Source organism: Cryptomeria japonica, chromosome 4 (genome assembly GCF_030272615.1).
Source record: "Cryptomeria japonica chromosome 4, Sugi_1.0, whole genome shotgun sequence".
Taxonomy (NCBI): domain Eukaryota; kingdom Viridiplantae; phylum Streptophyta; class Pinopsida; order Cupressales; family Cupressaceae; genus Cryptomeria; species Cryptomeria japonica.
In genome coordinates, this window is record NC_081408.1 from 171659605 (window position 1) to 171803783 (window position 144179).

A 144179-nucleotide genomic window follows, 5' to 3' on the forward strand; every position below is an offset into this window, starting at 1 on the left:
CATTCAAACTTTTAAAGCTTGAAAATATTCATTTAGGTTTTTCTCCCTATTATCTCCCATGTTGTTCAGTAGTACCAATAATTGCTTTCCTACCGACATGTCAAAACCAAAATCTCTTGCACCAATATTGGGTACTTGTTTTGTGATGTACAACATTAAACATACAAGTAAGTTTCCAAATCTAAAAGTTCCTTTCTTATCTCCTTTTATTTTCCCCAGATTGTCTATCAATTAATCTTTAAGCCATTCGCACACATCTATTCTAGCATTGTTGTTAACCATGTCATATGCACTTTTAATACATAAGCTAGAAACTGAGTTTAACCTATTTGCATGTGTAGCTTTATAACCTAAGATCATACTGATAAATCTGACATTTATGTCCTTTACATCGTTTACCCTTAGAGATCTCTTGTCAAAAGTTGCACCGGTTAGATTTGTTACTGTGTCATTGGGGACCTTCTTTGTCCTGTCAGGCCTACTATCGATGGAAGGTAACCCTGTTACTACCTTAATGGCTTCCTTGGTGATTTTGTGGATTGAATCCAATTAGAAGAATTCACCATGAACTCTTCTTAGCACAATCCTTATGATATCCTTGGGAAAATACGAGACACTAAGGATTTCAGTGAAACCTAGGGTTCCCACAATCTTGTGTTCAGGTTTGACATTTCCAGATTCATCACAGATCACTGTCCAATACATATTCTTGATTTCATCATCACCCAATTCCTCTATGTTACAATGAATGTAAATCCCAGGGTCTTCAGCATATACTACTCCCTTAGGAATTTGATAAAATGCACCTATGCTATCATCTTTCTTCGCAATTTCGGGAACCAGTTTGAAAATGGGTCTAGGGCATTTAATAACCTCAACAACAGTAGGGTTTGCAATAAATTAAGGAGTGGAGGAGGAGGCCATGATTATAAATACCTTAACCTGCCTTAAGGATGAATGCTTGGATGAATTGCTTCACTTCTTCGCTAAGGATGCCTTTGCTCGAGAAATTTCGCACTCCCAAAGATTTGAATGCTCAGTGAAATGAAAATGGAGCCAAAACACTTGCTTTATAATGTTATTTTCACCAACTACCACATTTAATGCTTTCCGATTAAGTCACAACTTAAACTTATCTGCCGGTATAGAAGTAGTTCAACTTCTTACCATCAACCGAGGGAATAATAGCATATTTCTTATTATGTTGCTAAACCCCCCAAAGGAATTTCCTTTAGTTAGATGAAGAGTCTCCTGCCGGTGGAGTGATACTCTGTTCTTCCGGTGGAGGAGTATTCCCATCAACATTCTGATCTGACTTTCTGATCCATTGTTTTAAGAATTCTTGCTTTACCTCTTCAACCTTTTCTTTACCTTTCAAGCTAGGACCTTTGTTATTTGCCGGTGGTGCCTTCTACAAAATTTTGCAATATGTCCAATTTTGTTACAAGCATAATAGGTCACATTATTTTTTTGAATAGCTTTCCCATATCCTATGCTAGTTTGTGTTTTACATTGACTAGATAATGTCCAAATCTTCCACAAACATAACATCTTACATTAATTTTGCAATTTTCTGAATTATGACCAATTTTGTTGCACTTAGAAGATTGACCGGTGGGTGTATTAGTGTTCTGATAGTTTCTAGATCTACACTGATTTTCTCTATGACCATACTTGTTGCAATTGAAACATTTCTCATTAAATTTGTAAGCATTAGGTTGTCTTACCGGTTTTCTATGATCATGATTGTTTGTAGTACCGAAGCTTTCACCAGCTTCAAAGCCAAGGCCATTTGTGTCTCCATTAGGTTTTTGGTTTTTCAACATGTCATCAAGTTCTTCTGAGATTTTCTTGAATTTCTCCTTGTGTTGATTTGCAGTAGCCAGTTATCTTTCTAAGATTCCTTTCTGTCTCATGAGTTCATTTGTGTCATTTTGTGTATGCATCAAATCTGTATTCAACATATCATTTTCATGACTAAGTCTTGTGTTTTCATTTCCAACATCATTCAGTCTTCTAACCAAGTCATCTTCATTCTTCTTTCTATCTTCAATTTCTTTACAAAATCTCATAGTCATATCTTGCATCTCATTCTTTATTGTAGTGTTTTATTGTCTCAACTTGTTCACTAGATCATTAAGAGTTTCCTTTTCATCATCATTGTTCTGCATCTTTTCACAAAGTTCTCTTCTCTTATTCCTTGCAATAGTAAGATTTTCTTGAAGTCCTTGAATAATATCCTGTGCAGCCTTCAGATCATCTTCAAGTTTGATACTTTTCACTTTTTCTACATCATAGTCTGAAAGAGTTGTTTCCAATTGCTTCATTAGGTTTTCCATCTCTACTGGTGTCAAGATCTTCCTCAAGCTATTAGGATTTTTAAAATAGAGGACCAGGCTTTGATACCAATTGTTAGGATTCCCAAAGATATTGAGAGGGGGGGGGGGTGAATCAGTATCTAACTGGTTATAAAACTTTCTTAACTTATAACATGAAAAGCATATCAAAACTATGTACCGGTAAACTAAAATTAATGCAGCAAGTAAGAATAATAACCACAACATAAGAAGCACACCATAACACAATATTTTAATGAGGAAACCCGGTGTGGAAAAAACCTCAGTGGGATTTGTGACCCACAATATTCACTTACTAGCCAATAAGGGAATATTACTATTTACAAGAAGGGCCTGCACATGCAGGAAGGCCAAGTGCCTAGAGCTCACTGCTCAATTACAAAAGGAAGTCACACTAACTTACAAAAATAAATTATACAAATCCAATGTCTTGTACTACTTCAAATTAGCATCTGCTATGCCAGATCTAGTACCGGTGTAAGTTCTGCTACATACAAAAACGCTTAACCAATAGTTCACATATTAGGTCTGCTACCTTCTATTTATTTTTTGCATATTATTATATCTCTAAATGATCTACAATGATCTCTTATATATAAGAGTCATTTTACAATCCACCATGTCAGCTTTACAAAAGTTTTTACAATTAATTACAAAATGCATTTACACAAAATTGTTGTTGGCCAGGGTGCCAGTATTCTTCTTTTCAGTGTCGGTGTTCTATATGCTAGTGTAGAGTCTGTCGGTGTTGGTGCCTATGTCTGCCTACTGGTATCACATGATTGCAAGGTTGCCATTAATGACAATACCTTCAATCACCTACAATTTCTCATTGGAGTGTGCATTTGCCAACATATAATACCTGAATTGTTTCATTGCCTTTATGACCACATACACTTGCTTTTCCAATATTGAGTATTTAAGTTCATTCTTTTTCAGAGGTACACTCATGAATGATATACGGACCTCATCATTATTATCATTCTTTTGTAGCAAAATCCCTGACATAGTGTGCTTTGATGCATAGCAGTAGATGATAAAATCTTTATTGAAATCAGGATTAACCAAGACAGGTGCCTGACCAATTGCGTCTTTTATTGAGGTGAACTCCTTCTTCCCTTCCTCATTCCATTTGAAATATTGTTTCTCACTCATCAACTTCATGATATATCTGGTATTCTTAGCAAAATATGGAATGAACCTTCAAAGAAAATTGACATGCCTAAAGAAGGATCTGACAACATTCCTGCTTGACAGAAAAGTTAATTGTTGAATTTCTCTTACTCTCTCAGGATATATTTTCACCCCTTCTTTGGAAATGATATGACTGAGCAACTTACCCTCAGTGACTCCAAACACTGATTTCTTGGGGTTCAAGGATACCCCATGCTCGCGACATCTCTACAACACTTGCCTTAGGTCTTCATGATGATGCTTTCTTCTTTTTGAGAACACTGTCAAATCATCCAGATATATAACAACGATCTTATCCTTTAAGTGACCAAAAGACAAATCCATGGCTCGCTGAAATGTTGCTCCTGCATTGATCAAACCAAAGGGCATCCGGTTATATGCAAATGTACCCTAGGGAGCAATAAAGGTTGTGTAAAGCGGAAAATCGAACCCTAGTTGCTCTCCCCTCTCCAACTCCAAGGAGAGAGAAGGGAGGTCACTAGGGTTGATGGTTTTCACTTAGGGGAGACTTTACATTCAAAAGAGGGGTTGAAACCCACAAGATCCAATCCCACACAATGCAAGATTGGATTCTAAATGAGTTTCAAGGGTTAAGACAACAAGGCTACCCTCTTTTGTAAAGAATGTAGATAGAAGAATTAAGCTAGGAATGCATGAAAAGTGAGAAAGATTCACTTATAAACTGAGATAGGAATATAGGATGAAGCTGCGGACCTAGAATTAGCAGTAAAATTTCAAGACGGTGCTGTCCTACAAATTTGAGCGAAAGTTGATGGGACGATGGCGCCCGGAGTGCACACAGTCCTCCAAAAAATCCGCGAAACGAAGGGGGATCTGTTCGTCTCTACACAAGGATTCCAGATCTTCAATTTCAGCCGCGTACCTGCAACCTACACACAGAAAAGCGAAGACGATTGGGGGGTTAGGGATTAGGGGTTTGCCCTTAGGTCAAACCCCGGTTTTGGAATTAACCAAGAAATGAGAAATGTTGTAAATGTAAATGATTGTAATGTAAAACAAGTACTAGTACCTTGTTGTAAGAATGTTTGTATTCTTACATGCGAAGGTGTAGATGTTGTTGTATGTTGTATGTTGTAAGTTGTAAGTGATCTCCTCTTCAATGGTTGAATCCTTGCCTTGAATGCAACACTTAGCCTTGAATGGAGACTTAGAATGATCAATTGCTTGAAGGAAAGCTTGAATGCTTGAATGTTTGAGTATTGTTTCCGCCTCTTTCCCTCTTTTCATCTTACCAAAATGGGAGAGGAAATGTAGTTTATATACTTGTCAATTAGGGTTAAAAGACTGATTTTCCCGACCTTAGGCCGACCAGGAAACATTGTTTTCCAGTTTGCAAACATAAAGACCTGAAGCCCCAAAAGAGATTGGGCCCAAAATAGGGCCAGGGACCAGGGCGCTAGGCGCCATGGTCCTGGGGGACTAGGGCACTGGGTGCCCTAGTCCTGAAGGACCAGGGCACTGGGTGCCATGGTCCCACCTCCAGGGATAGCAAGGTGCAAGGAGGATCAGGCCAGGGTGCTGGAAAAATGCAGTTTTTGATGTCGTGGACAAGTTTCGGGGTCTCCATTCAGGTTCCGTGTTGCATCGCCATCGTGAAGACCCAAATGCAGTCAAAATTGCAAGTGTCACAATTTTAGGACGCTACATTTAGCCCCCACTTTAGCAGGAGTATAAGCATACGCTCATACTTCCGGTAAAGTACAAGGAAACAATATTGAAAGACTTTCACCACGTCAAGGAGACAAGACACACCAAGCCCCCAGTGGACTAAGGATCTTATGACTTCGATTGACAAAGTAAAAGGGAAGATCACGAGGGAGAACCATGACTGTCAGTAGTAAGGTTCCCTCACTATGAGTCATGCAAGAAAAATACCAAAAATTTTCAAGGCAAAGCTAAGTTCGCCAAGAAATTTTCAAGTATCTTGAAGAGATAGACGGGGTGTATGCCCCCCTACGTTAAAGCGATCGCACATGCCTCAACGGGGGTGATTGCTTTAAGGTAGTGATACACGTAAGAAATGAGAAGGAAAAGGAGCACGTTATCACAAAGATTTGGCCCCCAAGTGTGAGATAAACCCAAGGATAATAGACACAAAACACAAAGCACGAGGTGACTTCACTTTCCTCGGGGTCAGTATGTTGTATGATAATTCATGTATATCATATGTATGTATGCATAATTGTTCTTCATTCCCCAATCAAGGAAGGTCACCTAGAAGAAGGGAACACATGTATCTTTTGAGTCAACATGAGAGAGACCAAAAGAGATCTCAATGCTTTGCATCGTCCTCAAGTAGACAACACTAAGGACAACAAATAGAAGAATGAGAATAACACATAGAAGAAGTAACAAAAGAGAGGAGGAGGGAGTCTGCTATGCTAATGAAACTAGTCTAGCATGTCATCTACCCCCCGATCTTGCTGATCAATGTTTCGGGAAGGTAGGGAACACGCTAGAGGAGGAACATTCAACACAGCAGATGGAGCTATCACAAGATCCAAACAAGGGCTATGTTCATGTTCCAAGCCACGTTGTTCTTGTCTAGGAGCTAGGATAAGTGCTTTAGAAAATTCGTTAGATAAATGGTTATCAACATCAACAAGTTCATATTCACTATCAGAAGCAAGAGAAGTAACATTTTCATCTATATCATCATCAAGATTTATAAAAATAGGATCTTTAACTCGCATAGGATCAAGACCATCATGCATCTTATGTTTAGGAGATTTTGGCTCAATTTTCGGCTGAGGAGAAAATGGAATAATGCTTGTTGAAGGTGTTTTTGGAGATTGCAAAGTTTGAGAAGCAGCAGCTTGAGCTCTAAGACGACGCTTTCGTCGGCGTTCACACGTAGAATGATTTCGTCTAGTCTTAGTAGGAAGTGGAGAAGATTGAGGAGGAGGGATGTTCTCATCCTTATCACTTGGGTGTTTAGGTTGTGGTCTCTTAGGCTGGATAATAGGAGAAGAGGAAGGTCTCTTTTCTCTATAAAAGGAAGGAGGAGGAACTGCTCCATATAAAGGAGGAATATTTGGTTTAGGAAGGAGACCAAGTCCATCATGACGAGGAGGTATAGGTATGCTTTTAGAAAATTTATTCGGCATAGACATAGTCACATCCATAGGAACGGGTTGGGAATCTTCTTGAGGAAAGACATTAGTTTTATCTTTCAAAGGAAGAACTTCATTCTCAAGAACGATAGGAATATAAAGTTTGGGTGTTCTAGGTTCACTTAGAGATAGGATCATATCTATTTTCCACTTTTGATAAGATTTGAAAAGATGATCACTTCGCGGAGGAAGAGATTGGAATTGTTTAGGCCAAAAATAATCAATAGGAACGCTAGAAGTTCTTTCAGCTGGTTTAAAGAGACTATGATTGACAGTAACAACTTCACCATTATGGGGAAATTTCAAACACTTGTGAATAGGAGAAGCAATAGCTTTCATGGAAGATAGCCAAGGATAGCCTAGCCTCACACGAAATTGTTCGGATGAAGGAATAATAGCAAAGTTCACATCAAGGGATTTTCTACGGACCTCAATAGGTAATGTAATAGAACCAATTACAGGAGAAGAAAATGCATCAAATAATTTCACAACCACATTTGTTTTGTCATACATCACTTGATTCAATTGCAAAGTAAAAAGAAATTCTTCAGTAATAACATTAACCATGCAAGAAGGATCAATAAGCACTCCACGGCAAGGTGTATTCTTGACTTTTGCAACTATGTATAAAGGACCATCAGGTGCCCTGATAGTTTCACTAGAATCAAATGTGATGGAAGGTTCTTTGGGGTTTTCTTGCTGCTCTACAAAGTTAATCACATTCGGAGTCATAGACACAAGACCATCAGATGAGAAAGAGGAATCATTAGCCTCAATTGCATTAGAGGTATGAGAAGGTAATGGATCAGTAAAAATCTTAAGATTTTGGTTAGGAGGAGCTACAGATGTGTTGCCTTTATCATTCACTCCTGAAACAGAGATAGTATTATTATCAATCAAATCTTGAATTTTACCCTTTAAAGCAAAACATTTTTCAGTATCATGCCCAGGTTGACGATGAAATTGACAAAAAGATTTGTTATCAAAATAGGGTGAATTAATCTTTGTAGGATCGATTTGATTTACAAGAGGGAGAGTAAGCACATTTTGTTCCAATAACTTATTCATAATACTATGCAATGATTCATTCAAAGGAGTAAACTTTCTTTCTTTCTTGAAAAACTTAGAAATAGGAGGCACACCTGATGCTGCATTCACATTGTTGTTGATGATGTTTTCATTGAACTTGATGGATTCTCTATTTGGTTTAAACTTCCCAAATGGTTGTTGACTACTATCACCCTTATCACTCGGAGCCATAGGATTTGCTTGTTCCATTTGACTCACAGTCAGTTGATAATTGTGAAGAGTTGCACACAACTGTTGGAAAGAAGTAAACTCAGAAAACAGAAGTTTGTCTCGAATATCTTTTTGTAAATTAGAAATAAAGATTCTTTGAATATCATTGTCAGGCACTGGAAAAGAAATTTGAGCATACAAATGCTTATATCTACCAATGAAATTAGTCACTTTTTCTTTAACACCTTGTTTACAATGCATTAAATCAATCAAAGTAACTTTAGGACTTATATTGTTTTGAAATTGTTGAATAAAAGCATTTGCAAGTTGTTCAAAAGAAGTAATAGAATAAGAAGGCAACGAGCAATACCATTGTAAGGCTTTATCTCATAATGTTCTAGTAAACAGTTTTGCAAGCAACCTTTGGTCATAAGCAAAATCGGTACATATTGTTTGAAAAGTCTTAACATGTGTTACAGGATCACCTTTACCATTATAAAGCTCCAAATGCAGGATTTCAACATGTTTAGGAGGGATAGCTCGAAGAATGTCAAGAGAAAGTGGGCTGGCAACATCGAATGTGGGCACACTAAACTTAGATTGATTCATAGAGGCAATTTGTTGCTATAAAGAAGAGACAGTTTGTGCAAGATTATTAATGGTCGCTTTAGTTGAAGAGTTCATATTAGATGTGTTAGATTGAGCTGGAGGTATTATGTTATTGAAAGAAGGTATTGTTTGAGAGTAAGGTGGCGGGACACTATGATAGTTAGTCATAGGAGATGATTGGAAAGGAGGAACACTACAAGGAGGAATGGAATGGTTAAATGAATTGCCCCCTTGCATCATGTTCATTTGTGGAGATGTAATAGGGACACTCATTGAAGGAATGAATGAAGAAGTCGGATTGAATGAAGGAAGAAGGGACACTCATTGAAGGAATGAATGAAGAAGTCGGATTGAATGAAGGAAGAGGGTTAATTGAAGAGGAAGGATTGCCCCCATGACTAGTGATCATAGGCAGAATGTCTTGTATAGAAGTAGTCATTATGTTTGATGTAAAGGTAGGTATGCTAGCAATAGAAGTTGTCAACGGAATAGAATGATTGACTTGAGTGGGAGGTTGTGTATAACCTAAAGTTTCAGCACAACTCTTCATAGGCATCACATTCGAATCCACAATGTGTGCAATACCACGCAAAATATCAATTCCATTCTTATCACTTTGAACCATACGTTTTAGACCCTCAATTAATGAAAGAGCTTGACTATCGGGATACTCATGAGACATCCATTGCTGAAAATCATCAAATTGGTTATCCAATTTCGAAAGTTGTTCTACAGAAACCTCATGGAGAGCTTCTTCATCATTAGGAGGATTAGAGGAATTACCCGTGTCCTCGTTAAAAAGGCTATTCCAATTAGGTTCCATCTCCTCGGTAATTAAACCTCGGAAAGACTTAATTCTAAGGCTTCGTCTAACGGGAATAGTGTAAGTAGGGCTTATTGTTGTAAAACTCATGCACTAGAGAGGGAGAGAAAATTTTGAATTTAGAGGTAGCAAATTTCGGTAAAATCAGCCAATCTCCTAGATTTAGGTTGTTAAATGCAATCATGACAATCTCCCGAAATTTCGGAAAAAATGTCAGGGACCGTGGCGCTCGGAGTGCACATGGTCCCTGCAACTTTTTTTGAAATTTTCAGGGATGAAAGTTATGATGATTTTAAAGCTAATCTGAAAAAATTGAGTGATTTTACGATCTGTAGATAGGCCAAATTAAAGTTGCAATCTCAAAATTGAACCCTACCAAGATTGTCGAAAAATGCAAAATTTGAATTTTGAAAAAGAGAGGGAAACTGAAATTTTGAATTTTATGATTTTAGAGGGAATACCAAAAGCAATGAAAGTTTTGAAATTTAAAAGTTGACTCAATTTCACGCAAAATTCAATTTTGAAAGCGGAAATCAAAGTTGTTGTAATTAAACACTTAACTTCAAAAGTCACAAATTGCAAGAATTTGAATAAAGCATTAAAATTTCGAATGAATGCCAACCCACTTTTCAGATTTAGGATAGTAAGAACACAATTTTGACACAAAATTTCAATTTCAGCAATTTTTGAATGATTAGAAGCCTTAATCCAAGCAATCACTAGACCAACTTTGACTTTAATTTTGAAAGTGTTAGAATTGATAAAATCAGCCAAAATTCTGGATTTTAGCAGAAAAATACAGTAAGATCTAACTCCCGAAATTTCGAAAAAAATGTCGAGGACGATGGCGCTCGGAGTGCACACGGTCCTCACAACTTTTTTTCCAAATTTTCAGGGATGAAAGATATTATGATTTTGTTGCGGAATCCAAAATTACAGCCGATTTGGAGATGTTTTGATCAGTGAAATTGTCAGTCAAAGGTTGAATCAAGAGGGTTTCAAAAATTAGGGTTTTGACATTTAACCACTTAATTTTCAGAATTAAAGCACAAATATGAATTGACAATTTGTAATAGAAGGGAAGAGCTGAAACAAGCATTAATAAGTAAACATTTCACAAGCTTAATTACTAAAAAGAAAATTTAGGGTTTTTATGCAATTAACCTCTAAAATTTGCAAAAGATCAAACATGAAAATGTAATTAAGGAATCCAATTTTCAGATCTAACCATGAATAATCAGAAAGGATGTTCACGTCGGGTTCACCAAAATGTAAAGCGGAAAATCAAACCCTAGTTGCTCTCCCCTCTCCAACTCCAAGGAGAGAGAAGGGAGGTCACTAGGGTTGATGGTTTTCACTTAGGGGAGACTTTACATTCAAAAGAGGGGTTGAAACCCACAAGATCCAATCCCACACAATGTAAGATTGGATTCTAAATGAGTTTCAAGGGTTAAGACAGCAAGGCTACCCTCTTTTGTAAAGAATGTAGATAGAAGAATTAAGCTAGGAATGCATGAAAAGTGAGAAAGATTCACTTATAAACTGAGATAGGAATATAGGATGAAGCTGCGGACCTGGAATTAGCAGTAAAATGTCGAGACGGTACTGTCCTGCAAATTTGAGCGAAAGTTGATGGGACGATGGCGCCCGGAGTGCACACGGTCCTCCGAAAAATCCGCGAAACGAAGGGGGATCTGTTCGTCTCTACACAAGGATTCCAGATCTTCAATTTCAGCCGCGTACCTGCAACCTACACACAGAAAAGCGAAGACGATTGGGGGGTTAGGGATTAGGGGTTTTCCCTTAGGTCAAACCCCAGTTTTGGAATTAACCAAGAAATGAGAAATGCTGTAAATGTAAATGATTGTAATGTAAAACAAGTACTAGTACCTTGTTGTAAGAATGTTTGTATTCTTACATGCGAAGGTGTAGATGTTGTTGTATGTTGTATGTTGTAAGTTGTAAGTGATCTCCTCTTCAATGGTTGAATCCTTGCCTTGAATGCAACACTTAGCCTTGAATGGAGACTTAGAATGATCAATTGCTTGAAGGAATGCTTGAATGCTTGAATGCTTGAATGCTTGAATGTTTGAGTATCGTTTTCGCCTCTTTCCCTCTTTTCATCTTACCAAAATGGGAGAGGAAATGTAGTTTATATACTTGTCAATTAGGGTTAAAAGACTGATTTTCCCGACCTTAGGCCGACCAGGAAACATTGTTTTCCAATTTGCAAACATAAAGACCCGAAGCCCCAAAAGAGACTGGGCCCAAAATAGGGCCAGGGACCAGGGCACTGGGCGCCATGGTCCTAGGGGACCAGGGCGCTGGGCGCCCTAGTCTTGAAGGACCAGGGCACTGGGCACCATGGTCCCACCTCCAAGGACAGCAGGGTGCAAGGAGGATCAGGCCAGGGTGTTGGAAAAATGCAATTTTTGATGTCGTGGACAAGTTTCGGGGTCTCCATTCAGGTTCCGTGTTGCATCGCCATCGTGAAGACCCAAATGCAGTCGAAATTGCAAGTGTCACAATTTTAGGATGCTACAGGTTGTTTTGTGTTGGTCAGCTTCCTGAACACTGATTTGATTATATCCTGAAAATCTGTCTAACATGGACATCATCTCCGACCTCGAGATGGTTTGCAGAATGTGATCCATGGCCGGCAAGGGATAATTGTCTTTTAAGCTGGCTTGGTTGAGATTTCTGAAATCCACATAAATCCTTATTTCCCTATTTTTCTTTCTGATAGGTACTATATTCGCTATCCATGTAGAATGATGGATGGGATATATAATACTGGCTTTTAACATCTTATCAACTTCTTGGAATATAGCCTGTGCCACTTTGGGATTGAAATTTCTAAGATTTTGCCGGAAAGGACTTGCTCCGGGCTTCAAAGGAATCTGGTGCTGAAATCTCCCTTCTCTGAAATTCTTAAGGTCATCATAACACCAGGAAAACACATCCTTGAACTCCACTAGGAAGCTAATGAACCTCTCCTTTTCTACTGGTGTACAACACTTTCCCAGACTGATACATTTAGGTTCATTCTCAGTACCAATGTTGACCTTTTCATAGCCTCCACTATCCTGAGCCTCTTGAGACTTGTCACCTTTATTTATTTTGTAGGCATCATTACGGTCAAACAAATTTTCCAAAGAAACCAGTCCCCTAGGAATCTTATTTCCTTTCAATTGCATGATCCCATCAGGTAATTCCTTGACTTGTTCAGGTGAAAATTCTTTGCATTCTCCATCATAACCCTAAAAATACATGGCAGAAAACATATCCAATCCTTGCATAAAATTATTTATTTGTTTATCACTCTCAAATACCTGCCACGAGTCAGAGTTGTTTGGAACATTGGGCCGATATACCAACTCTATCCTGTAAGTTTCTTCAACAAATTTAGGGTGTGGGACAAGCAATGAAGCTGAGACTGCTAATGAATCAGCCTTTGAGTTCAATTCCTTGGGTATTGCCTCAACAGAGAATGCATTGAAACCTTCAATTTCATCCCAAACTCTATTTCAATAGTGCTTCAACCTTTCATTCTTAACACTAAACAACCCTCTAACCTGCTTAACAATAAGTTCAGCATCTCCTTTAACCCATAGGATCTTCACTCCCAACCTTTTAGCTTCAGATAAGCCTAACAACAAGGCCTCATACTCCATTGTATTGTTGGTGTTTTTGAACTCTAGTTTAAAGGAAAAAGAAATAGGATTACCAGAAGGTGGTATCAACACAATCCTTGTGCCAGAGCCTGATGCTGCACAACTGCCATCGAACTCCATTAGCCACGGGCATTCTTTTTCCTCATTTTGAGATGAATCTCCCTCCACTTCACTGTGAGACAGAATCATGTAATTCCCAAATTGACAATCATGATACAAAATTTGGGCCCTAGGGTCATCAAATGGGAAAATAGTGAACTTGGACTTTGGTTCGGGTTGCAGGATAACTCATTGTTTTCCAACAGGGATTATGGCTTGGGACCAATCCATTTTGATTTCACCACCTAAGTCTCTAAAAAAAGTATGACTTAGAAGCATGTCATAACTAGCTGGGATATCAGCTATTAGAATCATCAACTTGATTCTTTTATCCAGGTGGGAGGCAAGAACTACTTGAGCATCCTTAATTTGGCCTAGTAGAGGAATTTGTTTTGAGTCCATGGAATAGCATCTGCTAAAAGTTTTGGTCAGGGATAACCCCAATGCTTTGGCTACAACGGAGGGTATTATGTTATTAGATGCACCTGAGTCTATAATACAATTATTCAACCTATGACCATTAATGAATAATGATATATAAAAGGGCTTTGGCTTCTACTCAAGAAGAGGGACAGAATCATCTGTTTGAACAAAAATTATTTCAGGCATCTTTTCACAAATCGAGGGATGAACCAACTCATTGCTATGTGAGGGCAATATGACATTTACTGACCGCTGCATACCATTAGTCTATTGTGCATTATTTCCTTTCATGAATTGTACCAGTCTATCTAATTCTTTAGGATTTAGTTTTAGGTACTTAGCAGGTGTGATTTGAATTTGAGATGACTTGCAAAATTCTACTATATCAAAGGAACTTTCTTTTTCAATGGGCTTTAAAAAAAAGGCTCTTGCAATTTTTGATCATTATTATGCAACTTTGAAGCAATTCCTTTACCTTTGAAGGCCATCATAGATGAAGAAGAAGGCATTCGGGGTTTCACATTTTGCTAGTTTCTTGTGAGCACCGCACATGAAGGATCCTCCAAAGTAACCAAAATATCACTGCCTCTTTCCAAATCTGACTCGTACTCAAGGAAATGGATTTTAGAGTCGCCAGGTTGCTTTGAAGATTCTTCTTCACCCCAATAATTTGAGGTATCTTTGAAACTCATCAATTGTGCATATTGTACCATCTCAGGGTAGGAACTACCATCATGTTCATCAGTAAGGTGAAATATATACATATTCCCTTTAGTAGAAGGTTCTTCAATTGCTAATCTTTGTTGAGCAGGGGGTAACTGCATGGTCTTATTCCCATAGCCTAGAGACTGGTTCACATTCCTTCTGGGTATATCTTGGTAAGGAGGTGGGTACAAATTACTAGCTTTGGGCAACTATCTCTTAAGGGTGATCACATCATTCATTAACCTCTGGATAATAGGATCAGAAGGAGAAGAAGTTGAAGGCTAAGCATTAGGTGTTTGTACTTCCCTTTTCCATTTACCTACTATGATTAGATCATCTTCCAATTCAACTGCAAGGGTTTTGCTAGCATTTAGATCTACAACTCTTTGCCTATAGATCAGGAAACCTATTTCGGAAGGCATAGAATTAATAAAAAACACTTAAGATTGTCATTTGAGGGCTTTTGATTAGCTAGAATCTTGTGCAAGATCTTATCAAAATTTGCTACGAAATACCTCATAGATTCAGGAATTTCCTTCTTTAACTGGGCTAATTGAGCTAAGAGGGAATGTTCATCCTCTGCTACTTTGAACCTTGCTTCAAATTGCATTTTTAGATCTTTCCAAGTCATTATCACACTATTTGGTAAGTGATAAAACCAATCTGCTGCTACCCCGGTTAGTGTCTAGACAAACAATCTCACCACAACATCCTCGTGTTGAACCACTATTATTCCATAGGCTACATTAAAGGCATTCAAGTGTTCATCAACGATGATCTTTCCATCACCACTAAATTTTTGGCAACTGATCCCTAGCACCTTTTGGTAAGGGATTAAGATTGAGACCTAGGTTCAATGGGCGTACTGTTGCTCCCCAAGGATTATTCGTTGCCATTGGAAATATGATATTGAGGGGAGTGGGGTTTATTATATTAGGTAGGGTAACACCGTGCAAGGTGAGATCTTGACAAACTGAGGACACAGGTGGTGATGGCGATGAGGAAGGAGGCCTACTTCTTGCCCTTATCTGAGGTGAGAAAGTGGGTTAAAAATCTAAGTTCTGTAACTCCTGAAAAATAGAATAAAAAACCCCTTCCCTTCTTTGGGAACTAGGCAACCAATCTTATAATTCAACTCACTAGCAGAGTCACCAAAAATCTATTGGTTAACAAATTTGTCTCCTTGAAATTTAATTATTATATTCTCGAAGCAAAATATGACTTCATTTTACCCTTTAGAAAGAAACAAATATACCAACAGTTGGAAGAATTAATGAAAATTCAACCTCTGCATTAGAGGGCAGCTCCTCATATAATTTACAATGAATTTATTATATAGTTGATATGCTAACACGTTTAACTAGAAAGCATCGAAAGGATTCAAAATTTATCTATGAACACAAATAAATGCCTTCAAAACTGAAAACAAAGAAAATTTCCAAAAGGATGTTCAAAGGAGAGCTCACAGACTCTGATTAATATATATTTTTACTGCATACATTCAAAACAAAATGGGAACTCAACAAGAGAAACTAGCAGCTTAATTGAGACTCTCTTGTGCCTCACAGGGCAAGGGGGATTAAGCAGATTAACACCATGTGAGTCATTCAACAATCTATAATGAATATGAATCGAAAAGAAATGTAGAGATAACTAGTTATCAGATTAAATCATGCCCACATAACAACCTAGGAAGAATTACAAATCTCAGAATGCACAAATTCAAATATATCACAACATTCCATTAATAATTAGCCATCATTTGATTTCATCAAAATTCATATCAAAAACTCTTCTATTGTTTCTAAAATAACAGTTTCAGTACCAATTCAAAGGCAAGCTTTTTAGCTTAAATAGCCACGAGGTCATAGTTTTTACATAATTAACAAATAACATTTACTTTCACCCCAGTGAAAGAAACTGTTCAAGTGAAACAAAAGAAAACTGAACTAATAGCCACTGAAAGGCCAACAATTCATTGTAGCACAACTAAGCATCCACCGCAACTGAGGAAGTTACGGGCTTGGCCTGTTTTTTTGTGGATCCCCGCCATTCTAGGTATGCACTCGAAAAGTTCAAGATAACTTGAAAATAGGATAGGCCAATGTGTATGACCCTTTGTTTCCACACTTCCTTGTCCATATTTACCTGCATGACCCTCGCTTTATGAACCTCCAAGTGATCCGAACAGACAATGAGCATTGATTCAATTCTTGCTATCTTCGAAAAGTCATCGGTAGTCAAAGATTTTGTGGTTTGAATGGAATGAACTCTATCTTGAAAGACTTTAATCATGTCCGTAGCCTCCTCAATCACCTTAGCTCCCTCCTTCATGAGTTGGATATCAATACTGTAGCGTCCTAAAATTGTGACACTTGCAATTTCGACCGCATTTGGGTCTTCACGATGGCGATGCAACATGGAACCTGAATGGAGACCCCGAAACTTGTCCACGACATCAAAAACTGCATTTTTCCAGCACCCTGGCCTGATCCTCCTTGCACCCTGCTGTCCCTGGAGGTGGGACCATGGCGCCCAGTGCCCTGGTCCTTCAGGACTAGGGCGCCCAGCGCCCTGGTCCCCCAGGACCATGGTGCCCAGCGCCCTGGTCCCTGGCCCTATTTTGGGACCGGTCTCTTATGGGGCTTCGGGTCTTTATGTTTGCAAATTGGAAAATAATCTTTCCTGGTTGGCCTAAGGTCAGGAAAATTAGTCTATCAGCCCTAATTGACAAGTATATAAACTACATTTCCTCTCCCATTTTGGCAAGATGGAAAAGGCGTGGAAGCGATATTCAAACATTCAAACATTCAAGCATTCAAGCATTCAAGCATTCCTTCAAGCAATTGATCATTCTAAGTCTCCATTCAAGGCTAAGTGTTGCATTCAAGGCAAGGATTCAACCATTGAAGAGGAGATCACTTACAACTTACAACATACAACATACAACAACATTTACACCTTCGCATGTAAGAATACAAACATTCTTACAACAAGGTACTAGTACTTGTCTTACATTACAATCATTTACATTTTACAACATTTCTCATTTCTTGGTTAATTCCAAAACTGGGGTTTGACCTAAGGGCAAACCCCTAATCCCTAACCCCCCAATCGTCTTCACTTTTATGTGTGTAGGTTGCAGGTACGTGGCTGAAATTGAAGATCTGGAATCCTTGTGGAGAGACGAACAGATCCCCCTTCGTTTCGCGGATTTTTCGGAGGACCGTGTGCACTCCGGGCGCCATCGTCCCGTCAACTTTTGCTCAAATTTGCAGGACAACGTCGTCTCGACATTTTACTGCTAATTCCAGGTCCGCAGCTTCATCCTATATCACTATCTCTGTTTATAAGCGAATCTTTCTCACTTTTCATGCATTCCTAGCTTAATTTTTCTATCTACATTCTTTACAAAAGAGGGTAGCCTTGCTGTCTTAACCCTTGAAACTCATTTAGAATCCAATCTTGCATTGTGTGGGATTGGATCTTGTGGGTTTCAACCCCTCTTTTGAATGTAAAGTCTCCCCTAAGTAAAAACCGTCAATCCTAGTGACCTCCCTTCTCTCTCCTTGGAGTTGGAAGAGAGGAGAGCAACTAGGGTTCGATTTTCCGCTTTACAAATACATTTAAGGTCCTTCTGTTTGGTGTCAATCAAATCAGCCAGTCCCTTGAGTAGCTTAATGGACTCTTCATGGCCTTGACTGATGATTGAGTTGCGCCATTCCACATTTTTCTTTGACACGTATAGCACATTATCATCTAGGTTCTCCATCGGTTTCTCAGCTAGGAACTTCATTACTCCATACTTCTGAACGTCATTCATTTGTGTGAGAACCACTACCCCCTTAATCCTTTCCTTTTCCCAGGCGACTGTCTCCAGCTCGATATCTTTACTCACAGTTTATGCATCCTTATAAACCTTGACTAGGTTAGTAATATGTTCTGATCCTTATTGAATTATTAGGTCCAGCCATTTGTTGAACATCTCTGTCACTACCCTGTTCCTTTGAACTTGATCAAGCATCTTCTGGTTTGCTAGAGACTTAGGGTCAAATGACATTGGTATCTGCGATAATGGTTGAGAATTTGGATTATGAATAGCATTGATGTACTCTGCCATCTGTGTGACCATTTGCTTCATTTCTCTCTTGTCTTTTTCATCTTTCCAAGTCCCTGAGATTATCCTCTTTGTAGAAGATTCCAAATATTTTACATCCACGTCCCTTGATGCAATGCCCAAATCTATTTTCTCCATAGTAAAATCTTCCTCCGTGGCCTTATTTGCATCTCTCCCAGGAATGGGCTTGGCCACTTCAGCTAGCTAGTGTCCTATTGTATCATCCACATCAAGCATTGCTTGTGTTTTGAGATTTTTGGGCTTTAATGTTTTTCCTAAGCATTTACTAACCATTTCCTCTAATGGAATGGTGACCAACACCACGCTCCTCTCTTTCCCAATGGCAGTTTCCAGCCATCTTGTTGCATTGGTAGGTCCTTTAGGTGGCGAGGTCGTCTGTGTATGTGAGGAAGTAACGATTGCCAGAGTATTCATGGGATCTTGTTGAGTTTATACTCTTTCATTGGTATCCACTTCTTGTATTCTAGGCTCGCTTTGATCCTGTGAATCCATTATTTGTTCAGGCTCTTGACTGGGGTCTAAGTCCACCATGACCTATTGCAAAATAGGCTCTCCTTTCTTCTTCTTGCTTCTTGACCAGGTTACTCGGGCAGCTGTAAGACCGGATGATGACCTTCCTGACCTTCTTGGCAGTATTTTCTCTAGAGCGGGCTTTGAGACACTTGCAATATCAATAATTTTATTATTAGCAAAAATAGGAGATTGAATCAAGATGTGTGAATCACTTCTTGATTTGTGTGGGGACATGGAAGGACCCTGTTATCACTGATTAAAAGTGGGTTGAAATTTTGAGTAGGGCACTTTTTCAAATGCTTCAGCGCTGTTTTAGGCCTTAAGGGTTTAAGGGTTTTTTGATTTTAGATCGCCTAATGATTGTTTAAAACCCTTTGGTTTCTATTCTTTCATTTTTTTATCCACTTAAGTAATGGGTCATGGGATCGGATGAAGTGTCCCCCCTTGTTTTTGCCTAGGCAGTCATGTTAATTAATCGTGAAAATTTATGCCTTATGTGTATTCCTCCTAAAGTTGTCGGGCCCAGTAACTAGTGTACATCTCGCGGATGGATCTACGGCTTTCGCTATTTTGCTAGGAAAAGTTGTGCGTAGTTTAAAACCAGCGAAGTTGCGAAAATGACATGGCATGCCACCTAGGTGGTCTAGCTGGTTGATGAGAGAAAGTAAAATGGTGACATGCGGCGCTACTTACAACAAGTCAGCAAGTCAGGATTAAAGGTTAAATGGTGGGTCCCAGAGGTGAATCAGATCGTAGAAGGGGAAGTGACCTAGCAAATACAGGTGTCATGAATTGATCAGAGCCCAGTGCTTTCTCTTGGCAAATGAAAAAACAACATGTTAGCTTGAGAGGTGATTGGACACTAGGTGTTCGAAGTTGAGTCAGAGGGCCTGCCCCTCACGGAGTCTATTCAGATGGTTAAGTACTGAACAACTAGAAAATGATCTAATGGCTTGGGCTATTTTATAAGGACAAGATTCTCGTGCTTTATACCCTGTGAAATAGCGAAAGTAAATGAGGACCATCCATGTGTCATGATAGATGGTAACGTGTCCATGAACACGTGGTCTTGAAAGGAAGCCGTGGGCCCGCCAAGGTGGAACCGGCGGTATAAAAGAAAGACACGTGGCTGGTGTTGAGTTAAATGCAAAAAGCCTTGCAAAGCCAGTGGTCGGGTGCCATGTGGTAGCACGTAGTCAACAAAGAGGCGGGACCCAATGCGGAGCCAAGGCTGTTAGTGTAATGGCCGATCAATTCTCATTTGATCGAACGGTTTGTGCTATTTCACAAGATGAAATGGCTCATGGTTTAAGACCAGCGAAACGACAAAATGATGTGGCATTCCAATCGGATGGTCCGGCTAGTCATGAGGGCGAGTAAGCTGATGGCATGTGGCAGAAAGTGCAGCAGTCAGCGAAGTGGGTCCGATAGTTTCAAAGAAGGTGGGTCCCAGAGAAGATAGATACCGCAAGATAAAGGCATCCTGATAGATATAGGTGGTGAAAATGGAGAGGAACTCGACATTTCCTCTCGGAAAATCAAAGATGGACATATCAGTTTGAAAGATGACTGGATGTGGGGTGTGCAAAGTCAAGTCAGAGGGCCCACATTTGCAGGTAAACGTGTAGAGTATAAAAGCCGATCAATTCTCATTTGATTGAATGACCTGCGTTGTTTCGCGAAGGTGAAGTGCTCGCATGTTAACCCCCGTGAAATGGCAAAAAGGTTTTTCATTCTTAAAGGCAAAGTGAGCATGAAGTATAAAGGGCAATCAAGTATGGTTTGATCTAACGAATGGCGCTATTTCACGCTTGTAAGATGCCTGAAGGATATGCTCAGCGAAATGGTGAAAGTAAAGGAGATTTATTTCGATGCCAGGCTAAATGGTGATGTGTACATGAGCACGTGTCTTCCATAGAGATTAAAGGTGCTAGGTGGAACCAACAGTTTTAAGGAGGGGTACAATATGTGGCTGACTCAGATTTTAAACTTAGTAAGTTCCCCGGGGCCAATGGTTGGATGCCAGGTGGTATCTGGTAACCGGAGGAGGAGCAGAGTAAGCAAGTCAGCATAAGAGTCTTCACTTAAAGGACAATCAAGTGTGGTTTGATCCGACGGTTAGCATTGTTTCACATCTTAAAGTTGAATGCAATTTAAGTTGTGCGAAATAGTGAAAACCCGCTAGCTGTTAGGTGAAGGCACAGTTAGTGAAAAGGTCAATTGTCTAGGTAAAGGTTAAAGGCCATGCAATTCAGGTCCCATCCAATGCTCGACATAGTTTCACGAAGGTAAAGTGCTCACTAAATAACACTCACGAAATGGCGAAATAAAATAAGGCTCAGTGAAAAAGGTGGAAGTATTAAGCTAGTGTAAAGACCGATCAATTCTCATCTGATCGGACGGCCCGCGTTGTTTCGCGAAGTAGAGTTGCCAAGAAATTAATTTTTGCGAAATAGGGAAAAGGAAAAAATGCATGGGCATTGTGACCCGTTGGAGCGAAAACTTTGAATTCTTTCATGAATTCAATTCTGAAAGGACGGCCAAACATGTGGAATCAATGTCGGAATTAAGAGCCCAGCTGCCATATATGATCTCGTATCAATTGAAATAAGATATCATTCTAAAGAGAACTTGCAAAGAAACAGTTGCAGAGCAGACTTCTTCAATTGCAGAGCTAATTCCTTTGAGTACAAGTAGGTTTCTCTATACTCTTGTTCAGCCATCTTTCTTTTAATTGTGTATGTCTTACTGAGATTTTAATTTGTCATAAAACAATTGAAAGAAATTGTTGAATCACTTGCTTAAGTTTCTAAAAGAGATGGCACCTAAAAGGGAATTCTCAGGAAAAGTCAATTATCACGAGAAGGCAATTTGTGATGATTTCCTTGAACAATTAACGTTGTCAACTAATGTGGCTTCCAAAATGAAAGAGTTTGTGCCAAAAGCTCCTCGCCTGAAAATAGGAGAGGGTTTATATGATAAAGGAAATTGGTTAAGAGACCCTCAAATAGGGATGTCTGGGTTAGGATTATTCAAGGTTGGGTTTAGTATGAGAAATTCTCTAGCCCCTCAGAATAGTATATGGGAATTAGATGTTGGAAAGTTGGTGGTTCCAGGGGTTTTCTTTGACGTAGACCTTCTGACTCAGATTGCACATAGCTACGACCCAATTTCAAGAAGTGTAAAGGATATCAGCGGGAAGACCCTCATTGAAATTAACAATGAAGAATTTAGGAATGCCTTTGGGTTGAGCAAATACACTAATCTTCTGGAGCCTATTGATTTTAAATCATTAGCTCAGGTGTATAATGTGCAAAGAAATCACCTAAGAAATGGGCCTCTCAAAGAATTCTTTTTGAAGATAGGTGGGTTAACTGTTGTGGGACCTAATACTGAAGAGCCCTTCTCTCTAAATTTGTTTACCCTTAGGTCTAAAGGAATATACTGGTCACTCTGCCAAATCCTAGGGGAAGATGCTGAAGCAAGTATGCCCACTCACTACATGTTGATGGTTGCTCAGATTTTGAATCCTTCTGTGGCAATAACTTTTGATTGCGTTTCTTTTATAACTGATGCTATCCATAATGGATTGATAGGGATCAGGAATGGGATAGTAGATAGGCCTTTCAAGTGGTACTCCCTTCTTATGCATTTGTTTTTATTCAAGGGTGGTGACTATTTTACAAGTGGGATGGACCTTGTAAAAGAAAAGGATGGGGAAAAGATGCCAGTGCAATTATGGAGCACTGTTTTGTCATGGGACAGAGAGGATGCAAGCTTCCTAAGGTTTGATAAATATTTTGCATCAAAAATTAGGACCCTTATCTGTTTGGAAAACCCAAGAGTCCCTAAGGTACTTTTGGAATTCATTAGGCCACAAGAGTTTGCAGAGGACATAAAAATTGTCCACAATTGGGGTGATATCTACCTATACCCTATTTCAATAGTTTTCAGAATATATGGTTTCATAGGTACCCCATTTTTGTTACCTTATCAGGTCCCTCTTAAAGTGGAAATTGTAGAGATACTCAGGCAGATTGGTGCTGTACAAGAGGCAGAGTTGACAGCTAGAGGCAAAGGGACAATTTTCCCTACAATCACCATGTCACACCAATTTGTAATAACCAAAGGAGGTTGGAAATGTTTTGGAGATTTCCTCCAGCCATATCATTTATGAACTGCAGTCTCTCGGTGTACTGACCCTGAAGATTTCTTCAATGGTATGTCTAGGAAGAGGGCTGTATGCAAGGCCAAACCCCATCAATTTCAGTTCCCTGAGGACCTTATCAGGAATGAGTTTGATTTGGATGAACAAGAGCTGAGAAAGGAAAAGTGGATAGCCTATAAGAAGGCCTTAGACTTGGTGCATCAACTGGATATAAGCTTTGACCCTTTGTCTAGCTTCCACCCCTTTGCTGAAAAAATGAAGTTTTTAATTCTTAGCTTTGAGGAGGTGATGCAAGCACTTAAAGAGAAGAGGGAGGTTGTAATTAGAAACAACCCTGAAAAGGCAAGATTGGTCCTGAATAGGTTTGTATCTGTTAGGCCAATCCCTCCTGGTAATTATATGTTGCACAAGAAATCTAACTACAGTGTACTTATGCCTACTTCAAGGGAGCCTTCTACCTCCAAAGGTAAGAGGAAGATACATGATGTTATTGACATCCCTGATAGATCAAAGAAACAAAAGGTAGGAAAATAAGTGCAACCCAAGGAACCTCTATACTCTCCCTCTCAAACTCCTATCCATATAGGAGATGAACAAACAACAACTGAACAATTATTGCAGTTAGGCAGTTTAGGAGAAATTGCCTATACTTATGATGAGATAGAGGAAGGAATGCCAGAGGAGCCCATAGCTGCTGAGATGGATATCACCATCAAAAAATTCAAAGGCCATGAGTGTGATCCTGAGATGAAACAAGCTAGTGAAGATTTCCTGGCTGATGATAAATTTATTACATCAGAAGCATTTTTGCAATTTTTGTGGAAGCAAAGCATTGATAAGTATAATGCTCGGTGTAATAAGAGGAAGAGTGAGCAGCCTCATAAAGAATCAGCTACAATAGAAGAATAAATAAAGCAGGAAATGGTTGAAGAATTCAAAACCATTACTCCTCAACAGGGAAGAGACATGGTGAAACAGGCTGGGGTACTTATTCTCCCTGAATGGGATATAGCAGATGCTCTAGTCTTAGAAGCAATAAGAAAGGAGACTAAACCCATGGAGGAGTCACTTTCAATAAGGACAATGCAACACTAGTTATGTGGTCATTGAAGAAAGATGAACAGAAGAAGAAGAAGGATACTTCAGGGTCAAGTTACCTTGGAGGCATGATGATAAAGAGAGTGCAGACTACTGGAATAGTGGAAGCTGCTAGCACTGTGTTAGAAACAACCAAATTTAGTGTTGCAGTAGCTGAGAAGGAGGCTAAGGAAAAGGGAAATCTCCAAGTTAAGCTAGAGACAGTCTTGAAAGCCTATTCCAGTGTCCAACAAGAGGTAAGGAGTAAAGATTTAATCATTGCTAGATTGCAGAAGCAGTTGGCAGGGCAATACCATCAAGGTGAGTCTTCCACACTAATGATTTCCTCCTCTCTTGCTAGACCTCCACCCACCAGTCCTATTATTGAGTTCCCACCATCTCTAGCACCTTCTAGCTCTCAAATGATTGAGATTACTCCTCAAGAGTTAGAGAATCTAAAACAGGCCCAAGCCATGTATGCAAAGAAATATGAGAATAGAGTGAAGGCCACTATTACTAGTTTTGTAGACACCATGAATGCCTCCTTGCTATACAATAATGTAAGTAAAATTTTGGTTATATGGAATGAGCTCAGGGGAGATAAGGCCATTTTGTTACCTATTTTTGACAAGTGGAGGCCCGGGGAGCAAGATTTGGAGTTTATGTGTGTATCTTGTGATGAAGCAAAGGCCAATCCTATCATTAGATCCACTTCTGGCATCACTAAAGATTTAGTACAATTAGCAGTAGGGGTGGATAATGTTGATAGGAAAGTTAATTTGTGCAAAAAGGAGTATACTAATCAAGTTTTTGAGTTGCTCCCAGGAGTTTTTGCTAGCTCGGATCAATTAAAGGACAAACGAATATCGTTTAAAGAGATAGAAGCCAAATTGTTAGCAAGAATTAAAGGAATTATTGATCTAGATGATGCTTCTTTCTTTGTTATAACAATACAAGAGATAGAGAAAATTAAGGCACATTATAGTTTTCTCAATTCAGAAGTCAACAAATTGAGAAACTCCTGGAAAAGGTTGACCAAAGCCAAGGCTAAAGTGATTAATTTTTCATGGCTGATCGATGATGTGTACAATGAGTGGACAACAAAATATGCCACTCATGATCTAGAACAGTTGGAGAGCACCCCTGAAAAGGTAGAAGAAGTTACAACCGAACAACCTGTTGAAGAAGCTGTAGAGGCCGAAAAGAACTTGTAACTATTTTTGTGAAAAGCTTTGTAACTTCTTTGTTTTTTGAAAGAAATGATTGTAACAAACTCTCCTCGAAAAGTCCAAAGCTTTGTGCATCCATGTTGTTATAGATGGATACCAGGACTAGAGGAAAAGGGATTGCAAAGAATTGTAAGAAAACACTGCAGAAATTTATCTGAGCTTTTCTAAGTCTAATGGAGAATATTCAAAAACTTCTTGTAATATTTTTCTGAACTTAATATCAATATACAAACCATTGGTTTTGAGTGAAGCTTTGTGTCGTCTTCAAGTGTGTTTACAATTTGTTTACTGTTTTCATTCTGAATAATCTAGGGTTATTTTGTTTGAATGGAATTGCAAGGCAATTTTCAGTAGAAGTGTTCGCTAGCTTTTCTCTTTAGGAGGGAAATTAAAGATGCAGGGATCACTCATACTAGTAAACTCTTTGGAAGAGACTTTGAATCTTGATGATCATAGTTTAATTTGGAATGTATAAATTCTTATAGGTGTCAGGCATATACAAGGACTAATAGAAACCAAGCCAATGGGATGCATAAAGATATTTTGTTTGAGGAGTATTATCTGAGTTTAGATGACTCTGTGACCTTGGATAAGGCACTGGTATTGATTGAAGTTGTTTATTGCATGTTTTGTTGATCGAAATGATGAATTTAAGTATAATTTCCATTCTTTTGTTTTCAATTAATTTCAAGGTGAATAGATCCACTGGTTTTCTGGACTAGTTTGCTGTGGGTTTATGTTTGAAAGTGCGAATTCAATTCACAAAAGTATACCCACCTGGGATCTGAGTAAGTTTGAAGTGTAGAAGGTTCAATCAAACCTTGTCATATGTTGTCTTGAGAATTTCCTTATCTTTGATGTCTCTTCTGCACCGAGTTCAATCATATTATTTTAAGGATGTTAAAGAGAATCAGATTTTGAAGACAACAAAAGTGGCGACTCTACTGGGGAGAGTCACAATAAAGATATAAACGCAGATCTGTGTTGAGGCTTATAAAGAAAATTGTTGTGTGTTTTTGGATTAGACTGCTTGTTTTCATAATTCCCATAGTTTTGTGGGTGGCAACTCTGTTACTTTTGAACCAGTCCTTGTGAGATACAAATATTTCTAAAAGGAAGACAAGCGAGATGCAAGGAGAAAAAAACACGAGATCATTCATGAAGAAACATCCTCATGAAACCTTGCAAGAAGGTCTGCCAGAACAGTCACGGAGAGGCCAGAAGAGATCTGTGTTGCATGAGCCATCAAATGCTGGGTGCAGAAAAACAATAATACTGGTAAGATGCCTGATCGACCTATTTATGCAAAGTCTAATTCATCTTCCAGAGATTCAGAACATGATATATTAGGTTTCCATTCGGGATTGTTTGGAAATATTGATAATGCACCCATTTTAAATCAAGATTTATCTCATGTTAGTGTTTCTGCGAGAGATAGAACCAACTCAAATGCAATTAGGCACTCCGTTCCTAGGATAATTGATGGGAACATTAGTCTAATTGACATAGATCAAGTTAATGCATCAGACTCTAAAGAAAACTTCCCTGATGAGGATAAAGTTTCTCAAGAGATTGAAGACTTAAATAGGAGAGTCCATCACTTAATCTCCCTAAGAGCCCAAAAGCAAGCAAATAAGGAAAAGGAAGTCAAAGCCAAATTAATGGAAAGGGATAGGCTCCTTAGACAGGTAGCTAATCTTGAAATACTTGTTAAGGAGAAAGAAAAAAGTGATGAGGAAGGCCCTGTTATTAGAGAAATTCTAATCCCCAAAACTAAACAAGCTTGTAAGTCAGTAGTCCAGCCAACTAGGGAAGTATTTAATGACTCCCAGCTTCCTAAAGCTAATATGGATAAAGGAAAATAGAAATGGGTAGATGATGGAATAGAATCTAAAATTGCAGAAGAGATCTCTCATAAGCTTTTAGCAAATGAGAGAGAAATGGAAAGGATGAGGAAAGAAAAGGAAGATCTCCAAATGGAATTAGAAAAGGTTGAGCTAGAAGTAGTGAATTAGGAAGTAAAAAGAAAGATTAACTACTTAAAGGCTCCCCCTATTACATTCCCATCAGAAGATTTTAGCAAGCCTAATCCCCAACACATTTCCTTTCCTCAAGCCAATACTCAACTTGCAGTACAAGCTAACATTGCCTCAGTAAGTCAAATCCCTGTGAATAAATAGTGCACTCAAATACCACAATCTCCAATCCCAAAAGTTAAAATGACCATGGGAAATAATAATGCTATTACCCCTTTTCAAAGAAGACCAATCAATTTAGAACAATATAAACAATTGTTCTTCGATGGGATCCCGGGATATCCAAATCATGTTCCTACTGAGTTAAGAGACAAACTCCATAAATTTGCTAGGAACAATGCAATTAGTGCCGAGGAACATCTGAAATCTTTTGGAGATCTAATAAACGATTATGAGATAGTAGATGAAGATATTATTATGAAACTATTTGTTCAATCCCTGGTTGATGATGCAAGAGATTGGTATAGAGGTCTTCCAGTTAATAGTATAGGGTCATGGGAAGATTTTAAAAATTGTTTCCAAGAGCAGTATGGTGACAAGACTAATGTGAGTTTCATGCTGAATGAATTCAACAATATCAAAAAATCTGAAAATGAAATGGTCACTGATTTTAATGCTAGATTCCAGAAGGCCATGTATAGATTGTATCAAGTGATGAGGCTAGATGATAACATGTGTCTTAATACATATTACAATGCATTTGATTCCAAGATGGCCTATATTTTGAGGGATAAGAACCCACATAACCTAAGAGATGCTTTAAGAATTTCCATAAACATAGAAAGTAACAGAAAAGCATCTGGGAAGTTAGGAAGAAGGACAGATGGTAGATTATGGCAAGAAACCAAACAACAACCTAATAAAGTTGCTAAAGAGGATGATAAGATAGAGAAATTGGTTACTGCTATGAAAGATTTGACTGCCAAGGTTAACAAAAATGATAAACCTCATTATAATTGGCAAGATAGACCCCCTAGATTGCATGATATGCCATATAATACCAATTGGAAAGATGGCAAACCCCAAATTGAGAAGCCTAAAATTGCCCAAAGTCAAGACACTCCAGATCCCTTGAAAGGGAAAACTGTTCACAATATAGAAAGTACTCCTTGGTGTATTGCTTGTGATGGACCACATTCTCCTCATCAGTGTGCAGTGGCTCAGGCTCTAGAAGAATCTATGAGACTAGAAGCAGAACCTGACATTAATATGTTTGAAACCATCATAGAAAGTGATGAGGAATCTGTGCAAAGTGGATACAGTGATGTGTTGGATAATGAAAGGTTAATGCAAGGACAACTAACCTTAGATTGGCATCCTACATTGAATGTGGTAACAATTGAGGATGAAGAGGTTCATCTTAGGAGGCCTAGTGAGGAAGAAGTTAGAAATCTCACTAAAGCAGCAATTGCCAAAACAAAACACAATTATAACTTGAGAAGCACCAAGAGAGACATTGATCAGGGTGAGCCGGGTTCTATGTTCGTAAAGGAAGTTACAAAAAAAGGGGCATCAAGTAGTGCTATTACTGTTCCTTGGTAATAAACCGTGGAAATTGGATAAAGAAGCTCCCATAAATACTCACAAACTCCATAGCCTCTATGGACATTCTCTTGTTGGCATCACCCTGAAGTTCAAAGGCCATTCTTCCCACAAAGACTCCATTCCATTTGTCAATTTTTTCAACATATCTCTATTGTTGCAACAAAGGGTAAAAATTGTAAATCCTCATTCAATCAATCCAAGGTTCATTGAGTAATCCAGGCCAATCTCTTGTACAGGCTAAAATATAAAATAGGTAAGATGACATGCAAAACCCAGTCATACCCACAAAATTGCTTACTCCTTCGTGAAGCCTCTCCACAATTACCTGAGACCAATCCAGAAATCTGTCCCCAGATAGAACCACTTGGATGAAAAAGTACATCCAATCTTCCTAGTAGAAGGAATGTGAATTCCCCTTTACTCTGTATAAAAGCACAAGAATGTCCCACACCTTAGTGATGAGGTGTTCTCTGGTTAAGGGTTTAGGTAGTCATGATCCTCCTTTTTGAACCCTCAAGAGCCAATTTCTTGTAATTACACTTCTGTACTTGCTCTTCTTCTCAGAGAAATAGATGTATGAATTTCCAGTGGTCCAATCCTCATCCTCCTCTTTATGCGAAATACCCATTGACGCCATCACCATTTCCCTATTAATACTGACTAACACCTCACTACCACTATTTCTGATACACCTGTTCGTAGAGTCATATCTATTCATGCAAGCCAACACTAAATCTAGACACAACGTGACTAGCAAGAATGGAGTATCTTCCACAAGACCACTCTTAACTATCTTCTCCATTAATGACCCAACCTGAGGATTTTTAGTCCTTTCAAGGAAATTCCCCAATTCTAAATGAACTAACGAGGTGTCTTCCATTTCCGGAAAGATACTCCCTAAACATGAGGCTCGGTATAGTGTTGGCAACACTGGCCTCATTTTAACTATCTATTCCCTTATCCAAGAAATTCTAACAACAATACAGTATGCTACCCAAAAATTTTCAGATTTCCCTCTTTTCTATACTGATAAATCTTCAGTGCACAAAGATACACAACATAGGAAAAAACATCTGAACTTACCGGATAACACCATGAAAACTGGAAATTCTTTCGGAGAATAGAGTTGGATTTACCTTCGGCACCTCCAATTGATTGAAGTATGGCAACTGTGACCTTCTTAAATATGGAAATAAACTCATACATTTTTCTTTAATTAGATGAGAAAATATCAATAGGGTTGTACATGCTTCATCATGATATACTCATGCGTGCAAAGTAACGGTGAAATGACAAACCTGACACCTTCTTAATTACCCATCACTTCCGCATAGACAATTTGATGTTTTCATGATTACTTTCCACTTTTAGAATTTCAAAAAGCCGAATAAGAGAATATTCCTTCTTGTCTCGCCGCTTTTATTTCCTCCAAAAATCTTTTCGGATTATTTTGAAAAGAACTTATGAACCTTGAACCTTTTGAACACAAGGTTCAATGGTTGAAGTTCACTTTAAGAAATAAATGGTAACGGGTGGCACATAAATGACACTGGGAATGAGCGACAAAGAAAATGAATAATTAAAGTGAACCTTGGACCTTTGAACCGCTTGAAATTTTGGTTCAAGGTTCAAGACCATACATCAACTCAACATAAAAAGACTCACACTCGTCATATAACAATACGTTGCCGTGACCCACTAAAAAGGAATTTTTGAACCTTGAACCTTTGAACCACTTGAAATTTTGGTTCAACGAGTTCAAAACTTCAATAACTGAAAACAAAGGGGAACGTGCTTGAAATTTTGGCTATAAAGACTGAAACAACTTTCTTTTTTAAACTGCGCTTTGAACCTTGAACCATTGAACCATTGAACCTTTTGAAAAAGAGTTCAATGGTTCAAGTACGAGGAGAACAAATGACCTGACGGAAACAAAAGGCACAAAAAGGAAAAACTTACGGGTGGACTAACAAGGTGCATGCTACTCATAGGGTCAGAGAGTGGATCTCCCTCCATGGTAGCCAAATTATATGCTCCATTGCCTATAACCCTTGTTATGATGAAAGGACCTAGCTAGTTAGGTTCGAATTTCTTTGGCTTTTCTCGTTCCGCTAGGTTCCTTTGATTCTCTTTAAGGACTAGATCTCCCACTTCAAAAGTTCATGGGTAGACTCTTTTATTATAACTCCGTCTCAGTCTATTTTGATATCCTTGTAGATGGTTGAATGTTGTTTGTCTTTTTTCATCAAGGGTTTTGAGTTCTTGTAACCTTGCTACCTTGTAGTCTTCCTCTGATATGATGTTCTATAAGGAAACTCTTAGAGATTGTATTTCTATTTCAATGGGGAATATTACTTCAATACCATAGACCAAGGAATATGGTGTTGCTCCTGTAGGTGTGCATACTCCTGTTCTGTAAGCCTAAAGAGTGGGATTTAACTGGAGATGTCAGTCCCGTCCTGTATCAGTGATAACTTTCTTAAGAATTTTCAATATTGTTTTATTTGTAGCCTTTGCTTGTCCAGTTCTTTGTGGATAATATGGTGGCAAATCTCTGTTGTATGTGAAATTTGTCACATAATTCCTTCACTTCTTGGTTTTTAAATGGACATCCATTATCTGTCATGAAGCACATTAGAACTGCGTATCTGCATATAATGTAGTTGAGCATGAATTTTGATATCTGCTTTCCAGTGGTGTATGTAAGAGGAATTTCCTCAACCCATTTGGTAAAGTACTTAGTGGCTATTAAGATGAACTTGCGCCCATTGGAAGAAGTAGGATTGATTTTACCCACTAGATCTAATCCCCATTGTGAAAATGGCCATGGTGATGTAATGGGTTGAAGATCTTGTGTTGGTGCATGAATGAGGTCTCGATGCATTTGGCATTGTTTACATTTCTGTACATACTTGTAAGCATCCTTTTCCATAGTTGGCCAGGAATAACCTTTTCTCAACAATTTGTTTGACAATGGCGGACCACTTTGGTGAGCCCCACAAATTCCATTATGGACTTCCTTTAAAGCAAGGTGTGCTTCATTCTCATCCAGACATTGGAGAAGAGTTCCATCGATGCCCTTTCTGTACAAAGTATCAGGTATAATGGTGTATCTAGATGCTTGATGAATAAAGGTCTTCTTTTGATTTCTAGACAAATCTGGTGACATGTATTGAGTATGTAAATATGTATATATTTTATTGTACCAAGGTGATTCTGGACCCACAATTGTACATACATATTCTGTTGGAGGAGTCTCATAAGTGGGTAGCATCAATTTTTCTATGATGAACTCAAATTGAGTTTCACTAGTAGGCATATTCAGAAGAGATCCTATGGTAGCCATTGCATCTGCAACCTTGTTTTGTATCCCTGGGATCTGTTCAAAGGTGATTTTGCTAAAGTGCTCTTTTTAATCTTCTACTAGCTTCTTATAAGGCATGAGTTTGTCATCCTTTGTGTTGTAGTCATCATTGACCTGGTTTACAATCAATTATGAATCACCATAGACCTTTAATTCTTGGATTCTCCACTATATAGATGTACGAAGTCCTATGAGAAGAGCTTTATATTCGGCTATATTATTTATGCATGGAAAATTTATCCTAAATTAATTAGGTATAGAATCTCCTTGAGGAGTAATGAAGAGAATCCCTACTCCAGATCCATGACTCGTATATGACCCATCAAAGTATAATTTCCACATTAAAGATGTTGTCAATGTAAACACTGGTTTGTCTGGAAAGTCTATGAGTAATGGATGACTGTCTTGTAAAGGAGCCTCTGCTAACTGATCTGCTATAGTTTTTCCTTTAATGGCCTTTCTGTCTATGTACTCTATATCAAACTCACTCAAGATAATGACCCACTTAGCCAATCGCCCAGTCAATGTTTCTCTGCTCAATAGGTACTTGAGTGGATCAAAGCGTGCAATGAGTTGTACCTTATGAGATAGCATGTAATGTCTGAGCTTTTGGGATGCAAATATTACTGCTAAGCATGCTTGCTCTATAGGGGTTGTAGCGTCCTAAAATTGCGACACTTGCAATTTCGACTGCATTTCGGTCTTAATGATGGCGACGCAACACGGAACCTGAATGGAGACCCCGAAACTTGTCCACGACACCAAAAAATGCATTTTCAAGCACCCTGGCCTGAACCTCCTTTGCACCTTGCTGTCCTGGGAGGTGGGACCAGAGCGCCCAGCGCCCTGGTCCCTGGGCCTATTTTGGGCCCGGTCTCCTATGGGACTCCGGGTCTTTTTGTTTGCAATTCGGAAATTAACTTTCCTGGTCGGCCTAAGGTCGGGAAAATCAGTCTATTAACCCTAATTGACAAGTATATAAATGGCATTTTCCTCTCCCATTTGGATAGAGGGGGGACATATGTGCACAAGCGTGGAAACTATACTCAAGCATTCAAGCATTCAAGCATTCCTTCTAAGTCTCCATTCAAGGCTAAGTGTTGCATTCAAGACAAGGATTCAACCATTGAAGAGGAGATCACTTACTACATACTACTACAACATACAACATACAACATCTATACCTTCGCACATAAGGATACAAACATCCTTACAACAAGGTATTAGTACTTGTTTTACATTATAGACATTTACATTTACAGCATTGCTCATTTCTTGGTTAATTTCAAAACCGGGGTTTGACCTAAAGGCAAACCCCTAATCCCTAACCCCCCAATCATCTTCGCTTTTCTGTGTGTAGGTTGTAGGTACGTGGCTGAAATTGAAGATCTGGAATCCTTGTGTAGAGACGAACAGATCCCCCTTCGTTTCGTGGATTTTTCGGAGGACCGTGGCGCTCGGGCACCATCATCCCGGCAACTTTTGCTCAAATTTGCAGGAAAGCACCGTATCGACATTTTACTACTAATTCCAGGTCTGCAGCTTCATCCTATATCCCTAACTCAGTTTATAAGCGAATCTTTCTCACTTTCTATGCATTCCAAGCTTAATTCTCCTATGCACATTCTTTACAAAAGAGGGTAGCCTTGCTGTCTTAACCCTTGAAACTCATTTAGCATCCAATCTTGCATTGTGTGGGATTGGATCTTGTGGGTTTCAACCCCTCTTTTGAATGTAAAGTCTCCCAAGTGAAAACCATCAACCCTAGCAACCTCCCTTCTCTCTCCTTGGAGTTGGAAGAGGGGAGAGCAACTAGGGTTCGACCGATTTTCCGCTTTACATTTTGGTGAACCTGATGTGAACATCCTTTCTGATTATTCATGGTTAGAGCTGAAAATTGGATTCCTTAATTGCATTTCCATGTTTGATCTTTTGCAAATTTTAGAGGTTAATTGCATAAAAACCCTAAATTTTCTTTTTAGTAATTGAACTTGTGAAATGTTTAATTATTAATGCTTGTTTCAGATCTGCCCTTCTATTACAAATTATCAATTCATATTTGTGCTTTAATTTTGAAAATTAAGTGGTTAAGTGTCAAAACCCTAATTTTTGAAACCCTCTTGATTCAACCTTTGTCTGACAATTTCACTGATCAAAACATCTCCAAATCAGCTGTAACTTTGGATTCCGCAATAAAATCACAATATCTTTCATCCCTGAAAATTTGGAAAAAAGTTGCGAGGACCGTGTGCACTCCGAGCGCCATCGTCCCCGACATTTTTTTCGAAATTTCGGGAGCTAGATCTTACTATATTTTCCTGCTAAAATCCAGAATTTTGGCTGATTTTATCAAATCTAACACTTTCAAAATTACAGTCAAAGTTGGTCTAGGGATTGCTTGGATTAACGCTTCTAATCATTCAAAAATCATTGAAATTGAAATTTTGTGTCAAAATTGTGTTCTTACTGTCCTAAATCTGAAAAGTGTGTTTGCATTCATTCAAAATTTCAGTGCTTTATTCAAATTTTTGCAATTTGTGACTTTTGAAATTAAGAGCTTAATTACAACAACTTTAATTTCCGCTTTCAAAATTGAATTTTGCGTGAAATTGAGTCAACTTTTAAATTTCAAAACTTGCATTGCTTTTGGTATTCCCTCTAAAATCATAAAATTCAAAATTTCAGTTTCCCTCTCTTTTTCAAAATTCAAATTTTGCATTTTTCGACAATCTTGGTAGGGTTCAATTTCGAGATTGCAACTTTAATTTGGCCTATCTACAGATCGTAAAATCACTCAATTTTTTCAGATTAGCTCTAAAATCATCATAACTTTCATCCCTGCAAATTTTGAAAAAAGTTGCCGGGACTGTGTGCACTCCGAAGCGCCATGGTCCCTGACATTTTTTCTGAAATTTTGGGAGATTGTCCTGATTGTATTTAACAGCTTAAATCCAGAATATTGGCTGATTTTACTGAAAATTGCTACCTCTAAAAATCAAAATTTTCTCTCTCTCTCTAGTGCATGAGTTTTACAACAATAAGCCCTACTTACACTATTCCCGTTAGACGAAGCCGTAGAATTAAGTCTTTCCGAGGTTTAACTACTGAGGAGGTGGAACCTAATTTGAATAGCCTTTTTAACGAGGACATGGGTAATTCCTCTAATCCTCCTAATGATGAAGAAGCTCTCGATGAGGTTTCTGAAGAACAACTTTCGAAATTGGATAACCAATTTGACGATTTTCGACAATGGATGTCTCAAGAATACCCCGATAGTCAAGCTCTTCCTTTAATTGAGGGTCTAAAACATATGCTTCAAAGTGATAAGAATGGAATTGATATTTTGCGTGGTATTGCACACATTGTGGATTCAAATGTGATGCCGATAAAGAGTTGTGCCTAAACTTTAGGTTATACACAACCTCCCACTCAAGTCAATCACTCTATCCCTTTGACAACTTCTATTGCTAGCATACCTACCTTTACATCAAACATAATGACTACTTCTATACAAGACATTCCTCCTGTGATCACCAGTCATGGGGGCAATCCTTCCTCTTCAATTAACCCTCTTCCTTCATTCAATCCGATTTCTTCATTCACTCCTTCAATGAGTGTCCCTATTATATCTCCACAAATGAACATGACACAAGGGGGCAATTCGTTTAACCATTCCATTCCTCCTTGTAGTGTTCCTCCTATCCAATCATCTCCTATGACTAATTATCATAGAGTCCCACCACCTTACTCTTTACCTTCTTTCAATAACATAACACCTCCATCTCAATCTAACACATCTAATATGAATTCTTCGACTGAAGCGACCATTAACAATCTTGCACAAACTATCTCTTCTTTACAACAACAAATTGCCTCTATGAATCAATCTAAGTTTAGTGTGCCCACATTTGATGTTGCGAGCCCACTTTCTCTTGACATTGTTTGAGCTATCCCTCCTAAACATGTTGAAATCCCGCATTTGGAACTTTATAATGGTAAAGGAGATCCTCTAACACGTGTTAAGACTTTTCAAACAATATGTACTGATTTTTCTTATGACCAAAGGTTGCTTGCAAAACTGTTTACTAGAACATTAAGAGACAAAGCCCTACAATGGTATTGCTCGTTGCCTTCTTATTCTATTACTTCTTTCGAACAACTTGCAAATGCTTTCATTCAACAATTTCAAAACAATATAAGTCCTAAAGTTACTTTGATTGATTTAATGCATTGTAAACAAGGTGTTAAAGAAAAAGTGACTGATTTCATTGGTAGATATAAGCATTTGTATGCTCAAATTTCTTTTCCAGTGCCTGACAATGATATTCAAAGAATCTTTATTTCTAATTTACAAAAAGATATTCGAGACAAACTTCTATTTTCTGAGTTTACTTCTTTCCAACAGTTGTGTGCAACTCTTCACAATTATCAACTGACTGTGAGTCAAATGGAACAATCACATCCTATGGCTCTGAGTGATAAGGGTGATAGCAATCAACAACCATTTGGGAAGTTTAAACCGAACAGAGATTCCATCAAATTCAATGAAAACATCATCAACAACAATGTGAATGCAACATCAGGTGTGCCTCCTATTTCTAAATTTTTCAAGAAAGAAAGAAAGTATACTCCTTTGAATGAATCATTGCATAGTATTATGAATAAGTTATTGGAACAAAATGTGCTTACTCTTCCTCCTATAAGGAAAATTGATCCTGCAAAGATTACTTCACCTTATTTTGATAACAAATCTTTTTGTCAATTTCATCGTCAGCTTGGGCATGATACTGAAAAATGTTTTTCTTTAAAGGGTAAAATTCAAGATTTGATTGATAAGAATACTATCTCTGTTTCTGGAGTGAATGATAAAGGCAATACATCTGTAGCTCCTCCTAACCAAAATCTTCAAATTTTCACTGATCCATTACCTTCTCATACCTCTAATGCGATTGAGACTAATGATTCCTCTCTCTCATCTGATGGTCTTGTGTCTATAACTCCGAATGTGATTAACTTTGTAGAGCAGCAAGAAAACCCTAAAGAACCTTCCATCACATTTGATTCTAGTGAAACCATTAGGGCACCTGATGGTCCTTTATATATAGTTGCAAAAGTCAAGAATACACCTTTCCGTGGAGTGCTTATTGATCCTTCGTGCATGGTTAATGTTATTACTGAAGAATTCATTTCTACTTTGCAATTGAATCAAGTGATTTATGACAAAACAGATGTGATTGTGAAATTATTTGATGCATTTTCTTCTCCTGCAATTGGTTCTATTACATTACCTATTGAGGTCCATAACAAATCCCTTGATGTGAACTTTGCTATTATTCCTTCATCCGAACAATTTCGTGTGAAGCTTGGCTATCCTTGGCTATCTTCCATGAAAGCTATTGCTTCTCCTATTCACAAGTGTTTGAAATTTCCCCACAATGGTGAAGTTGTTACTGTCAATCATAGTCTCTTTAAACTAGCTAAAAGAACCTCTAGTGTTCCTATTGATTACTTTTGGCCTAAACAATTCCAATCCCTTCCTCCGCGAAGTGATCATCTTTTCAAATCTTATCAAAAGTGGAAAACAGATATGATCCTATCTCTAAGTGAACCTAGAACACCCAAACTTGACATTCCTATTGTTCTTGAGAAGGAAGTTCTCCCTTTGAAAGATAAAACTAATGTCTTTCCTTAAGAAGATTCCCAACCCATTCCTATGGATGTGACTATGTCTATGCCTAATAAACTTCCTAAAAGTAGACCTATACCTCCTCGTCATGATGGACTTGGTCTTCTTCCTAAACCAAAAATTCCTCCTTTATATGGAGCAGTTCCTCCTCCTTCCTTTTATAGAGAGAAGAGACCTTCTTCTTCTCCTATTATCCAGCCTAAGAGACCACAACCTAAACACCCAAGTGATAAGGATGAGAACATTCCTCCTCCTCAATTTTCTACACTTCCTACTAAGACTAGATGAAATCATTCTGCATGTGAACGCCAATGAAAGCGTCGTCTTAGGGCTCAAGCAGCTGCTTCTCAAACTTTACAATCTCCAAAAACACCTTCAACAAGCATTATTCCATTTTCTCCTCAGCCGAGAATTGAGCCAAAATCTCCTAAACATAAGATGCATGATGGTCTTGATCCTGTGTGAGTTAAAGATCCTATTTTTATAGATCTTGATGATGATATAGATGAAAATGTTATTCATGATGAACATGTTACTCCTCTTGCTTCTGATAGTGAATATGAACTTGTTGATGTTGATAACCATTTATCTAATGAATTTTCTAAAGCACTTATCCTAGCTCCTAGTCAAGAACAACGTGGCTCGGAACATGAACATAGCCCTTGTTTGGATCTTGTGATAGCTCCATCTACTGTGTTGGATGTTCCTCCTCTAGTGTGTTCCCTGCCTTCCCGAAACATTGATCAGCAAGATCGGGGGGTAGATGACGTGCTAGACTAGTTACATTAGCATAGCAGATTCTCTCCCCCTCTCTTTTGTTAATTCGTCTATATGTTATTCTCATTCTTCTATTTGTTGTCCTTGGTGTTGTCTACTTGAGGACGATGCAAAGCATTGAGATCTCTTTTGGTCTCTCTCATGTTGACTCAAAAGACACATGTGTTCCCTTCTTCTAGGTGACCTTCCTTGATTGGGGAATGAAGAACAATTATGCATACATACATATGATATATATACATGACTTATCATACAGCATACTGACCCCGAGGAAAACGAAGTCACCTCGTGCTTTGTGTTTTGTATCTATTATCCTTGGGTTTATCTCACACTTGGGGGCTAAATCTTTGTGATAACGTGCTCCTTTCTCTTCTCATTTCCTATGTGTATCACTACGTTAAAACAATCACCCCCATTGAGGCGTGTGCGATCGCTTTAATGTAGGGGGGCATACACCCTGTCTATCCTTTCAAGATACTTGAAAATTTCTTGGTGAACTTAGCTTTACCTTGAAAATTTTTGGTATTTCTTTTGCATGACTCATAGTGAGGGAACCTTACTACTGACAGTCATGGTTCTCCCTCGTGATCTTCCCTTTTACTTTGTCAATCGAAGTCGTAAGATCCTTAGTCCACTGGGGGCTTGGTGTATCTTGCCTCCTTGACATGGTGAAAGTCTTTCAATGTTGTTTCCTTGTACTTTACTGGAAGTATGAGCATACATACTCCTGCTAAAGTGGGGGCTAAATGTAGCATCCTAAAATTGCGACACTTGCAATTTTGACTGCATTTCGGTCTTCACGATGGCGACGCAACACGGAACCTGAATGGAGACCCCGAAACTTGTCCACGACACCAAAAACTGCATTTTCAAGCACCCTGGCCTGAACCTCCTTTGCACCCTGCTATCCCGGGAGGTGGGACCAGAGCGCCCAGTGCCTTGGTCCTTTAGGACCAGGGCGCCCAGCGCCCTGGTCCCTGGGCCTATTTCGGGCCAAGTCTCCTATGGGACTTCAGGTCTTTTTGTTTGCAATTCGGAAATTAACTTTCCTGGTCGGCCTAAGGTCGGGAAAATCAGTCTATTAAGCCTAATTGACAAGTATATAAATGGCATTTTCCTCTCCCATTTGGATTGGGGGGGGACATATGTGCACAAGCATGGAAACTATACTCAAGCATTCAAGCATTCAAGCATTCCTTCTAAGTCTCCATTCAAGGCTAAGTGTTGCATTCAAGACAAGGATTCAACCATTGAAGAGGAGATCACTTACTACATACTACTACAACATACAACATACAACATCTATACCTTTGCACATAAGGATACAAACATCCTTACAACAAGGTATTAGTACTTGTTTTACATTACAAACATTTACATTTACAGCATTGCTCATTTCTTGGTTAATTCCAAAACCGGGGTTTGACCTAAAGGCAAACCCCTAATCCCTAACCCCCCAATCGTCTTCGCTTTTCTGTGTGTAGGTTGCAAGTACGCGGCTGAAATTGAAGATCTAGAATCCTTGTGCAGAGACGAACAGATCCCCCTTCGTTTTGCGGATTTTTTGGAGGACCGTGGCGCTCGGGCGCCATTGTCCTAGCAACTTTTGCTCAAATTTGCAGGACAGTGCCGTATCGACATTTTACTGCTAATTCCAGGTCCGCAGCTTCATCCTATATCCCTAACTCAGTTTATAAGCGAATCTTTCTCACTTTCTATGCATTCCAAGCTTAATTCTCCTATGCACATTCTTTACAAAAGAGGGTAGCCTTGCTATCTTAACCCTTGAAACTCATTTAGCATCCAATCTTGCATTGTGTGGGATTGGATCTTGTGGGTTTCAACCCCTCTTTTGAATGTAAAGTCTCCCAAGTGAAAACCATCAACCCTAGCAACCTCCCTTCTCTCTCCTTGGAGTTGGAAGAGGTGAAAGCAACTAGGGTTCGACTGATTTTCCGCTTTACAGGGGTATAATTAAGCTCATAGCTGATCAGAGTCCTACTTATATAATAAATGGCTCTTTCATTTCCTTTGTTGTCATGTTGTACCAATAGAGCTCCTAGAGCTGAGTTTGTTGCTGATATGTATAACAATCAAGGTTTTCCTAGAGTAGGTGATACTAACACTGGTGAGTTTAAAAGATAATCTTTCAGAGCTTGGAAAGCTTGCTAGCATTGTTCTGTATTTAAAAGTAACTCCTTTCTTGAGTAAATGCTAGAATGGGTGACATTTATCTGCCAACTGTGCTATGAATCTCCTTATGGATTGTAGTCTTCCTTGTAACCCTATGAGTTTTTTAAGTGTTGATAGAGGTGGCATATTAATGATTGCCTTGACCTTGGTAGGGTCTACTTCAATTCCTCTATTTGATACTACGAACCCTAATAGTTTACCCGTTGTTACACCGAACACACACTTCTTCGGGTTTTGGTCCAACAATATACTGCTCCAGCCGATCAAATATCTGTCCAAGGACTGTGAGGTGACTGTCTACTCCAACTATAATAATAATAACTCTAATTGAAATCTCAACCCCAAGTTTGGACATTCATCTAGTAGAGTTACTATTTTCATGGCTAGTGTTCATTTAGTTATAAACCCAAGGACGTACAACTTGAAATGGGTCTACACTATATATGCACTAAGCTCCTTCAATGACTATTTTGCATTGCCACAGTAACTAACATTATGCAGAAAGTAAAGGGAAGAATGGAAATTATAGAAGACTACAGGAAAACTTATAAAAATAATGCTGGAATGAAATAGTATAAATAATAGAAATCACTCTGTTCTAGCTTGGCTGCAGGACCAATCAGTGGATCTATTTCCAGTGGCTGCAGGACTAGTCAAGGCATGAACTTCTACTGCAACTAAAGAAGAACTAATTTCAATGAGAATAAACATAGGATCACTCACCAAGTGGACCCCCTTGGATGAGTGATATCAAACTTCCAGAAAAATACGTTTAACAGATTAGAACAACATATATTTTATTCATTGCTTCCTCAAAATGATTACATGTTCTAAAAGAAAAACTCTAGAATGCTTATCAAAATTCTTTTCTCTATTCCTTTATATTTTGTCTAACCTCTAAGAAAAAAGGAAGAGCTTATTATAAAGAAAAGATCAACTACAATGGACAACACAAATCACGCCCAGAAGAAGAGGCAGATGATTGACTGATGAAGAAGATAACTAGAGCTTGGCTGCAGGAAACGTGGATCTAGACTAAACCACAGTCTTTGCATGTCGTAGTGATATTTTTCAAATTCAATGCCCACTAGAGTTAAAATTTTGTAGTGTTGCCTTGCTGCTCCGCTCATGCCATACCTTGCGCTCGCTCGGGTCCTCTTCAGTTATTTCTTACGTGATTCTTCCTTCTTTTGGCACGAAAGGAGAATATCCACTACAGCATCATTTATTATCTGCACTACAACAAAAACAACATACAAGGACATGCATATGTATTTTATTGAATTAATACATTCATTAATTCACATATGATATTACCCTAAATAATCTGCATAGCAACAAGAACAAATCACTTGGCTGCAGGAATCAATGGCATGGCTGTAGGAATAGACTGACAAAGTTCAAACATGATTTCATAAGTTCAAGTTTAACACATGGAATAGATATAGTCAATTTACAATACTTCACTACTATTATGCAAACCAAAAGATGTCAAAAACCTAAGAGTTTTGATGATAAAAACATGACAAAGTCTCAACTTATCATGCCCCCCAACTTTAAGAGTTTGCTGATCCTACAACAAAAGGAAAATTTCTATCACTCGTTGTAACTTTTAAATCACCAATGGTGCCCTAACCTATCCCCCCTGAAGCCAAGTTCCAATAAAATCCTTTCATTTTTTCTAGCCTAGACCATCTAGTTGTTTCTTCTATGACTGCATCATAGTTCTACTTTGTAGGCTGACATGCCAAAACCGGGCACATAAGAATTAGGGGTTGAAAGATCACTGGTAGCCAGTTGTTGGACTTCTCCCTGCCTAATTGTATGTATCTGGGGGCTCTTTGCATGGCTGCATGAAAATTTTGTAGTGAATAAGGTTCTCCCTATTTTAACTGTTCCGGTGGATTATTCCAGCGTTGAGTTAACCCTTCTATTGTAGTTGTCCTGTCAATCTGAACCAAATGCTCATATGGTTGATAGACTTCCTCTCTCATTGGAAGCACTAATTTTCTAACATCATCTCTTACCAGTAACTTCTTCCAATCATAATAAAGAACTCTTGGTGCTTCTGATTCCCTTCTTAATGGTAATTGACAGTCAAGCTCTAATTTTTCATACTCCTTGGCTTGTGCCCCCATGATAATCTCATTTTGGATCCATGACATTAAAGCTTTGATATGGATATCCCCAATATACAATAAAGGGTTCCACTCCCTGTCTGAGGGTACAACATAGTTATGTAAGTATAATTCACATAGAAAATTCTTCATAGCAGGTGGAGAGGTTTGGTAAGCATAAAATAATTCATTAGGTGTTTCTAAAGAGGGATTAAGGTCCCTAATAATACGGTTTAGTTTGAAGTTCAAATACCTCTCTTTCAAATGTATTGCATAAACTCTTGGAGGTGCCCTACATTGCATCAACTCAGGAACCATACCAAAAACTATTTCTACCTTAGCCTCTAATTCCTCAATTCTGTTATCTCTCTTTTCAATTTCTTTTTGCTATTTATCAATAATCCCCTGCAACTTAGCCTTCTCTATTTTCCATTATCTATAAAATGTTAAAACAATAGATAAACTACTTAGGGAAGAAGGAGGTCTAATAGGTACTACCTTAGACCGTAGGATTTCCTTAATAAACTCCTCAATCTGAGCTGGCATCTCTCCAATATTTTCCTCAGGCTACTGTAGAATATCTTCAACAGTTTCTTCAAATTGTTGTTGCACAGAAGCAAGATTTTCTAGTTTATCCTTAGCAACATTTTCTTGGATTTCATCCTCTGCAGGGCTTCCTTCTTCTGATGTTTCCATTGCAATAACCTCTATCGGATTACCCACAGGATGAGTCTTCTGTGTCTTGCTACGTGTATCTTCTTACATAAACTTTTGGAATGGCTATAGGAGTTTTTATTTTTGTCCTATGCCTCTTGGTTGCAGGAGGAATCTAAGTTACCTACAACTGGGTCATAAGTTCTTCATCGGTTTCATCCCTTTCCAACTCTTTTCCTTTCCTTCGCAGAACTGGTGAATCTCTTTGAAGAGAAGTAGAGGGTTGTTCTTCACTTGATTCCACTATATTTTCTTCCATAATAACCGCGGCTCCTTCAGCAACAAGCAAATCATCATCTGTAGCAATTATGGGGGAAGAGGGTTCTGCAACATTTTCTTCTTCAATCGATAGGTTATCTATAATGAGGGCATCTTCAACCCTAAATTGTTGTATATCCTCAAATACACCCCATTCCATTTGTGAAACATCTCTTAGGGACCGTTGTACAAGTAGCTTAACCAATCAATGATGGCTAATAGAGCGATTTCCATTTTTCCACGTCTCCTTAGCACTTGTAGAAATGAGGTGGTATAAGAAATTAGGAACATTCACTCACCGACCATGCCACAGGTGACTAAGTAATTTAAGATGAGGTGAATGCAAATTTGAATATCGCCCTTCACATGTAATGTATTTCATAACATACAAAGCTACTTGAGGCCAATGTGCTGGTAGAGAAACCCTTCTAGTTCCTTGTCTGTCCACCATTAAGGATCCATCCATGGGAATTGTGAACTTTGCCCTGGCACTCCTTGCATTTTTTGATTCTAGAAAGAGTTCTCCTTCCTGCGGCAACCTCATTACTTCTGATATTCGCTACTCCGTAGCAATAACCCTCAAACCTTTAACTATAGCTTCTCTTTCATTAAAGGAATGCATAAATTCTACAACAATTTCTTTGTTATAATCCCTAATTTTCAAGAAGTAATCCAACCAGCCATGGTGTTTGAAATAATGCTAACAAAGAGAATCTTGCAGCAACAGTTCATGAACCATTGGCTCATGATGAATTGTATCACCACCCATCTCTTACTCTGCTATTTTTTTCTCTCTACAGCTGAACCAAAATATCTGACAGTCTTGCTAAATTGAAATTCCTTTACATATCTCAATTCTGGCGGCATAATTTATTACTCACTTGTGTGAAATAATAACATAATAAGTAATGATGGGGATAAAATCAATTCAGAGTACCAAAAAGGATTGATAATTAATCACTTTGGAAACTGAACCATAAAGCACCCCCCCAACTTAACCTAGCACGTGTCCACACAAGCTGACAAGATTTTGGGTAGTGGAGAGGATTTAAACAAGATATAATCATAATGAACTAATAAATGCATAATTAAAATAAAACACAATATACACGTACCTGCAATTGTACGAAAATGATGTTGAAATGAAATGAAATGACAGGTAAGAACGTGGGATGGAATGTCATGGATAGGATTTTATGTACAGAGAAAAATATTCCCATATAATATGGAAATATTTTATTATGAAGCGGAAAATATGTTCACTGCAGTGGCTGCAGGAACTTTACCTTTATTACCTTGCTCAATTGCAACAGGAAGTTCATGAGTTGTTTCAGGCTCATTGTCAGTTGCTGCAAGAACCTCTATGTCACTTTGTGGAGCAAACTACTACAGGAACTCTTCTTTAGTAGTTGGCTTATGATATAGACATAGTTAGTGACCATTTACTAAGAGTTTAAATCGAACAGGATCAATTGTGGACAAATAAACAGCTCCATTATGGAAGACTTCTTCTATCTCATACAGACCTAACCACCTGGTTTGAAGCTTTCCCATAACATCTTTATATCTAGAATCACACAGTAGTGCCCAGTCACCAACTTTGAATTTCTTTTCCCTGATATATTCATCATGCCATTTTGCTCTTTGATTTTGATTCAATTTTGTCTATTGAACAACTATCTTTCTCCATTCATCTAGAGCATTTAATTGCTGAATGTGTTCTTTCTGTGCTTCAGACAATGTCATATTTAATTGCAAAGTTGTCCTTAGGGTTTTATGCTCAAATTCAATAGGCATCATTATTTCTTTGCGATAAACCATCTCAAAAGGTGTGAAATCAATTGATATTTTCCAAGTTGTTCTATATGCCCAAATTGCTTCTGAAAGCCGGTGAGACCAATCTTTCTTGTGAACAAACACTATTTTTATAAGAATAGCCTCAAGCTCTCTATTTGTAACTTCTACTTGTCCATTAGCTTATGGATGATATGGAGTAGATCTCCTGTGCCTTATATTGTATTCATTGACCAAAGCCTTTATCAATGTTGAAGTAAATTGAGGTCCCTGGTCTGAGACAATTTCCCTTGGTACTCCATATCTTGTAAATATCTTTTCATAAAGAAACTCAGCTACCTTATTATCTCTTTCATGTGTCATGGCATGAGCTTCTACCCATTTTGTTACATAGTCTGTATATACCAAGATATAAGATCTGCCATTAGAAGGTGGATCAATTGGGCCAACAAAATCTAATCCCCACTTGTCAAATGGTGCAACTGATATTTGAGGATATAGTGGTATCTCATTAGATTTTGTAGGTCTTCTCATTCACTGACATCTGTCACATTTCCGTGTGTACTGAGTTGCATCCTTATGTAATGTGGGCCAATAGTATCTTGTATTGAGTATTTTTAGTGTTGTTCTTTTGGAAGCAAAATGACCTCCACATGGCTCATCATGACATGCATGCAGGATGTCATATGTTTCATCTTCTTTGACACATCTTTGTATGACTTGGTCAGGTCTAGTATAAAATATACAATCAGCAATCCATGAGAGGTTAAAACATTTTTCAACTAGCAACCTTCTTTCCTTAGGAGAGAAATAAATTGGCATCTTAGTTGCAGCTAAATAGTTGGAAATATTAGCATACCAAGGAGTGTGAGCTTGAATGAGAAACAAATGTTCATCTAGAAAAGTGTCATCTATTATTGTAGAATCTTCTTGCAATTGAAGACGTGAAAGATAATCTGCAACCACATTGGACTTCCCTAGTTTAACAACAACTGTGATATCAAATTCCTGCATCAACAATAACCAGTGAACTAATCTACCAGTGATTGATGGCTTATTCATGAGATATCTAATTGCAGTATGATCTGTATGCACAAATATGGAATATCTTGTGATATAGTGTCTAAATTTGATAAGTGCATATATGACAACTAGCATTTCCTTTTCAGTAACTGTATAATTCAATTCAAGTCCTTGCAAATTCTTGGTAATATAATATATTGCATTTTCCAATTTGTCAATTCTCTGTCCTAACACTGCTCCTATTGCATAATCAGATGCATTTGTATGGATTTGGAATGGTAGAGACAAATTTGGCCATTTAAGAACTGGTGCTTGAGTCAAAGCATGCTTAAGCTTTAAGAAAGCTTCATTGCATGCTGGGGTCCATTTAAATTTTGCATCTTTAGTAAGCAGTGAATATAAGGGACTTGCAATTTTACTAAAATCTTTGATAAACCATCTGTAGTATCCAACATGACCAAGAAAACTTCTTACATTTTTTTGCTTCATAGGGTTATTAATATGCTGAATGACCTCAATCTTTGCTGGATCCACCTGGATGCCTTGTACAGATATATGATGACCAAGGACTATTCCTTCTTCCATCATGATGAAACACTTCTCACTGTTTAAAGACAAATTGTAGTCTTCACATCGCTGCAAAACTTTCTTCAGATTACCCAATGCTTGATCAAATTCAAAACCATAAGTTGTAAAGTCATCCATGTAAATTTCTATAATATCTTGAGAAATATCATAAAAGATACTGATCACTACTCTTTGAAAAGTGGTTGGAGCATTACACAACCCAAAAGGAAGAAGAGAATATGCATATGTGCCCCATGGGCAAGTAAATGTTGTCTTCTCTTGATCCTCGGGGGCTATTTGGATCTAATTGTAGCCACTAAATCCATCAAGGAATGAAAAATATATCTTACCAACTAGAGAATCCAATACTTGATCCACAAATAGCAATGGAAAATGATCTTTTCTGGTTGCTAAGTTTAGAGCTCTATAATCAACACATACCCTCCATTTTTCTCCTTTTTTAGGGACTATCACCAGAGGTGATACCCATTGACTGTCAGAGATAGGATAGATAAACCCAGCTTTCAACAATTTTTGTAATTCTTCTTTTAATATCTCCTTCAAGGCAGGATTGACTCTTCTTTGAGGTTGTCTGAGTGGGCAACACTCATCCTTTATATAAATACGGTGGGTACAAACTGTTGGATCAATCTCATTCATATCCTTGTAATCCCATGCAAAAGCATTTTTATGAAGTTTCAGCAAGTCCACAAGGCCCTCTTTTTGAGTATCTGATAGATCTTTATTGATATTCAAATATTTATTCCATTCCACCTCTATCTTAATAGTAAGATCAATTTGGTTTATATCAGAAAAATGAGAAAAAGATAATTCCTGTGGAAACAGAGTATGCAATATATCAGTGGCTGCAGGAAAGTCCAAACTTGCAATATTCGGAACCAATTCCTGCAATTTTTGCTCTTCTATAAATTCATTTATCAGGATTTTATAAAGAATTGATTCCTCATCATATAACTGCATGAGTGGTCCTTGATTAATCATCATAAGGTGATTAATAGAGTTAATTTCTTTGGATTCTTCTCCCAACATAGGCCAAATGGCTTGTTGCTGTTCAAGTTGGGGTTGTGCTGGAGAATAAAAGGCTAGTGTTTTTGTAGAACTCCCATATGAAATAGTCATATTCCCTGATCTACACCCAATATATGCATCAGCTGTGGCAAGCCAAGGTCTATCCAAAATGACTGGATATCCTCCCAATGTTGCCTTTGGAGATAAAATCATAAAGTCTTCAAGATATTCCCAGGAATCTAGAATAACCACTGCATCCTCTATGATACCATCAGGTCTCACTGTAGAGCCATCAATAGGTTGTAGAACTATGGGTGTAGCCCTTAAACTATTGATCTCAAGATGTTTCATTACTTCCCTTATCATTACATTAATGGCTGCTCCTAAATCAATCAAAATATTTTTTATTTGACTGCCATTAATGACTATACTCACAACAGGACTACCTGGATCAAAATACTTTGGAATGGCAATTTTACCTAACATAATATCAGCCAATTGACCCATAACATGCACTATTTGTGGATCCTTTTTCTTCCTGCCAGGTTTTTTTAGACACGCTTCTCTCAATGCCTTACCATATATGGGAACATTCTTTATTGCTTGCAACAATGGAATTTTAACACAAATGTGCTTTAGTTGATCAATAATATCAAAGCTTTGTTGTTGTTCAATAGGGACTTCTTTTTCTTGCAATCTATGGGGAAATGGTGGCAATATTTGATTCTGGGGTATTGTATCTGTTGAATTAGAGATTTCTTGCTCCTCCTATACCTCAGTGATAACTAGATGAGAGGGATTAGGTAAAGTTGTTACAAATCAGAGGTGAATGCCATCTAGTGATAAAGAATAGGCTGGGTACTGATTAACATCAGCTGAATAAGATTGCTATTGTTGCTAAGACTTGATATTTGGATTTGGCAACAGTTGAGTAGGCAACTATGTTGGTTTAGATGGTGCAGTAGTAGCTGCAGGAGGAGGCATTAAAGCAGGAGGTTGTGGCTACTGAATAGGCGGATGATAACCAGAAGATTGGGCTGGCTATGATTGGCTTCCCCTCCATTGAGAATTAGGTTGCCAATTCCCTTGAAATTGGTTTCCCTGGCCCTGAGGTGGGTACCAGTTCCCCTGTGGTTGCTCCCACTGTGGCATTTGATTAGAAAAATGCTGCCCTTGGCCTTGTGAACCATACCAATTTGGATAGTTACCAATATTTTGAGAATACTGTGGTTGCCATTGTTTATTTGGTGCATAAGAATTTCTACTATAACTAGAAAAAGAAAGTGGATCGGGTGGCATACTTTGTCTTTGAAAATTTGGTCTTCTTTGAGCAACATAGAAGACTTGCTCATCCTCACCTTGAATTGGCTTGAAGTTAGGTACCTCCACATTTGCAACCATCTTGCATCAACAATCTTTCTTTCAATGTTTACTATGAGGACAGAATTCTACAAGGAATGCATTAGCTTCCTCATGCTTCTTCTTAGCTGCCAGTGTATCCAACTGGATAGCCATATTGTTTATAATGTCCTCCTTGAAGTCCTTTAATAGATGACTAAGTTCCAATCTAGAAACTCTAGTTCCAGATGTTGATAATGGTGCCCCTAGTTTAAATCTCCTATTCTTCTTAGAAGTAGATCTAGAATACTTCTTGCAAATTTGTCCTATTTCAGCCCAAGTGGATTGTGTAATGTCACCTCCTCCCATAAGGTCCAAGGAATCAGTGCATTCATCACTAATTCCTCTTAAAAATATCAATTTGAGGGAATCTTCATTGAGAGTGTTATGCTTGAACTTTTTGACACTAAACAAAAACCTTTCCAAGTAATCTTCAAGACTCCCATCTTCAGTTTGTGTCATTCTAAAGATATCATCCCCATGACGATCAGTACCTCTACAATAATCTTTGTATTTTGCAAGAAACAACCGTTTCATCTCATCCCATGTATTTATTGTGCTACTACCCAAGCTCATAAACCATCTCAAGGATGACTCCTTCAAAGTGGCAGGAAAAATTTTGAGTCTATGGGCATCTGTAGTATAGTCAAAACTCCTACAGAGAACATCAAACTCAAATAGAAATGTATCTGGATCCTCTATCACTAATCCATAGAATTTAGGGAGTGAAGATGTTGTAATGTTCTTGAGATTAGCATTATCATGTTGATCAAAGATGGGAAACTCAAACGTTGGACCTGGTGGTGGTGGATTATTCCCACCAGGAAGAGGGTTCCCTTGCATTAGAATTGTGGGGGCTATTACTATAGGAAATTCTTCTTCTTGAAGACCAAAAAGGAACTGAAGACTACCTTCCAAAAATTCAAATTCTGGGTGATTCAAATTCTGTGGGGCTTGGTAAAGTTCAACAAAAGGATTTATATCTAGGAAATTATCTTCTGCATGATTAGGATGAGTGGGCAGAAATCTACCTCTAGGGTCTCTTCTTCTTCTATGCATGCAGATTCACGAAATTTTCAAACAATTAGGAATCTCAAAAACAATTAACTAAAAACAATAATAACCATGAAAGGTTCTTAGTTTGACACCATCCCTGGCAACGACGCCAAAAATGTCTACTCCAACTATAATAATAATAACTCTAATTGAAATCTCAACCCGAAGTTTGGAACTTCATCTGGTAAAGTTAATATTTTTATGGCTAGTGTTCATTTAGTTATCAACCCAGGGACGCACAACTTGAAATGGGTCTGCACTATATATGCACTAAGCTCCTTCAATGGCTATTTTGCATTGCTGCAGTAACTAACATTATGCAGAAAAGAAAGGCAAGAATGAAAATTATAGAAGACTACAGGAAAACTTATAAAAACAATGCTAGAATGATCTAGTATAAATAAAAGAAATCACTCTGTTCTGGCTTGGCTGGAGGAACAGTCAGTGGATCTATTTCCAGTGGCTGTAGGAATAGTCAAGGCACGAACTTCTACAACAACTAAAGAAGAACTAATTTCAATGAACATAAACACAGGATCACTCACCAAGTGGGCCCCCTTGGATGAGTGATATCAAACTTCCAGAAAAATACTTTTAACAGATCAGAACAAGATATCTTTTATTCATTGCTTCCTACAAATGATTACATGTTCTAAAAGAAAAACTCGAGAATGCTTCTCAAAATTCTCTGCTCTATTCTTTTCTATTTTGTCTAACCTCTAAGAAAAAAGGAAGAGCTGATTATAAAGCAAAGATCAACTACAATGGACAACTCAAATCACGCCCAAAAGAAGAGGTAGATGATTGACTAATGAAGAAGATAACTAGAGATTGGCTGTAGGAAACGTGGATCTAGACTGAACCACAGTCTTTGCATGTTGTAGAAATATTTTATGAATTCAATGCCCACTAGAGTTAAACTTCTGTAGTGCTACTTGGCTGCTCCGCTCATACCATACCTTGCGCTCGCTCGGCTCCTCTTCAGTTATTTCTTACGTGATTCTTCCTTCTTCTAGCGTGAAAGGAGAATATCCACTGTGGCATCATTTATTATCTACACTACAACAAAAACAACATACAAGGACATGCATACGTATTTTATTTAATAATACATTCATTAATCCACATATGATATTACCCTAAATAATCCGCATAGCAATAGGAACAAATCACTTGGCTGCAGGAATCAATGGCATGGCTGCAGGAATAGACCGACAAAGTTCAAACATGATTTCATAAGTTCAGGTTTAACACATGGAATACATATAGTCAATTTACAATACTTCACTACTATTATGCAAACCAAAAGATGTCAAAAACCTAAGAGTTTTGATGATAAAAACATAACAAAGTCTCAACTTATCATGCCCCCCAACTTTAAGAGTTTGTTGATCCTACAGCAAAAGGAAAATTTTTGACTCTCGCTGTAACTCTTAAATCACCAACGGTGCCCTGACCTATCCCCCCTGAAGCCAAGTTCCAATAAAATCCTTTCATTTTTTCCAGCCTAGACCATCTAGTTGTTTCTTCTGTGACTGCATAATAGTTCTACTCTGTAGGCTGACCCAAAAGTGGCCACATAAGGATTGGGGGTTGAAAGATAAATGGTAGACAATTTTTGGCTTTCTCCTTGCCTAACTGTATGTATCTGGGGGCTCTTTGCATGGTTGCATGAAAATTTTGTAGTGAATAAGGTTCTCCCTGTTTTAACTATTCCAGTAGATTATTCCAATATTGAGTTAACCCTTCTATTGCAGTTGTCCTGTCAGTTTGAACCAATTGCTCATATGCTTGATAGACTTCCTCTCTCATTGGAAGCACTAATTTTCTAACATCATCTCTTACCAGTAACTTCTGTCAATCATAATAAAGAACTCTTGGTGCTTCTGATTCCCTTCTTAATGGTAATTGACAATCAAGCTCTAATTTTTCATACTCCCTGGCTTGTGCCCCCATGATAATCTCATTTTTAGATCCATGACATTAAATCTTTGATATGGATATCCCCAATATACAATAAAGGGTTCCACTCCCTGTCTAAGGGTACAACATAGTTATGTAAGTATAATTCACATAGAAAATTCTTCACAGCAGGTGGAGAGGTTTGGTAAGCATAAAATAATTCTTCAGGTGTTTCTAAAGAGGGATTAAGGTCCCTAACAATACGGTTTAGTTTGAAGTTCAGATACCACTCTTTCAAATGTATTGCATAAACTCTTGGAGGTGCCCTACACTACATCAACTCAGGAACCATACCAAAAATTATTTCTACCTTAGCCTCTAATTCCCCAATTTTATTATCTCTCTTTTCAATTTCTTTTTTTTGTTTATCAATTATCCCCTACAACCTAGCCTTCTCTATTTCCCATTGTCTATAAAATGTTAAAGCAATAGATAAACTACTTAGGGATGAAGGAGGTCTAATAGGTACTACCTTAGACCACAAGATTTCCTCAATAAACTCCTAAATCTAAGCTGACATCTCTCCAATATTTTCCTCAGGCTGCTGTAGAATATCTTCAATAGTTTCTTCAAATTGCTATGCCATAGAAGCAAGATTTGCTAATTTCTCCTCAGCAACATTTTCTTGGATTTCATCCTCTGCAGGGCTTCCTTCTTCTAAATTTTTCACTGCAATAACCTCTGCTGGATTACCCACAGGATGAGTCTTCTATGTCTTTCTATGTGTTCTTCTTACATAAACTTTTGGAATGGCTAAAGGAGTTTTTATTTTTGTCCTACGCCTCTTGGCTGTAGGAGGAATCTGAGTTACCTGCGGCTGGGTCATAAGTTCTTCATCTGTTTCATCCCTTTCCAACTCTTTTCCTTTCCTTTGCAAAACTGGCAAATCTCTTTGAAAAGAAGTAGAGGGTTGTTCTTCACTTGATTTCGCTATATTTTCTTCCATAATAACCACAGCTCCTTCAGCAACAAGTAAATCCTCATCTATAGCAATTATGGGGGAAGAGGGTTCTACAACATTTTTTTCTTCAACCGGTGGGTTATCTGTAACAGGGGTGTCTTCAACCCTAAATTGTTGTATATCCTCAAATACACCCCATTCCATTTGTGAAACATCTCTTAGGGACCGATGTACAAGTAGCTTAACCAATCCATGATGGCTAACAGAGCGAATTCCATTTTTCTGCATCTCCTTAGCACTTGTAGAAATTAGGAACATTCACTTGCTAGCCGTGCCGCAAATGGCGAAGTAATTTAAGATGAGGTGAATGCAAATTTGAATATCGCCCTTCAAATGTAATGTATTTCATAACATACAAAGCTACTTGAGGCCAATGTGCTGGTAGAGAAACCCTTCTAGTTTCTTGTCTATCCACCATTAAGGGTCCATCTGTGGGAATTGTGAACACTGCCTTGGCACTCCTTGCATCTTTTGATTCTGGAAAGAGTTCTCCTTCCTGCAGCAACCCCGTTACTTTTGATATTCGCTATTCCGTAGAAATAACCCTCAAACCTTTAACTATAGTTTCTCCTTCATTAAAGGAATGCATAAATTCTGCAGCAATTTCTTTGTTATAATCCTTGATTTTCAAGAAGTAATCCAACCAGCCGTGGTGTCTGAAATAATGCTCACAAAGAGCATCCTGCAGCAACACTTCATGAACCGTTGGCTCATGACGAATTGGTATGAACTAAAGCCTTGTATGGACTAAAGCAAGCACCAAGAGCATGGTATGAACACTTGCATTCCCATCTTGTGAAGATTGGATTTGAAAGAACAAGTGAAGATATCAATATCTACTTGAAATTAGAAAGAGATCAGATTCTGATCTACGAAGTATTTGTTGATGACATCATCTTTGGAGGAGATGACAAGATGAGTCATGATTTTGCAGATGAGATGAAAAGGGATTTTGAGATGTCACTTATAGAGGAGATTAAGTTTGTCATTGGACTACAGATTTAACAAATGAAAGATGGAATCTTTATCACTTAGTCCAAGTATGTCAAATAAGTGTTGAAGACTTTTGGCATGGAAGACAACAAACCGGTTGGTACACCAATGGTGATCAGTTGTAAATTATCATAAGAGGATGACTCAACGGTGGTAAATGAGAAGGATTACCGATGAATGATTGGTAAGTTGCATTATGTAGTGCATAGCAGACTAGACATTGCACATGTAGTGGGTATTACCGCTCGGTTTCAGAAAAGCCCAAGAGAATCCCACTTGGTAGCAATCAAGCGGATTCTTAGATATCTAAAGGGAACTACTGACTATGGGTTATGGTATCCATACAGTAATGATTTCAATGTAAAAGTGTTCACAGATGTTGATTGGGCTGGTAATGTAGATGACTAGTAGAGCACAACTGGTGGTGAATTCTTTCTCGGTGGTAGACTGGTCTCATGGATGAGTAAAAAGGAGAGTTGTATCTCTCAGTCTATGGCAAAAGCACAATATGTTGCAGCTTTTATGAACTGCACCCAGACTATTTGGATGAAGCATGTATTGAATGGCTTCAAAGTTCTTATATCTGAACTAGTAAGTATATTTTGTGACAACACAAGTGCAATTAACATCTCCAAGAATCTGGTTTTCAATGCTTGAACCAAGCATTTTGAACTCAAGTATCATTTCTTGAGGGAAAAGGTTCAGAACAAAGAAGTGGTATTGGAACATGTTTCCAGTAAGGAGCAGTTAGCAGACATTTTCACCAAGCCTCTACCAAAGGCTACATTTACCTATTTGAGAGGTGAATTAGGGGTGCTGCCCCTTCAAGAGGTAAACTAAAGGTTTGTGCTCCACATCAGTCAAATCTTACTTTGCTATATCTTTTCAAGATTGATGTGTTGAAAGATGCTACTCCTCAGGGGGAGCAGCATAGTGGAACAGGGAAGCTCATGCCTTCACTTTGGCATTGTTGTCAAAGGGGGAGAAGATGTGAAGCGGAGAAGATATCTGCAGTATTAAGGAGAAGATGTGATGCAGAAAGAGAGACATCTTTGTATATTACCATCAATGCCAAAGGGGGAGATTGTTGGCATATGTGCAAGAGTATGATGACATGGTGATATTGTATGTTGTCATTGATGTCAATATGCTGAGAAGTTAAGCAACTGGCAAAGAGAACTGGTATGGTGTTGTAAACTGGTATATGAGCAATAGGTGAACCGGTATGTTGAAATGTGAACTGGTACATGGAATGTGGTAAGACTACCAGTTGGTAGTCTTAACTTTAGGGTTTCTGGTTGAAGTGTTCCAAGCCTATGTGATTCAACTGATGACATCATGTGATGAGTTAGCATTGTAATGAAGATCATATCATGTTGCCACATTAGCCTTGTGTGCATGAAGGATCTTGCATGAAGGGGATTGATCCTATCTACCTCAGGAATGTGCGAAGTCTTTGCAAACGGTGGAGAACGCGTGATGGGTTATCGCCTCCATGAAGCAGTGAAGAATGAATGATGGAGATTATCTTGAGATCTGTTCAAGACCATTGTATTCAAATACCAAGTGTTCAATGGTCAGGATTGAACCGCCTAAAGTGATCAACCCAAATGATTAGGGTTTAGGGTTTTTTCTACCGACCTATCTGTTTCCTATAAGGTTGATGTTGTGTTTCATGTTGAGGTTGTTGGAAAATGTTGTGTGTGTATCTAAGTGCAGAGATACATGATTCTTGCCAAAACAGATAAGAGGATTGATACCTACATAGTGTGTGTGCAAAATGAAGGAACTAAAAGAAGATCTCCATTGGCATTGTGTGCTATTATCAGATCATTGTTATATCTGTTGATCTTTAACCACTTCAATAGTTGGAAAATCCCTTAACAGGGTAGCTTTAACCAGCTTGCTGTAAATCCTTTAACAGGGTGACTCAAAGCCATTGAGTTTAGAAAATCCTCTAATAAGGTAACCTCTAACAGGGTTTAACTCTTAACCGGGTATTCTAGCCATCCCTCAACCGGGTGATCCCTAACAGGATCAGTTCCTAGCAGAACCTGTTGTAACAATCTTTAACCAAACTAGGCTCCTAACAAAGCGGACTTCTAAAGAGTTCAAAAATAACTTGTGGGTATTCATCCCCATCGTGGTTTTTCCTAGTTGGGTTTCCACATGAAAAATATGTGTTAATGTGTGATGCCTCTTTCATGTGATGCTTTGTTATTTTCTGTCAAGCAGTGAATCATGTTATGCTAGTAAATTATTGTATCTCTGATGATAGATTATCTATTTATGCATAAGGATAAAGTGGAAATGAGGGAGTAGGTTGTATGGAAAGATGAGTATTGCCAGTTTATGTCTTTCCCAATAGCATTGTGTTTAACCGATAGTGATTTGGTTTAGACCGGTGTTAGTGATTTCCAGTCAAGTTCACTGTTTAGAGTCAAACTGGTTTGAGAAAAGTTTTTGTGCCTGTATTGATTCACCCCCCCTCTTAGTACTAGTTTGGTACTCACCATTCATCATTGAGTTATCATGTTATATCCCAGCTCTCTGTCTAAGACTTGAAAAGTGACTTCTATTTTTATAGGTCCCACTTGTGCGGGTAATGTTAAAATGCCTTTTGATGGACATTCTGCATCATCATATGCCTTGATATTTATGCACTTGGAAGAATGAATATGAAGTTCAGAATATCTCAGTGCCTTAACCAGCTTTAAATTATAAATGTCGAGACTGACTCCTCCATCTATGAGTACTCTTTTGATTCTTCTCTTATGAATGTATGCTTCCAGATGTAGTGGGTTGTTGTGAAGTAGTCTATCACTAGGAATATCTTGTTCTATGAATGCAATACATGTTCCTTGTGTCAAATTCCCTACCATAGATTGGAAGGCATTTTCATCTACATCTTTGTCCACTACTGAATATTGAAGTGCTTTATCCAGTATAGCTCTGTGAGGGGGTGAAATACGCAAAAGTTTGAATAATGATATCTGTGCCAAAGTTTTCTTAAGTTGTTCAACAACATTATAGGTACCTATTGTTGGTGGATGATTTGGTGGTATCCCTTGTAAAGTTACCTTTGATCTGTGAGTAACCACTGCACAGTCTCTATCTCTGGGAGTTATGGTGATTGTAGTGACTGTATCATTTGACTTACAAGATTTGTCAATATCATATGTTGTTTGGTCAAGATTTATGTTAAATCCCTCTTCATAGTCTTTTTGTGTATGTTTGACATCCATGTTGTGTTTTATGAGTTCATCTTCAAACCAACCTGAGTGAGATGGTTGATCGTGCCCCCAGTCTCTGAGACAAAGATTTCTATCATCATCATACTTTGATGCCTCTGATATCATGCAAATCTGGTTATCATCTATGTGAGTGTCTTGATATTTCTCATCTTGATCAAGTGTTTCTTGTGAATCATTGTTTGCTATATCTCCTGAGGTAATGGCATGAATAGTGTAGTCGTATGAGACTTTTGTGTAGTTAGTTGTATTGTCTTGGGTGGATGTGGTAGCTTTCCCTTTGTCATGGTTAACAAATGCATCCTTAAAAATTATATGATTTGTGTTTGCTAAGGTTTTATCGGTATCAATTGTGATATCCCCTTGGTCTATCATATCTTGGATCAAGTTTTTAAATTTTAAGCAACTTGCTATTTTATGACCTTTAGTCCGATGATAGTCACAAAAATCATTATCATTCCACCATGTGGGTTTGAAAGGACTTGGTTCATCCACTCTTACTTCGGGTAAAGTGATCATATTTATCTGTATTAACTTTTTGAGTGCTGACTCAATAGGTTCTCCTAGAGGTGTGTAATTTCTTCTTGGAGCATTTACCCTATGGTATCTTGTGTTCATGTTTTATGTAGCATTTATATTTGTGGAGGTCATGTTATTCCCTATATGTGGATTAGATGACTAACTCGTTCCTAAAGATAAAATGGGTTGAGTTCTATTTATCGATCTAGCGTCTACAATACCATCATTGGTCACATTTTTGTTTTTCGACCAAAACTTAGATTTGTCATTGTTGTTGGTGTTGCCATACTTAATAAGACCTTGTTCTACTAGTCCCTTCTCACATTTGAGAGCTTTTTCCATGATTTGTTTGAATGTGGTTAAACATTGCATTTGTATTGGATATTTAATCTTGGGAATCAAGTTTTCTATGAACATGTCCACTTGCTCTGTTTCTGGGATAACTATCTTGCACCTCCTATAGAGAGCCCTCCATCATTGTATGAAGGATGCAAATGTTTCATTCTCATATTGTTTAGTGGCACACAAGTCCATCAAAATAATCAGGGTGTCAATGTTATGCGAGAAGTTTGCAATAAATTGTTCAGCTAATTCTCTGCATGATGTGATGGTTGGTGGTAAATGTGAAAACCACTCTAAAGCCGGACCTCCCAAACTTTTAGGAAATAGTCTCATTAAGTAAGTATCTTCTGTGCCAACCTCTATACATGCCATAAAAAACTCTTTGATATGATCTCTAGGATCACCCTTCCCTCGATATCTATCAAATTTAGGTGTTTCAAAATGTAGTGGGAAAGGCGGCATGTATAATGTGTGATCGAATAGATAAGGATGTAAGTCCTGCATTGTGTATCTCTTTTTATCATTACCAGTCTGCATGGTCATCATTTGTTATTGCAAATTTTGTATTTGTTGTGTCAGAATATCTATTTGAGTCAAAGGTAGACCTTGTGTTTGTGTATGTCCCACAAAAGGATTCGTGGTTGCATAGCTAGGAGGTTGTTGGAAGGTACCATGATTATAACTTTGTGTGTTGTGCGTTCCACTAGGGACTGTGAAGTAAGTGATATGTGAACCCATGTTTGGTTGAGTTGTACTTGTTGTATTGGCAAGACCTAGATTTGCATTTTGATGATTATATGTTGATCCCAAAGAATAGGAAGCTGGAGGTTGTGTTGTACTTGTTGTTTGTGTTTGAATAAGTGCTGAGACGATTGATATTATCAGTATGCTTTGTGTTGGTATACTAACATTGATCACCGAAGATGATGCACTTGTTTGAAAGTTTGCATTCATGTTGATATTTGTTTGGATAGGTATGTTTTGAGGAAAACTGGAGGTCATTGCTTGTATTGGTGTCATGGGTGGTGTTTGACTATTATCTTGACCTAAAGTTTTTCCCAATGGTAAAAACTTTGTGATATCAAAATCTTCAAGTAGTTTTGCCCCATTTTGTAATAACAATGAAAGGTATTTGTCCCTATCACTATGTATAAGTGCATCTAAGATCATAAGGACATGTGGATCTTGTTGAGCTGACTCAATTTCTTCTTTTGTCAAATTCTATTGTAATTCGTTTAAGGTAGACATTGTCTAAGAACTTGATTGTTGACTAGTTGATATGTCCATGTTCCAAGTTGGGTTTACAGACTGGGCATTGTAGGGTGGTTCTATGAAAGATGATGACTAATGCTAGACTATAGATGTAGGTATGAGGTATGCAAGACTAGACTATACTCTTTATTGAGGATTTTGATGCGAGACCTTTCGAGCATTTCTGGATTTCTCTAACGAAAGTTTTTCCATTTCTTGTCTTAGATGTTTTGTCTCAATCTCTCTATCAATTCTACGGGCAATCTTAGACTCTCTATTTATCTCATACTCGACTCCTATATACTGAGGTCTGTTTCTCCTTGAATCCTAGGCTAAATTAGCTAGACCGTCAATGATTTCTAGTTGACCGTCGTTTGGTACGAGATTAGGTTATTCGAAGGGGAACAAACCATCACTTGGTAGACCCATGACGACACATGCTATGACTCTATATCTGACAATGGTCTAAGATAGATGTATATGAAATCTAGATGAAGAAATATATGAGGATGATAATGCAGATGTAAAATTAGGACTATGCAATGACTATGAATGATAATGAAGATGTGAATGATGACTATGCAAGGACTTAGGATGATAATGAGGACGTAAGTGGGGATTGTGCAAAGACTTAGGATGGTAATGAGGACGTAAGTGGGGATTGTACAAAGACTTAGGATGATAATGAGGACATAAGTGGGGACTGTACAAAGACTTAGGACGATATTGAGGACGTAGGTGGGGACTTATGCAAGGACTTCCTAGGGTCACAAGCATGTAAGAACTTTGAGTTTTTGTTTTCAAAATGGACTCTGTTTTCAGTAATTTCATGTCTGGGACAAGTTCTGTAGTTTTCCAAATCTAAGAACAATCGCTCGAAGGTATGTATAGCTGACTGACTCAATTTTGATATAATCTTAGAAAATTTAGAGATACGTAGGATAGGACCTAAAATAGCCCAAAGGACTGACTCAATACTGGTATAACACAATGATACATAAAAAAGAACAGAATACAATCTTAGGCTGAAAAGTGGACACCATTCAATCAGGCCCTTACCAAATACTGAGACAAAACGAACAGATAGAGAGTCTAGCAGTATTGGCTCCACTCCACAGCACACAATTCTTGGGCATGTCAGTCTCTCTTACCCCGAAGATCTTATAACTGGGGTATTTCTGTATCATAGTGTAAGGTACATGAAGGGTATCTATGGGGTACGATCCGCACTCCCAGAATCACTGAATGTAGGATTTTCGACAACTAAATTGGTTCTTAGTATAAGATTTTGAGGGATCCCAATCCAATGATGGATTCTCAGAGAAAGCCACTTAAGACTTTAATTGAGCTTATTGGTGTAGGGAAGGCCCCCACATACGTCAAATTCACTCAACACTCTAGCCGCCTGACTAGTATACTTATATAGCGACTCAAAAAACTCGCTCGAGAGTACACTAGGAGAGATGATATCCCCAATGCATCCCAATTTGAAGTACCTCTATGGGGTGATGGAATCCCCAGTCAAAGATACCCCTCACTAAGTAGAATAAAATAAAAAATGGATGTCATTGTCACCTACTTCCTTTCTCCCAAGACCCCGAAGGCAGGTGGAAAGTCAATTAATGCAATAGTAGGTCCACCCCAAACACAATAAAAATTCTTTACCTTAAGAAAAAAGAAATATGATTTAATCTAATGTAGCCTAATTCACGTTCATTTTATAGCCCAAATTTAGGTGTTGAATACGCATGTGCATGTCCATTTTAAACACAAAATCAAAATATGAAGGCATGCATGTCAATTTTAACCATTTGTTGATTTTAAGCACCAAAAGACAAAGTGTGAGATACACGCATGTCAATTTTAGCCAATGTTTATTTTAAGCACCAAACAACGTAGTGTGAGATTATGCATGCATGTCCATTTTAGCCAATGTTTATTTTAAGCACCAAACAACGAAGTGTGAGATTATGCATGCATGTCCATTTTAACTATTGTTGATTTTAAGCACAAGAAGATGAAGTGTTAGATGATGCATGCAACTAATCTAATACTAATCCAATCCTTTCTATAAATTCGCCACATACTGTAAACAGGAGATTAGTAGTAAAATCAAACCAACAGAAGACAAAAAATTGAAATTTGACAGAGGTGAATGTGTGATAATACCTGTACGATTGCGTGATACTCATAGATCAAATGCGTTAACCTAACATAGCGTATGCGTAATCCTGACAGCCCAAATGCGTGATTATAATAGATCAATTGCATAACACTAACAGGGCGATTGCGTGACAGACAGGCAGACAACAAAAATTAAAAAATAAGAAAATAAAAGAAAACTAAACCTGATCAGAAACCTGCAAAACCAATTGTGAGGCCCTAACGAAATCTCTCATCATCTATTCAATATTGATTAGATCATATTTAACTTGATAAGAAAGAACTAAGTTGTTATATCTATCAAAGGCTAGTTGATCTTTCTAATCTTGTATCTTCTTTTCTGCTTGGAGAACCTTTTGATAGCGTTTGGCTTGTCTTCTTTGTTCTTTCGCCCTTCTTGCACCTAAAATCCTGAACTGTACCATTCTTGCCATAAACTGTTATAATCAAATCATAAAATAGAATTAATTTGTTTCCAAATTAACCCAATTTTAGACAGAATTAGACAGATCAAATAACAGACAAAATATAAAATTAAACAACAATTTTCCCTACGAATGCATGATCCGGAAAGGGTGATTGCGTGACCTTGAAAGGGCGATTGTGTAACCCTGTTAGATCGAATGTGTGACATCGAGGGGTCAAATGTGTAGTGTTGTCTATGTGATTGCGTGATGATGTAAACGTGATTGCATGATGGAAGATTTGTTCTCGAAATTCATGCAAAAATTTATAAAAAAGAAAAATCCATACGACCTGCAAAAATTACACAAAGAACATAGAAGGTAAATTAGTTGTTGATTCACATTGTGTTCACCAAAATGTTGTAAGTAAAATTCATCTTAATCAAAAATATCAACTAGAAATAAAGGGAAATCAACGAATCCCTATCTAATCAAAGAATTCTAACAAACAGACAATGAAATAACACAATCAAGCAAAATAGGAACTATAAATGAAATCAATTAAAGACTCCCTATTCCGTGATTGCGTATAACTTCCATTTCTCTTCTCTTCTCTATGATATGATGGCTCTCAAATATTGCCCTGGTAACCTGCAAAATGGAGATTGGATGCTCATTTTATAGATTTTTGGAGAAGATTGATTGAAAGGTGGAACAGATTGATCAAGAGGTGGAACTCAGGTGAGCTCAAATGAAATTGATAGTTGAACTACTGATTGTAGGAGTGAAACTCAATAGATTGAATAGATCAATGGAGTCAACTGATTGAGAAAATGCTGATTGAAAGAAGAAAAAGAATGATTGGAGGAAATAAAGAGGATGACAAAGAAAGCTTAATTTAGAAAAAGCTAACTAAAAAATGGAAATAGAGACTGGAGAGATAAATGATTTTAATTAATTAATTAATTAAATTAAATAATTTAGCATGTGCTTGCATTTAGATTTAGATTTTCAATTTAATCTTTGCATGATATTTATTCAAATAATTGAATTTATTAATTCAATTTAGCATTTGAATATATTTAGAACTTGACTTTGATTTTCAATTTCGTTTTTGAAATCATGCACATGTAATTGAATTTGGAAGAAATTAGAAGAAATAAGAAATTAAATAAAATTAGAATTTGAAGAACTAGAAGAATCAATTAGTTAATTAAATAATTTAAAGAAACCATTTAACTGTGCTAGAAATGGAGTTTAATTAAATAATAAAGATTATTTAATTTAAAGGATTAAATTACAATTAATTAAATAATAAATATTTAATTCATATTTAGAAAAGGGTTGATGATTAGATGATTAGAGATAGAAATTGAAAATTAATTTATTTAAATAATAAAGATTATTTAAATTGGGGAATTAACCATAATTAATTAAATAATAAATATTTAATTAATATTTATAAAATGATTAAATGATGATAGAATAAGAAATAAAATAATTAGTAAGATGATGAGGAAATATGAAATTAGAGGAAATAGTTAATTAAATAGACTTAATTAAATAATTAAATAATTATTTAATCAATTAGAGGAACAATTAGTACATGATCAATGAGACATTTTTATGTGTTTATAGTTTGCATAATCCTTGATTAGAGATGGATTAACCGTGTCTTTATACTTTACATGACCTAAAGATTTAATAGTCCCTTCCAACTGGACCTTTGTAGGCATGGGAGGTGCGACATATGAGGAGTTCACATAGATGTTCACATAAGTCGGTGATGCCATCTTAAAACCTAAAGCCAAAAACTATGATAATAGGGAAACCAGAAACTTTTAGGTGGATATCATTCAATTGGAAAACTTTGATGCACTTTTATTTCTTCAATGTATAATTTTGGATGTTGGTTTATTTCTCAGCTTCGTGCATGTAAGGGATAGAAGGAAAGAAAGAATATTGCCCCTTTTGTGAATATTTCTAAGTAACTACCACCTATTTTAAATGAAATGCTTTGATTAAATACATTTGTATAGCCAACCCACTATGTTGCCAAATAGGAGAGTAAAATACATTGGGAAAAGGTATGACAACCTCAAAAGGGCGAGCTACTAAAACTTGCATTATAGGGGACTAATAATGTTCACCTCACTCAATCATTCTAATTAAAGGGGAAGAGTGCTGGCAAAAATATCAGACTGACACCTAGGAATATGTGCCACAAGGTAGTTATTGAAAGGGGAAACACACACAACCTTGTTAGTTAGATGAGAGGGGGGGGGGTGAATCAGATAAACTCACAATGCAATAATATACTCAGATTCAACCTCGGTAGCACTTAATTGATATGCAACTATGACTGTAAATCATTCAAACTCATAAACAGATAAACTTAAAACATCAAAAGACATTTAACACCAAATTTAACGTGGAAACCCAAATAGGGAAAAACCACTGTGGGATTTTGGACCCACAAGAAAATATACTCTTCTAGAGTATGCTCGGTTAAAAGCAAATCTTATTAAAGATTACAAACACATTGCTAGATGTGACCCGGTTAAGGGATTTCCCTCAGATTTGTTAGAATCTTGCACTTTGTTAGGAGTGACCTTATCAAAGGATTTCAAACACTCATTCAGAATGTTACCTTCCTAGAGGATTTACAAATAAGACTGTTAGGTCCACTCGATTAAGAGATTTTCTATCACTTAAAAAAATAAATAATAGTAATGAAATATATCTACAACTTCACATCTGAAATGCTAAAGCAAATTCTATGTGCTCAAGATAATCTTGTCATAAGACTTATCTTTCTCCTTGCTGGGCTTCTCACTCTGTTCTTCAAACAGATTTTCAATCTTCTGTACTCGGTTATCACCTTTGTAGCATCACTGTGCTTCCATTTGCCCGCATACTTTGTTCTTCAGCTCTTCCTTATTTATAAGTAATTCCTAACTGCTTAATCTCCTTAATCACATTTCCCATGATTAATCTTAGCCATCAGGTCTTCAAACTTGACTAGGTTCACTGTATCCTTCGAACTGAAAAACATTTTATCTTGCCTTGTGTGTAGGGGAAAAAGCGAGATTAGGTTAACATGCCCTAATCCTACCTTTTGACACACATTATGGAATACGAAAGAGCCTAGAGGTATCACACAATCAGCTACTTCCTTTTGTGAAAGAGAGAGCCACGGGCTACCTATTAGGATTTCTATTCCTTGGTTGAAATTGAGAGATAAAATGATGCAAGTTCAAGTCCTAATCCCAAAATGCATGTATGAACTAACAACAAGATTACAGAATTGAGATTAAACAATGAACAGCTGTAAACACAAGGACAAAACAAGAATGCAGATGCGTACCTGGAGTCAAAATCTGATTGAAAATGTTCAGGACGGGGGCGCGGGCCCCACTGTCCTGATTCTGTCCCAAAAACTGCACCTGAAACTGTTGTTTTGCACTCTGGAAAACTGTCAGAAATGTCAAAAAATGTTGTCTGTCAGGAGGACCAGGGTGCCCAGCGCCTCTGTCCCAGGGACCAGGGCGCCCAGCGCCTCTGTCCCAGGGACCAGGGCGCCCAGCGCCCCTGTCCTGGCAGGACCGGGGCACCCAGCGCCCCTGTCCAGGTCTTTTGCTCTACAATTTGATGTGGAGTGCTGTCTCGACCTGCTTTTCCCAGATCTGTCACCTGCAGCGTCGTTCGAGTCTCGAAACCTGCACTTATATCTGAAAAGGGTGTGTGGGCAGCTATATAGGGTTTTGCCTTAGTCAAACCCCCGCTTCGGTGATTTCCACCTCCATGAATAGCCAAGTTGTATTGTAAAATGTATTGTGTGTGCAGATCTTGTGTGTGTGCAAGATCCTAAAATGCAAGAAAGCAAACTAGAGCAACCTAGAAAGTAAACCCTAATTGCTTGTAAATGACAATGTAAATTCTCTAAATCAAGATGCAAAGTGATATATTGAAGCTTATGCAAAGACATGAAAACAACATGAAATCATACCCAACCCTCAAGGGAGGGGTACAAGCCAATCTTCAGTCGGTAATCTCCTATTGTTCTTCAATGCCTTCCAAGCCCTTAATAAATGAATGAATTTGATAAGTGCTTGATAGAGGGATGTTGAATGTTGTTGAAGTCTTCAAAGATCTGCTCTTTCGCTACATATGAGGTTCCTGAAAACAAAATTGGGATCCTTTCAAATGAAGAAAGAGAGCTCTTATGTATGAAACCCTAGGTCATAATTTCGTCTTTTGGCCGACCTAGAGATTGAATATCCCACCAATTTCTTGGGGTTAAGCTTTATTTTATGATTGGATTGTGCTCCCAAAATTTTGGGAAAAATGTCCGGGACCATGTGCACTCTGGGCGCCACGGTCCCAACAACTTTTCACCAAATTTTCAGGGCCGTTGGATATGATGATTTTAGAGAGAATCCCAAAGTTACAGGTGATTTCGAGATGTTTTGACCCCCGAAACCAAGCCCCCAAGTTCAAAATAGGACTTAATTAGGGTTTTTGATTAAATGATGCATTGGAGGAATAAAATGAAATGGGCACACTTTAACGAAAGGGCCCAACTTTATGATGCAGAGGACGATGAAATAGGACCTTAGACCTAATTAATTTGATTAATTAAGTGCTAAAGAAGAAATGCAATGCAAAATGTAAAATGCACCAAGGCGAGTGCTAAAATAGGTGTGAAATTGTACCACCCTAGCAAGTACGTACAATTTACAATGCTACATTTAGCCCCCACTTTAGTGGTCATATGAGTACTACATGCATATGCAAGCTAAAGTACAGAAAAGTAAACATCATTTGAAAAAGGATATATCCATAAGTTGTCGGACGAAGCCCCCAGCTGTATCTGCAATACACAGTTAGGAACCGCACCCTACAAAACACACGTTAGATCAGAGGACCTTCAGTGGGCATGATGAGATCTAGCAGCATCTCAGGCTAAGGCTACCTCCTATCGCACGATCCTTATGGATAGGGATCATAGGAGTTCCTCTCGGAGTCACTCGCGGTCTATATCGCGCTACACACCTATGGGTCCACCTGCATGGCCGGATCAGGAGGGAGCATCTAGTCGCCACTCTCCAGCCACCAGCCCTAGGGATAGGAGATGATTTTATGATGTAGGATAGGTCATATTTTTGGATGTATAATGACCTATATTTGTATACGATCCACATATATATATATATATACATGCTTCTCTTTTGTCGCAAATGTGTTATCTTTAATGCTTAAAATAATGTATATTTTGCTTTGATTAAATCTAATACATTTGGTAGATATACATGTATATTCAGGATTTAATTGCCATGTGATTGATTTCTCAATACTCCATGATTAAATTGATACATACGTGACTTAATTAAAATATTTAATCAAGTACTACATTGATGATAGGGAAGACATATGCATTAAGTCTAAGAATCATATAACTAATGTGATTTAATCTTGTACTTAAACACAACATGATAGGATTCCACTTAACACATAAAGACATTGTATAATATGCTAGCATAATGGAAATGTAAATCTTTTACAATTTACATAAATGAATTCAAGACAAACCATAAAGTAAGGAGACATGCTTGTCGAGAACGAAGCAATATAGATTAAACACCATAACATTTAATTCTATTTTGCTCTAATTAGGAGATACTAACATATTACCCAATGTTGAAGAACTGAAAAGAAGATAGATGAGGAATGAAGAATTAAGCATAATATCTACGCAAGTGCATAGCATTGATAGGTTCTTTAAGAGGCGTACCGTCTACATCCGCTATTTTGTAAGCACCTTTGTTGTCCTCAAAATCTGATTCCCTTCAATGTCCTTAGAATAATATGATCTAAAATGGGTGCCGAGAAGACATCAAAGATAAGGAAATTCCAGAGACAACATATGACAAGGTTTGATTAGACCTTCTACACTTCGGGCTTTCTTGGAGCCCAGGTGGGTATACCTTGGTGAATTAACTTCACACTTTTAAACAATAAACCCACAGCCAACCAGTCTAGAAAACCAGTGGATTTATTCACCTTGAAAGCAACTGAAAACAAAGCATGAAAACTATACTTGACTTCAGCATTTTGATCAACAAAGCATGCAATAAACAACTTCCATTAATACCAGTGCCTTATCCAAGGTTATAGAGTCACCTAACTCAAATAAAACTCCTAAAACAATATATCTATATGCCTCCCATCGGCTTGGTTTCCACTAATCCTTACACATGCCTGGCATATACAAGATTTTAATCATTTCACACTAAGCTATGGTCCTCAAAAATCAAAGTTCCTCTCAAAGAATTTACTGGTATAAGTGATCTTGTGCGTTTAATTTCCCTTCTAAAGAGAAAAGCTAACAAACACCTATACTGAGATTGCTTAACAATTCCATTCAAATAGAAAAATCCTGGATTATTCAGAATGAAAATAGTAAATAAATTTGTGAACCAACTGGAAGACAACACAGAGCTTTACTCAAAACCAATGGCCTGTATATTGATATTCATTTGAAGAGATGTTACAAGAAGTTCTGATTCTCCATTAAACTTTGGAAAAGGTCAGATAAATTTCTGCAGCATTTTCTTACAAAATTTTGTGATCCCTTTCCCTCTAGTCCTGGTATCCATTTATAACAACATGGATGCACAAAGTTTCAGACTTTTTGAGGAGAGTTTGTTACAATTATTTCAAAAATTGAAGAGGTTACAATTTTTACGTAAAAATAGTTAAGCGCTCTTTTCAGCCTCTGCAGTCTATTCAATAGGTTGTTCGGTTGCAACCTCTTCTGGCTTTTCAGGGGCGCTCTCCAACTGCTCCGGATCATGGGTGGAATATTTAACTCCCCACTCATTATATGTCTTTTCTGTCGGCCATGAAAAATTAATCACATCACTTTTAACTTTAGTCAACCTTTTCCAAGAATTTCTTAGTTTGTTGACTTCTGAATTAAGAAAATTATAATGTGATTTAATTTTTTCTATTTCTTGTATTGTTATGACAAAGAAAGAGGTATCATCAAGATCGATGATTCCCTTAACCCTTGCTGACAATTTAACTTCTACCTCTTTGAGCCATATTTGCTTATCTTTTATCTGATCCGGACTGGCAAAAATTCCCGGGAGCAACTCAAAAACCTGATTAGTGTATTCCTTTTTGCATAAGTTGACCTTCCTATCCACATTATCTACATCTGCTACCAGTTGCATTAAAACTTTAGATACATCAGAGGTGGATTTGATAATGGGATTAGCCCTTGCTTCATCACAGGATACACACATGAACTCTAAATCCTGCTCCCTAGGCCTCCATCTGTCAAAAATGGGTGTCAAAATGGCCTTATCTCTCCTCAGTTCATTCCATATCTCCATGACTTTTCCTACATTGTTGTAAAGCAATGAGACATTTATAGTATCTGCAAAACTGGAGATTGTGACTTTTATTTTCTCCTCATACTTCCCCGCATAAAAGGTCTAAGGCTGCTTTAGGTTCTCTAATTCTTGGGGAGTTATCTCAATCATTTGGGAGCTGGAAGGTGCAGGGGATGGTGGAAATTCAATAATGGGGCTAGTAGGTGGAGGTCTTGCAGGAGAAGAGGAAATCATCAATGTTGAAGACTCACCTTGTTGGTGTTGTCCTATCAGCTGGCTCTGCAATTTGGCAATGATGCTATCTTTGCCTCTTACCTCCTCCTTGGCACTATTATAGGCCTTCAAAACTGTTTCCAATTTAATCTGGAGGGCCTCCTTTTCTTTGGCTTCCTTCTCAGCCACTACAACACTGAATTTTGCAGTCTCTAGCACAGTGCTAGCAGCCTCTACTACCCCTGTACTCTGTACTCTCTTAACCATCAAGCCACCAAGGTGACTTGACCCTGGGGTGTCTTTACCTTTCTTGTCCTCATTTCTTTTGAGGGACCACATAACTAGTGCAGCATTGTCCTTACTGAATGTAACCCCTTCCATGGGTTTAGTCTCTTTTCTTACTACATCTAGCACCAGAGCATCAACAATATTCCATTCTGGTAAAATGAGCACTCCAGCTTGTGCCACTAGATCCCTTCCCTGTTCAGGAGTGATGGTTTTGAATTCTTCCATCATCTCCTGTTTTATTTCTTCCTCCACTGAGGTTGGATCTTTGTTGGGCTGCTCTGCCTTTCTTGTCTCACATCTAGCATTATATTTGTTTATATGCTGCTTCCAGATGAATTGTATGAATGCTTCAGATGTGACAAAGTTGTCATCAGCTAAAAAGGCACTACTGGCCTTCTTTATCTCAGGATCCCACTCCTAGCCTTTAAGTTCAGTTGAGGTGATGTCCATTTGTGCACCAATTGGCTCTTCTGGCATCCCTTCTTCCACTTCATCATAGGTGTATGCGATTTCACCTAGACTACACAACTGCGAGAGGTATTCAGTTGCTGCTTACTCATCTCCTATGTGGATAGGGGATTGGGATGGGGAATACAAGGGTGTATCTGATTGCACTTCCTTCTCCACCCTTTGCCTTTTTGGGCTATCTTGGATGTCAATGACATCTTGTACCTTCCTCTTTCCTTTGGATGAAGAGGGCTCCCCTGTTGTAGGCACTAACATACTGTAACCTGATTTCTTGTGCAAGGTGTAATCACCAGGAGGAATTGCTTTGGTGGAGGCTGACTTGCTCAAGATCATTCTAGCCTTTTCAGGGTTACTCTTAATCACAACTTCCCTTTTCTCCTTCAGTGTTTGCATTACATCTTCAAAGCAAAGAATCAAAAATTTTATTTTTTCCTCCAATGGGAAGAAGCTAGACAATGGGTCATAGCTAGCATCAAATTGATGCACAAAATCCAAGGCTTTCCTATAAGCCACCCACTTTTCTTTCCTCAATTCCTGCTCTTCTAAATCAAATTCATTTCTGATGAGATCTTCAGGAAATTGGAATTGATGAGGCCTAGCTCTGCATGCTACCTTCTTCCTGAACACACCATTGAAGAAGTCCTCTGGATCAGCACACCTGGACACTGTAGTGGATAAATGGTAAGGTTTGAGGAAATCCTCAAAGCAATTCCAGCCTCCCTTTGTAATTACAAATTGGTGAGCTATGGTAGCTGCAGGGAAAATGGTCCCTTTACCTCTACCTGTTAACTCTGCCTCTTGTAGGCCACCAATTTGTCTAAGAATCTCAGCTATTCCCACTTTGAGAGGGACCTGGTAAGGTAACAAAGATGGAGTACCCCTGAAACCAAAAACTCTGAAAACCGTGGAGACTAGATATAAATACATATCGCCCCAGTTATGAACAATTTTGATGTTTTCTGCGAATTCTTTTGGCCTTATGAATTCCAGAAGAACTTTGGGGACTCTTGGGTTATCAGAGCAAAGGAGAGTCCTTATTTTAGATGCAAAATACTTATCAAACTTTAGGAAACTAGCATCCTCTCTATCCCATGACAATACAGTACTCCACAACTGTACTGGCATTTTCTCTCCTTCCTTCTCTTTAACCAGGTCTAGTCCACTGGCAAAATAATCACCACCTTTGAAGAGAAAAAGGTGCATTAAGAGTGAATACCATCCGAAAGGTCTATCTACCTTTCCATTCTTTATTCCTATCAACCCTCTATGGATAGCATCGGTAATGAAAGAAGCATAATCGAATGTGATGGCAAGAGAAGGATTCAAAATCTGAACAATCATTAGCAAATAGTGATTTGGCATATTTGCTTCAGCATCCTCTCCTAGAACTTGGCAAAGTGCCCAATACATCCCTTTAGCCCTCAAGGTAAACATACTCAATGAAAAAGGCTCTTGTGTGTTGGGCCCTACAACTGCTAACCCTCCTATTTTCAGAAAAAGTTCTTTAAGAGGCCCATTCCTAAGATGACTCCTCTGTGCACTGTACACTTGGGCTAATTGTGTGAAATTTATGGGTTCCAAGAAGTTTGTAAACTCGCTGAGCCCAAAAGCTGTTCTTAATTCTTCTGCATTGATTTCCACAAGGGTTTTCCCATTTACATCCCAGATGCATCTTGTGATTGAATCATAGTTCAATGCCATTTGGGTTAGCAAGTCTGTATCCATGAATACTCCTGGGACTACTAATTTCCCAACATCTAGTTCCCAAACACTATTTTGAGGAGCAAGAGAATTTCTCATTCCAAATCTGACTCTAAACAGCCCCAACCCGGACATTCCAACCTGTGGGTCTCTCAACCAATTACCTTTGTCATATAATCCTTCTCCAATCTTCAGATGAGGAGCCTTGGGCACTAACTCTTTGGCCTTAGATGCCTGGTTAGTTGACAGCGTCAACTGTTCTAAAAAGTCATCACATACACTTCTTTCTAAATAATCAACCTTGCCAGAAAATTTCCTTTTAGGAGCCATTTGAAAATGCAATAAGATGAATATCACTTCTTAAACACTCCTGTAACACGAGAATAATTTTACTTATGACACCACACAAGAATAGCTACAAAATAAGAAAGAACCTGATGCTTGCTTGAAGGAATTTGCTCTGCAACTGAACCGCCTGCTCTGTATTTGAAAAAGATAACTCTGCGTTACTCTTCTGCAAAGTCTTTTAAAAGATATATTCACTTGGTTGTTAGGAAATCAAATACATGTACTCAGGGCCTTAACTATAACATTGATTCCGCATGCTTCAGCCGTCCCTTGAAAATCGAATTCATACGAGAATTCATATTTTTCACTCCAACGGGTCACAACATTCCTGCAAGTGTTTCAGTGTTACCTTTTCGTTACTGACGGCTTTGTCTTTACTCTAAGTCTTGCTTTCCTATTGGCCACATAATACCACATGGCACCAAACCATTGGCCTTAAAAATTCCTTCGCATTCCATTTGATACCGGCTGAGTGTCTTTCTTTATACTGCGGCGGGCCCACACCTTCTTCTTAGCCCATGTCATCATGCTGACACGTGGACGGTTCACATTCATTCTTGCTATTTCGCGAGCTTAAGAAGTGAGCATCTTACCCTTGCAAAATAGCGCGGGCCGTTAGATCATCTCTCAAGTTGATCGCCAATTAATCCTTTTGAAAAGGTTCTCAGGAATGGTGGGCCCGCTGACTCGTCACTAACACCTGGCATCCAGTCACCTACTGCGCTGATTTGTCGCTCTGTCACTTGCCAGAAGAAAACCACGGGGGCCCACTTTTGTCTCAACAGGTCTATCTCTTATGTCATCATCAGGACACGTGGACGGCTGATATTGATTCTCGCTATTTCGCGGCTCTAAAGGGTGAGCATTTTACCCCTACGAAATAGCGCGGACCGTCAGATCATTTCTTAAGTCAATCAGCATTTAACCTTCTGAGAAGGCTTTCAGGAGAGGTGGGCCCGCTGACCCGTCATGGACACCTAGCGCCTTGTCACTTTCGGAGCTGACTTGTCACTCTGTCATTTGCTAGAAGGAGCCACGGGGTCTCAATGAATTGTTCACAACTATACCTGCCAAGTCATCTCTACTTGTGACCCGACTCATCTCTAGGGCCCACTTTGAACCTTTAACCCTGACCCGCTGACTGTGGTGACTTTTGCCACGTGCTACCTTTTAATATGCCAGAAGAAAGCCACGGGGCTCCAACCACCTCTGACGGCTATACCTTTTACTTCCTCTGTCATGACACATGGATGGCTGACATTCATTCTCACTATTTCGCGGCCTTAAAGGGGAAGCATTTTACCCTTGTGAAATAGCGCGGACCGTCGGATCATTTCTTAAGTTAATCAGCATTTATTGGGCCCGACACTTTAGAAGGAAAACATATAAGGCGTAAAATTTTCAAATAATTAACGTAACCGCCTAGGCAAAATAACAAGGGGGGACACTTCCTACGACCCCACGACCCATAACTTAAGTGAAATAAAGTAACAGAAGAACAGAAACTAGAGGGCTTAACAAAGATAGATGAGATCTAAAAAATAAAAAAAACCTTTAAACCCCCCAAGGTTTAGAACAAAGCTGAAGCACTTGGGATTACACCCTATTTGGAAAAATTTCAAAATACCATAGCCAATTATGGGAAAATAAGAACCCAATTTTAAAATAGTGATAACAACCTGATCCATAATCTTCAATAACGATATATGGTCCAAGCCAATTAGGACTAAATTTTCCCTTTTCTGCAGGTAAGGCATTCACATTGCGCTGATTCTCATAGAGGACTAAGTCACCTACTGAGAAGGAACATTGAATAACCTTATCATTATAGCTTCGTTGTAGAGTTTTGTGATACGCTTGAATATGCTCAAGAGCGTTTATACGCTGTTCATCAAGCATCTCAAGCTGTTGAAGTCGTTGTTCTCTATAAGAGTCATCATCTACTATACCTTTGAGAGAAACCCTAAGTGATGGAATCTCTAACTCTAGAGGCATAATAGAGTCAGCACCATAAACAAGATTATAAGGAGTAGTTCCTGTAGCAATTCGTACACTCGTTCGGTAGGCCCAAAGAGCATAGATTAGCTGATTACTCCAATCCTTACCATGCTTATTCATGGTTTTACAAAGAATTTGTTCAATTATTTTATTGGATGATTCGGCTTGACCATTTGATTGAGGATAGTATGATGTAGAAAATCGATGTTTGATATGATACTTCTCGAGGAATTTCTTCACGTCCTTGTTCTTAAATGATGTCCCATTATCTGAGATTATAGTGGAAGGTATCCCGAATCGAGAAATAATGTTTTCTAGAAGAAATTGACAAATCACTTCAGCAGTAGTAGAGCGAAGGGGAATAGCTTCTACACACTTCGTAAAGTAATCTGTTGCAGTTATAATGAAAGTGTGTCCTTGAGATGAAGGAGGAGAGATTTTACCAATGAGATCCAAACCCCATGTGGAGAAAGGCCAAGAAGCTACCTGAGAATGAAGTTCTTGGGTAGGAGCATGAATCAGATTATTGTGTTGTTGACATTGATGACATTTCTTAACAAATGAAAAAGAATCCTTCTGCATAGTTTGCCAATAGTATTCCATACGAAGCAATCTTTGAACCAAGGATTTGCCCCCAAAATGCCCCCCACAGGCACCTGAATGTGCCTCTTCAAGAGCAACAGGGATTTTTGATTTGTTAAGACAGCGAAGGAGAAGACCATCATAACCCCTTTGGTAAGGGACATTAGAAAGAATGTGTAAAGCGGAAAATCAAACCCTAGTTGCTCTCCCCTCTTCCAACTCCAAGGAGAGAGAAGGGAGGTCACTAGGATTGACGGTTTTCACTTAGGGGAGACTTTACATTCAAAAGAGGGGTTGAAACCCACAAGATCCAATCCCACACAAGGCAAGATTGGATCCTAAATGAGTTTCAAGGGTTAAGACAGCAAGGCTACCCTCTTTTGTAAAGAATGTAGATAGAAAGATTAAGCTAGGAATGCATGAAAAGTGAGAAAGATTCGCTTATAAAAAGAGATAGGGATATAGGATGAAGCTGCGGACCTGGAATTAGCAGTAAAATGTCAAGACAACGTTGTCCTGCAAATTTGAGCAAAAATTGATGGGACGATGATGCCCGGAGTGCACATGGTCCTCCGAAAAATCTGTGAAACGAAGGGGGATCTGTTCGTCTCTGCACAAGGATTCCAGATCTTCAATTTCAGCCGCGTACCTGCAACCTACACACAGAAAAGCGAAGACGATTGGGGGGTTAGGGATTAGGGGTTTGCCCTTAGGTCAAACCCCGGTTTTGGAATTAACCAAGAAATGACAAATGATGTAAATGTAAATGATTGTAATGTAAAACAAGTACTAGTACCTTGTTGTAAGAATGTTTGTATTCTTACATGCGAAGGTGTAGATGTTGTTGTATGTTGTATGTTGTAAGTGATCTCCTCTTCAATGGTTGAATCCTTGTCTTGAATGCAACACTTAGCCTTGAATGGAGACTTAGAATGATCAATTGCTTGAAGGAATGCTTGAATGCTTGAATGCTTGAATGTTTGAGTATCGTTTCCACGCCTTTTCCATCTTACCAAAATGGGAGAGGAAATGTAGTTTATATACTTGTCAATTAGGGCTGATAGACTGATTTTCCCGACCTTAGGCCGACCAGGAAAGATTGTTTTCCAATTTGCAAACAAAAGGACCCGAAGCCCCAAAAGAGACTGGGCCCAAAATAGGGCTAGGGACCAGGGCGCTGGGCGCCATGGTCCCACCTCCAGGGACAACAGGGTGCAAGGAGGATCAGGCCAGGGTGCTAGAAAAATGCAATTTTTAGTGTCATGAACAAGTTTTGGGGTCTCCATTCAGGTTCCATGTTGCATCGCCATCGTGAAGACCCAAATGCAGTCGAAATTGCAAGTGTCACAATTTTAGGACGCTACAAAATGATATATCTAGCAGATAGCTTGCGGATTCTAGCCCTAGTGTTCCTATTGGCAGAATCAGGAAAGGTACCATCAGTCAGATATCTTACGATATGCGAGTACCATTCATCTGAGTCTATAAAGTCACAACATGTTACCAAGCTAGAATCGTCTACAATAGCTGGAGAGATAAGGTTGTGAATAATGAATTTAAGATCAACCACAGGGTCCTCTAAAGATACCAGAGAAGCCACACATGCCATTGCGTCCGCATGTCGATTATCTTTTCGAGGAACGGGTTCCATGGTATAAGAATCAAAATTTTGTAATAAAGAGATAGCAAGGTCTTTATATTGTGATAATTTGTCTTGTTTTGCTTGGTACAATCTTGTTACTTGTCTTATAATCAATTGCGAATCTCCATAGATATGTATGTGTTTTATATTCAGAGCTAAGGCTACTTTTATTCCCACTATAAGAGCCTCATACTCAGCAATATTATTGGTACACAGGAAATTTAGATGATAGGATAAGGGAATAGATTTCCTGGTAGGAGAAATCAGAACAACACCTGCCCCCGATCCCGTACGACACTTAGAGCCATCAAAGTATAACTCCCAAGTTTCATCTTTCTCTATAGAAAAAATGAAGTCATCGAGGAAAGACTCAGAATTAGGGAAGGAGAAGGGTGAAGGGGCCTCAACTAAGTGGTCAGTCAATGCTTGCCCTTTAATTGCTCTTTGTGAAACAAATTTAAGGTCAAATTCAGTTAACATCATAACCCACTTAGCTAGGCATCCTGATAAATCAGTTTTAGAGAAAAGATGCTTCAAAGGATCAAACTTTACCATGACGTGGACTTCTGAATTTAAAAGATAATGTCTCAATTTCTGAGTCGCAAACACCAAGGCCAAGCATTGTCTTTCTATCGCAGAATATCGGGTCTCATAATCGAGTAAGGTATGACTTATGTAATAAAATGGGCATTCCTTACCATCCTTATCATGTTGTGCCAACAATGCTGCGAGAGCATGAGAAGAAGCAGCTGTATACAGGAGGAAGGGTTTAGAAGGTTCGGCAGGTTGAAGAATAGGAGGACTAGCCAAATACACTTTTAAATCTTCAAATGCTTGCTGACAATCTTCGTTCCATTGAAAAGTGATATCCTTTTTAAGAAGTTGAGTAAAAGGAAAGGTATGATCCGCAAGTTGAGATACGAACCTACGAATAGCTTGAATCTTTCCTTGTAAGCTTTTAAGTTGAGACACATTTCTAGGAGGTGGCATGTTGACAATAGCATCTATTTTCTTAGTGTCCACCTCAATCCCATGATGCGAAACTATGAATCCTAATAGTTTTCCACTATCCACACCAAAAACACATTTTTGGGGATTCAAGTGCATGTGATATTTACGAATTCTTTCAAAGATTTGATGAAGGATTTTAATATGATCTATGCGAAGAATAGATTTGGCTAAAATATCATCAACATAATCCTCTAAAATCTTATGCATGTAATCATGAAAGATAAGGGTCATCGCTTGTTGATAAGTTGCACCGGCATTTTTAAGTCCAAAAGGCATCATTATCCAACAAAACGTACCCCAAGGAGTGGTGAAAGTGGTTTTGAATTGATCTTGAGGGTTTATGAAAATTTGATTGTATCCTGAAAAACCAGCCATGAAGGATAACAAGGCATGTCCTGCCGTAGAATCCACTATCATGTCAATTTTTGGAAGAGGGAAATCATTTTTTAAAGAAGCCTTATTTAAATCTCGAAAATCAGTACACATTCTTATTTTATTATCTGGTTTAGCCACAGCGACAATATTTGAAATCCATGGGGAATAATCAATAGGGCGGATAAATCCAGCCTCCAATAATTTTTGAATCTTAGCCTTAACAAGCAGAGCCACCTTAGGATTCATTTTTTGAATCTTTTGTTTCACGGGCTTAGCATCAGGAACTAAGACAATGTTATGAGTGACAATCTTAGGATCTATACCAGGCATGTTAGAGTATGTCCAAGCAAAGATCTCGGGGAATTCATGCAATAAATCTTCATATTGTTTTTGTTCCTCTTCATCCAAACATTTTCCAATTTTAATAATTTTATCTTTATTGCAAGGATCCATCTTAACATCAGTGGTGTCACTTATGAGAAGATTACTTTGTTGAGGAGTGCCCTTTAACTGAGGGAATTCTTTCACAATCTCATAATTATCAATCTCTTTTCCAAAATAGGCTTCAGTGTTCAAACAATAAGGGAGTCCCTATTGTGATGATAATGAGGAAGAGTGTCATAGGCTCCCAAGAACTCAGCTAAGGCATCATCGGTAGGGAAGATATCCAAAGCACAGTCACACGAGGGATCCCCATTAATGTACTCAGGGTGTTGTAGTGATAAAGATGTAGAAATAGCATTAACACTAATACATGGTCTTTTAGAAGCTTTAGTGCGCTTGCAGGGATTATAACCAAGTCCAAAGGCATAATTGTGAAAATTATTCTCTAGAGGAACCTTTATCCCTTGTTCATGAGCACTACAACCATTTCCATGATACCCATGCTTAGCAAAAATGTGAAAACCACGACCATAACGATCAGCCATTTCAGAAAGAGAAGGTGGTTTTTCATAAGACGAAGAATCAAACTCTTCAGAATTAGAGGTGTGAGGAGAAGAAGTTTGAGAAGCGGCCACAAAATTATTACTCATAGGTTCAGGTAAGATTGATTGATTTTTAGCTTCTTCCTTCTTTTCAACCTTAAGCTCTCTAGAAGGAACCTTATATTCACCTACAAAGGTGGGATTGAAATCAAGAGATCCCCAATTGTCTTCTGCGAGGACCTTCTCAGGATCAAAATCCTTCTCATGTGCAGATTCAAGTCGAGAAGAATCTTCTTCAGGAGCTCCAGACTCATCCAAAGAATTTTGATCATCAGAGAGCAAGGATTCATCGATATGTATCTTGTTTAAAGAGTCATCACTAGACGAGGATGGCTTAGAAGAACCCCCTTTGGAAGTAGATGTTTGTAAACAAGCTTGGAAATTAGTATCACCTATCAAGGTATATGTCTTATTGTTATAGATGAATTTAACTTGTCTATGCAATGTAGAGGGGACATCTTGCATACTGTGAATCCAAGGCCTCCCTAATAACAAGTTGTATGTTAAATTTCCTGACATAACATGGATAGGAGTAGGCAAAGTAACAGGTCCTACTGTGAGGGGTAAGGTGATGATACCTAATGAAGTCTTAGCCACATTCTCAAAGCCTCGAATGGGATGAGAGTCGGGCTCAATCAGAGACGTATCCACATTCATCTTATGCAATAGATTAATGCTACACACATTAAGGCCAGAGCCATTATCTACTAGTGTTCGTCTTATAGCAGTGTCTTTCATGATAACCACAATCATCAAGGGATCATATTGTTGTTGAATTTCACTAGTAGGCAACTCATCTTGGGTAAACACAATTTGAGCTTTAGGATTCATCACGGAGTTAACCAAAGATGCTATATTACTAGATGTATTCGGTGGAGGAACACTCAAATCTTTCAAGGCATCTTGTAACATTCCATGATGAGCGGAAGAAGTTTGAATCAAATCCCAGAGGGATATCTTAGCAGGGGTAGCTTTAAGTTGTTCTATGAGATCATATTCCTTACCCATAACTTGCGAAATACGGGGAGCTTGCAAAAGAATTGGTTGAGGATTAGGAAGAGAAACTGGAATAACAGGAGGAGGATTAGGCTGCCTATTATTTCTGGTGTGATAAGTATGGGCAACTGCATGGTAACTCTCTCTAGTTATTTGCTTGGCATAACTATAAGGACTTATAGGCTTTCTTCCTTGCATAGTGATGATTGGTTTATTCGGAGTACGAAAGGAATCATGATCATACCCTCCTTGGACAGTAAGGAGAGGTGATTTAGGAACTTGAAAGGTGGGAGAAGGATAAGCACCTTGGACTTCAAAGAGAGGCTTATTACGCTCATTCAAGTTTATCATGTTAACCAATTTAGAAGTCTTGTTCTTGTTTAAGGATTTCGATAAAGCCACAAAGTCATCAAGAGCATCATCCAACAAAGCATGATCATATCGATTAAAAGGTTTATCTTTTGATTCAAAAGGAGACATCTCCTCATAGAGGGGATTATTGAACACAACCATGTTACTAGATTCAAGGGAAGAGTTGATAGGAATGTACCCTTGAGAGGAACCATTTGACTTATCTTTCTCATCACATCTAAATGGCATAGTAACAAGGTTTATGAGTTTTTGGTAAAATTAAGGTTTGGCATCTTTAGGGTTCAAAAACTCATCTAAAGCTTCATCTAATTCATCTTGGCTATACTCATAATAATCATCAAAAGCATGAACATTTTGCAAATAAAAATCTGACATTTTGAAATAAAGGTTGCATAAAATTTAAACACACAATGCAAAGAAACACACTTTTTTTTTTTTCTTTTCTTTTTAATGAAATGAAAACACACTAAATCTAGATCTAGATCTAACAAATGCAATGCAAGAGGAAGAAATGATAGATTCACGTCGGGTTCACCAAAATGTGTAGGGGAAAAAGCGACATTAGGTTAACATGCCCTAATCCTACCTTTTGACACACATTACGGAATATGAAAGAGCCTAGAGGTATCACACAATTGGCTACTTCTTTTTGTGAAAGAGAGAGCCATGGGCTACCTATTAGGATTTCTATTCCTTTGTTGAAATTGAGAGATAAAATGATGCAAGTTCAAGTCCTAATCCCAAAATGCATGTATGAACTAACAACAAGATTACAGAATTGAGATTAAACAATGAACAGATGTAAACACAAGGACAAAACAAGAATGAAGATGCATACCCGAAGTCAAAATTTGATTGAAAATGTTCAGGATGTGGGCGCGGGCACCACTGTCCTGATTCTGTCCCAAAAACTGCACCTGAAACTGTTGTTTTGCATTCTGGAAAACTGTCGGAAATGTCAAAAAATGCTATCTGTCAGGAGGACCAGGGTGCCCAGTGCCTCTGTCCCAGGGACTAGGGCGCCCAGCGCCACTATCGTGGCAGGACCAGGGCGCCCAGCGCCCCTGTCTAGGTCTTTTGCTCTACAATTTGATGTGGAGTGTTGTCTCGACCTGCTTTTCCCAGATCTGTCACCTGCAGCGTCGTCCGAGTCTCGAAACCTGCAATTATATCTGAAAAGGGTGTGTGGGCGGCTATATAGGGTTTTGCCTTAGTCAAACCCCCGCTTCGGTGATTTCCACCTCCACGAATAGCCAAGTTGTATTGTAAAATGTATTGTGTGTGCAGATCTTGTGTGTGTGCAAGATCCTAAAATGCAAGAAAGCAAACTAGAGCAACCTAGAAAGTAAACCCTAATTGCTTGTAAATGACAATGTAAATTCTCTAAATCAAGATGCAAAGTGATCTAAAGCATGAATAAGTGATATATTGAAGCTTATGCAAAGACATGAAAACAACATGAAATCATACCCAACCCTCAAGGGAGGGGTACAAGCCAATCTTCAGTCGGTAATCTCCTATTGTTCTTCAATGCCTTCCAAGCCCTAAATAAATGAATGAATTTGATAAGTGCTTGATAGAGGGATGTTGAATGTTGTTGAAGTCTTCAAAGATCTTCTCTTTCGCTGCATATGAGGTTCCTGAAAACAAAATTTGGATCCTTTCAAATGAAGAAAGAGAGCTCTTATGTATGAAACCCTAGGTCGTAATTTCATCTTTTGGCCGACCTAGAGATTGAATATCCTGCCAATTTCTTGGGGTTAAGCTTTATTTTATGATTGGATTGTGCTCCCAAAATTTTGGGAAAAATGTCCGGGACCATGTGCACTCCGAGCGCCACGGTCCCGACAACTTTTCACCAAATTTTTAGGGCCGTCGGATATGATGATTTTAGAGAGAATCCCAAAGTTACAGGTGATTTCGAGATGTTTTGACCCCCGAAACCAAGCCCCCAAGTTCAAAATAGGACTTAATTAGGGTTTTTGATTGAATGATGCATTGGAGGAATAAAATGAAAAGGGCACACTTTAACAAAAGGGCCCAACTTTATGATGCAGAGGATGATGAAATAGGACCTTAGACCTAATTAATTTGATTAATTAAGTGCTAAAGAAGAAATGCAATGCAAAATGTAAAATGCACCAAGGCGGGTGCTAAACTAGGTGTGAAATTGTACCACCCTAGCAAGTGCGTACAATTTACTACGCTACACCTTGAAACTTGTATTCCTTCCTTGGTACTTGTGCTCTGTTATAACCATTCAATCTATGTTGTAGATCTAACTCTTGAATTTTCATTTCCGTAGATCCTTAACAAATTTCTTGCATGACATTCCAATCTTCTATAAATCTCCAACTCATTGGCATCCTTCATTTAATAATATTTCACTCATTTAATGCATTCTATTACTGCTCAGTTGATACTCAGTTAATACTGAACTTTACTCGGTAGATATTCTCATCTCGGTTGCTTTTTCTCAGTGACTGATAAACTTGGTGTTTACCGAATAGCTCCTTGCTCGTTAAAATAGAATAATATCAAACCTTTACATGAAATATTTTCTCCTTCTTGTTCAATCTTCATATACACATATATAGGATATCAAAACAATCAAAACATCATAATCTCATCATTGTCTAGCTCGGTAATAGTTGCCCATTGAATAACTTATTACTCCCCTTTATTTTCACATTCTTTCTGTGTCACTTACTGACATCTTTAAACTCATCAAAACATACTCTTTAAGATATGGCAACATCATACTGAATCAGAGAATCAATTTCTTGACATCAATGAGAAAATAATAATATTAAGACAGTAATCATCCTTTATCAATAATCTCCAACAACCTTCTCAATATCCTCATGCCAACAAACTTACTGTAATGCCAACAATCTCCCAACTTATTGTAATGCCAACAAAGCAACCATAACTAGTATTTACAATAGAAAGGAGACAAATCCTTTAATGAAAATGCTTGAGATGGATTTTGTTAACAAGAAAACCAATAGAATTACCTTCCATGTATTCTAATTCAAAGGAATTGCTTTATTTGGATTTAATGATGCAAAAGGACCTCCACATAGTGCATAAAATACAGAATGTTGACCTAACTTGGTGGTATGCTCATCATATTTTAATACTAGGTTGTTCTCCTTATAGCCTAGGTTTGATGAATTTTTATCAAACTAGCATTTGATTGTTTGTTGGTGATTTACAAAGGCATAAAAATACTTTTCTCTTTTCTCTTGAACATTTATTAACTTAGCAAATTTAACTCCCATGCCATTATTCTCCTCTATCTCTCAAGATTTTAACAATTGCAATGTAGGATCTCGACGAATATGGGCATTACTATTTCTTTTCCATATATAAGTTTATACTAGGCGTAGTGCCATAAATTGTACACCCTTTATTAGTGTGTCCAATTTCAAACTCTCCCAGCACCTATTTTAGTATTTACCTTTCCTCTATGCATTGTAGGACCTTTATTGTAACTAATTAATAGTTAATTCAATATTATGGGTCTTATTCCACTTTATTACATCATCACACTCTTATTTGGGCCCTTAATTCTAGGTGTGCCCTTAATCATTTTATCTTGATTTTTCTTGAATCCTACCCTAAATTCAACTCTCAAATAATATTTTGCATATATACACTTATTGGGTTGAACCACCAAGTTGGAGTTAGCATTAGAATCACAATGACTCACATCCATATAAATTTGAAAATGAGTGCTCGAGACCAAAGTGCTTGTAGCTCTGGTTGAAGAGCACAAGAATTAAACCTAAAGAATTCAAGCATTGAAGTGTTCATCATCAAGAATTTCTAGAGATCTTCAAGGATGCATATTCCTCATTCATTCATTGTGGAGAAAAATTACATCATTCATATGCATGCATGTGTGTGTGATAAGGATTTTGTCATGTTCATGACATTTCAAATAACATATGTGATTACATTCAAGAAGAAAAGCATCATTATCAATCATTTCATATTTGAGTATGCACAAGATTAGGTATGATGTTATGATCTTCATAATTAGATTTATTTACAGAGACAAACAAAGCCCATTTGGAGTACAAAAAGTACAGAGGACCAAAGCAACCACCACATTGGTCCTAAAAAAATAGGACATCCTTCTAGGAACATGTTTGAGTACACTCATATTCTTCAAACCTAGGTTTGTTGCTCAATCTAACAATTGTAGCTTATTTTTTATGCATTTTTACACTAATTCCAACACATTTACCCTACTTTTTAGCATCTTCAATAATTCAACTCAAGGGAAAGAAGAGGCACATTCCAAACCCCCTAGAATTAGATTAGTATTTAGAACTATTAGGTTTAGATCTATCTAATTCTTATCTTTCCTTAATGTAATGGTCCTTAAGCAAATTTAGTGGTTTTACTACATCTAATGGTGGAAACCCTAATTTTCACAATTACATTTTGGTGAACCCAACTCCTTACACCATTATCTATAATTTATGTTCTCAGATTTGAGTGTAGATCCGAGTGTTTATGCATTTCAAATTCAAATTTGCATTTACAATTTTAATTTGTTATTGAATTTAAAAAATTAGAGGTTACATTTACAAAATCCTTAATTTTTTATTTCTAAAATTGAGCTTGTGGGTTGTCTAATTTGGATTTATTATTTCAGATCTAATTATTCATTTAATTTGAAATTTAAATTTTCCCTCCTATATTTCATTTTCAATTTGAATTACATAAATTTAGTGGTTGAATTTACAAAAATCCTAATTTATAATTATAAAGTTAACTTGTGGGTTGCATAATTCTTCAATTGTGTTTTCAAATCTAGTTCATTACATTCACTTCTTTCATTGCAAGTTTCATTTTTCTTAATTTGGAAAAATGTCAAATTTATTTTTACAAGAGGAGGTTCTTAAGTTGAAAGGATTTAAGATATATGAAAATCCCCTTTATGAGCCTTTCAATGATTCCACTCCCAAAGTTTCTCTCCATAAAGAGGACATATTGATCTGCAAGAAAATATTTTTATTACTTCTCTCAATGATCTCCCTATTTGGGATGAACCATTGGAGGATGGTGTGGATTATTCTCTTAATATGTTCCTCCCCCATGAGGGTACCTTGGTAAAAGAGGGTGGTATTATGGTAAAACAAGTTGATATGAGTGAAAATTCTTTTGATAATACTTCACATTCTATTCATTCCAATAATTTCCCCCTAGAGATGAAGCATCAATACAACATAATTATCCATTTCCTAGGGTTTTTCATGAAGAATTTAGAACAAGATGATAACACCATTTCCTATCATGTTTCCAATGATCTCTCTCCTAAAGAAGAAGAAGCTAATGAATATCCAATCAAATTTATTCATGTTGTTGAAGAACCTAAAATTATTGTTAAGGATGGGGTGACTTGTCAATCTAATTATAATGCAGTTCCTTACATATATAATAATGAAATGTTTTCTCTAGAAGTTGACAAGGATATACAAATTTAAGCACAATATAATTTTTTATTTCCTACAATACTTTCTCCAATTCAAAAAAAGAACACCATCTCCTACTAAAGAAAGTCTTATAGAAGAACTCTTGGAGGACGATTGGGGGTCATTAGATTTCACACCTTCTTGTAGGAAATCTAAGATGACTGAATTTGATACTCAAAAATTTTATACTAACACATATCTAGATATTGATTGGGCTTCTTTAAACTTCTATACAATTCCACCTAAGACTAAACCCTCTCCTAATCCTACACATGGACACAATGGACAAGTTTTAGGATGTGAAACAAAGTCATGAAAAGATAAGTTTCCAACCTCTTCCTTTGTCAACATGATCCCTGCCTTTAGGTCTAGTGGAGTTACATCTTCTCATTCCTATATAACATCCCAACAAGCTAATGTCTTGTTAAATCTTCTTTATGCAAACTTGAAGTCACTTCTCTACTAAAAAATTCAGCCTCGTACGTAGGGACTAGGGAACTCAATGCCCCTATCCAAAGACTAGTGCACTCAATTCCCTGATCTTCCTCAGAACCAAGGTTCCCAACACCTAGGTCCAACGTGCCCAGCACCTTGGTCCTCCTTGTTCAGACCCAAATTTTTCAGATTTGCTTCCAGACAATTTAAAAATCTAGAATTCCAATTTGTAGTTTTGAAGACCATAAAAATAAAATAAAAGTAATAGGTGACGATGGATGGTATATTTTTCATGATCATTTCAAATAACATTCAAGATCCTATTATTTTTCTCCTCACTATGTGAAATTATTAGCTAAGCTATTGGGGGCTCATTGTCATACATGGTGGTGCAATTTTAGGTGAAATCATACTTTGTGAGCAACATAATAGCTTATTTAATCTGGTCTCTTGGTTGTGGGGCAAGAATATTATTCTATCTTATCTCTTTCTTCTATCATGTGTCACTATTTCCTTTAGGGGTTGCATTTTTCATACTTTGATGTCCTTTCTTGCTGGAATTGTATGTCTCTTATGATTAATCTCTCACTAGGGGAATTAATCTCTCCTTAAAGGTTATGTAATTCTTCTCATTGTTCCTACACTTGGGGGAAATTATTTCTCTCTCTTCTCCTTTCTAAGGATCTACTTTTCCTTTTTTGAGTGGTGTTTGCTTATGATTTGATACCATTCCTTGTGTGAAGTTGTTATTTGATTAAGGATTCTCTCTTATGTAAAAGGTGTGTATATTTGGATACAACCTCTTCTTCACTTGGAAATGTCTATCTATCATGGACTTACCCCTCACATTGGGTTAAAAGTGTGTCATCTTTCATCAAGAATCTCTTTCACCTAGAAATAGGGGGAAGGTATGAATTCTTGTTCTCCTTCCTTTCTTTGGTATAAGATGTTATGTTTGTTCAAGAAAATCTCTTGGAGGTAGATGTATTTTGAACAAAGATCTCTTATCCTCCAAGTATCTTCTTTACACTTGTTGTGAGATGTCTTTTTTTCAACCATCTTATTATTGCTTATAAGAGTATTCCTTTTTTATCTTGAACTTATGAACATTGTTGCCTAAAGGATATCTCCTTGGTGTTGAAGGTGGGTATCCTTGTTCCTAGCTTCCTTAATATATCAACATAGGGCTATGTTGACATCTTAAGGGGGGGCACCCATATCTCTCTCTTTATATTATATTGTACCATATCTTTACATGTCTTAAATGGGGTGTTCAGACTTGAAACCGGAGAAAAAGAGTCTTATACAAGATGCTTTATGCCTAAAATTAGATGTAAAATTTGATATATGTCTTAGATGAGGGTACACATCACTGAAACTAGACAAAACAAACTCTTACACAGGATGTACTCGAAACCAGGCATGTATCTATCTTAAACGAGGTTACACATTCTTGAAAATAGAGAAAAAAAACTCTTGAACAAGATGTTCTTAAAACTAGATATTTGCCCCTTGGCATTTCCATTTGCATTATATGTCTTAAACAGGTTGATGCACACTGGAAACTAGAGGAAATAAAATATTATACAGGGTGCTATATACTTGAAACTAGACATCACTTACATACATGCACGAGGATGATTGGAACTAGAAAAACACAACTAGACTATTCCTACTCTCCTCCCCAACATGGATCACTTAGAAAAACACATCTAGAATGTGTATCCATATCTTCTCTCATTCTTCTTCTCATGGATGACTTAGAAAAACACATCTAGAATGTGTATCCATGCTTTCTCTCTTTCTTCTTATGATCTCATAGCTTTGCTATTTGTAGTGCATGGATGATGTATGTTTTTCTATTTTGAGTGATTGCTTGTGTTCTTGAGATGGCAGTTTTGAAGAATGGTATTAGTGGTTGCGACATTTTGATATCGATGTCTCTTCGGCTAATTGACTTGAGGTCTTGTTTCTAGTATTAACCCCTTATGTTACATGTCCTTGCATATGGTTGTGTGAGTTAAGATCCTAAGACTAGTGGAATGGTTCCTAAAAATTAGTGAAGTCTCATATGTTGTTGTATAGCGGTGGGAGAGTATCTCCATGCAAAAATTTAACTAACAAAACATATTGTGTAGGGGGAAAAGTGAGACTAAGTATGGAAACCCTGATCCCACTCTCGCATACACACTCATGAAATATGAAAGAGCCTAGGGAGGAAGCACACTTCGGGTACTTCTTGTGAGGAAGAGAGAGCCCAGGATTACCTCTTAGGGTTTCTATTCCCTTGCTGCAAATGAGAGAGAGGAGTGGTTCAAAATGTAATCTGACCTAGAATGCAAGTAAGCAAGCAAACCCTAATTTGGAAATGCAGAATAGCAGATAATTGATATACTACTAAAAAGTACATATTAGTAGGCAAAATCAGAGGTGTACCTGTGTCTAAAATATGAGCCAAAATGTTTAGGACCAGGGTGCCACGCTACTATCTTGATTCTATAGATCTGAACCTACAACTGATAGACTGGGATCTAAGAACTGCAAATTGTTGCCCTATCAAATCCTACTGAAAATAGGCAAGACTAGGGTGCCACATCCCTATCTTGGGTAGGACCAAGGTGCTCATACAAAGACATGGAAATAATATGAAACCATACCCAACCCCAAGGGAGAGGTACAAGCCAATCTTCAGTTGGTGATCTTCTATTGTTCTCCTACATCTTCAAAAGCCCCCAATTGATGAAATGATGATTGATGAATGTTTGATGGATGAATGTTGAATATTGTTGAAGACTTCAAAGATCAATGCTTTCACTGCAATGAAGGCTCTTTATGCTCCAAAAATCTACTCTTAGATTCTTAGAAAAAGACCCCTTCAAAATGAAGAAAGAGAGCTCTTAAGTATGAAACCCTAGATCTTAATTTCATGTTTAGCCCAACCTAGGATTTAAATTTTCCACCAATCTTTTGGGGTTAAGCATTATGATATCATAGGATTATTCTTGCAAAATTTTGGGAAAAAATTCGAGGACCATGTGCAACTTTTCACCAAATTTTCAGGGTCGTTGGTGAATCCCAAAGTTATAGCTGATTTCAAGGTATTTTTATATGCAAACTTGAGCCTTAAGAATAAAAATAGGACATAATTAGGGTTTATGATTAAATGATTTATTGAAGGAATAAAATGAAAAGGGGCACACTTAGGGTAAACGACCCAACTTTATAACATGTGAAGTGGTGAAACACGAATTTATATTTAATTAAATTAATTAAATAAATGCTTAAAAGAGATTAAAATATATAAGATACAAAACCCACTAAGGCAGGTGCTAAACCAAGTGTGAAATTGCACCACCCTAGCAAGGGTGTACAATTAATGACACTACACATATATAAAATCAGTGACATTCATTTATATATCATTTTTTTTCTTAAGGCTGACTCTTCACTGGAATTCATCTCCTATCTATTTGTAAAGTCCCCTCATCCGTGAAGAAGGTCGACCTTTCACAAATAATCACTGTGTTGACTTGAATTTCATCATCAGAATACTACCTGCAACATATCAGTTTCACAAAATACAAAGGAAATGCTACAGGAAATCCAAAATCAACCAATGAAACTACATGAAATTGATATAAAATAAAAACACTATTATTACCTTCATGATTGAAGTCTCATTGTGTCCTAACTCCACTACTCCTGGTTGCAGATGATTTTCTCTCAGACAAGCACTGGTAACTTCCAAGATGGATATGAAGAATGTGTAAAGCGGAAAATCGAACCCTAGGTGTTCCCCCACTCCAAGGAGAGAGAAAGGAGGTCACTAGGATTGACGTTTTTCACTTAGGAGAGACTTTACATTCAAAAGAGGGGTTGAAACTCACAAGATCCAATCCCACACAATGCAAGATTGAATTCTAAATGAGTTTCAAGGGTTGAGATAGCAAGGATACCCTCTTTTGTAAAGAATGTAGATAGAAGGATTGAACTAGGAGTGTATGTGAAAGTAAGAAAGATTCACTTGTAGATGGAGATAGAGACATGGGATGAAGCTAAAGACCTGAAATTAGCAGTAAAATGTCGAGACGATGCTGTCCTACAAGTTTGAGCGAAAGTTGACGGGACAATGGCGCCCGAAGTGCACACAGTCCTCCGAAAAATCCGCGAAACGAAGGGGGATCTATTTGTCTCTGCACAAGGATTCCAGATCTTCAATTACAGTCACGTACCTGTAACCTACACATAGAAAAGAGAGGATTATTGGGGGGTTAGGGATTAGGGGTTTTCCTTCAGGTCAAACCCCAGTTTTGGAATTAACCAAGAAATGAGAATGCTATAAATGTAAATGTTTGTAATGTAATCAAGTACTGATACCTTATTGTAAGAATGTTTGTATTCTTACATGCGGAGGTGTAATGATGTTGTATGTTGTATGTTGAATGTGATCTCCTCTTCAATGGTTGAATCCTTGTCTTGAATGGAGACCTAGAATGCTCAATTGCTTGAAGGAATGCTTGAATGTTTGAATGTTTGAATGTTTGCCTATCGCTTTCGCCTCTTGCACACATATGTTTTTTTTCTCTTTTCTTCCTTCCTCAAATGGGAGAGGAAATATAGTTTATATACTTGTCAATTAGGGTTAGGAGACTAATTTTTCAGACCTTAGGCCGACCTAGGAACATTATTTTCCAAATTGCAAACTTGAAGACCCGAAGCCCAACAAGAGACCGGGCCCAAAATAGGGCCAGGGACCAGGGTGCTGGATGCCATGGTCCCACCTCCTGGGACAACAGGGTGCAAGGAGGATCAGGCCAAGGTGCAGAAAGATGCAGTTTTTGATGTCGTAAATAGGTTTCGAGGTCTCCATTCAGGTTCAACGTTGCGCCACCATCGTGAAGACCCAAATGCAGTCGAAATTGCAAGTGTCCCAATTTTACGATGCTACATTTAGCCCCCACTTTAGCGGGAGTATAAGCGTATGCCCATACTTCTGGTAAAGTACAAGGAAACAACATTGAAAGACTTTCACCATGTCAAGGAGGCAAGATACACCAAGCCCCCAGTGGACTAAGGATCTTACGACTTCGATTGACAAAGTAAAAGGGAAGATCACGAGGGAGAACCATGACTGACAGTAGTACGGTTCCCTCACTATGAGTCATGCAAGAAAAATACCAAAAATTTTCAAGGCAAAGCTAAGTTCACCAAGAAATTTTTGAGAATGGACGGAGTGTATGCCCCCTACGTTAAAGCGATCGCACATGCCTCATCGGGGGTGATTGCTTTAAGGTAGTGATACACATAAAAAATGAGAAGGGAAAGGAGCACGTTATCACAAAGATTTAGCCCCCAAGTGTGAGATAAACCCAAAGATAATAGACACAAAACACAAATCACGAGGTGACTTCGCTTTCCTTGGGGTCAGTATGCTGTATGATAATTCATGTATATGATATGTATGTATGCATAATTGTTCTTCATTCCCCAATCAAGGAAGGTCACCTAGAAGAAGGGAACACATGTGTCTTTTGAGTCAACATGAGAGAGACCAAAAGAGATCTCAATGCTTTGCATCGTCCTCAAGTAGACAACACTAAGGACAAAAAATAGAAGAATGAGAATAACATATAGAAGAAGTAACAAAAGAGATCAAGAGAGGAGGAGAGAGTCTGCTATGCTAATGAACTAGTCTAGCACGTCATCCACCCCCCGATCTTGCTGATCAATATTTCAGGAAGGCAGGAAACATGCTAGAGGAGGAACATCCAACACAACAGATGGAGCTATCACAAGATCCAAACAAGGGCTATTTTCATGTTCCAAGCCACGTTGTTCTTGTCTAGGAGCTAGGATAAGTGCTTTAGAAAATTCGTTAGATAAATGGTTATCAATATCAACATATTCATATTCACTATCAGAAGCAAGAGAAGTAACATTTTCATCATGAATAACATTTTCATCTATATCATCATCAAGATTTATAAAAATAGGATCTTTAACTCGCACAGGATCAAAACCATCATGCATCTTATGCTCAGGAGATTTTGGCTCAATTTTCGGCTGAGGAGAAAATGGAATAATACTAGCTGAAGGTGTTTTTGGGGATTGCAAAGTTTGAGAAGTAGCTGCACGAGCTCTAAAACGACGCTTTCGTCGGTGTTCACGTGCAGAACGATTTCATCTAGTCTTAGTAGGAAGTTGAGAAGATTGAGGAGGAGGAATGTTCTCATCCTTATCACTTGGGTGTTTAGGTTGTGGTCTCTTAGGTTGGATAATAGGAGAAGAGGAAGGTCTCTTCTCTTTATAAGAGGAAGGAGGAGGAACTACTCCATATAAAGGAGGAATATTTGGTTTAGGAAGGAGACCAAGTCCATCGTGACGAGGAGGTATAGGTCTACTTTTAGAAAGTTTATTAGACATAGACATAGTCACATCCATAGGAATGGGTTGGGAATCTTCTTGAGGAAGGACATTAGTTTTATCTTTCAAAGGAAGAACTTCCTTCTCAAGAATGATAGGAATATCAAGTTTGGGTGTTCGAGGTTCACTTAAAGATAGGATCATATCTTTTTTCCACTTTTGATAAGATTTGAAAAGATGATCACTTCGCGGTGGAAGAGATTGGAATTGTTTAGGCCAAAAATAATCAATAGGAACGCTAGAAGTTCTTTCAGCTGGTTTAAAGAGACTATGATTGACAGTAACAACTTCACCATTATGGAGAAATTTCAAACACTTGTGAATAGGAGAAGCAATAGCTTTCATGGAAGATAGGCAAGGATAGCCTAGCTTCACATGAAATTGTTCGGATGATGGAATAATAGAAAAGCTCACATCAAGGGATTTGTTATAGACCTCAATAGGTAATGTAATAGAACCAATTGCAAGAGAAGAAAATGAATCAAATAATTTCACAACCACATTTGTTTTGTCATAGATCACTTGATTCAATTGCAAAGTAAAAAGAAATTCTTCAGTAATGACATTAACCATGCAAGAAGGATCAATAAGCACTCCACGGCAAGGTGTATTCTTGACTTTTGCAACTATATATAAAGGACCATCAGGTGCCCTGATAGTTTCACTGGAATCAAATGTGATGGAAGGTTCTTTAGGGATTTTCTGCTGCTCTACAAAGTTAATCACATTCAGAGTCGTAGACACAAGATCATTAGGTGAGAAAGGGGAATCATTAGTCTCAATCACATTAGAGGTATGAGAAGGTAATGGATCAGTAAAAATCTTAAGATTTTGGTTAGGAAGAGCTACAAATGTGTTGCCTTTATCATTCACACTTGAAACAGAGATAGTATTATTATCAATCAAATCTTGAATTTTACCCTTTAAAGCAAAACATTTTTCAGTATCATGCCCAGGTTGATGATGAAATTGACAAAAAGATTTGTTATGAAAATATGGTGAATTAATCTTTGTAGGATCTATTTGCTTTATAGGAGGGAGAGTAAGCACATTTTGTTCCAATAACTTATTCATAATACTATGCAATGATTCATTCAAAGGAGTAAACTCTCTTTCTTTCTTGAAAAACTTAGAAATAGAAGGCACACCTGATGCTACATTCACATTGTTGTTGGTGATGTTTTCATTGAACTTAATGAACCCTCTGTTTAGTTTAAACTTCCCAAATGGTTGTTGACTACTATCACCCTTATCACTCAGAGCCATAGGATTTGCTTGTTCCATTTGACTCACAGTCAGTTGATAATTGTGAAGAGTTGCGCACAACTATTGGAAAGAAGTAAACTCAGAAAACATAAGTTTTTCTCTAATATCTTTTTGTAAATTAGAAATAAAGATTCTTTGAATATCATTGTCAGGTACTGGAAAAGAAATTTGAGCACACAAATACTTATATCTACCAATGAAATCAGTCACTTTTTCTTTAACACCTTGTTTAGAATGCATTAAATCAATCAAAGTAACTTTAGGACTTATATTGTTTTGAAATTGTTGAATAAAAGCATTTGCAAGTTGTTGGAAAGAAGTAATAGAATAGGAAGGCAACGAGCAATACCATTCTAGAGCCTTATCTCTTAATGTTCTAGTAAACAGTTTTGCGAGCAACCTTTGGTCATGAGCAAAATTGGTACATATTGTTTGAAAGGTCTTAACATGTGTTAGAGGATCACCTTTACCATTATAAAGCTCCAACTGCAGGATTTCAACATGCTTAGGGGGGATAGATCGAACAATGTCAAGAGAAAGTGGGTTCGCAACATCAAATGTGGGCACACTAAACTTAGATTGATTCATAGAGGCAATTTGTTGTTGTAAAGAAGAGACAGTTTGTGCAAGATTGTTAATGGTCACTTCAGTCGAAGAGTTCATATTAGACATGTTAGATTGTGATGGAGGTATTATGTTATTGAAAGAAGGTATTGATTGAGAGTAAGGTGGCGGGACACTATGATAGTTAGTCATAGGAGATGATTGGAAAAAAGGAGCACTACAAGGAGGAATGGAATGGTTGAATGAATTGCCCCCTTGCGTCATGTTCATTTGGGGAGATGTAATAGGGACACTCATTGAAGGAATGAATGAAGAAGTCAGATTGAATGAAGGAAGAGGGTTGATTGAAGAAGAAGGATTTCCCCCATGACTGGTGATCATAGGTGGAATTTTTTGTATTGAAGTAGTCATTATGTTTGATGTAAAAGTAGGTACACTAGCAATAGAAGTTGTCAAAGGGATATAATGATTGACTTGAGTAGGAGGTTGTGTATAACCTAAAGTTTCGGCACAACTCTTCATAGGCATCACATTCGAATCCACGATGTGTGCAATACTATGCAAAATATCAATTCCATTCTTATCAATTTGAACCATACATTTTAGACCCTCAATTAATGAAAGAGCTTGACTATTGGGGTATTCTTGAGACATCCATTGATGAAAATCATCAAATTGGTTATCCAATTTCAAAAGTTGTTCTACAGAAACCTCATGGAGAGCTTCTTCATCATTAAGAGGATTAGAGGAATTACCCATGTCCTCGTTAAAAAGGCCATTCAAATTAGGTTCCATCTCGTCGGTAATTAAACCTTAGAAAGACTTAATTCTAAGGCTTCGTCTAACGGGAATAGTGTAAGTAGGGCTTATTGTTGTAAAACTCATGCACTAGAGAGAGAGAGAGAAGATTTTGAATTTTGAAAATAAAGTTGGCAAAATTGAACAATGAGATAATGATTATCCAATTTGAACTTTGTGAAAGAAGAGGGAAACACAACTTCCAAGAAAGGTAGGCACAATTGAAAATTAGGGCCAAGGGGGGTAGCTCTTAATTTTAATTGTTATCTTGAAAATTGAAATCTTGAATTTTGAATTTATTTTCGAATTTAGAGGTAGAAAATTTCAATAAAATTAGCCAATCTCCTAGATTTAAGCTGTTAAATGCAATCATGACAATCTCCTGAAATTTCAAAAAAAATGTCAGGGACCGTGGCGAACGGAGTGCACACGGTCCTCGCAACTTTTTTCAAAATTTTCAGGGATGAAAGTTATGATGATTTTAAAGCTAATCTGAAAAAACTGAGTGATTTTACGATCTGTAGATAGGCCAAATTAAAGTTGCAATCTCAAAATTGAACCCTACCAAGATTGTTGAAAAATGCAAAATTTGAATTTTGAAAAAGAGAGGGAAACTGAAATTTTGAATTTTACGATTTTAGAGGGAATACCAAAAGCAATGCCAGCTTTGAAATTTAAAAGTTGACTCAATTTCATGCAAAATTCAATTTTGAAATTGGAAATCAAAGTTGTTGCAATTAAACACTTAATTTCAAAAGTCACAAATTGCAAAAATTTGAATAAAGCACTGAAACTTTGAATGAAGGCCAACACACTTTTCAGATTTAGGACAATAAGAAACACAATTTTGACACGAAATTTCAATTTCAACAATTTTTGAATGATTAGAAGCCTTAATCCAAGCAATCACTAGACCAACTTTGACTTTAATTTTGAAAGTGTTAGAGTTGATGAAATCAGCCAAGATTCTGGATTCTAGCAGAAAAATACAGTAAGATCTAGCTCCCGAAATTTCAGAAAAAATGTCGGGGACAATGGCGCCCAGAGTGCACACGGTCCTTGCAACTTTTTTCAAAATTTTCAAGGATGAGAGATGTTATAATTTTGTTGCGGAATCCAAAGTTACAGCCGATTTGGAGGTGTTTTGATCAGGGAAATCATCAGTCAAAGGTTGAATCAAGAGGGTTTTAAAAATTAGGGTTTTGACACTTAACCACTTAATTTTCAGAATTAAAACACAAATATGAATTGACAATTTGCAATAGAAGGGTAGATTTGAAACAAGCATTAACAATTAAACATTTCACAAGCTCAACTACTAAAAAGAAAATTTAGGGTTTTTATGCAATTAACCTCTAAAATTTGCAAAAGATCAAACATGAAAATGTAATTAAGGAAGCAAATTTTTCAGATCTAACCATGAAAAATCAGAATTAGGATGTTCATGTTGGGTTCACCAAAATGTAAAGCGGAAAATCGAACCCTAAGTGTTCCCCCACTCCAAGGAGAGAGAAAGGAGGTCACTAGGATTGATGGTTTTCACTTAGGAGAGACTTTACATTCAAAAGAGGGGTTGAAACTCACAAGATCCAATCCCACACAATGCAAGATTGAATTCTAAATGAGTTTCAAGGGTTGAGATAGCAAGGATACCCTCTTTTGTAAAGAATGTAGATAGAAGGATTGAACTAGGAGTGTATGTGAAAGTAAGAAAGATTCACTTGTAGATAGAGATAGAGACACGAGATGAAGCTACGGACCTGAAATTAGTAGTAAAATGTTGAGACGATGCTATCATGCAAGTTTGAGTGAAAGTTGACAGGACAATGGCGCCTGAAGTGCACACGGTCCTCCGAAAAATCCGCGAAACGAAGGGGGATTTGTTCGTCTCTGCACAAGGATTCCAGATCTTCAATTACAGCCGTGTACCTGCAACCTACACACAGAAAAGAGAGGATGATTGGGGGGTTAGGGATTAGGGGTTTGCCTTCAGGTCAAACCCCGGTTTTGGAATTAACCAAGAAATGAGAATGCTGTAAATGTAAATGTTTGTAATGTAATCAAGTACTGATACCTTGTTGTAAGAATGTTTGTATTCTTACATGCGAAGGTATAATGATGTTGTATGTTGTATGTTGTATGTGATCTCCTCTTCAATGGTTGAATCCTTGTCTTGAATGCAACACCTAGCCTTGAATGGAGACCTAGAATGCTCAATTGCTTGAAGGAATGCTTGAATGTTTGAATGTTTGAATGTTTGCCTATCGCTTCTGCCTCTTGCACACATATGTTTTTTTTCTCTTTTCTTCCTTCCTCAAATGGGAGAGGAAATATAGTTTATATACTTGTCAATTAGGGTTAGGAGACTGATTTTTTCGACCTTAGGCTGACCTAGGAACATTATTTTCCAAATTGCAAACTTGAAGACCTGATGCCCAACAAGAGACCGGGCCCAAAATAGGGCCAGGGACCAGGGCACTGGGTGCCATGGTCCCACCTCCCAGGATAATAGGGTGCAAGGAGGATTAGGCCAAGGTGCAGAAAGATGCAGTTTTTGATGTCGTAAACAGGTTTTAGGGTCTCCATTCAGGTTCAACGTTGCGCCACCATCGTGAAGACCCAAATGCAGTCAAAATTGCAAGTGTCGCAATTTTACGATGCTACAGAATGGACTGATAACTGATACTATGATATGCAATGCAAATCAATTAAAGCTAAATGATTATGCTAAAATGAGAAATGCTAAACTGGTAAATTGCTTCAAGATAAAAACTCACAGATGCATAAGTTTACTCAAATTGTTAACTTGAAGAATAATTGTTTCTCAACTCAAACTCCTACTTTTATAGACTTTTGAGAAGATAAGATGATCTTTCCTAGATCAATGGTCAAGATAAGATCTGCAAATTTGGATGGTTGTGAGCAAAGGTGAAGGTTGAGAGAAAGGGGGAAGGAGAAGACAAGTGTCACTCATCTCACCTTGACGGGGTTGCTAATTGAGGGAATGTAAGGATGGTTGGAGAAGATTTAGGCATGCGAGGACAAGTGGACTCAAGTCCTTCCTAAGATATAGGGATGTTAGAGAGAATATAGAAGAAGGTTAAGAAATATGTGTACATACACAATATTTCATTTATTTTGGAAGTTGGAGATAAGTGGCTAGTAAATGTTTTATTTATTTTTAATTTGTTGAATTAATTTAACCACGTGATGGATGAGTTGGCAAAGGAAAGATGAAGTGGAGATGGAAGGATGAGTTGGAAATGAATTAAATAATTTAAGAAATTATTTAACATTTGAGACTATAGGATAGAAGAATAATCATTAAATATTAGATATTCAATTGATTGAAAGAATAATTAAATAGTAGATGTTTAATTAATTGACTAGAGGAAAAGGAATAATTAAAAAAATGTTTCAATTAAATTAATTAATAGAAAAATATGAAATGAATTAAATAAATTAAACTTTTCAAATTAACTATTTAATAGAAGAATATTTATTAAATAATATGAAATATTTATTTAATCTATCATAGCCATTTTTATGTGTATACATTTTGCCCCTCTTTGACATGATGTCGGGACAACATTATTTCAAAGATTAAATCAAGTCTTGATAGTAGTGTTGCTGGAGATAAAAATCCTGACTGTGTACCCTCCTCGGGAGATTGATCATGAAATTGTTGAAAATTTTGGATAAGTGACTGATCCCACGATAATTGAATTAAATTTTTATAACTTTGGTTGATGAAAATGTATGCCCTTTGATTACTTTGATATTCTTCTTGATTTGATGATTGATAGAGTTTGATTGACCTCATGATCGAAGAGGGTCAATGATATAAACTTGAAGCTTTTATGATTTGATAGGATAGAGTTTGATTGACTTCATGATTGATGAATGTCAATGATGTAAACTCAAGATTGGATAGATATTGATAAAAAACTCAAGTGAGCAGATAGGATAGCTGATTGATTGATCAAAGTGATTGATTGGATCAAGAAATGACATTTTGTTGATATCATGTTGCAATAGAATCTAGATGTATTGATTCATCTGAGGGAGAAGGAGGATCAACGAGGCTTACAACATTTGAAAAGAGTGTTGCTCTTCATCCTAGTTGACATATTGATATGAGACATTGATTTATATCATGGGACATTGCATTTTATTCATTATTTCTTTGATATCATTGTATACTTGGACTGTTTATTATTTATGATGATCTATCGGCAGACATGAACTCTATATGATGATGATCTTTTGTTTATTATGCATGTTACTCTATATGATGATGATCTATATGCATTGATTATATGGATGATGATATTTTCTTTCCTTTTATTTTTATGATGATGATGTTCTATATGATGATGCAATGAAAAATGCTTTTGATTTTTTTTTTTTTTTTTTATGATCATGGATGCAAATAAAAATGTTTACTAACTTAAATGATGCAAATTCAATGATCTATATGGGAATGCTTATGAATTTTGATTTAATTTAATTTTTGATGTGTATGCATATAATGATTTTAAAATGCAAATGATTGATATGAAATGTTTTTTATTCTTATATGTAATGCTTTATAATGATTAATGAATGAATCTAAATGCAAAAATGCAACTCAATAACCTTAATGGATAAAAAGAACTACAATGATAATGATCCTAATGAAAATAATAATGATGATATACTACATGATTATGAAATGCACTTAAGGGAATGCAAACTAATGCAACGATTGAAATGCAACTAAATGAAATGAATGATGATAATTTAAATGATTCTAAAGATGAATGCACCTACAATGATCAAATGCAAATTGCTTTTGTGTGTCCAAGTATACTCAATCTTTATTTATGACCGTTGATCTCTGAATAAAAATGAAATGATTAAATGCAACCGAAAATGAATGCTTATAATGCAGATGAATAATAAGCTAATATAAAAATGATCTAACTAAAATGATACTTCCATTCTTCATATGTTGTCTTGTAATAGTGCTTGATTTCATCATTGAGCTTTAAAATGTTGTAAGAAAATACAAGCAACTTGACATAATGCTTTAAGATGACCTGAGTATTTCTTACATGGATTTCGATATAGCAAGTTTATACAAGCAAATTGATATAATTAATCAAGCTGACCTGAGTATATCTTGCAGAATAGACAAGGATTATTCCCTTTCATGCATGACTCGGAACGTCCTCCTTGATGTTTTGCCAATCATATCCTTAGACAAGTACATACCTTAATAAGAGATAAACCACAAACAATAATCAAATAAAATAATCATGCCCCATCATAGCTTCTCTAGTCATGAACATCCTTGAGTCACATAGAGTACATGATTAGCAATAAAATCAAGATATAAACACTGAATCTTGTATGTCATTCACATGTTCTCATGGTCATTAACTGATATAATCATCTTGATCAATGATCATTGATAATCTTTTATTACTTGTTGGTTTAGTCTTTGTTTTCTAAGTTTCACGATTCAGTTGTCATAAAAGGCCTTGATCTTCATTGCTTTGTTGCTCATTATCTGTTTCAAAACCCTAGGTATTTTTGGTTTTTCTAAGTTTTCTGAGTGTTTTGGATTTTCAAAGATTCAAAAGATCACCTTAGCAAAAGGATTTAGGATTTTTCCCCCAGCGGAAAAAAACTTTATTATGGATGTAAAAATTGATCAAGATCCAAATCATCATGGGATATAATTGCAGGTTGATTGATTCTGATAAAATCTAAGACAGTGACTACGACAAGTATGTCAAAAATTTGATAACTGCTAGTAAGCTGCAAATTTTCTGCTAGTGGTTCAGAGAATTGGATGCGGAAGATGAAATGGATAGGTTAAGATAGATGGAAGCGGTAGATGCGATTAGGATGCAGTGGATAGGCACACAAAGAGATTTCATAGATGGAAGGACTCACTTTTTTAGATAGCGCCTGTTTACCAGGTTTTCACTATCTAAATTTATTGCATTTTTTTCCATATTTTTATTTTTTTCTCTTTTTTCACTGTTTTATGCTTTTTAGGGATTTTTTTTCTTTTTTTATTTTTACTGATTTCTTCAAGACTTTATATGCTTTTTATTGATTTTTTCTAGGACTTTATATCTCAAGCATAGAATTTCTTGAGATGGATGGAATTGATAGGTTCATCAAACCAATCACCTTCAGGAGTAAATAACTTGTATGCTCTAGAGCCATATGTTGCTACTATGGAAGAAGGACCTAACCAATTTGGTTCAAATTTACCCTTCTTTTCTTGGTCTTGCTAATTTCTTGCATTCTCCCTTAGAACTATATCTCCAATATGAAAAATGTTATGGCTTGACTCTATGATTATAACTTCTTTCCATTCTCTTTTGATATGCCTTCAAATGATCTATTGCTTTTTGATGATGTCCGTGAATCAGCTCAAGTTCTTGAATTCTAGAGACTCGTTCTTCTTCTTCTGGCATAAGACCTTTCAAAGAAACTCATAGAGAAGATATCTCTACTTATACTGGTAATATGGCTTATGATCCATATACTAAGAAATATGGAGTTTCCCCCATTGGTGTGTGGATGCTGGTTCGGTATGCCCAAAGAGTAGGATTTAACTGAATGTGCTAGTCTTTTCCAGCTTCATTGATTATTTTCTTCAAGATTTTCAAGATAGTCTTGTTTGATGCCTCAGCTTGACCATTTCCTTATGGATAATATGGTGTAGAAAACCTATATTGGATATGGAATCTCTCACATAGTTCCTTCACAGCTTGATTCTTAAATGGGCATCCATTATCAGTGATAATGGTCATAGGAACTCCATAGTGATAGATTATATAATTCAAGATGAATGATGATATTTGTTTTCTTCTCATTTCCATAAAAGTTATTTCTTCAATCCATTTAGTGAAATATTTAGTAGCAGTCAGAATGAATTTATGTCTGTTAGAGGATGAAGGATTTATCTTACCTACCAAATCAAGGCCCCATTGAGAAAATGGCCATGATCCTACCATAGGATGTAAATCTTATGCTGGTGCATGGATGTGATTCCCATGGATCTGGCATTATTTGTATTTCTTGGCATATGTGAATGAATCTCTCTCCATAGTAGGCCAATAGTAACCCATACAAAGAAGCTTCTTAGCTAGTGTTAATCCACTTGACTGTGTGCCACAAATACCTATGTGAACTTTGTTAAGAACTTTCTCAGATTCTTCTTGTTCAAGACATCTCAATAAAGTGTCTAGACCTCGCCTATATAAGGTATCATCAATAATAGTATAGCAAGATGATTGATGGATAAAATTTCTTCTCTGATTGCAGGATGGGTCAGGAGGAAGGATATTCTCTTTTAAGTATTGATAAGTCTGGCCGTATAAGGATTGATTGGTTCTGGATATATGGCAAATCATGTAGGTATGCTGGGATTGAATGGTAGGGGTTAAGATATCTTACACCAAGAATTTGTAACATTGTTGATTCTCCTGATTCTGTAAGAGATATGCTATTGTAGCTATTGCATCTGCTACTTTATTCTCATTTCTTGGGGTTTGAGTAAATGATACTTCTTCAAAGTGTTCTTTAAAATCTTCTACCAACTATTTGTAGGGCATGAGCTTATCATCCTTAGTTTGATAATCATCATTTATTTGGTTGATGATAAGCTGTCAATCACCATAGACATGTAATTCCTTGATAGTCCATTCAATAGCCATTTTGAGCCCAATAGTCAATGCTTCATATTTTGTAGTATTGTTTGTGCATGGAAACCTTAGTCTATATGATTTTGGAATTCTATGTCCCTGAGGTGTGATGAAAAAAATTCCTACACCTAAACCATATTGTGTATAGGAACCATCAAAGTAAAACTCCCAAAATTTTGTACTTATTGTCAGAATGTTTGCATCAGGAAATTCAATGTGCAATGGTATGTCATCTTGTAAAGGTGCTTTAGCTAATTGATCAACAATGACCTATCCTTTGATATCTTTTCAGACAACATATTCTATATCAAAATCACTTAGTACCATAACCCATTTTGCCAGTCTACCTGTCAAAGTTGACTTGTTCAACAAATACTTTAGTGGATCTATTTTTGCTATCAGTTTCACATAATGAGCATATAATGTCACAGTTTCTAGGTTGCAAATACAACTGATAGGCATGTCTTCTCTACTGATGTATAGCTCAATTCATAGCTGATAAGTGTTCTACTTATGTAATAGACTGCTCTTTCTTTACCTTCTTCATCATGATGTGCTAAAAGAGCTCCTAATGATACATTTATCACTGAGATATAAAGTAACAATGGTTTCCCTTTGATTGGTGATACAAGTATTAGAGGACTCATGAGATATTCTTTAATTTGCATAAAATCCTCTTCACACTTTTGATCCCATTGAATGGAACGTTCTTATTTAAAAGATGAGTGAATGGATGACATCTATCCGCTAATTGAGAGGCGAATCTTCTGATTGATTGAAATCTCCCTTGTAGAGACTGCAATCAACTTATGTTCCTAGGTGACTTCATTTCCATGATACCTCTGACCTTTTCTAGATCTAATTCAATTCCACGAGCTAATATAATGTACCCAAGAAGTTTTCTAGTGGTTACTCAAAATGCACATTTCTTTGAATTTAATCTTAACTGATATTGTTCAAGCCTATCAAAGATCTTGTCAAGATGTTCAAATATTCTTTTCTTGTATGAGATTTTGCAAGTATATCATCTACATGATCTTCCATAAATGTATGCATAATATCATGAAAAATTGTTGTCATGGCTCTTTGATAAGTTGCTCCTACATTCTTGAGCCCAAATGGCATAACATTCCAGCAATAAGTACCCCATGCACAGGTGAATGTTGTCTTTTCTTGATCTTCAGGAGCAATTCTTATTTGATTGTCTCTTGAGAATCCATCCATTAATTAAAACATCTCATGTCTTGTTGATAAGTCCACAATTATATCAATGTTGGGTAGTGGGAAATCATCTTTGGGACATGCCTTGTTCAAATCTCTAAAATTGGTGCAGACTCTTATGCTTTTATCTAGCTTTGACACTGGCACAATGCTTGAAACCCATTCTGGATAGGCAATAGGTCTTATGAAACCCACATCCAATAGTTTCTTTAGCTCAGCTATTACAAGAAGAGCGATGTGTGGATGCATCTTCCTTAGATTTTTTTTAACTGGTTTTTCTTTTAGATCCACATTGAGATGATGCATGATAAGATTGGGATAAAGTCCTAACATGTCTGCATAGGACCAAGAAAAATTTATCTGTCTATAACTAAAGAATTCTATGTATTCTTTCCTCTCTTCATCTGATAATGATGCAGCAGGATGAAATATCTTGCAATCCTTTGGTGTGCCAATGTTTATTGCTTCAGTTGGCTCTATTAGAATAGCAGATCTCTCCTAAAAATATGCAGGGAGGATGTAAAATTTTCCATATTATGGCACCTCAAAGAGGTTTTCACCATCAGATACATCCTTTATTTTTCCTCTTGACTGATCTAGTGTTGCCATGAAATGGTTTTCAGAACTAGGTCTTTTTCCTTATTTTATTTCAATTTTGTGACTGGAAAGTTTTGCATTCTCCTGACTGCAAGAAACGTTATTGGATTTCATAATGGATGATATATTAGGTGTTATAGATTTGATAACATTAAGATACACAACTAAGTCATGGTCATTGGAAAAGACATCCAATTCATGGTTTTCTAGGTTATCCTAATTAATTAGTTCTAGATGAAGGGGTAAGTCATAGTCATCATCATTGTTAGGTTCTTCAAGGTTCATGACATAATAGTCACAAAATTGGCGTAGAGTAGGTAATTTCATAGATAGAACACTCTTGAGGATAGTCTCTCCCAAGTGTTCTCCAATCAGTTCTAACAAAATCAGTATTGGTATTTTGTGGTTCACACTCAAGTGACTCTTCATCTAATGTTTGTCCCTCAAATGAATGGATTATATCAACACACACATCTTAAACACTGCAAGTTCCTTCTTGATTAATTTCAATAGATTTATTTGTATTTTGAAGTTGACATACTTGTGTACATGATATAGAGGATTCTTTTGCTATCTTTTGTCTTCTCTCAAAGTCAGCTTCTTCTAGACTAATAGTCAATCCTGCTTGACTATCTATTATTTGTTCCATGTTTCTTCCATATCTTGGTATGTCTTTCTCATCATTTGATAGAAATCTAATATTTCCCAATACTTGATCAATAACTATTTGTGTTTCTTGTGGTGTTACTTCTTTTATTTTTCATCCTCTTTCTTTTGTTGTCTTATATATGCCTCTTTCCTCTAAATTTCAAGTTCTTCTTGTCTTCTTTCTAACTCTATTCTTTGTTTTGTAAAAGACAAGTCTTCATTTGTAATAGCTACTTGCTCTTCATTATTTTCATCACTTGATACACTAGATGATAGATCTGGACCCCATTCATAGTCATTTGCAGCTGTCTCTGAACCGTTGTCTAGGATTACACCACTATACCATACAAGAATATTGTATGGTACAAATAGTTCTCCGATTTCAGTCATCTCTTCTTTCACTACTTATGGAATATCTTGCTCAGATTTAGCACTTGCTTGTATTCCTTGAACTTGTTTACAAGATTCTTCTTCTCTTTTGATTGTAATTTCTTCCTGTTGTTTCTCATATTCTTCTTGTTTTTGTTTATTTTCTACTATTCCTATTGCTTGGTGTATCTTTTCTTGCCATGGTTCTTCTTTAGGGACTGATTTCTTTCTCCACTTTGGTTGTTGATAATTATGTTGCTTTTGATTTGATTTTGGATATCCAAGTCCTGATTTATCTTCTTTATATTGCGAGTGAGGACAAATAGGTTCTAAAATACCTTCTTGTTGCTTACTAGTTGGTCCTTTTCTTTCATATCCTATTTTTTGCATGATCTTATAACCATTGCCATATTTCTCTATGGGAATATTGACTTCTACAGTTGTTGCTATAGTTTGATTTTTATCTTTGTACAACCAACCAAGAATGTCCTTATCTTCAGTTTCTTCTGCAAGCATTCCAACTCTAACAAATTCTCCATTAAACATTTCTTTTAATTTTTCTGAGATCTGTGGTTGAATGTTTGTAGGATTTCCATATGATTTAGGTGAAAGTGGCAAGCTATGTAAAGAATATTTTCCCATTCTTTCATTTAATTTGAGCTTTTTCTCAAAGGTTTCCCATAACTTTTCTTAAATTTCTTTGGTAGAATAGACTGATTCTCTATTATGTGGAACTCTTGTATCTTGTGTTGGCTTCAAATTATTGCAATATTGGGTGGAATCTACAATTATAGTGATCTCTTGTCCCTCATGAGGAAACTTTACACATTGGTGATATGTAGAAGGAACTACTTGCATGTTGTGAATCCATTGTCTTCCCAGAAGAATGTTATAAGAGAGATTCAAATCTAAAACCTGACATAATGTATTCCTTTCCATAGGTCCTATTTTGATTGGTAACACCATAGTTCCTTTAGAAGAACGTTCTTCTTCATCATAAGGCTTAATGGTTATTTTCTTCTTTGGATCTACTACATTTTCTAAATATCCCAAAGCCTTTATTAAACTTAATGCACAAATGTTTAAGATAGCTCCACTATCTATGAGTACGCGTTTGACATAAGTTTTGTGAATGGTGACTTGAACATGTAAGGGAGAATTGTGAGGATGTTGCAAGGATGTGTCATCATTTTCATAAAATGATAAGAAATGAGGGGCTATAAGGTGTTCCACCATGTTTTGGAACTGATCTACATCCAAGTTTTTTGAAACTATTGTTTTCGTTAGAGCTCTTTCCAAAATTTCCTTATGCATAGGTGAAACTTTGAGAAGCTCTAAAATTGATATTTCAGTGGGTATTCTTCTCAATTGTTCCACTAACTTATATTGCCATGAAGTGGATGATCATTGATTTGTTATACCCGAAAATGTACCCTTTGATTTGCTTCTTGTAATGATGTTGATTTGTTTTGAAGGTGTGTTATCTTTAACAGTGATGACATTTACCACATCATCATATGTATAAGTGTAGTTCACTTTAGCTTTGCCTTTGTCATCTTTTGATTTAGATTGTTCACCTTTTTCATAGTTTGGAAGCAGATTTTAAAAGACTAGATGTGATTCGTTTGTCTTATGACTATCCACTATGATAGTTCCATTATTGATTAAATCTTGGATAAGGTGCTTCAATCTTTGACAATCATTAGTTTTATGTCCTTTATTTCGATGGTAATTGCAAAAATCATTATCATTCCACCAATTAGGTTTGACTTGTGGTTCATCACTTCTTGCTTCTGGTAAAATAATTAGTTTATTCGCAAGAAGATTTTTCAAAGTTGATTCCAAGGGTTCTCCAATGTTTGTGAATTTCTTGTGAGGATTCGAGAAGAAAGAATTGGATTTATTGTTTTGTTGATTGTTATTGTTTGGGATTTGACTTGATAGATTAAAGATTGGTTGTTGTTTTGTAGCATTATTGTTGTCATTTCCCCCATTGATGATATTCCTATTCTTTGACCAGAATTTAGGTTTGTCATTGTTGTTCTTGTTGTTGTGGTTGTTATTGTAGGAATTATTGTAAAGCTTTAGCTCTCCTTTCTTTACCCGTGCATCTTCTATTTTTAGACCATTTTCAATCATCTTGGCGAAAGAAGGAGGACATTGCATTTTTAGATGATAATTCATTTCACTGATAAGATTATCAGTGAATATGTCCATTTCAGGTACATCTCTTGGATACCTATTAAACATTTGTTTCCATCGTTGTAGGAAGATCATGAAAGATTCACCATTCTTTTGCTTAACATTGCATAAATCCAACATTGTTATCTCATTTCTTACATTGTAGGAGTATTGTGAAATAAACCTATTCATGAGTTCTTCAAAAGATTTGATTCCAGATGGTAATCTTGAGAACCATTCCATCAATTGTCCATTTAAACTCCTATAGAATAGACACATCAGGTAAGTTTCATCATGTGCAAATTCCATACTCATAGTACAAAATTCCCTATTGTGATCTTGAGAATCAGATTTCTCATCGTATTTATCATATTTAGGGATTTCGCAGTGCTCTGGAAATGGTATCATATTTAAACTTTTATCATAAGGATACAGGCAAATATCTTCCAATCAATACTTCTTGGAACTCGTTTTATTTTGCATATCTTGTATTTGTTGTTGTAGAGTTTGCATTTGCTGAGTGAGATTTAACAAAGGATTATCCATACGGTTTCTCCTTGTCTCTTCATAAGTTATTCTATCATTACGCTCTCTTCTTGTATCATCATGTTCTTTTCTTGTTTCTTCATGGCTTCCTTTGTTTATATCTTCTTTATTTGGATCATCTGTGTTTTGAGTGTTACTTGTCTCTGCATCTTGTTTCAAGCCTTCTATGTTAAAGTCTTGTGGCAATTTATCTCCTGATTTTGCCAACATTAAGAGATATTTTTCTTTTTGCTTTGCTAATAAATTTTCCTTTAGTCTATCAAATTTTAAATCTTGCTCAAGGTCTCTAATGGTGTTATTGACCACTTCTTCATCAACAGTTGTATACCCAAAAGTTTGGAACATTGAATTATCTTCTTCCTCCATTTATTTTTTTTGTTTTTAGAATTGTTTGTATTGAGCTCTAGTCAAAACTGGCATGTGATTGTTTCAAAAAATTTATGAAGTTTTGACCTTCTAAAAATAACTCAATATGTGATTATTGGTTTAGGAAGGTATGATTTGTTAATTTTACCACTATTGTTGGTTTGTTGTGATAAAACATCTCTTTGTTGAAAAGCATGTTCTTCCAAAATTTCTCCATCAAATTCTGTCCTGCAGCCACCTAAATAGTGACGAAAATGGTGTAGGAATGTCCTATGTTTTAACAAGATCTTGCAATTGATATACAAGAATCTTATCCTTTTCTGAGTAGCTTTATAACTGGGCTTTCTTTTCTTAAGATGATATTTAAAATTCATATAAGGATACGATAGTTTACAAGTTTACCTGATTCCAGTGTGAGTGCAATTATGATTTTGATATAGCCTAGGTTCAAAATAAAAAAAGATATATCCAAGATAATGAACACAAGGTGGATTGATCAAGTTTCATGATAGAGGATTTGAGATATCCTGATGAGAAACTGATAATGATGTTGATTTTTGCACTTAATATGTTTGAATCACTAGCTTGTTGTGTTGGTATTTTGGTATGGTTTTGTCACTGATGTCAACACCTGCTAAATACACCTACTTTGGAGATCCAGCAACATTCATCGGCAATCAGTAAACTGTTCAAACAATCATTGGTATATGGTTAACCGACAAGATATAATGTTCATCGGTACCTGCAATGACATGGAAGACACTTGGTAATGTCGAAGACATCATGTGGACACTTTTTCTTGAAGTAATATCATTGGTATATTCTTATTTGCAAATTTGCTTTTATTAGCAAATAGGTCCAGGTTATCTAGGGTTACACCGGTAGGTTTGTCTTTTCCAGTTCAGCATGGCACGCTATGGAGATAATTTATTATTGTTGTAAATGCATTAAGCTGACATGTTCAATTGGTTATTGCATCGGATATTGTATTATTTGTAAAATGTTTTTATTGTAATATCTTGTAGAGCCGACCTACTAAAATTGGTCTTAGGGTATGGTATAAATGTAAGATCTTATTTGTAAGATCAAATGTGGGAATGTGAAAAAAAGATTTAAGAAAGGGTATATGCGAGATCAAGCAGAGAAAAACATGAAGACATCATTTGAAGGTGAAGTTAGGTTTTTGTAGAAGCATATCAACATAACACCGGTACTGAATCCAGCATATGAAGATGCTATTTTGTGCAGCACATTCTCATTGGATTTAACCATCCAATTGTAGTCAGTGTGACTCCCATTTGTGTTTGAGCAGTGAGCTCTAGGCTGTTGGCCGTTCTGCATGTGCAGACCCCTCTTGTACACTTACTATCTGTAGTAGTATCATCTGATTGTGGGTAAGGTTTCCCACCGTGGTTTTTCCCTTATAGGGTTTCCACATACAAATATTTGTGTCATGTGTTGTGGATGACTTTATGTTTATGTTTCATGCATTAATTCTTACCGGACATTTTCTATTAATATTGTTTACCGACACAATTAACTGTCTTATCCGTATTAAGCAATAAGTTGGTCAACAAGATTTTGGTTTGAATTTATTAGACAACTGATTCACCCCCCCCCCCCCCCCTCTCAGTTGTCCCTAGGACCTACAATTGGTATCAGAGCCTCGTCCTCTTTTTGTGGAAGTTTAACAAACTTGAGGAGATCCAATGTCTACTAATTATTTCAGAAAGGATAGTCCTAAACTTGATGGAACCAACTATGGAATATGGAAAATCAGAATGGAGACACATCTGAATTGCATTGGTAAAAACATTTGGGAAGTTACTAAGAATGGTTATACTTTTGAGTGCATTATCAGATCAACAAATCATGGGATTATCAGATAGATCTACTGCAAAAGCTATTTGGGATCATTTGGAAACACCGAATGAAGGGGATTCCACAGTCAAAATTGCAAAACTTGAAAGCTTCTGAGTCAGGTATGAACATCTGAAAATGGAAGAAGATGAAAGAATTTCTGCATTTATGGAAAGAGTAAATGAAATTGTTTTAGGTATCAAATGTTGTGGAGGAACCTTGAGTGAAGATGAAATTGTTTCAAAAATCTTAAGAAGATTGCCACCGGCATATAAAATGAAGGTTACTGCTATTAATGAGTTGAGAACAATGCCTAATACATCAGTAACTAGCGATACATTGATTGGAAAACTTTCAGCTTTTGAAATTGAGGAATTTGGTCCTGTTGCTACTATAAAAATTGATTTGGCCTTCAAAGCATCAACATCATCTGCTCCATCTTTTGACAAATCAGACTGGAGAGCCTTTTATTCAAGAGAACTTGAAGAAACCAGGAAGGAGAATGAAGAGCTTGAAGAAATTGAAGCACTATTTGCAAGAAAAATACCAAAAGGTCCAATTGGAAGTAAGTATGAAGGTAAAACACCCTTTAAATGTTTCAACTGTAATAAGATTGGTCATATGGCTTCAAGATGCCCTGATAGACATGCTAGACTAAGAGAAGAAGCTAGAAGGACATACAAACCTAATCTTGAATATTAGAGATACAGATTTAAGAAAATCAAAGATAAATCTCGTTACATTGCTGATGAAGGTGTGACTGATGATTTTGATGAGGATCCAACAGACAACAGATGGGTCTTTGTTTCTATAACAGAAGATCAACCGGTACCTATTGCTCCACTGGTAGAACAAGCCCTAGCAGCTAAAGTTGAATCAAAGGATGAATGGATTATTGACTCAGGATGCTCACATCACATGACTGGAGACAAAGGAAAATTCTTGAACTTTTAAGAATACAATGGAGGTTTAGTAAGATTCAGAGATGACAAAGCCTATTCAATCAAAGGTAAGGGTTCAATATCTCTTGATAGTAAACATAACACTGACAATGTTTGCTATGTTGAAGGATTAAAACATAATATTTTAAGTGTTGGTCAATTAGTTGAGAAAGGTTTTCAGTTACAATTTAAAAATGGAAAATGCGAAATCATGAATAGAACTAGTTTGGAAATTGCAACCGGTAATCAGACTAGAGGTAATATCTTTCATTTGAATAACAGTGAAAAGGCATGCTTAATTGCACATATAGATGAAAGTTGGCTATGGCATAAAAGACTATGTCATGTAAATTTTTATTGCATGGTAAAAATCAATACTTCTAAGGTAGTTAGAGATCTACCTAAAATTGTAAAACCTCAGAATACAATTTGCAAGGAATGTCAAATTGGAAAACAGGTTAGAGCTAGTTTCAAAAGTATTCCAGAAAAATCCAATAATGCTGTTGATTTAATTCACACTGATTTATGTGGTCCAGCTAGAACTAAAAGTTTACAAGGTGATAGATATTTCATGCTAATTATTGATGATTATTCTAGAATGTGTTGGGTTACTTTTCTCAGAGAAAAATCATAAGCACTTGGGAAGTTCAAACTATTCAAAGCAATGGTTGAAAATGAAACTGGTAAGAAAATTAAATGATTAAGATCAGATCAAGGAGGAGAATTCACATCTAGAGATTTTAATACATTTTGTGAAGTTAATGGAATCAAAAGATAGTTATCAGCACCTCGGACACCACAACAAAATGGAGTTGTTGAAAGGAAAAATAGAACTATTTTGGATGCAACAAGAAGTATGTTATCAGAAGAAAATCTACCACATGTGTACTAGAGAGAGGTAGTAAGCACTGTTGTCTATACATTCAACAAAGTTCACATCAAAGGTGAAACCGGTAAGACCCCTCATGAACTATGGTTTGGTAATACTCCTACTCTTAAGTATTTCAGAATTTTTGGAAGTAAATGTTATATTAGAAGAGATGAGTATATTGGCAAGTTTGATCCTAGAAGTGATGAAGGAATATTTCTTGGTTATTCATCTAAGAGTAAAGCTTATAGATGCTTTAATAAAAGATTACAGAAAATTGTTGAGAGTACTAATGTAAAAATTGATGAACAAATCAGAGGAACTTCAAGGTATATAGACTCTGATCCGGTAACAGAAATTATGACAAATGAACCAACCGTAAATCCACCGGTACAAAATGATGATCCAGTTACTCCGGTATCATCAGAAGATACCATAGTAATTGAAGAACAACAACAGACTAAGACACCCCGGTATGTAAGACTGAATCATTCTGAAGATTAGATAATTGGAAGCAAATTTAAAGGAGTCATGACAAGAGGAAGATTGGCAAATGAAGAGGTATGTCTTATTTCTCAAATTGAACCATTATCTATCAATGAGGCATGTGAAGATAAATTTTGGATTAAAGCTATGGAAGAAGAACTAGGACAAATTGAGAAAAAAAATACTTGGACATTAGTTCCCCGGCCTGAAAATAAAAATGTAATTGGAACCAAATGGGTATTTAGAAACAAACTCAATGAAGATGGCAAGGTTGTCAGGAATAAAGCAAGACTAGTGTGTAAGGGATATTCTCAGAAAGAAGGAGTTGATTACAATGAAACCTTTGCATCGGTAGTCAAAATTGAGGCAGTTAGATTATTCTTGGCCTTTGCAGCTCACAAGGATTACAAAGTTTATCAAATGGATATTAAATGTGCATTTTTGAATGGATAACTTGAAGAGGAAGTCTATATTGAACAACCTGATGGATTTTCTTTGACAGATAACAATGATATGGTTTGCAGATTAAGAAAAGCTCTGTATGGACTAAAGCAAGCTCCAAGAGCCTGGTATGCAAGATTGGATAAGTATCTTTTAAAAATTGGTTTTACTAAAGGAAATGCAGATAGCAATTTATATTACAAAGTAACTAATGATGACATTTTGATTATGGAAGTATTTGTTGATGATATAATCTTTGGAGGAGAAGATGGATTATGTAAAGAATTTTCTCTTAAAATGCAGCATGAATTTGAAATGTCTATCATTGGAGAAATAAAATTCTTTTTAGGATTGCAAATTTCATAGACTGATAAAGACATATTTTTGAGTCAATCTCAGTACTTGAAAGAACTACTCAAGAAATTTGGGATGGAAAACTCTAAACCGGTAAGCACACCTATGACTACAAATGACAAATTATCTCAAAGGGATGAATCTACATCGGTTAATCCAACTAGATACAAATCTATGATAGGAGGTTTACTATATTTGACACAAACCAGACCTGATATTATGAATGCAGTATGTATAGTTTCTAGATTTCAGAGTAATCCCAAGGAAAATCATGAATCAACAGTAAAAAGGATTTTCTGGTACTTACAAGGTACAGCAAATCTTGGATTATGGTATCCTAAAGATGAAAATTTTGATCTATATGCATACACAGATGCAAATTGGGCAGGAGATGTGGATGATAGAAAGAGCACCACTGGAGGAGCATTCTTTCTTGGAAAGAGATTAGTTTCTTGCTTAAGTAAGAAATAGAGTTGTACATCTTTATCAACAGTAGAATCAGAATATGTTGCAACAGCAACAAACTGTACACAGGTACTTTGGATTAAGCAAATGTTGAAAGACATAAAGGTAAAATGTAAGGAACCTATTACTATATATTGTGATAACACTATAGCAATTGATATATCTAAGAATCCAGTATTACATTCTAAAACAAAACATGTTTCTATCAAACTGACTTTTCTAAGGGAAAAAGTTGAAGAAAAGGAGATAAAACTGGTTTATGTGAATACTAAAGAACAGCTTGCAGATATTTTTACAAAACCTTTGCCTAGGGAAACTTTTGAGTATCTTAGAGATCAGCTCGGAGTCTTACCTCCACCAGTAGAGACTTAGACAGTTGATGATTGTCATCAACCGACAGAATTAAATGGACAAATCTTTTATTCCGGTATTTGATGAGGAAGCTACTTCTTAGGGGGAGTAGTTGGTATATTGAATTGATTGGTATTTTGTATGAACTTGACCTTTTTGTGACTTTGGCATTTGATGTCAAAGGGGGAGAGATATATGGAAAAACATTTAAGGAAAAATATATGGAAAAATGCATTATCTTTTTGAGATTGGTATTGTAAATAAATCTTTGTATAAACACATATTACTCCCAGGGGGAGAATTGGTTTTTGTACTTGGCATTTCTATTTTGGCACTTTGATGGTTTTTCCATCTTGTGTTTCCATCAATGCCAAAGGGGGAGATTGTTGGTATTTTGGTATAGTTTTATCATTGATGTCAACACCTGCTAAATACACCTACTTTGGAGATCCAACAACGTTCACCGGCAATCAGTAAACTGTTCAAACAATCATCAGTATAATGTTAACCGGTAGGATATAATGTTCACCGGTACCTGCAATGACATGGAAGACACTTGGTAATGTTGAAGACATCATGTGGACACTTTTTCTTGAAGTAATATCATTGGTATATTCTTATTTGCATATTTGCTTTTACCGGCAAATAGGTCCAGGTTATCTAGGGTTACACCAGCAAGTTTATCTTTTCCAGATCAGCATGGCACGCTATGGAGATGATTTATTATTGTTGTAAATGCATTAAGCCAACATGTTCAATCGGTTATTGCATCAGATATTGTATTATTTCTAAAATATTTTTATTGTAATATCTTGTAGAGCCGACCTACTAAAATTGGTCTTAGGGTATGGTATAAATGTAAGATCTTATTTGTAAGATCAAATGTGGGAATGCGAAAAAAGATTTAAGAAAGGGTATATGCGAGATCAAGCAGAGAAAAACACGAAGACATCATTTGAAGGTGAAGTTAGGTTTTTGTAGAAGCATATCAGCATTACACCGGTACTGAATCCAGCATATGAAGATGTTATTTTGTGCAGTACATTCTCATTGGATTTAACCATCCAATTGTAGTCAATGTGACTCCCATTTGTGTTTGAGCAGTGAGCTCTAGGCTATTGGCCTTTCTGCATGTGCAGACCCCTCTTGTACACTTACTATCTGTAGTAGTATCATCTGATTGTGGGTAAGGTTTCCCACTGTGGTTTTTCCCTTACAAGGTTTCCACGTACAAATATTTGTGTCATGTGTTGTGGATGACTTTATGTTTATGTTTCATGCATTAATTCTTACCGGTACAACATTTTCTGTTAATATTGTTTACCGACACAATTAACTGTCTTACCGGTATTAAGCAATAAGTTGGTCAACAAGATTTTGGTTTGAATTTATTAGACAACTGATTCACCCCCCCCACTCTCAGTTGTCCCCGGGACCTACATGTTGAATGTTTTATACTTATGGAAACCTTTTGGAAATAGCCTGTTGGATTGGTAAAACAGTTATCAAACTAGTTTGAAGATGTGCGATAGTTTAAAGACAATTCTACTCAAAAAGTGTTTTGATATTGACTTTGAAATTATGGTTTGATATGTTTTGTCTCAGATGTGAGAAAGCATTTGTGCTAACTTTTGGTCAAAAGTGATAACTTATGGGACAAATACGCTACTTTGTTGCTTCAAAGCATTGTTCTGACTGTGTTTCAAGGATTTTTCAATTTTTTCAGCAAGTTGTTAGATTTTGCTCATTTTTAGATGATGATTTTCTTCAATTTTTGACCATTCTGAGCATGTTATAGACATCGAAGACATAATGTTTGAAAAACAAAATGCACAAGCAAGCACAAAATCCTATGACAGGCTGAGAAAATAATTGTTGAATCTCACATGGGGTTTCCTTCGAGGCTATGCTATTCAGAGTGGATATTTAGATGTTTGACCCCATTGGCTCCACCCTTGGCACTCACTTCTCCAGGAAAGCCAAGCACTAGTTTCCATAAAAACTCCCCAAGGCAAACTTTATATCTCTACTAAGAACCGTATGTGTGTGAGCCTCTTCAGAGGTCCGACCTCCTGTACCAATAACTAGTAGGATTTTGGCAACTAGTACAAGTGGTTTTTCGTAAAGGCTTCCAATCTTGTGGTCATACATGCGGCACTTTTAGCTCTATAAATACAAAAGGTTCCCAAACTATAGAGGTTACAATCCATAGGGTCTATGGGGAAACATAGTGTCGATATTGTAGACACTTAAAAATAATTATTTTAATTATTTTTAATTCCTCACATAATTAATTAATTAATTATGTTAATTCAAATTCTCCTCAATATCAATTAAATATAATTAATATTGTCACTATGCTATGTGACTGATTTATTTAATAAATCAATCCCTTTCTTTATTCTTCTAAAAATTAAATCCTCACAAATCTCCCTCTTAGCTAATTAATTTCAATTAATTAGTTAACCCCCATGATTCCTACAAACTATTTTCTTAATTCATCATTAACCTAATAAATTCTTCTAGAAACTCCCTAAACTCACTTAACCTTATTCTTCTAATTTTTAATTCCCTCCACTCATTCTCTCTCCTAGTCAAATCCTCCTACAACTCCTAATCCCACCTAATTCTTACTCTAATCCCCTCCTAATGAGTTGCTAGTGGCTAATCATCATGATTAGCCACAAAGTCAACCCCTTGTCCCTTCCATCCAACCACCAGCTTTTAATGCTCCTTTCCTAGGAGAATGAGAGATTTTTGAAATCTCACAATCTTCTAGGCATCTCCTTTCCCAAGGAATTTTTAATTCCTTCTTATTCCTCTAATCCCCATGATCATCCCTTTTTGGAGAATTTTTAATTCCTCCTCCCCATTCTCCAAGGAATGTCACATCCCTTCTCCTCTCAAGGCACATTGGGAAGCCTTCTCAATGCACCTTGCTCTTCTCAAGGTACCTTGGGAAATCTTCCCAATGCACCTTGAGGAGTGTGGAGACAAGAAATTCGTTTAAGGCATATCTCTTGGTCTCCACACCCACTCTTGGGACTTGTGTGAGATCACAAGCAACCCTAGCCATCCATTCTTCCTCTCCTCTTCCTATACATTGAGGACTCCATCCCTCCATTCTTCATCTCCAAGTTTAGTAATCTTATGCTACTAATTTGAGCCTAGAAAAGTCATCTTAGCACCCTTACCATGTCAAAATCATCTCCCATCCATACTTGACCATCTCATCGCTATCATCCCTCAAGATCCATCTTATTTATGCACAACATTGGAGACCCATCCACATCAAGCAGGCAAAAGGAGCACATCAAGTGGAGCATCATCCAAGGGCGCCTTCACTTCATCAGGCTCACTTTGAAGGAGAAGGTATAAGGCTTGTGAGGTATATGCATCTCATTTTATTTTTGTGTGATTCAAGTTATGTATTTTGATTTCATATGTTTCTATGATTGATTCGCATGATTTGCTAACTATCCTACCTCACTAGTCTTTTATCCATCTTCATTTTGGCACGCCCGGTGGGACCCATGTCCCTAAGAACTAATGTTTTTTTTTAGTGAGTTTTTGTGAGTTGTGAGACGCAGGTTCCAGAATAGCATGATTACAGAAAAAAAATTCAATTTTTTTTTTTTGGCGGCTCTGTATTTCAGCGCGAGCACCTTGACTTTAGCTCTATTATCTCCTATCTACTCTATTATCTGTTATCTGCTTCATCTCTGTTATCTGTTATCTGTTATCTTTTATCTGTTATCTGTTATCTACTTCAACTCTGTTATCTGCTTCAGCTCTATTATTTGCTCTGTTTCTGTTTCAGCATGACAGCTCTGTGATAGCGTGAGCATTTTTGTGAAAATTTGAATTCCTATTATCTGTAGTTTTATATATGGAATATAGTCAAATTTCAGGGCTTTTTCAGGATCAGGAGTTTTTGGATGTTTTGATAGTCTAACAAGTGTTTGCAGATCTCACTTGTCAAAGGATTCGTCAATCAAATCTATGCTTATCAAAGACTTCATTTTGAAACTACTAACCAAAAACTTGTCAAAGGATTTTTAGGCACTTAGGCTTAATTAGGGGGATAAATGAATCATTGTCTTTTGTGTTTGTGGAAAGTGTGAAAGTAGGAGAGTATACTCTTGTCTATCTAGACAATCAGAAATCCAGACCTTAGCAGTTTTCTATCTGCTTTGTTTAATTATGTTTTTCTGCTCTGTTTAATTTTGTTTATCTGCTCTATTTAATTCTGTTTTTTTTCTGCTCTGTTTAATTCTGTTTTTTCTTCTCTATTTAATTATGTTTTTAGCTGCTCTGTTTAATTGTTCAATTATGTTTTTAGCTGCTCTGTTTAATTCTGTTTAATTCTTTTTTTTTTACCATATCTGTTTTATCTTCACTCCATTTTCCTCCAAACTTCACTAGATCCCCCACATTGCCATTTTGCACATTTCCTTCCTTGGGGGCCTTATCCCAAAATCTACTTTTTGAAGCCCAAAAACCCACATTCCTCTATTTTTAGGGTTTGCCATAACTCCTTCCCCTTTTATCCAATCACCTCTAAATTTTCCCATATTGTCCATCTCCAACTTTTGCTTATTTGTCCCTCTTGGACAAATTTTTCCATTCCTTCATCTCTCCTCCAAAATCCCCATTTTTTGCTTGCTTATCCCTTGGAAAGTAGCAAAAACCTAGTCAAAACCCATTTACCCATCAAATTTTCCTCCAAATCCACATTTGTCATTAGTAAAAAAGTTTTTATTCATGGTTTTCTACTTATTCCCAAAAAATCAAAAAAATTAATATTTTTGTCATTTTGTTGTCTTTTGTGGGACGCTTGTTGAAGACTCCATTTTTTCAAACTGCTAATCAAGTTGTTTTGCAGCTTGCCTAAGAAATCCGACCAAACATTGTGCATTTATTTAAGTTAGGCATCTAGATGTTAATTAAAATGGAATGAACCATTGTCTTATGTGTCTTTAAGAAAAGCGTAAAGGTAGGAGAGTATGCTCTCATCTTACTAGACGATCATAAATCTAGACCCTCCAACCTTTTCTTGTTTGATTATGTGTTTACCTCTAGCGGGTCTACCCTCCCAACTTTCTCTTTGAGAAGGTAAGAGGGGAACGACCCAAGTGAGTACACCTGGACTTGGGGTTCCCAACTCACCATAATGAATAGGCCATTGATGCAAAAGTGTCAAATGGTTGGGGCTATATGAGAGTTCACTCTCACATTGGGTGCTTAGTAGGATCCTAGAGATCTCAATCACGCTTGCGTGACTGCTAACTTCTTGGTGCTTCATTGGGCTATAGGCCTCAATTGCACTTGTGCAACTTTGAAGGGTAGCTCCTAACAGGAAGACTTACTAAACACCTTGTTCATAGTGGCCAAAAACCTTCTAGTCATTGGTGCAGGAGGTTGGACCTCTGAAGCCACCCATATTTTTACGGCCCTTAGTAGAGACACAAAGTTCACCATGAAGAGTTTTTATGGGATTTGATGCTTGGCTGCACTGAGAAGTGAGTGTCATAGAGGGGAGCCAATGGGGTCAAGCATCTAAGTGTTCGCTCTGGGTAAGCATAGCTGGGAAACCAATTAGGATCCAATGACTATTATCTTTGCCAGCCTTAAGAATGTTGTATATGAGCATAAGTTTCTTTGAGATAATATGCATTTGATCATTGTGTTTGCTTTGTTTGATACATACTTGCCAAGATTAGACTAAAGACACATCACTATCCCCAAACACTTTGCAAAAAAACACTTGTCAAGACACAAACAATTGTCCAAGTCATAACCCACACAAAGTCCAAAATTGCATCAAAACTCCATCCGTCCCATGTTTCATAAGCCTAAGAGAGAAGCTAAGAGTTCGTCCTCTCCATCAACATTCAAGTTTGTCCTTTAAAACACCAACTATCGTCCAAATCAGGGTGGTTGTGTCCCTTCATATAACTTGCCATTCGAATCGACCCTCCATTGAGTCATGTTCATGCCAAGAACAACCTAGTCATCAAATTTTCTTCTAAGCCATCACTATCATACCTCCTCCATCAATCATCCTCAAATTTCCTAAGGACTTAACACATTAAATCAATATCCCACCGTTATCAAATCAATTATCAAAATCCAAATCCAATCATCCTCTAATCCAATTTAACCTCCCGTTAAGGTTACATGCCTCGTGAAATTCCATTTAGACCTCATCATTAATCAATTGGCTCTCGTGCTTGAAGGGGAATCCTCTCCAAGTACCTTTTGCCTAATCCTTTTGAGTCGATCAAGACTCTTAACTCACGTCTTTACTTTTCTTAGTGTCATTAGTCAATCCTTGGTATAAGAGAGGCTTTTTTATCATCAATCCAAGGTCTAAATTCTACACAACTTGGCCATCACCTTATTTGTGGTTGCATCCACCACCTAAAATCCTCATCCAAGGACTAAGGTGTCAAATCCTAATCAAATCCGGGCTCTAATCCAAGAACCCCACCGATCAACAAAATCCCTTGTCATGAAAGACAAAATCCAAAATTCCACAAATATCTTGCTAAGTCCTTTCATCGCAAATTTCCTCCTCCAAACGTTTCTAAGGTTATTCGTGTATGGTCACAACTCGATCCCAAAAGAAAAATATGGTTGAACACCAATATGGCATGCCAAACATTAGTGTCCTATACGAAAATCCCACACAAGATCCTACACAAGGTGGGCAACCTAGCAATCCAGATCAAAGCCAAAATCCCAATATGGTTAGCCAAGATGAACTCTCTCCGGAAGTGCAAACTTTCCTAGCAGATTCTTATAACCAAGAGATGATGGAAAAGTTTATTCAACACAATCCTACTGCACTTCTAAAAACTCTCCTTGAAAATGGAGCTCAACTTCCGCCTGAATTTAATAGATCTGCTCTCGCCCAACAACCACAAGGAGACCTTGTTCCCTCACAAAGTGCTGCACCTATTATTCAATCTCAATCAATTGCAACCCCATCAATCATCCAAGCTCAATCAATGCCATCCATGACACCTCCCACCGTAGTCTCCATCCCACCTTCTTCCTCCTTACCATCTATACCACTATCAAATCCAATCTCATCCATTTTCCAACACACTTCTATACTACCTCCTTCTATTCAACCACATATTTCTATTCCACAAACTTCACTTCCTGCCAACAATGTCGCAAGTTTTATCTGGGCTGTACTCAATCCTGTCACAATAGTTTGTGGACCACAACCAACTGTCACTCAAACCCCAGCGACATCGGTCATCACATCTCATGTTCCCACCTCTTCTTCATATCAATATATTGGTGGTGGTGCACCTTCTTTGGCTCATCCAATTCTTGGGGCAAATACAATTCATCATTATCAAAGTCCACAACAAGACCTCATCAAGGAAATTCAAGACATGAAAAATATCATCAAGGACATGAAAGAAAGGACTAATAAAAGAAAAACTTACTTGTTCGAAGAGTTTTTCCCTTGTCCTTATGTCTCATCTATATCAGTTGCACCCTACCCCCCAGGATTTGAGATCCCCAAATTCACCAAGTATGAAGGCAAAGGAGACCCCCGCGACCATGTCCGAGAATTCTACATCTTATGCCAAGAAGTCTCCTATAGTGACCTTTATCTTCGCAAACTCTTTCCCAAGAGTCTCACGGGAGACGCCCTGGCATGGTTCTCATCTCTACCACGAGGTTCAATTATCTCCTTTCCAGACTTGGCAGAACAATTTGTGGCCCACTATGCTTGCAACATGGTTATTGATGTTTCTATGATGGCCCTATGTAATACAAAACAAAGGCCCAAAGAAACTTTCACCAATTTTCTACAAAGATGGTGACATCTTATCAAGAAATTCCAGTGGGACATGCCAGAACAACATCAAATTGAGCTATTTCAAAAGAACTTGGTGCCTGAACTTTCAAGACCCTTAATATCCCAATGTATCAAATCCTTCCAAAAATTGACCGATAAGGGCCTCACCCTCAAACGTGTCTTATTGGAAGAAGGAACCTTGAAACATTACCAAAAATTGACACAAAGTTCTTATCATAATGACAAACCAAAATTCTGGTCTAAAAACTAAAATGTGGTCAACAATGGTGTAACTGACACAAAGCGGGTTCAAATAGTGGTTGCTCCCCAAAAATCCACCACCAATAATCATCAATTCAACAATCAAAACAACCAAAATCAATCACAAAAGCCTCACAACAATGTTTCAGTCCAGGGACAACCACCCCGATCGAATAACTGGACTCCAAGAGACTTCACTCCTCTGGCTGACCCTATTGAAATGGTGTTTCAAAAACTTGTCCAAGCAGGTGTAGTGGTTTTTCCAATCACTAGCCCGTTTGACCCCAATCAACCTAAACCAAGATGGTATAATGAAAATGAGTATTGTGAATACCATCGTATCAAGGGACATGATACACGAAAGTGTATGAAACTGAAGATCTACATACAAGATTTCATTGATAAAGGTGAGATTGAGATAGCAAATACAAAACCTGGTAATAACAATGACAAACTCAAAATGTACTAGGAACCCTTCCCGAAGCATGATAAAGGAAAAGGCTCATCATCTAACGCAATGGGTTATGACTACGCTAATCACATAACCGGTTTTGATTTTTTAGTAGGTCGCATTGAACCTGCAGACAATCATGTCAATGTCATAACCATCCAAGGAATCAATTCTCCTTCTTCCCAAAGCAGACCAAATCCTGCTAGGATATTCATTCAAGGCGCCACGCCTTCCACCTCCCATTTCCAGAATGACTGCAATGCAACTACATGCCAAGGAAGAGTCACCATCCAAGGAGTTCCTCCCCCACCAAACCCCCCACCCATGTCTTCCACTTGCCGATATGACAACCTTGATCAACTTGGGAAGACACCTGTGTAGATCTCCATTTTGGAACTTCTCAAGACCTCCCCGGTCCATAAAGAAATTTTGGAACAAGCCCTTCTCCAATCATGCGTTCCAGATAACATCAACGCCACCCAATTCCAAGCCCTCATTGGAAACCTTGCTGCCCAACAGCACATTGTATTTAACTCCAAAGATGCTCCCGCATATGAAGACCATAACAAAACTTCGCACATCGAAGCTCTTATCCACAAGCACAAGGTCAAACATATCCTAATAGACAGTGGATCAGGGCTTAATCTGTGTACATAAAAATTAATAAAAAAATTGGGACTTTCTAAGGATCTGATAGACACATCAGGAAGGATCACAATAAAGGCATATGATGATGCAGAAAGAATTTCAAAGGGCATGGTCACCTTACCTCTTCAAGTGGGCCCCATTACAATTGAAACCCCTTGCCAAGTACTAGATCTTGACCTCCCCTACAACATTCTCCTTGGGAGGCCATGGATTCATTCCTTGTAGGCCGTACCCTTCACCTATCACCAATGCATCAAATTCCCCTATAACGGAAGAGAGATCACTATCAAAGGTGATCCCCAACCTTTTCAATATTGCAAACTATTAGAGGGGAAGCATTCGTATCATTGCCCACTAAATAGACCCTCACCAACGCCTCCATCTGAGGCATCAAATGTTGCCTCCACATCATCCCAACCAAATAATCAAATCAAGATCTTGGACAATGGCTGTGGAGAATACAAATTGGAGGACGTCTTATTGATAGGCAACCTCCCTCTCTCTCCTAAGTCATTTGGCAAACCAAAAGAGTTCAAAAAGGACCCAAAACCAGTCATGCAATGCCGAAACACCACCTTCCAGCAATGGGGCCCACTTGATAACAAGAGCATCGAAGCAGATATCTCTTCATGGCTGTATCGGGAAGAAGATGAAGATCCAACCAGAATATCCAAAGAAATGTACCCAAAAGCATCTGCCATAGTTGAAAAAATGGGTTACAAAGGACATGGTCTGGGACCAGAGGAGAAAGGAAGAAAAACACCCATAAATCCTATCTCCTACAGATACAACGGAGGCTTGGGGTACACCCCGGTGCCTAAGATTACTATCACTGGTGCCCCTTCTAGTCCTTCTTCGGATATCGAAAGTGCTGACAAAAAAGAATTCCATGAAATGCCTTATGAATATGAGAAAGATATCTTCTTGGACGCTTACAATTGAAACCTTACCTCTTCAAGTGGGCCCCATTACAATTGAAACCCCTTGCCAAGTAATAGATCTTGATCTCCCCTATAACATTCTCCTCGGGCGGCCATGGATTCATTCCTTGGAGGCCATACCCTCCACTTATCACCAATGCATCAAATTCCCCTATAATAGAAGAGAGATCACTATCAAAGGTGATCCCCAACCTTTTCAATATTACAAACTATTAGAGGGGAAGCATCTGTAGCATTTCCTACTAAATAGACCCTCGCCAATGCCTCCATCTGACACATCAAATGTTGCCTCCACTTCATCCCTACCAGATAATCAAATCAAGATCTTGGACAATGGCTCTGGAGAATACAAATTGGAGGACATCTTATTAATAGGCAACCTCCCTCTCTCTCCTAAGTCATTTGGAAAACCAAAAGAGCTAAAAAAAGACTCGAAACTAGTCATGCAATGCCAAAATACCACCTTCCAGTGATGGGGCCCACTTAATGAGGAGAGCCTTGTACCAAAAAAGAGGATGATGATCCAGCAAAAATATCCAAAAAAATGTACCCAAAAGCATCTGCCATAGTTGAAAGAATGGGTTACAAAGGACACGGCCTGGGACCAGAGGAGAAAGGAAGAAAAGCACCCATAAATCCTATCTCCTACAGATACAATAGAGGCTTGGGGTACACCCTGGTGCCTAAGATTACTATCGTTGGTGCCCCTTCTAGTCCTTCTTTGGATATCAAAAGTGCTGACAAAGAGGAATTCTATGAAATGCCTTATGAATACGAGAAAGATATCTTCTTTGACACTTACATCAATACCATCACCCCCGTAACCCCTCCCACTTCACACAAGCTACATCTTGTCCATCTTGAACTCATTGACTAGGGCCAATGAGACAAACCCACTTTAGATATCTATGCTGGCGATAATGCTCTCATTGCTCTCCTAACAACGTGAAACCTGGAAGATTGTAACAGAATTGAGGGTATCCAACTACATGAAAAGGGATACTTTGGTAATCAGGCCAATGCCCTTAGCCACAAAAAAGATAATACAAGGAAAAGACATGATTCCCTAGGTGAAAACCTCCCCGAGGCACCTTTGGATGAACAAAAAATTAAAAACAAAGGGCATATCCGAAAGTGAAAACCTGGAAAAAGCACTTGACGATGAGGGATTTGACCTCCCTACCATTGGTTACCTTCCACAGGACAAATCAAATTTACTGATAGAAGAAACAAACAACATCAACATGGGCACCGAGGCCATCCCACAAAATGTGCTCATTGCCAAGTCCCTCACAAAAAAAGAGAAACAAGATTTCATCAACTTCCTTACAGAGGTAAAAATTAATTTTGCATGGTCCTATGCCGATATGCCAGGGTTGGATCCTGCCTTGGTGGTTCACAATCTTGTTGTCCGCCTAGATGCAAAACCTATAAAACAAAAATTGCGCAAAATGCACCCACATATTGCACTCCTGGTCAAGGCGGAACTCCAAAAGATGTTAGAGGTAGAGTTTATCAAACCAGTAGATTACACTGAATGGGTCTCCAACATTGTACCTATCGGCAAACCTACTGGGGGCATCCGCATCTGCACAGATTTCTGAGATCTAAATAGAGCTTGTCCTAAAGATGATTTCCTGCTGCCAAACATAGATATGATTATGGACCTTACAACAGGACATGAGATGTTGTCGCTTATGGATGGATTCTTTGGATACAACCAAATCAAGATTGCAAATGAGGATCAGCATAAAACTACATTCACAACACCATGGGGTACTTTCTATTATTGGGTCATGCCTTTTGGCCTTAAAAATGCTAGAGCTACATATCAACGTGCAATGACAACAATTTTTCATGACCTCTTACACAAAATTATGGAGGACTACGTGGATGATCTGCTAGGCAAATCAAAGACAAGGCAAGAACACATTCCCATTCTAAAACAGATCTTCAAAAGATTAGAAAAATACAAACTATGCCTGAATCCCAAAAAGTGTGTGTTTGGAGTCACATCGGGAAAATTATTAGGATTCATTGTTTCCCATAGAGGCATCGAGGTTGATCTCGCAAAGGTAAAAGCTATTATGGAAATGCCTCTGCCAAAAACTCTTAGACAACTATGCAGTCTCCAGGGAAAAGTCTAGTCTGTTAGGCGTTTCATTTCACAGCTAGCAGAGAAGTGCCATCCATTTGCACACTTGCTGCCTAAAGACACAAAATTTAAATGGGATTGCTTATGTTAAAAGGCCTTTGAGAAATTAAAAGAATATCTAGCATCACCTCTAGTTTTGATGCCACCTACCCCTAGAAAACCACTCATTTTTTACATATGTGCTACTACAGTGGCATTGGGGGCATTACTGGCGCAAACAAATGATCAAGGGAAGGAACACGCCATTTACTACATCAGTCGGACATTGGTAGGATATGAACTCAATTACACCCCCATTGAAAGAGCATGTTTGGCATTAGTGTTTAGCACACAAAAACTTCGACACTATATGTTGAACAACAAAACAAAGTTGATTGCCAAGATAGACCCGCTTAAATATCTCTTGTCTAAAGCTCCTCTCACTGGCAAACCTGCTAAATGGGTCATGCTCTTGAGCGAGTTTGACATTGAATATGTGGATAGAAAGGCAATCAAGGGACAAGTTATTACAGATCAGCTGGCTGAAGCTCCACTTCCAGGTGACCATCCTCTTCTCATAGAATTACCACATGAGTTCATTATGGCTGTCACCACATCCCCCACATGGCAATTATACTTTGATGGCTCTTGCACTCAAAACGGATTGGGGGCAGGAATATTATTGGTTACACCTCAAGGAGATGGCATCCCCAAATCATACAAAATAGCCTTTGCATGTACCAATAACATAGCAGAATATGAGGCACTCATCACAGGTTTGTGTCTAGCTATCCACTGGAAAATAAAGGAGTTACAAGTTTATGGTGATTCTCAGCTCATTATAAAACAAGTCAATGATGAGTGCCAGACAAAAGATGATAAACTCCTCCCTTACTGTACCATGGTTGAAGATCTGAAGCAACATTTCACAGTAGTCACATTTAATCAAATCCCACAAACAAACAACAGGGTTGTAGATGCAATGGTCACCATTGGCTCCCTCCTTCAAATGCCAGCTCACAGCCAGAAGTGCGAGTTCTTGGTCGAGCAACTATTTATACCAGCATATGACCTACCAGAATCTGAAATGGTGTGCGTTCTTGTTGGTCCTGAGTTCCCTTGGTACCAAGAAACCTTTGCTTTCCTCAAAGACAACACCATTCCCCCACATCTCACTAAAAGCCAACAACAAACTTTCATTCATCGATGTGCTCGTTACACCATCCTCGAAGACACCCTATTCAAAAGGCATTTTGATGGTTCCCTCCTAAGATGCTTAGATAAACAAGAGGCAGAATGGGCATTACGTGAAGTACACGAAGGTATCTATGGGGCACACTCAAGTGGGCTCACATTGGCTAAAAAACTTTTGAGAATAGGATACTATTGGCCTAAAATGGAAGAAGATGCATACAACTATGTCAAGAAATGCATCCCTTGCCAGTAACATGGCGACAAGATTCATGCACCGTCACAAGAATTGCAGCCATTTATTACACCCTGGCCCTTCTCATAGTTAGGGCTCGATCTCATTGGGAAAATCCACCCTTCATCCTCCATCGAACATAAGTTCATTATAACTACCACCAAGTATCTCACGAAGTGGGTAGAGGCTATCCCTCTTACTTTTATCGCTGGTAAGCAGATATCCAAATTCATCCTGAATTACCTGATATGCCGATATGGCATTCCAAAAGTTATTATCACAGATAATGGCAAACAATTTAAAAACCAGGATGTCAAAGAACTCTGTCAAAAATTCAACATCCAACATCGCTTCTCCAGCCCATATTATCCCCAAGGCAATGACCAAGCTGAGGCTTCTAATAAAACCTTAATCAAAATCCTCAAAAAGACAGGCAATGAAGCTGGTCGTGATTGGCACTTCCAACTCCATCCCACTTTGTGGGCCTACCGCACCTCCATCCACACCCCCACAGGCACCACCCCTTATTCCCTCGTCTTTGGCTCCGAATCCATCCTTCCCCTTGAGATCAAGATCCCCTCTCTAAGGGTATCGCTACAAGACATCCTACCAGAGGAAGAATACATAATTTCCCACTTACAAGAGCTAGAATTGTTAAAAGAAAGGTACCTCAAGGCCTTGAACCATCTCTAGGTATATCAGAACTGCTTGCGGATAAGTTATCACAAAAGATTCAAAACCCGGGAATTCCAAGTTGGTGATCTTGTCCTCATGGAGAATCAGAAAAATCTACAAGAAAGAGAAAAAAAAGGCAAGTTCGAACCTAATTGGCTTGGACCATATGTAATCATAGTAAAATATGGATCAGGAGCTTATCAGTTGGCTACTCCTGAAGGTGATCCTTTGGATGATCCAATGAATATCATGCACCTCAAAAGATTTTATGCTTAGTCCTCAGAAAGTCTTAAATTGTCAAAAAAATCAAGAATAAATAAAAATAAAAAAATGAGAAAAAGATCCTGAAAAAATCATCACTTTGGTGAAAACCTGGCAAACAGGCACCTTATGACACAAAAAAAATTTAAAAATCAGAAAAAGAAAGAAAAACAATTAGTCCATTAGTGAAAACCACTTGGTGGCGCTACAGACAAGTACCTTGGTGAAAACCTCTGTGCAGGCGCCAAGGTAAATAACCAGATCCACTGTCTATCATGTCGATACTACAAATCATCCACCATCCAGCCCACCCATGCACAACATTCTTTCTTTTCCACCTCCCAATAAAACGTGCATATGATGATGAGTCTTCACCTGAGTCATGAACAAGGAATGTCCCATTAAACTGAGCTTCTATGCCTGTCTGTAAACTTCAAGAAGTCTTGAGAAGCAATCCCAAATCCACTAGTCACCCTCCAAACCCATAGAATCACTTGCCTAATCCAAAAGCCCACTTTTCCCTAGGGATGACTCCTTCCCTTGCCTGGCAACCTAATTCTTCATCCTAGTTCTACTCTTGGCAAGAGGTATCATTTGGTCGCAAGGAAGTGACTTGTTAGATTTTGTTAGATCTTTTCATATAGACTTGCATCTTTTGCCCTACGACTGCCACTATTAATGACTACCTAGGTTCTTCCATATCTAGGTACGTTATGATAGGTGCATACTGGGGCATATTTCACAATATGGCATGTTTTGGATCCCTCTTGTATAAACTGACAACCTGGTACTAGTGTTTATCAACACTTACCTTTTCGTGTACAAGAGGTATCGGTGTGTTTAAGGGTTTCCTTGCACGAACCCACAACTTTATATTAGTGTTTCTTAACACTTGCATTGTTGTGTGCAAGAAATTCCTGTTTGTCTACAGAGTCAGTTTATGCCCTGGGTTTCTCATGGCATCCTGATTTTTATAATCAGTGGTGCAAGCCACTCAGGGCAACATCAAACTAGGTTGGCTCTCCACATTTGTTGTGCACAAAATCTCACCATCATTCCATCAAATCCTAAACTCAATAATCACATGGAGTTCTCAATTTTCCCCACTTCCCATCTATTCCATATTCTTCTATCTAAGATCATTGTGTTATTATTGGCATATTCCCTCTTTTTATTAATTCATTCACATCATGTAGAGTGCATTTCTTAGACAGTCATTTTTTTTCCACAAAACATTTACCACATAAGATTGCATCACATGAAAGATACACTCATCCACATAGCATTACATTTAGACTACATCATAAATCATTCACAGATGTGTAGTTATACATAAAGCATAAAAAACACTCATCCTGCATCCAAAAACTATGTCAGCAACACATCGTAAACATACATACATAAGCATCCACTCTACATCACAAAATAGGTCAGCATAGCACATCCATGATTGCATCCATATATGACATCATAAGAGAAACAAAAATAATCCATCACAATAAATGCTACACATCATCTGTCACCAATCGAATCATGTATACATATATATAAAGAGGAAAATATGTCCGTCATGATACAATGACCCCTCATTGGGTCTGTTGTGCTGTATATGGGCCCCCGTGAGGGCCCATCTTTCCCCATGGTCTCGCCTCTCCTATTCTTCTTTCCAAATTCTTCATGATGCTTCATATTTCTTCCTCATTTATCCCTTCCACCCTGATTCTTCTTCCTCTTTTTTCAAGATTTTTTCATCCTTTTTTCAAAAAAAATTCTCGAGGGGACATACACCTCCCATGCTTTATGCTGGGGCATCTATCTTCTACACATCGCCAAGATGCAGACACTTAAAAATAATAATTATTTTTTTATTATTTTTAATTCCTCACATAATTAATTATGATTATTATCATTTCTTATACAAGATGAATCCTTCCTGAAACCAGACATTGCGTTCTAATCACGTCTTATATAGGATGAATCCTTCCTGAAACCAGATGTTGTGATCAGTCATGTCTTATACAGGATGAATCCTTCCTGAAACTAGACGCTACGCTTTGATCATGTCTTATACAGGATGAATCCTTCCTGAAACCAGACGTTGTGATCAGTCATGTCTTATACAGGATGAATCCTTCTTGAAACTAGATGTTGCGCTCTGATCATGTCTTATACAAGATGAATCCTTCCTGAAACCAGACGTTGTGATTAGTCATGTCTTATACAAGATGAATCCTTCCTGAAACTAGATGTTGTGCTATGATCATGTCTTATATAGGAGAAATCCTTCCTGAAACCAGACGTTGTGATCAATCATGTCTTATACAGGATGAATCCTTCCTGAAACCAGACGCTTTGATCACCTTTGTCTTATACAGGATGAATCCTTCCTAAAATCAGACTGAATCTAGATCTTATCAATCGAATCAATATCATCATAAAAAAAAACAAGATCATTCTTTGAATCAACGCGTCATCACACCTCGATTCAAAGAGGGGGAAAATGTAGACACTTAAAAATAATTATTTTAATTATTTTTAATTCCTCACATAATTAATTAATCAATTATGTTAATTCAAATTCTCCTTAATATTAATTAAATATAATTAATATTGTCACTATGGTATGTGACTGATTTATTTAATAAATCAATCCCTTTCTTTATTCTTCTAAAAATTAAATCCTCACAAATCTCCCTCTTAGCTAATTAATTTCAATTAATTAGTTAACCCACATGATTCCTACAAACCATCTTCTTAATTCATCATTAACCTAATAAATTCTTCTAGAAACTCCCTAAACTCACTTAACCTTATTCTTCTAATTTTTGATTCCCTCAACTCATTCTCTCTCCTAGTCAAATCCTCCTACAACTCCTAATCCCACCTAATTCTTCCTCTAATCCCCTCCTAATGAGTTGCTAGTGGCTAATCATCATGATTAGCCACAAAGTCAACCCCTTGTCCCTTCCATCCAACCACCAGCTTTTAATGCTCCTTTCCTAGGAGAATGTGAGATTTTTCGAGATCTCACAGTCCTCTAGGCATCTCCTCTCCCAAGGAATTTTTAATTCCTTCTTATTCCTCTAATCCCCATGATCATCCCTTTTTGGAGAATTTTTAATTCCTCCTGTCCATTCTTCAAGGAATTTCACATCCTTTTCTCCTCTCAAGGCACATTGGGAAGCCTTCTCAATGCACCTTGCTCTTCTCAAGGTACCTTGGGAAATATTCCCAATGCACCTTAAGGAGTGTGGAGACAAGAAATGCCTTTAAGGTATAGCTCTGGGTTTCCACACCCACTCTTGGGCCTTGTGTGAGCTCACAAGAAATCCTAGCCATCAATTCTTCATCTCCTCTTCCTATAAATTGAGGACTCCATCCCTCCATTCTTCATCTCCAAGTTTAGTAATCTTATGTTGCTAATTTGAGCCTAGAAAAGTCATGTTAGCACCCTTACCATGTCAAAATCATCTCCCATCCATACTTGACCATCTCATCCCTATCATCCCTCAAGATCCATCTTATTTGTGTACAACATTGGAGAGCCATCCACATCAAGCAGGCAAAAGGAGCACATCAAGTGGAGCATCATCCAAGGGCGCCTTCACTTCATCAGGCTCAATCTGAAGGAGAAGGTATAAGGCTTGTGAGGTATATGCATCTCATTCTATTTTTGTGTGATTCAAGTTATGGCTTTTGATTTCATATGTTTCTATGATTGATTCGCATGATTTGCTAACTATCCTAACTCACTAGTCTTTTATGCATCTTCAAGTATGAACTTATCAACACATGTTGTTCGTCACAAACACAATTTATTTAGAGTGGATAGGAAGGACTCGATATTATCATGTTTCCACTTTGGGTCATTCCCCTCTCACTATCCCCCTTAAGGAAGCTCGAGAAGGTAGGCCCTCTAAAGGTTACACATAAAAGAGAGTAGGTCTGGTTTTTTGATCACCGTATGAGGGTGCGAGCATACTTACCTACTACTTCATCAAGAATGAAAAACACAAGTTTATTTTAGTCCTCTACAATCTAATGTGCAACTACTTTAAAGAAGTCACACAAAATACAAGTTGCATCCTATCAATTTATCCCTTAGTTAAGCTAAATGAGCAAGATATGATGTGTTACTTTCTGAAATAAAATTCCTAATTAACTACTTGAAGAAATGCATGAAATTTTCTTAAAAACAATCCTGGACATAGATATGTTAGTAGTTTGAAATTTTCAGTTCTTGGACATTCGGACCTACTGAAAAAGTTTGTTAGTTGCAAATAAAAGCGCTATCCTAGCAAATGCATTGTCTTCCACCTCAAAAGCGCTAACCTAGAGGACAAAAGCGCTAACCAAAATGACAAATACATTAATCTCAGAGACAAAAGTGCTAATCTAAGAATCAAATGCATTGATTTGTAAAAAAAAGCGCTAACCTGTGAGACAAAAGCAATAATCTATTAAATAAAAATGTTGTCAGAACTCACATAGGCATGAATGCGGATTACAAATTCATTAAACTTGTGTTTGTGAGAACTAGATAGGATACTAGAAAGATATATGCGAGGCTCCAGCCCCATGGTGGGCACCAAAAATGTGTCAACTTGAATTTCATCATCAGAATACTACCTGCAACATATTAGTTTCACAAAATACAAAGGAAATGCTATAGGAAATCCAAACTCAACCAATGAAACTACATGAAATTGATATAAAATAAAACCACTATTATTACCTCCATGATTTAAGTCTCATTATGTCCTAACTCCACTGTTCTTAGTTGCAGATGATTTTCTCTCATACAAGCACTGGTAGCTTCCAAGATGGCATATGAAGAATGGACTAATAACTGATATTTAACTAATACTGTGATATGTAATGCAAATTATTTAAAGCTAAATGATTATGCTAAAATGAGAAATACTAAATTGCTAAATTGCTTCAAGATAAAAACTCACAGAAGCATAAGTTTACTCAAATTGTTAACTTGAAGAATAACTCTTTCTCAACTCAAACTCCTACTTTAATAGGATTTTGAGAGGATAAGATGATGTGTCTTGGATCAACGGTCATGATCAGATCTGCAAATTTGGATGGTTGTGAGCAAAGGTTAAGGTTGAGAGAAAGCGGGAAGGAGAACACAAGTGTCACTCATCTCACTTTGATTGGGTTGCTGACTGAGGAATCTAGGGATGGTTGGAGAATATTTAGGCATGAGAGGACAAGTGGACTCAAGTCCTTCCTAAGATATAGGGATGTTAGAGAGAATATAGAAGAAGGTTAAGAAATATGTGTACGTACACAATATTTCATTTATTTTGGAAGTTGGAGATAAGTGGCTAATAAATGTTTAATTTATTTTAATTTTGTTGAATTAATTTAGCCACATGATGGATGAGCTGGCAAAGGAAAGATGAAGTGGAGATGGAAGGATGAGTTGGAAATGAATTAAATAATTTAAGAAATTATTTAATATTTGAGACTATAGGATAGAAGAATAATCATTAAATATTAGATATTTAATTGATTGAAGGAATAATTAAATATTAGATATTTAATTAATTGATTAGAGGAAAAGGAATAAATGAATTAATCAATAAAATGTTTCAATTAAATTAATTAATAGAAAGGTATGAAATAAATTAAATAAATTAATCTTTTCAAATTAAATATTTATTAGAAGAATAATTATTAAATAAATATGAAATATTGATTTAATCACTCATAGCCATTTTTATGTGCCTACAGTCACCATACATGTATATATTCACTCAATTGAATTCATTAAAGTGATATTCATTTTTTTATCAAGGAAAGTTTGTGTGACTTAAAGAAGATTGATCATCTTCAACATATTATCATATTGCTTCAGATCATTATATTAAGGAGGTATCTCATCCATTGTATAAATTGCACCTTGGAGAGGTGCTATCTTTATTGCTTTAGATCGGCCTAGCCTTTGGGCTAGTTGTAAACCATATTTCTTCCCTTCTCAATATAATATTACAAGGAGTTTTTTTGGCTGGGTTTTTCTCCCTCAAGAAGGATGTGTTTCCCAGGGTATTGACTGTATCTTATTGTTCCTTATTTTTGTATTTCTTCTTAATTCATTTCTGATCATAAAATCAGCATGGCATCAGAGCGAGTTTACATAAATATTGTGATTAGAATTATTTAAATAGAAAAATATTCTTATCTTCTTCTTAGGGCATCTATCTTTACATAGAAATGGTGAAAATAATCAAGGTTAAAGATAGACTTGATGGTGCCTCTAACTTCACCTCTTGGAAGTTTAGAGTTCTAATTGCATTAGAAGAAAACCATATTCTCGAGTTCGTGGACAAAGAAGTTTTGAAGCCTTCAGATGAGACTAAGAAAAGACAATGGAGGAAGAATGACATGAAGGCCAAGAAGATATTGATTGGTTTTGTTAAGGATCACCTTGTTCCTATTATCTCCAAGATAAAGACAACTAGAGAAATGTTCAAAACTTTAGAGGAATTATATGAGACCAATAACACCAGCAGAGCTCTTGCTTTAAGGAAACAACTTAATCACATCAAGATGGCTAAAGGATATTCAATCATCTCCTTCATGAAAATTACTGAACTAAAGGATTAGCTATATTCCATTGGAGACATAGTTAAAGATAGGGACTTAGTCATGTTGTCACTTAACGGACTTCCCCGATCTTGGGAGCCTTTTATCCAAACTATCAATGGAAGATCTAAGCTACCCAATTTGATCTTCTTGGAGAAAATTGCATTCAAGAGGAATCCAGGTTGGCAACATGAGGTATTGGTCATAGATCTCAAAATAAAGACAATTATGTTCTTACTGCTCAAACTTCAAAGAGGAAAATAAGAGAAGGGAGAAAATGAAATTTCAAGAGTAATAGAGAGAAAATCAAATGTTGCTCCTGAATAAAAGAAGAAGAAGTATCTCTCCTATATTCAGTGCTTCAGATGTGACAAGTATGGTCACTATGCTAAAGATTGTCCAACAAGAGCAAAGCATCATGCCTCTATTGCAGATGTGAATGATGTCTCTCATCTAAAAGAATCAAGAGATAATTCAAGTATATTTCTATTCATATCTTCCCTATCAATCAATGTTCCAACAAATAGTAGCACATGGTTGATTGATAGTGGCACTGCTCGTCACATTACAGGTTATAGAAAACATCTTTCAGAATTAATAGAAAGAGAAACTCACCTACAAGTGGTAATTGGAGACAATGCTTTCTATTTAGTAGTTTAGGTGCTAGAAACATCTCTCTTCACCTAGATCTTGTTCGTGCCAAGAATAAAGAGAAACATCATATCAATTTCATCTTAAGAAGACAAAGGATATCAATTTGCATTTTTTGAGGGAAAAGTTCTTTCTTGGCCAAAGAACTCTAGCATCAAAAGAAACCTGAGTGATTGGTGTTCGTCAAGAGAGTCTATATATACTTTCCATTTGCCCAATTCAAGAATCGATACATGATTCCACTAGTTCAAGTGAGCTATGACATAGGAGACTCGCTCACCATAACTTTAGAGCTCTTCCATCCATGGAGAATATGGTCATTGGCCTTTCAAAACTCAGTCAGGAGCATGATGCTACTTGTAGAGGATGTGCAGGGTAGGAATACTAAGGGTCATTTTCATAGTAGTGAAAGTAGACCAAAATTTATTCTAGATCTTATTCATTCTGATTTGTGTGGACCAATGTCTATGGCATCCTTAAGTGGTTTTTGGTATTATGTAATTTTCATTGATGACTACTCTAGAAAGACTTGGATTTATTTTTTGAATTCTAAGAAATCTGAAGAAGTGCTTGAGAAATTCAAAGAATTTAAGGCTCAAGTAGAAAATTTATCCAGGAAAAGGATCAAGGTTCGGAGATCTGATAACAAAGGAGAATACACCTCTGGAAGCTTCAATAATTTATATACTAAGGTAGGGATTAAGAGGGATTTTTGTGTTCCTTACAATCCCCAGCAAAACAGATGTGTAGAAAGAAAGGATAGATCCATAGTTGAGGCAGCCAAAGTTATGATCCATGATCAAGACTTACAAGCCTTCCTTTGGGCAGAAGCATCTAGAACTGCAGTGTATGTTCAAAATTGTGGCCCTCATCGAATATTGGAAAGTATGACTCCTGAAGAGGAATTTACAGGTATGAAACCTGAGGTTAGTCATTTAAGAATATTTGGTTGTCATATTTATATATTCACTCAAGCAAATTCATTAAAGTGATATTCAATTTTTTATCAAGGAAAGTTCGTGTGACTTCAAGAAGATCGATCATCTTCGGCATATTTTTTATTTTTTTTAAATAATGCCTGGTAAACTTTTTAATGTGACCAACTATGCTGGCATGACACACCCTCCGGCTCCACATGAAATTCTTTTGACCTGGAGCTATGAACCGGTGAGGCCACAACCAGGGGACCTCATCCCCACACTTCACTTCAAACCTGCGAGCACAACAGCCCAATGAAGACATAAGGCCTGTGAGCACAATAGCCCACCAAGGGTTTGAACCTTGGTTGTCGCTTCACCAATGAAGTGTACCACGAAACTACATGTTTGAAGACATCTTCAACATATTATCATATTGATTTAGATCGATATATTAAGGAGATATCTCATTCATTGTATAAATTGCACCTAGGAGAGGTGCTATCTTCATTGCTTAAGATCAGCCTAGCCTTTGGGCCAGTTGTAAAGCATATTTCTGCTCTTCTCAATATAACATTACAAGGAGATTATTTGGCTGGGTTTTTCTTCCTCAAGGAGAGTTGTTCCTTATTTTTGTATTTCTACTTAATTCATTTCTAATCATAAAATAAAAGTTATCTCCTTGTGATTGCACTCCTATTTGCTCCTCTCTCTTATCTTTATGCTTTACCAAGGGTATGATCATAATCTCATACTCCACTAAACTGGGAGCTAAACATAGTGTCGTAAACAGGGAAAACTTTAAGAAACCCCCCTTGGACAAGGTGTAAAAACCTGGCAGGAGCTGTATAATTCTCGAGGAAAATTTTAATTTTTCTCATGAATTTTTGCGGTTTACGAAGACAATAATAATCTCCATTGGCAAATTAGCCATGATCGCTCAAAGTTTGTGAAAAATCCTAGCAAATTGTAATGTTTTTAAAACCAAAAAAATATTTGCATGGGTGAATTGTAATGTTTTTAAAACCAGAAAAATATCTACATTAGCAATTTCAACCTATTTTCAAACCATTAAAAAAAAATATTGGTGATTTCAACCTATTTTCAAACCATAAAAATAAAATATTGGCGATTTCAAGCTATTTTCAAACCATAAAAAAAATATTGGCAATTTCAAGATATTAAGTTATTAAAACACATGGCACACAGTCATCGACTCTCTACTTGAAAGACTGCCCATTAGAAAATCTCACGACCTAGTGACAAGCCCTTACGACTCTATCTCCAACTCACAAGTTGAAAATGCTAAGCCTTCATAACCTCGAGATCTAGCGACTGAGGGAAACTGAACTACCACTCGCCAATTCTCGACCACAAAATGTTAAGTCCTCGTCACCGCAGTGACTTGGAGATAGTGGTAACTTTAATTCTTGTCGCGTACTTGCCAACATAAAATTGTTTATCTCTTAACCGCTAGCACTTCACTCACAAGCTCGTGGCTTGATCAGGTCTTCAGACATTTAACTTTGTGAGTTGGTGATAACCATAAAACTTAACCACAAACTATCTAGTCGCTAGCTCGCGACCTAAAAATGTGAACAGTAAACAAACATGAGAGCTAGTGACAATTGTATGAAATGAGTTACTCGCTAACTCTCGTGGCTATAATGTATGACATTAGACCAACTCAAGACCTCACGACCAAAGCAATTTCATTAACAATCTCCAGCTCGATAACATAAAACGCTAACACCCAAAAATCTAGAGACCTCACGATGTAAACCCAAACCAACTTGTCGCCAGCACGCGACTTGATCACATCTTTAGACATTTTACCTCACGAGCTGGTGATAACCATAAAACTTAACCACAAACTATCTGGTCGCTAGCTCGCAACCTAAAAATGCTAAACATTAAACAAACATGAGAGCTAGCGACAACTGTGGTGGCAAGCTAATATGTATGAGGAATTTTAAGGCTTGGATGTCGACTCATTCCTAAGGGGCTAGTTTGAAGGTTTCTCTTGAGTCAAGGTTGATTAGATAAGTGAGGATGACGTTTCAAAGGAATAAAAGGATTGGATAGCTTTTGAGTTAGAGATGGGAGATCACAGATTTCTCTGAGAAATCAGAGCTCAGGTTGCTTGTTGTCAGGGATTTTGAAGCAAAATTTGTCCAATCAAGGAGGAATAAAATCAAAACAAAATCATTCACAATAGATGAGCCTTAGCATGATGTATTGGATTTGATAGGCATGACTTCTAGAGTCTACAGTCATGTTGAAAAATACCAAAATGATGATTTTTCACATGAATGAGCATCACCAAATGAAGTGTTAAAAGGTTATAAATACAATGGAGTGGTGACTTAATTGGTAGAAGAGAAAAGAAACCTTTTTCATTTTCTGAGAGTGGTCTTTTCCTTAGAAAGGAAGATGATGTTTGAGCAGGATCATGCATGGAGTTGTTGTGTGCTCTGTGATACCAGATGGGTGTTTTTTTGTTTTCTCCTATGTGAGTTTGTTTATTGTTAGAGGGGTTGTGAAAGTGAGAAGGATTGCCAGAGGGGGTGTGAAAGACTTTGGTTATCAAGAAAGTTCAAGCATGGCACATCCTCTGCTTCTACTTTGTCATAGGATGGAAGGGGGTTTGAAGAAGAAGCCCACAAGGGAATGAAAGAAGGATTTGTTTGGGTGGGGAGTGGCAGCTAGTCATCTTTGTGATGACATGAAAGTTGTAACCCCTCCCCAACATATTACATTTACCCTAAAGCTCCTCTTTCCACTTTCCCTAATCGTGGGCATGAAGGCTCGAGCTCCTCTTTCCATTTTCTTTGTTCCTGGGCATGAAGGCTTCCTCCTCTATTTTAATTTTTTGGGATGACTTTACAAAGTTACTTCTTACTAGGTCCTAGTATCCCTTCTGAGAAGGGAAACGATCTGTTGGATAGAACGTAACATCTCACATTCCATCTGAAGGCATTAGGGTGATAATAGCATGGCTCAAGAAGTTTTGCAAGTTATATAGTCATTGGGGTTCCTTTTCAGGTTCCAACAGTGATTCTAGACTCTAGGTGAAGGGAGCAAGTTGTATAGTCATTTATAGAGAAAATGAAAAGCATTTAGTGTCAAGCTTTGTGCAGGTTCTTGAAGGAGTTATATATAAATTTGTTCTGTGACAGTCAACGAAAGTAGTAATTTTATTCAATAGAAATTAAATTTTGGTCTATTTCTCTCTGGTGTTTAATTCTATCTCTTTCAAATGATTAGAATCATGAGTTTAAATTTTTTTCATTTGTTGCATTGTTATGGTGTATGCAATTTTTCATTTAGTGCTTCCTATTATGCCCAGGAATGCAAAATTTTTGTTAGTCTAGAATCATATTAAGGATTCACCTAGTTTTAATTGGTGGGTGGATTATAGGTATGAGGAAATGCCAACTTTATGGAGGAGGGAAAACATGTACATGATAGTCATTGTTACACCTCCATATATATTACATAAACATCCATAGCATATAAAATCATAAGAGTATTAAGAATGAAAGTATCAAACACCACAATAGATAGGAATACAACATAATGAGTAAAACATGCCTGCAACTCAATTAAAGGGAATATCTTTTGAGGATCCAATTCCATGATAGATATTATAGACAAACCACAATTTCATAATCAAAGGAAAAGAAGAAAACATATTCACCCACAATGAATCAAGTATTATAATTGGAAGGTCACTTCACCAAGTCAACATCAAGACAAAAGACCAGTGCCTTATCCTAGGGCATAGAGTCGCTTACAATTCAAAGACAACCTGATAATAAACTTCAATAAGATTCATTTGTAGATAAATAGGAATGAATATGCCATTATATACACAACCCAGATTCATATGTAAACTAAAAAACCCTTGACCATTCAATTCATATTGAAAACATAAATTCAACACAAAGACAATTATGTGAAGATCTCAAACTGCAAATGATATTGATATTATATTCGCAGTGATATCAGAAAGTAAATTCAAAATGTGATTCAGCTATGCACTTATCAAATTCTTGAATAGTTAAACTATTATAACTATATCAGAGTTTTCAACATCAATAAAAGTGGCCAACTGGCCATCCCTCTCTACCGATCAAAAAGAAAAAGTATCCATCCCTCTCAAATTAATCTTGGAATCCTTTTATAAGATGAGGATTCAACAAGCTTAGAATTATTGTGAGGAATCTTGGGTAGCAACCTAACATTTCTTCTTTTGCTTTAGCATGGCTTGCCACCTGTCCACCTCTTTGTCTGTTGGCCAACTGAATGCCTTTACCTCTTCCAACTTTGCAACTGAATCTGTCCATCTAACATCTATAACTGCTCTAGCCTCAACAATAAACTTTGCATGGTGAACCTCAACCTTGAACAATGAATCAAGCATACCGTTAAGAAAATCAACATCAACATATTCATCGATATTCTTGATTATTTCTTCTTCCTCCAAGATCAAATCAAAATTCGCTGGTCCAATTAGAAATTGATTTCAAATTTCCATTACTACCATAAATTGAGGGCACCAATTTACTATAACCTTCCCCAAATGTCTGCAATTTTTCATTTATAAGCACATCCTTCCCCGTGAAAAATGCATAAGCTACATTCATTACCTCCACCATGTCTTTAGTGTCACTGATCTTGGGAGGGAACTCATCACTATAAATCATTGTAGTATCTTGCTTATCCATTAATCTACTTCTTCCTGACCAAACATTGAATAGAGGTCCAAGAAAAGTGACAGCCTCAGAGGATGTTTTACTTGCCTCTTTCAAAGAAATGTGCAAATCATGCACTATCATCAATTTTCCTTTCAATACATTAATCCTATGTTTCAGAATTCCTGACACAACAAAGATAGCCTTGACATTTTGTTCCTCTTCAAGATTTTCAATTTTCTCTGTGTATTCCTCCATTTTTACTATCACATCAGCTGGTATTTCTTGTACTTGTTCTGTAATCTATATTGGAGGGGGCTCATTTGCAATTTTTTCTTTCAACTCCACTAAGTCTTCCTCTAGAGTGCCCTTCTTCATCAGTGTCTCTAAATATTTTTTAGATAATGCAATCAATGGGCTATATGTTTATGTGTATCTTCTTGACAAATCCTCTATTTTTGATAAATTCATGAAAGAAACTTGAGTAAAAAATGAGGCAATCTCCATGTCAGTTGTGTTCTGCAAATTCCAGATCATTCTATCAGCTTTGTTTTCTACTTGGATATTTAGAAGGTGGGGATTTTGAGTGGAAGGGACCAAAGACCAAGCAGCAAGTGTCTTTGACTTAGGATTAAATCCTGATCCTCTTATTACATCTCCAATTTCAAATTTAGTTTTAAACATTGGGTCCTCTTGCTTCCTAATCTGATGAATAATAAAAATAGACTAGATATCCTAGTTAGGCATCATAATCATACCAATACTCTTATTGAATTGTCTTGCCTATACCACATATATTTACTCCATGTCAGGATCATATTCCTGCAGTGCCTTGATGATCTCCTCTTTCTTTTCTACATTTCCTTCCTCTATGATCAGATTTTTTCTTAATTGATTTTGTTTCAACCTTTGCAAAAAAAATTTAAATTCATTTGACTTAATAAAGTTATCATCTTTCGTGAACTCATTTGACAACATCACACACTCATCAAAGCCTTGAGTAAGGGCTTCATTTGTTTCTCCCTGTTCTTCATTCTGCCTTGCTTCTTTGAGATGTGTTCTTATTTGATGAAAGTAGTGCCCTTATTCTGTAACAATTGCTCTAGCAGTGTCTCTCCTCACAATTGTACCGAACTCTTTGGTTTTTTG